Source organism: Cuculus canorus, chromosome 3 (assembly GCF_017976375.1).
Source record: "Cuculus canorus isolate bCucCan1 chromosome 3, bCucCan1.pri, whole genome shotgun sequence".
Taxonomy (NCBI): domain Eukaryota; kingdom Metazoa; phylum Chordata; class Aves; order Cuculiformes; family Cuculidae; genus Cuculus; species Cuculus canorus.
In genome coordinates, this window is record NC_071403.1 from 82,758,055 (window position 1) to 82,879,950 (window position 121,896).

At 38.8% G+C, this 121,896-nt stretch overlaps 1 protein-coding gene and 1 long non-coding RNA gene across 3 annotated transcripts; both read left to right on the forward strand.

Moving 5' to 3' along the window:
- Window positions 1–24,416: 24,416 nt before the first annotated feature.
- On the forward strand, window positions 24,417–27,664 carry LOC128851870 (uncharacterized). Its single transcript, XR_008449404.1, has 3 exons — window positions 24,417–24,537; window positions 25,477–25,521; window positions 27,574–27,664. It is a non-coding gene; the product is annotated as an uncharacterized LOC128851870 (long non-coding RNA).
- A 17,387-nt stretch (window positions 27,665–45,051) lies between these two features.
- On the forward strand, window positions 45,052–121,645 carry SPTLC3 (serine palmitoyltransferase long chain base subunit 3). 2 transcript variants are annotated; one of them, XM_054063597.1, is made up of 12 exons: window positions 45,052–45,476; window positions 68,841–69,029; window positions 70,580–70,734; window positions 71,667–71,815; window positions 80,721–80,845; window positions 82,966–83,059; window positions 93,261–93,366; window positions 101,094–101,313; window positions 102,929–103,055; window positions 116,344–116,479; window positions 117,425–117,554; window positions 119,938–121,645. In XM_054063597.1, exons 1-12 carry the CDS (start codon window positions 45,363–45,365, stop codon window positions 120,043–120,045), a joined length of 1,653 nt encoding a protein of 550 aa, XP_053919572.1. In that variant the 5' UTR covers window positions 45,052–45,362; the 3' UTR covers window positions 120,046–121,645. The 2 variants fall into 2 exon arrangements, with proteins under 2 accessions (XP_053919572.1, XP_053919571.1); XM_054063596.1 differs by having other exon boundaries at window positions 68,838–69,029; window positions 119,938–121,642.
- Window positions 121,646–121,896: the final 251 nt, after the last annotated feature.

The window sequence follows — 121,896 nt, forward strand, 5'->3', positions numbered from 1 at the left end:
TGTTCAGTTGAATGTAAATTTGCACCTGTTTTCCTTACAACAGACTGAACCGTAACTTTAACATTTAATCCCCTGAGCTTTTAGAGTATTGGGTGCTCTACAGTTGTGAAAATCAGGCCAATCATTTCTGAGCTTATCTATGACTTTTGATGCCTATACTGAATGCCACGTCAATCACAGTCACAATTTGTGACAGGGTACAGCATTTGCTAACACAGAGTGACATGCCAAGTTTCGTAAGTCCCATGATTGAGTTGCATATTACAATTGCAAACCGGCATTTCAACAGATGCCCAAATTACAGCAAGAACTGCAACTCAGCCTGGCTGAATAATGCTGACCCTACTCTCTATTGGCTAGATGGTAAATCTTCAACTTGCATGGGGGAAGACATGGCTGCTCAACTGGACCCAGAGAAAGTTACTTTCCTCTGAGGAAGAAAAAGGTATTTGCAGCCTTGCCTGTGGTACGTTGCCTTTCCTAACCCTGCCTTTCTACTACCTTTACAGTTACCCCTGTGGTACCTAGTGTAAATGCTACCCCTTTCTTACATGTGCCCCCAGACATAGACTAGGCAAGAATACCAGAATAATGCTAACACATTCTTAATGCCAAGTTTGGGGTCCACGTCTGCACTGTTAAGCAGGATAAATCTCCACTGATTTACTTCAGTGTCAAGTGTTCCCGGTCAGACTTTTTAAAATGTCGTTTTGGTTTTCAGTCTTTATTTGTGTCTCTTTCTTGTGACAACACTATTACATACCTAAGAAGGTCTGAACTCTTAGCTTTTCCTTTCATTGTTACTTCTTGCAGTTGCTTTTCTCTGATTTGGAGCTGCTGTACTTTCCAACAAACTCTGTTCTTTTCACTAAGATCTTTTATGGATTGGCTCTTGGGGCATGGATTCACATGGATTACCAACCTGAACTCCACCAGAACATGGACTATTGCATCTGACATCTCTTCCTGGTTCTGGTAAAGAGAAGCTGATGGTGGGTCAATTTTCATATAACTCTGTTAAGAATATCTCAGAGGTGTTTAGTTTCTGATGCAGGATAGCTTTGATTCCACTTGTTAGCCCCACAGGAGCTGAAGGTTCTCGGTTTCATTCTGACGCTATGTAGTTTTAATTTTACACACTGTTCTTGTTAGAAAATGCTGTGGGTTTCTTCTCTATCCTAGATGTCAGTTCCGGTTTAGTCACCCAGACTAAACTACAGTAGACACCATCTACTTTCTTGATGTTTGCTTTTGCTTTTTATGTGATTACAGTGCCTATATTGCAGTGTCTCACTTGCCTAGTTTGATTGTGCCTTTATTTTGGGGCGTAACATGGTAGCTACTATGAAAAAATAGCATAAGCATTTTCATACTTATATGAAAAACATAACATCAGAAAAAGGTTATGCCAGTGGTACTCAAAAAATACTCCAGTCAAAGCACAATAGTCACTGTGATGGGTGTTAAATCAGAGCACAAGAAAGCACATGTTGGTGTGGACAGACCCCAGTTATCTGATGTACGTGCTTAAGGACCACTGCTCTAGAGATACAAACATTTGCCGCCCAGCAATGCTTGCATTTGTGTGGTTTATTCACTTTACTATATTATCTGTGCTTGGAAGTGCAAAGGAATAATTCAGCGTTGCCCATACTGTACCACTCCTGTTTTCTATTCACTTCCCTTAATGAGTAGCCACATGGTCATTGGTTATACTAAGTTCACACTAAGTAGTGAGGCGGCCAAGCTGGGCTGAGATGTGGAGACATGCAGAGCAAAACAACTGGTGCTTGGGTCTCTCCCTCAGTATGTGTGTTGCATTGGAGCTGGGTTATTTTTCAGTGGTGTTAGCACAACTCTAGGAACTAACCATTGCCATTAACAGTAATGTATTTGATGTGTTCTTGAACATCAATTTCAGCCCAGTTTATCCTAAAGGGACCCGCTTCATGCACTTTGAGACAACCCAGTGTCATGATGGAAAGTAAAGCAAGTAAAGATAATTGGGAGATTTATTTCAAAAAAGTACACCAGATTCCAAATAAAAAAGTTAATGAAGACTGACTCAGGAATTCCTAGAAATGAGGGACTTCCCATGAAGGTGTGTGCAGGCTGCCATTTATCTTTCAAAAACTGTGGAAATAGGAAAGAAGAACAACTGTGAATTCCTGTCCTGTGATGGCCCATAGTGGGACTGTCTGATCTGTGGAAGAGATTTGGCTCTTCGGTATAAGACAGTCCCCTTCTGCCCCAGAGCTAGGAAGTACATGGTTTTCTAGTTCTATTTCTCCACCTTCCCCACCCCTTGCCCTTTCCTTCTGAGCCTTTCAGCTGCTGCCGAAGGCTTGCTTCACTTCACTGTTGCAGACAGCAAGAATCCCTTTGGGGGTCATCAGAGAGAGTTTCTGTTTCCAGTAGTGGGGGATAGGCTCCTTATCAAACCACACTGCTGGTTTTGTAACCACATTGGTACCAAGCTTTTAAGGAGTTTAGACTGCAAAGTTATTCCTTTGATATTTTTCAGCTGTTGCCTCAGATCTTGAGCCAGGCATTTTTATGCCAGGTTGTTCATTTACAGTAAAACATCAGAAAGTGGTTGGAAAGAAACTGATCTGCATGGAAACTACATGATCCAAGTTTGAAATCAATCTTTTCTGTTCAATCAGCCACAAAACTGGCATATTGGTACTACCTCAGCCTTGCTGCCAGCTTCAAATGATCCAAAGATCTTTGAATTTTGGTCATATTTGTGTGGGATTTTTGTTTTCATATATATATATATATATTCAATACCTTACGCATACATTAGAATGTGCCAGAATAATTGTTTCTTTACTAGTAATTTTATATATGAAGTACGGATATATACTGATTTCTGATACCTTTGTACTTCTATGTAGTTTACAGCCTGAAAGAACTAGCTCATAATAGCAAAATCAGAATGCAGAACAGAAACATTTTGTATTAACTAGTAGGTTCATTTGGTTGTATAGCAAATGTATTGCTGAGTACTACAAATATCTTGGAACATCTTGGGATACTTAGACTTATTGGCTTAGCAAAGGAGCCCAAGGCCAGGGAAAGGAGAGAGGGATCAAGGTGGTTTGGGAAGGAACAAACATGGAAAAATAGAAAGATGGTAAGAGGAATCAATCTCCTGATCACCACAGTTTCTCCTCACTAAGCTCCATTTCTCTCTTGCTGGGTGAGATACTCTGTTTTGAGTGCATTTGTGAGTATATGGGGATATCAGTGCCAGCAACTGGAGTTGGCCTGTGGGTCATAGGGGGTCCAAGTGCCTGTGGTGGTACTAAAAAGAGCAAGCAATGGTGTGTACCTCAGTCTGTGATTGCTAGCAAGTAACAAACTGGACTACCTGTGCACGGAGTAAGAGGCTGAGAGCCAGATATCAAGGCAAGCAAGATACCAAAGACACCAGAGGTTCTGCAGATTAGCTGTGATAAGGACCCAGAAGTCCAAGACAGCTGCTAGTGAGATCATTAGGTCTGTAAGTCCATGGGGGTTGAATGAGTGGGATCCATTTGCGTGTGTGTGCCTCTGCGTGAGGCAAATAAGGATGAGATGATCCCGGGTCAGATACTGGGTAGGCTGAGTGTTTAATACCTTTTACTGGAGAGATATCTAGTGTGTGTGCAAGAGGGTTTGTGCAAGAGCAGCTGGAGAGGGGCTCCTGGTTTTGAGGCACCTGCAGCTCGGAGAGCAAGGATTGGGAGTAAGATATTGGATGGACTGAGTATCTAAGGCCAGTTACCCAGGGCATCTGCATTGTGTGTGTAGAACTACATGCTTATATATGTTTGTGTGTGTATGTATACTTTCTACCAATGGGCTTTTATCGTGCTCAGCCAGAAAGGAAACTAGGAGGCTGTTGGTGTTTGTGTGAGAGCTTAGTTTTTCTGCCTGCAGTGAGCCATGTAGCTGGCCATGTGTCTATGTATATATTTGTTGTTTATCTATGTTTGTGTGAGTACCTATGAAGAATAGATGCTCAGCCTTGCTGCTCAGTGGACCTGGTAATACAGAGCTGTGGCAGCCTCGCCTCTATCTGGCTACCACATTTGGCAACTCCTAACATGTTTATAGTAAATTCTATGAATTCTAAAATTTTTCTATTATGGCTTCTGAGAAATAACAGTAAGTCTTCATGAGCAAAATATTGCATAAATTGCTTCAGACCTCCTGCAGCAATAATTTGCTACTCTGTTTGGTGATGACTGAAAGATTAAGCCAGAGAGCAATATTCTGTTCAGTACAGACAAGAGCAGACTGGATTTTTTGTGTGTCATAACATCCATTCTGTAACAGGCTGGAAAAATCTGCTGGAAAAAAATTCTGATGAGAAAGAAAAGTTATTTGGCTGAAAAAAGAATTTACAGAACAAATGCATGCTCCATTTCTAAGTGAATTCTTGTGCAGATGATGTACTGCCCTCAGTCAGTACATTTAACTTCGCTGACAGCAGTCCTGCTGCAGCTTGCTTATAAAAAACACAGTAACAGAAGGTCCAGAACAGTCTTCCATGTTCCCCTTAGTGAGTACATGATGAAACCCCAGTGTGATGTCATTTGATGTGCGTTCTCTATTCATTTGTACCTTGGTTCAAACAGAGCTTGTTTGAGGAAAAATCTAGGCAACAGCTTGAAATATGGCTGTGAATGTTCTTCACAGGCCTCCACTGTGTTCATTGAATTATTTTAGGATACTTTTGTTTGGTTCCTTTTTGAGTAAAAAGAAAAAAAATTATAATATTACCAAACCAACAAAGAATTTAGTCACAATAATAAAAAAAAAAATACAGCATTGCCCTCATAAGGCAAACAGAGCTCTTACACAACTCACTTCAGGACTCATTACCTTGCCATCTTCTAGACAAGCAGTTGAAACCTATGAGATGAACTACTGTTTATGCCATATCTTCTTCTCCTACCTGCTCGCAGTCTGTTGAAGCATAAGTAGTTGCCATCAGGTGTTTTCTGTAGTGGGTGGTGGGTCAGTAGATTGGCTCTTCTTGCGCTGTCATAAGTTTGTTTATGTTCTGTTTTGAGTCTTGCTCATTTTCTGGGAATGGGCCATGTGTAGTTGTAGGTTAGGTAATAATTTGCTGACAGACTGGCTCTCAGAATAATCCATAATTATGTTTTTCTTCACTTGACTCCAGTGTCTCAGCAGCTACTGTCAAGACCAGCCCTAGGTAGACAAATCACTGCTGTTGCACCATTGAAACTAGTTCAAGTAATACCTGTATCACACCCACAGCCTCCAAACGTTGATACACTTGTATGGCTGAGTAGGGAATTCGCATTCAGGAGTACTTTGTTGCTTCTTTTCAGGAGGACCCATGGCTAAACAGCTCCAGGCTCTTCCTCAGATCTAAATTCAGTATCTCCACATCGAAATCTTCATTTCACAACACCTCAGAGGCAGAATGACAGCTGCTGGCTTTATTTTCCATGTTTCCAGTGCATTTTGCCACCTGACATTTTTCAGAACAACCATTTTCACTCGTTTAAATCAAGTCTAGAGCTAAAAGAAATCCTTGCTGGCATAACCTCAGATCCCAGTGAGGGCTCCTCACTGCCACTGACTCAGATTGGGAAGAATTACACTACAGATACAGCCAGCCATATTTTCAGATGTCCCAATCATTCCCAGTATGAGAACTTACGGCTGATAAACCCAAGAAGTCTCCTCATGTTGGAAATGACTTGGTTACCTGCAGTCATGCAGGAAAGTGGGGTTCAGTGGAAGAGATCGTAATTTAGTTTGATGTGAGCCACTTCCAGACGGGCAAGGAGAATTGCAGTTCAGCTGGATCATCAGCCTTAGAGGGAGGTGAACAAGTTATCCTCTTGGTAGCCTCTAGCCCCTATAACGCAGAGGAACACAACATAAACCAAGATGTACAGCAATGGAGAAAACAATTCTAAAATACTTTCTTAAACAAGACAGATGAACCATCTATTTCACATCTTTGTGTTTTTATTCAGCACAAAATTGACAGGCTTGTAACACTATTGTGCCTTCATTTGTTACTAAGAAAACACCAATAATAATTGTGATTAGACAATGGTGGTTATTTCCATGTGGGCATCTGATCTTTAACCTCTGAGCAAACTGTTGTAAAACCAGCCTACAACTTTTTTTTTTTTCTTCTTTCTTTTTCTTTGCTTAATACTAACCTTTCAAGTAAAATCTTGTTCAGGTCTGATGGCAGTAATCGGTTAGGAAGCTTTGTATATAATCTTCCCATTTTGCAGCATAGGTCTGTCAATTTCTTTCATTGTTTTCACATCTGACATTTCTCAGAAATGTCTCTTTCGCTCATCTAAATCCAGTCTGGAGCTATTATCTGATAGACAGATTACAGCGCTTGTGTGCTCCCATACTGAACAAGCTACAAATGAAAAATAAATCTTGTCTGATCTTCAGATTTGGTAGAAACGTAACTATTTCCAGCTGTCTTATGTAACAATATTTACTTGTTTTAAGTATATATTCTCTATCCTGTTTATAACTTTCTACACCATTTGTGTCCGAAATCTAAAGAAGGAAATGACAATAAGCATGAATTTTGTGAGGCTTTTGACTGACTTGCACAGCTACCTGAAGTGTGGCACTGTGAATAAGAACTCCCAGCCTGGCCCCTCTACAATTTTTTGTTACTGTGGTTTGCTGGACCTGTTATCATGTTACATTTACAAACCTAAAGCTGGGCTTCATAGTTCTCAGTGTTTTCTTCTGTTGTTCAGGAGTGTGTGTTATTTCTATTTTTCCAGTGGTGTTTAATAATCCTCAGCAAAGGATTACAGCCGTGTTGTTTGGCGCAGCACACAAAGACACTGTCTGCCCTTGAAACCCTACAGGTTAGGACAATAAACAGTATATATCAGAGAAGAAAAACAATCAATGGGCATAAAAAGCGATGAGTGTACCTTCATTGATAATCACAGTAGATACCAAAGGCAAATGTTCTACCTTATAATTTTCCTTCTACTGATCTTTGTCACTCCCACAATAATGGGAAAAATCAACTTTTGTTACCGGGAACGGTTACTTAGTAGGGTGACACTTACGAAGACTGGCTTTAAGGTGACAGGATCTGTATCTTACCAGTTTTCAGATGCAGATCTTTTCTTCACCATCAGCCATTTCCAAGGAAACCTCTCACCCATCCCCCACTCCTTGGCTGGGCTGGAACAGCATCAGATGCAAAAGTTATCACATTAATGAAGTATACTGTGACTGAAAGAGCAGGTGATACACTGGAGGGCTGTGCTGCCATTCTGTGCAACCTGGACAGGCTGGAAGTTTGGTGGAGAGGAACCTAATGAAGTTTGATAAAGGCAAATGTAAGCCTCTGCACCTCAAGAGAAATAACCCACTGCTCCAGGACAGGTTAGGGGCTGCCCATCTGGAAAGCAGCTCTGTGAAGAAAGAACTGGGAATCGTGGTGGACAACAAGTTGACGATGAGACAGCAATGTTCTCACATGGCCAAGAAGGCCAATGGTATCCTGGGGAACATTAAGAACACGGTAGCCAGCAGGCCAGGGGAGGTTATCTTCTCCCTCTACTCTGCCCTACTTGAGGCCTCATCTGGAGTACTGTGTCAAGTTATAGGGTCACCAGCTCAAGAAAGGCAAGGAATTCCTGGAGAGAGTCCGACGCAGGGTCACGAAGATGACCAAGGAACTGGAGCATCTCTCTTATGAAGAGAGACTGAGTGAGCTCAGTCTGTTCAACCTGCAAAAGAGAAGACTGAGAGGGGATCTCATCGGTGCTTATAAATATCAAAGGGGTAAGTGTCAAGAGGGTGGGGCCAGACTTATTAACAGTGCCCTGTGCTAGGACAAGGGGCAATGGGTATAAACTGGAACACGGGAAGTTCCACCTCACTGGGAGGAAAAACTTCTTTGCTGTGAATGTGACAGAACACTGGAACAGGATGCCCAGAGAGTCTGGGAAGTCTCCTTCTCTGGAGATATTCAAAACCCACCTGGACACATTCCTGTGCAACCTGCTGTAGGTGAACCTGCTTTAGCAGGGGGAGTTGGACTGGGTTATCTGCAGATGTCCCTTCCAACCTGACCATTCTGTGATCAAGACTCACATTACAGCTGCTTTATGCCACTTCATCATTATAACATGTATTTTTTAAATCATGACTAATTTACACCCGCTGTCTGTGGATAGAAGTCTGTAAGTTGGCCTCAGTGTCTGTGAGAAGCCTACCATTAATAAAAAGTTAATAATAATTGATGTAAGTAGTAGTATTATTATTCTCAAATTCAAGAAAATAGTCATATTTAAATCCAGACAGTGCTATGCAAAACAATAGCTGTTCCCAATTCACATGTTAATAGGGCAGTTTCAGCATGACACAACCACTCTATCAATAGGTGTCAGACAAGGAAAGTGGGGAAATGCACACACTTGTAAAAGCACTGAGCTCCTCATTCCCATCATGGGCCCTTCAAAACTATGTCAGCCCATGTCTTTGGTCAGTGCAGGAATATTTGCCTAGACAACACTGGAGATTCAACTGTTTCATAACAAAGAAAATTTCCTTTGCTTTAACTGCCTCATCAGACTGTGAGTTATTAGTACTGTTCTAATATCTACAGGCCTGTTTGTGCTCAGTATAGTGAAACAGCAGAAGTGACAGCTCTCTCCCTCCAAATCTGCTGTCAGGGACAAGGTATAGCAAGCAGGAAAACCAAAAAGTAGGTTTGAGAAGGCATGGGGTAGTAAAAACTGTGTTTGAAATTGCACCACTTGGCTGTTTATCTCCTAAACTTTAATAGCTTCAATAACACTACATATAAGTTGATATGTAGAAGGCTTAAAGAAAAGGAAATTCACACAATTATTAATTATATGTATGCAATTCTGGCAATATAGAAGACCTGTAAGGATTTTCTAGTCATTGGTCTGTATTGCCTGAAGTTTTTCCACCTGTGCTGTCACTGAAAGCCATGTACAAAGTGACTTTTATTGTGACAGCGGTATACTTTAGCTCAGCTGTATTTTTGAGGCAACTGTTAAACTGACCCTAAAAAAGTGAGCAGTATTTGGTCACCTCTAAAATTAGTTTTAAGCTTTCCAAATGCTTGGATCATGAATGTTCTTTATCTAATTACTTAATGTCCCCTTTCAGCTTGCCATTATATTGCTTTTTCTTCTCTTTTTAGAAGTATGGAAATGCAAAGTAACTTGACCTTGAATAAATACCTTGTAAGGATTCCTTTAATATATGCAGTGAATTAGATGAACTCTGGTTGCTATCCAAAAGAATTTTACCTCTTCTATTTCATAACAGAGCTTTGCACTTCAGAAGTAGCCTTGTTTCTAAAAGACCATTTGGATTTTCTCATTCATTGCATTTTTATTAATTTGTGATACATCAAATGAATAGCAATGCCTCTCACTTCTGCTGATTAAAAAGTTCTGTTAAGACCCTAGATGATAAATATATATGATATAAAATGACTGGGTGATAAATCCAAAATGGAGACATAAGAAGTTAAACACCTTTTCCTAAATATTTTACTCCATTTTTCTAATGTGTAGACAGATATTGTCAGCTTCATTATTTTAAGGTGAGATCAACCTTAATTAATCAAAATAAGACCGGCTTTGTAATATATTTTTTTTTTAAAAAAGGCAAAATAGAGATATGCACAGTTAATACAGTACCTGTAAATTAAGATATAAGAACACAAGATGATATACAAGAAGTCTCGACAACCCGATGCAATGTTACAGGCCTAGGGAACAGTGGCTGGAGAACCATTTGGTGGAAAGGGACCTAGGGGTGCTGGTTGACAGCCAGCTGAACATGAGCCATCGGTGGGCCCAGATGGTCAAGAAGGTCAAACAGCATCCTAACTTGCATCAGAAGTAGTGTGGTCACCAGGACCAGGGAAGTTATTGTGCCCCTATACTTAGTGCTGATGAGACTGCACTTCAAATGCTGTGTTCAGTTTTGGGCCCCTCACTACAAGAAGAACATTGAGTTGTTGAAGCGTGTCCAGAGGAGGGCAACAAAGCTAGTGAAGGGTCTGGAGCACAAGTCCTGTGAGGAGTGGCTAAGGAATCTGGGGTTGTTTAGTCCGCAGAAAAGGAGACTGAGAGGAGACCTAATTGCTCTCTGTAACTACCTGAAAGGAGGTTGTAGTTAGGTGGGTGCTGGTCTCTTCTCCATTGTAACTAGCAATAGGACGAGAGGAAATGGCCTCAAGTTGTGCCAGGGAAGGTTTAAATCAGATATTAGGAAAAATTTCATTACCAAAAGAATAGTCAGGCAGTGGAACAATCTGCCCAGGAAGTGGTGGAATAGCCATCTCTGGATGAGTTAAAAAAGCATGTAGACATGGCATTTTGGGACATGATTTTGTAGACATGGTGGTGTTGGGCTGACAGTTGGACCTATTGATCTTAGAGATCTTTTCTAACCTTAATATTTCTGTGAAAACTACTGAAAACTGAGTCATATTAATCAGTGATACAGTTGGAGTTAGTACTTAATTGGCATAAACAGGGATAACTTGCTGTCTTCATCTCAGAAACAAGCATAATTTTGTAAGCTATCAGATGCACCAAGCAGAAAACCTCTATCATGACTGGTATGCTAGGCAGATAGAAGAGAGGGATGCATCCTTTAAGAAAGGTGACCAGAGGACAAGCTTATTACCAGTTTTTTGAGTTATGTAATTCCTGTATATAACGCTTCTAAAATCATCAGCCAAGCACAACCACCATCATGTTAGTCCATTTAAGCAGGCAGCATCGGAACATTAGAAGAAATCCTAATCAGAGATTTTGTTTTATTTGCAGTGGGTTTGGTTTTATTTTTTCTTTAATGGATTCAAACTATGTTTATCCTAGGTCTATCTAGTGTAAATGAGGGCTTTTATGAATTCACTGTTAAACTACATGCTAAGTTTCTTTCCTCCCTATACAAGCATATTGCCTGCCACTTCAGCTTTCCATGAGCCCTCCATTGGGGTCTGTGTTGTTGCACCCTATGTGTTTGAAGCTCTTTCTTATCCTCACATTTATTGTGTCCTGAGGGGAAGCAGGATCTACAGAACATGCCCACAATGGCAAGCCCTGGAGGAGAAGAGCAGTGCTGGCGATACCCTCATACAAAAGCCAAACAAAGTCCTTTATCTGCTTGTTGTGAGCTCATAGGCAAGGAAAAAGCAACATCTGCAGAGGAGACTGGCAGCCTCTAGTGCTGACTCTGCTCACACCTCATTAGCTGCAATTCTCGATGCCATCTGGGAATCAGGTAGGACTGGCAATGTCATCTTCATGTCCACCCCCTCACTCAAGAGTAGTTGCAATTATATAATAACCGTGAAGGTTACATTCCAAATCAGGAAACAAACTGGTTTAAAAAACAAGATTGGTGGGAAATACATCTTGTTTTCTGTTTTTCATTGTGTGTATATTTGCAGGGAAGGCATAGGAAAAAGAGGAGGGTAAATTCACATTTGGATGTGATGGGGACCATTGGGTTGCTAGTGTTTCTCGTAGGCTGGTGGTGCAGCCCCACTTCACTCTCACTGCAAATCTGACTGATAGGTTATTCCTCAGAGTGAAGCGTGATTTATTTTTTTTCACGCAGCTTTAGTGCAGTGGTTTTGCGGCAATTATGTTAATTATGTGTCACACCACTGCGTATTTTCCACGTAATTTGATTTGACCTTTAAAAATAATAAAGGAATTATCATTTTTATGGGCAATTTGTGTTTCATGGTATGAGACAGCAGGACAGGGACTGATAGGGTGAACATCAGAACATAGATGTCATTTCGCAGGATAGTGCTAGAGGTCCATGAGTAGGTATCCAGGATACAACAGTAGCTGTTGTGAGCTCCTGAAAAGCAGGAGATATATTGTGGTATAAATTTCCCAAAGGGGGAATTGTCAATAGTCTTTAGTGAGGTATGGGGTAGCCATTGTTCTTTTGATTCATAATTGTTTCTAATACATGTATCAGTATCTCACTATAATCTATCTAGAGACACGTGCATATATTTATATTTCAGCTAACATAACAAAGGATATTACTTACTCTATACAAATTTTGATAGGTGTTTCTCATTATACGTATACATGTCGTATCCCACTTAAAAACACCACACTTCTAGCTACATTACCTTGAGTTAATCAATTCTATTGATTAAGCATATACCGTATCCTTTTTCAGTTATTTTTTACTAATTTTTTAGCTGCTGTAATGAACTTTGCTATGCATCCCTTTTAAACTACCATGAAAGGCAAAATGTCAAAAGCAAACAGAATTATCTATATATTTTCTTCCCCAAGCTGCACAGAACAAGCATTATTGTTAACAGGTTCATGAACAGCGCTGTAATACTCCTCTTTCAGCCTCCCTCTCCCTCAGAAAGACCTATCAAAAGTTCAGGGTGTCAAGAAAATTGTGCAGAATTGTGATAAGACATGATATTTGAGCAGTAAAGACTTCCATAACACTAGCTAAATGCCTTATTAATCTTACGTGTGTTGAATAAGATTTTCCATGTGTTTAGGACGATGCCTGGCAGGAGTGTAGGATGTTCTGCAAGGGCTGTGGTTCAGGAAGGAGGATGGCATCTTATTCTTCTGACAGAAACTTAATATTTCATACACATTTAGCAGTAATGGGAACTAGTCATAAGCAGAGAATGATTCCCAAATGGAATAACATCTACGAGTACATTGGGCACATTTATTACTTCCTATCTTCTCCCACAGCCAATTTTCATATAGCATTTTCTTCTCTTTATTGTTGGATTACTCACCACTAATCTCATTCGGTATTTGTTCCCTTCTTCTCTCTCTATGGTTCCTCAGTTCCTCTCTGGACTTCTTTCCAACAGATGTCTGCTGTGCTTGCACAGTCCATGTTTCTGGTAGGGAAGTCTCTGTCCCACCAGAGTAGAGCCACGCGGCAGTTCGAGTACTTGAACCAGAGGTTCTGATATAGGCTTATCATGCAATGGAAGTGTATCTTACTAGTCAGTGTTAGACCACCAGAGCTAAGGCATCCTGCTCAGACAGAAATAGGAGACTTGTATTTTCTTTTGTTTGGTATTTTTGGTGGTGTTGCTGATGGCATAGTTCATTCTCTCTTAACTTGCTTGTGCAGATCTTCACCCTTGCATTTTCTTGTACTCATTTTGTGTCCACAGTTAAAATACACAAAACTTATACTTCCCTCAGTTTGCTGATTTTGATCTTTATCATTTCAGTCCATTTAATGAAAACACTGGAACCTAGGGATTTGAGTCAACCTTAATGTTCTGTATGAAAAACTAACATTGAAGAAAATCCTCATGGTCAGATCCACAACCAAAAGAAAATAAAAATCTCAAGGTATTCTTTGCATAGCGTGATGAATTTTTGCAGTTATGTAAGACCTGTGAGTATCCTGTAAACACTCTTCTCACCTTGAAAAGAAGTTTGCACCTGTTTCTCCTCATCTTGCAATACATTTGGGGTTTTTCCCACCTTCTGCTTCTTCCTTCAACTGGGCACACTTTTTTTTTTCCTTGACACAGCATATCTTCAGGCTTTTCTTCACAGAGAAAAAATCATCTACAGAAATGTAAAAAAAAAAAAAAAAGAAAACCATCTGACTTGAAGATAGAGGCACCCAAAAACTTTATGCCAAGTTCCAGCTTTTTCGAGACAAATTACAAAAATGCTAAAAGCTTAGTAACTATAGCAGCACAAACAACACCACTACAATATGCCGCAACAGATTGTTCATATGTCACTATTTTTCCAAAGTTCCTTGGCAAACATTTCCATCAGTAAACAAGTCAAGTAAGAGAATTGTAAAATGGCCAGCAAAAAAAGCTTCCATTTTCTCTGGCTAATGCAATCAAATTCTGGTACTTATCACTATTATTCTGTTCTTCAGCTCCTCTACTTTCACCTGTGCTGACAGACTACAGTTGTCTCTGTTTCTGCCTTCACATCAAGGCTTTTGCCTTGTTATGTCACCATCATCTTTATGTTGCAAGTTCATCAAAGCAAAGTCATGTCTCAATGTTGGGTCAGATTCTTGCATAGATCTTGCACAGAACTTGCATAGATCCATTAACTTTGTCAGAAGGATGACAAATTACCCGAGTTGGGCAGCTGGCACTGCATGTTACTTGCAGCATAGTGCCCGTCAATGTAACTGGAAAAAATTAATGATGCTAGTCCACTGACACTTAGAGACAGATTGATAGTGTGTGGGGGGGGTGTCTATTGTCTATTTTGTTTTGCTGCTCAGTATGTCAGTATCATGAGAATTTACTGTTGAATGAAGTGTCTGGGGAACAGGCCAATTCATACTATGTTAATGATGGGCAAATTCTGAAGTTTAGAAGTTCTTACTTGATTATTATTGGAAGAATCTCTTGAAACAGCAACATGCTTATTCCTACCTTACCAGCACATACAGCATCTGTAAATTTGGAATGGGAAGGTTGCTCATTTTATTGAGAAAAGAACTTGATAGACCAACATTTGAAGCAGTCCTTATCTGTAAGAAACTGAGGGGGGTTGCCTGGCATTTGTAATTACTTGTAATTTCAGTGTTCCTTAAAGTTAATTAAAATTAAGGTACACTGAATTGTAACATCTGCCTTTTCACACATTGAAATTACTGGGAAAAGTCTTACTTACACTGGTGCTGGTGGAAGCTTTGCTGTGTCAGTATGGAATGGATTTCACCCACAACTCTTAGTGAGTTCACTTCGCACAAGAAAGGATGTTCTGGCTGTGCTTCAACTTTGTTATTGTCTGCAGTTCCAAGTTGCAGGGATGGGTGAATAAAAGAGTTTGAGGGAAAGGTATTTAATCAAACACCCAATCTGATGAAAACAATACTTTCTAACTGTAAATGTATTTTTGCTAATGAAAAAAAAAAGAAATACAGCTGGCCACAGACCTGAAATGTGAACATATCCATGGTATGTATCTTTAAAAAAAATAATAATAATTCAAGATTCTAGAGGTCATATAACTGAAAGAGAAAGAAATACTTGTGTCTGGGCAATTCAGAAGGTCTGGAGAGTCCTAAATAGTTAGCTATATTCAATGAAAATGCACGAGATTCAGGACAGAGACTAGAGTGCAGTACCCCTTGCTCCCTCTTTCTGGCCTCATCAGTGCTGCATTCTTCTTTCGTAAGAGTTACACAGCTTCTGAAGGACAGGCAGTGACTGCCTGCAGGGCCTGCTGCCAGGTGAGAGAGGCTTTCAGATTTTGGAGGTTTACATCCCTCTCCCTCCCCATCCAAAGAGCTTATTGAGTTTGTGTTCCATTTCCCACGCAAGTGCAGCAGTGTTACGTACATGCTGCAGTGTCGAAGAAATGAGCAATATTGCTGAAAAACAGATCTCATTAGATTAAAGCACAGGCTGTAGTTTTTCCGTGGCATGTGGAACTAGACGTTCTCATGAGCCATATTCTATATTAAGTCATGTGTTAAAATGTATTTTGTTTTATTCCCTTTTCTTAAAAACGTTCCTGACTCCAGAGTTCACTTTAGCTTTGTCATCTCCTTTGGCTGCATTGCAGCTGGATAAAAAAGGGAAGGGGCTCACAGAATTTATTATGTTGTTCCCACATGGCCAGCAACAGTGTTGTATCGTAGCAATAGAATAATCAAAAGAAATCGTGAACTCAAAGCCACTTCTCCTAGGCTGTCATCCTGTTCCACTTTTTAGCAATTTAACACATTCATCACTGTTGCTTTTATGCCACCCATCCTTGACTTACCAAGCATGATGAACTGCACAGCCAGGCCTTTTCATCAGAGCTTTCAGAAAGCTACATCCATACATCACCTTCCCTGTTCATTTCTCTAAATGCCCTTTCACAGTGCTCATTTCTCTCCATGCAATATAGCAATAGCTATAGTAGATAAGTTTAACTGTAGCTTACTCAACTGATACCGTGAACTGGCACTGCTGCCTTTGCCAGCCTGAGTTAATTATGACAATATTAGCAACAGAACTTTAACTTTTGTTCAAGGAGCCTACACAGTTCATGTACAGTTTATAATGAAATCGAATTAGACAGCCACAATTGGCCTTCTTTCCAGCATTTATTCCTTTATCACAAAGCAGTGAGTTCCCAACAGGCTTAAAAATACAAGCATACAACACAAACCCATTTGTGACCTTCATGTTGATTTATTCTCAACAGCCAACAGGTGCCTCATACAGAATACAAGCTAATAAAATGCAGAAAGACAAAAACGACCACCTTACAACGAAATACGTCAGGGACAACTTCTAATCCTCTCTGTTTTCATAGCACTGTTTGTGTTGAAAAGATGAGGGCAGAAAAAGAATTTAAAAATGCCAAAGAGGAAAATCCTGAAAGAGTTAGTGCCCCAGAGAGCTGCATTCTGACTAACGATTCTCTTTTCAAATGCTAAGCATTCTCTTCTCAGATGACATCCCTACCAGATAACAATAGAATCATAACTTCATCAAAATGACTTTCAATAGTCTCATTAATGGCACACAGTGTTGGTTTGTCCCTGCCTCAAAGTCCAATAATATTCTCCTACCAACTATTGAATGTGTGTTTAGCTTTGTCCTCCTCATTTGTACAATACATCAGGCTTATCAGATCATTTGCCTTTGTACTTGGATGTTCAACAATTCAATAAAAGGTTAACAACAAAAGAGATGTAAAAGGGAGGTGAGGAAAAGATAAAAGTTTGTTTTCAGTAAAAGCTAACTAAACAATGAGCAGGAAAGTGTATTATATCATCTGTAGAAAGCAGCCTACTCTATCCAATTCTAGCCACAGGTACTTTTTAGGAAGTAAAGGCCTTAAAATTTACTGAAGTACAATCTTGCCTTCATTGTATAGAGCTATTTTCTTCTAAAATAGCTGATTAAAAGATGCAGCTCCCTTAAGAATGCCTACATGAAGTATGCCTGTCAAGCCTCTGCCTTGCATAAATATTTTTAATTAATAGATGCTTTCATCAAATATAAGAAAAAAAATATTAATGCTCAACAGTGACCCTACTGTTAGACTGTTTATCTTTTAATTTTATTTGCAGATGCCAATAATTTCTTTTTTAATAGATCTCTATTTAGTTTTATTAGATTTAGTTTTATCTATTTCTTGTTCACTTTTTGCAGGTATTAACAGTCCGCTTCCTTCAAAGCCCACCAGCTTTCCCCTCCCATCTCCTTCAGGCTCTCTGCTCTCCACAGAGTGTGTTTGTGTTTAAATTAGCTGGACTGCTGCAGACTAAGACACAGGTTAATTTCCAAATGTGCCACAAGGTAAAAGTTAAGCTCTAGCTGAGGGTCTTAAAGCAGGAAACAGAGTTAACTCTGCAAGTCATCTGTTCTGTTTGGCAAAGCAGTAGTTGTGTCACATAGGAGCAGGCTGCCCTTGAAGTATCTTCTCTTCAACTGGAGTGGCAGTGGATAATGTTGCACGGTATATAAACCTCCTTTTGTCAGCTTGCATTAACCACAGAATTGACTTGTAATGCATTTGGAGAAAGAGAGAGAGAGATGAATGATGTTCTGTCTTTAACAAAAGATATGTCAGTTCTGCGGCACAGAGGGGAGATAGCAGAGTTGGTGTCTTAGAAAGATACATTAGTGTGTTCAAAGGTTTCTGCTGTTGCCGCTCAGCTGCTTCTGCTTTGTAGGTGTTTAAATTGGGAGTTTCTGTGCAAATGTACAGAATAAGGTGGCTCCCAGAGAGCTTTCACAGCCTTTTACTTAATATTGGTCTTACTAGTTTTAGGTTGTGCCCATGGGGCTCAGGGCATACAATAGCATTTTGCAATTGCGCTATGTTCCTTCAGGTATGGTGTTTAGGAAGGTAGGAGATGGGGACCAATTTTCTTTATCCCAATTAGACCAAGACAAGAAGTTAAGCGATGGAAGACTGCTTTGCTTTTGTTTTGATCTGGTAATTCTGATACAGAGCGACAGCACAACTTTTTTTTCAGTAACACAGGAACTTTTAGGTAGAGCTAGGAGATGAATCTAGACCTTCTATATCCTAGTCCAGATCTGAGCTGTAAAACTGCCTTATGTGTTTTATTAGATATGAGTGGTATTTGCTGAAGTGCAATGCTTTAGTCCAGTTAGCTCTGCTCCATTGCAGTCAATACGTACTTTATCATTGACTTTGGAAGAAATAGAGTGCACGCTCAACCATTAGAAACCAAGAAATTGCTAATTTTATATAGCTCTAGAGAATAGGCTTCTCTAGCAGTATGTCTCAGCTTCTAGATGGGAATAGATTTAATTTTAATCAGATGTCTCTCAAAAGGCATTATAGTGTGCCAGTTGTGATAAAGAGCATGGCATTTCTGCCTCCTAGAAACATTTTTTACCCCGGCAAGTTCATTTAATATGAACAGTTCCTCTATGGGGATAATTTTGACTCTCACCATTCTCAGGCCGAACAGGAATTGGCACATCACAGATTCAAGGACCTGTGTTTTCTTGTCAGCCTCCTGACTCAGTCAGGAAACTGAGAATATTTATTCATAACCTTTTCCAGTCAGTGGCTGGATGGATTCAGATATTCATAATATTTCTTTAAGATGGTTGCCATTCTTTATTTCTACAGTTTTGTCTTTTGAACATATCCTGACCTCATCAACAAAATCCAAAGTCATAAGTAAAGAAGATCAAATCAATTTAATAACACAGTACTACCATCCGTCCTTTCATTGTCCATCTTAATAACAACAATGTCAATAAACTATCCTAGTCTCCAGTCTGAAACTAATCTGAAGATTGTTTTATCAAGTTAAGCTTGATAAACATCACAGCAGGCCTGCAAATGAGGAGATGCTACATTTGCAGGAGCAAAATCCACGAGGGGACATGGCTTACGTAAGATAATATTTTTAGAATTTAATCAGTGTATGTGGAAGTGAACTGAATGGTAGGAGAGCAGGCTCCCATCAGAGCTGCATGCATGCATGCTTTGTTAGAAGACTGGGAATAATTAACATTTATAGTGAATCTGTCATAGCAATGAAGCATATATCTCCTACAATCACAGTTAATTTCTTATTTTTCACAGCCCTAAATGAAAGAACCTCTAGTTAGTTTTTAATAATCACTTTTCCTAAGTATTTATGACAAAGTCTTCAAGAAGAGGATGGCCCACATGCTCTTCATATGTACCAGTCAAATAGGGGGTTAGTAAGAACATGATAGTCAAGAAAAAGACAAATTTAACGTAGAGGAAGTAGAAAATTATGATGATTATTGCTACTGACCTCAATATAATAGTAGATGTTTTTCACCACATCTGTGATATTTCTTTACTCTCATACCATTTTTCTCCCAGTCTGTGAAAGTTAGGGTTTTTTTATACTAACATCATTCTATAAATTATGATTTACTTAAAGACATTTTTATGAACATACTCCATTTAGAAAAATCGGATGTTTTCTCCAACTGTATTTACACTTGTTACTGCTGTTGTCCAGTGATTACTATGGGGTAAATCTTTCTTCTAATGAAGAGTATGGAATAAGAGATCTAGAATTGTTACCCTCTTTAAAAAAGGATAAGGGTTTTATGATGGGAACCTAACTGGGTGTAGATCTGTGTGATCTTCCTGCACTTGTACAGAAAGAGAGATAGACTACAGATAAAATATTTCTTTCCTGTGGCAATAGTTAAGAGACATCTCTTTCACACAGACCCTCTTTGCTAATTGATTTCTGAAATAACCCATGCAGTTTTCACCCATTTAGGTGTTGCTGAAGAACTACTGGGTTGTGGACACCATGAGAATCTTCCAAGACCATATTGTATCTAGAAATGGGATTCTTGTGCTTTGCTAGTTAATCTGAAATATCAATCATATGCACATGTATCATCATGTAAGGCAGATATGCACATCAATCACATGTAAGGCAGAAAAAAAACCCTATTCATAGCAACCTGATATTAATAGCACTAAGCATAGAGATTAATGTGCAGCCAAATCATAACTGTCTCTCTTGTACCTTTTTTAATCAGCTGCAGTGACACTGGTCTGCTGAAGCTGCTACATCCTCATGAGGGCTTCAAGGAATTCAGCCTGTCTATCATTCTCAGCATCAAAAACTGTGAAGATTTTCCTAATAGGAAAGCTAATTCCTGTGCAGGGCTGCAAAAACTAAAGAGCTCTGGAAGTGAAAGGCACTCTCTTGAAGACTTTGCCTTAACATGACTTGTTCTGTTCATATCTAGAAATGCAGTGCTAGTCTGTTCACTTGCCACATCAGTAGGTCTTACTAGCTTCAACCCAGAAACATAGAAAGTTAAAATATTCTGAAGCAAGAAGGAATTTGGTAAAAGAAGGGATGAAGAACGCAGGGAAAATCTCAAGTTTTAGCCAAACTGATGTGGAAGTAAATAGAAGTAACAATGAAAGGTTTGGTAACTCCTTTATGAACACAGATGTAAATATGAAATGCAACCTGTGTAGAAAGAGCTATTGGTAACATCCATCAGGGCTGGAATGAATAAGCACTCGTATTGTTCATTGTCCTGGTAATGTTCCATGGTTCTCCTCTCCACAGTACCTTCTTCAATGCACTTTCAGGGAAGACTTGCAGAATGTCACTCCTCTCCATAGCCAGTCACAGAAGTACTTTATGCTACGGATTTGAAGTTTCATCTAGATGCCATGGTAACTTTGGAGTAGGTTAAGGAGATCTGACTGTGATCATTCATCTGTGGGTGATAGTCTGAATGTGATGATCGACTGACTGTCAATCGCTGTGTCAGCCAGATATGGAGATGAATGCCTGTGAAAAGGTCATGTACCTTCAGCAGAACCCAGAAGTCTGGACAATTCCCAGCATCTTGGCACTAGAAAACAGCCTTCTGATTAACTAACTAACTAACTAAATAAGAAGTCATATAAGAAAGAAACCTGCTGTATGTAAGGCAATGAGACTGTGGATTTTAAGAGTTGCTGAGAGTCTGAAAAGAGATTGGTTCACAGCAAAGATTGTGTTGGAGTTTTGTTTTGTGAGTCCCTGGTGTAAAAGGACTTATATAACCTAGGAATCTTTCCTTTAGACTACAAGCTGTGTCAGCTACTGGACCAGAAACAATTTACTGAGGGTTGTTTCACTTCACAAATATACTGTCTTTTAATATATTCTGCTGTCATACAAATGTGGGCTAGATATTTTTCCAGTAGAAATTGTCCTGTGATATCTTTTCAGTGCTACACCAAAGTATTTGACCATTGATTATAGCAGATGAAAAACCAGCAGCACACTTTACCATGATGCAGCTTACACAGGCATCATGGTAAAGTCAAGATTGTCTTTCCATTTGTGGAACAAACGAGAGTTCCATTCAAGGGAGTATAAGATTATAAACATAGTTATGCTGGTTCAGCCCAGGAGCTCATTATTCCCTCTCCTGTTTCCAAATGTTGTTGTAGGATGAAGTATCAGGGTGCCTGGGACAAAGACCTCAGTGATATCATGACTGCAATCAGTGGTAAACCCCTGGTCTTCGGCCTGTTCTTGTTCACCTTGCATGTGAATGTACTGCAAGCAGCAGATGACTTCTGAGTCATTGACCATCCTGGTGAGCTGTTGAGTTCCGTGCTCTTCATCATCATCATCTCACAGTGTTTTGTAACTTGGGGAGTTTGGACTCTGGTCAAAGACCCCAGGGAAAGACATTCTACAAAATATTCACTTGGCAATTCCTCTCTGTGGCCTCATCTAACTATAATCACAGAATAGTTAGGTTTGGAAGGGACCTTAAAGATCATCTGATTCCAACCCCCTGCCATGGACAGGGACAAACCACTAGAATCATGTTCATGTTGGGCCCCTACAAGATTAAAAAGATCCCCTATCCAGAGAGAGTGAAAAGGCAAGACAAGGAATTGATACCATGTGACCTCTCCCCAGAGTAAGTAACAATAGGTGGTTTTCTCTGTTAATGATAGAAAAAATATGACTTTTATGTATTGCTTTATCATTATCATTCTCTTTCATCCGCTAGTACAGTTTTGTAAGCCCAGAAACTGCATACCAAAGAATGGTGTGTTAGGGTAAGTAAGTAACAGCAGAAATTGTGTTTTATAAAGTTTATTTTTCCTTCCTGTTTTGAAATTGGCAGTGTTTTTTTCCCAAACATATTTGTTGTTTAGAATTATTACTTGAGAAACTTTGAGCTATAAATTTCTTTCGACATCTGTTCAGAGGAGGTAATATTTTCCTTGATTTGACATGTTAGTTGCGTGATAATGTTTCTGTTCTTTTAATGGCTGAGCCATAAATATTTTAATGAGGATTCTAGTTTTTATCCTAGAATAGTGAATTTGAAAATATTTTTCTATACAGATTGTTTGCTTTTTTCTCCATAAGAAATTCTTATTTTAAAAGTAACTTTTATCTAGATAGTCTACTTTCTGGGAAAGTATAAGTTTAAAAAAAAACAACCCCTAACTGTTTTTCAGCTTTGGTCAAGTAATCTGGCCAAACTATTAGCATCCTAATGACAAAATGCTATCATATTGTCCTATGTCCTTATTTTTCTCTCTGGGTTCTCTCTCTAAAGTTGACATTTCATATTACATTGCATCTATTTCCTCAGAGGAAAAAGTATACTACTTTTTGACTCCAGTATAGAAAACTGCAAATCCAAGAAGCTCCAAGAATGTACTTCAAATCCAAAATATTATTGCTTTTGACTGAAGTATTTAGAATGGGGCCAGGAGGATTCTCCCTCAAAGTTTTCTGTGGGAGAGGGTGATGAAGAACAAATGTTGATATGTTTTCTAATGACCACTACAGAAATATTTGCTGGTATATGTCTGATATGCATGGTCTCTGTGGAATGCCAACTGGAAATATGAGTACACTCAAAATTGAATCAAAACTGATATCCATGCAAATATCTGTAAGCAGTACCTTTCAGCTCGTCTTTAGCTCTTCTGTCCACCACCTGAAGTAAAAAGTGTCTCAAGTTGTGTTTATTATGTCAGTTGAACAATGGAGTTTTCCAGAATGCAGTCTGATTTATTTTAAATCCTAAATAATAGGGGGTATTTCACTCTGACAATGATGATTAATTGAAAATCTTTAAGTCCATTATTGTCCAGAAGTGTTCAAAATTATTCTTGATGAACTATTGAACCGCTCATGAACTGATCAGGTTTTCTGTGAAAGTGTTAATTGCTCAAAACTTCTTCTAACTCTTACCACTTAAAAAAAATAGTAGACTACGAAGGGGTTTTATGAACTATCCCCTGCTACTATTTCTTTTAAAACCTGATACTTTTTCAGGCATTTTTTTGGTCTGCTTAAGGAAGTCTTCTGTTTCTACACTAAGGTGATTTAGTCTGTTAAAATGAGAAAATAACCAAAACCACCTAACTGATAATGACTTGCATTATTACTTTTCACCATGAATAATTATTCACGGACTATTTGTAAAGTATTTAGGATTCATAAATATCTTTGGGGCTAAAACCATTTGTCATGCAGATAAGCATATGCAGTTATTAATGATAAGCTGCAAATACTAACTGAAAGAGCCAACAATGCTTATGACAAAACTATTCACTGTTTTTTGTGGTATTTAACAAAGTCTGCTTAGGATGCATAAATAGTTGCAGATTTACAGATTCTGAAGGCCAGGCAGACTACTGGATCATTTTTCTTATTTCCTAGGTAGTGTAGATGAAGTATTCTTACCTAGTAATGCCAGATGGTCATTCTATCTGTGCACATTGAGTGTTTTAATTTTGCTGAATGTAGAGACACTGAAAAGTTTTAAACAAAAGTAGAGAAAAATCTGGCACAGTGTCTAATGAGGCCTAATGAGAAAAAAATGGTCAGTGTAACAGTCTTGTATTTAAACAGCGCAGCAGTCAAATCATAGTTGAAATTTTCTCCGTATACAAGGTGGAATGTTTTAGGGAATTTCTTATTCTTTTTTTTTGAAAAATTATTTAGAATCATGATGGGAAATAGATTCCAAAGAACAGTTACATTTGTTTCTCTATAGTAAATGTGATCGTTAGCGGAAAGAAATGCAAGACAGCCATCTGTTGGATTGCAGAGCAACATGCCTGGTTTCCAGGTCCCGGTGTGGACTGCCAGTAGCCCAGAAAGGAAACAAGTACAGTACTCACTGCAAGGGCAGATGGTATTTGTGGACAGTTTAAATTCAAGCTAGGCATAAAGTCTCCTAAAAAGGAAATGTAAACATGTGAGAATGGGTCCTAGGAGTGCTGCAGACATCTGGAATGAAGGCAGGCATTTGTCATGAGCATGTTTCTTGTTGTATGGAGGTTTTCTGTGTCTTTTCACAATTCTGTGCTGCAGGATTACGCGGCCAGCCGCTATCAAAAATGATATATCCAGCAGCGATTCACTGCTTGGTGAGAGCAAACATGCAGCTGACCTCAACGTGCCTGTTCGTGTAGAACAGAAGGCTAGCTTGTTCCTGGACCTACACGACACTTTCAGGTATCTATTTTTAAGAACATACTAGTAAAGATCACAGTCATATTTATAAAAGATAGGTTTAGTGTAAGGTTTGGATTAGATATCTTGGCTCCTTATGTTTTGTATCTTACTGGCTTTTATTAAAACTTATTCTCATCATATCGATCATTATGTGATACGGTAAATAATTGGAGCTTTAGTTGTCCCAGATCTACTGATCCAGATTTACAATTTGATAAATTAGCCTAGTTGCACATCACTGCCATTCATGCCGAGGGCCAGTACATCTTATTTCTCATTTGAGATACTCTGACGGGCTTCTATTTTAACTGATTTTGTAACTTTCTTAGGTCCAGGGCCACTTAGATAGGTGTATTTCCCAATATAGAGGAGGTAACTTCATGCTGCTGTGTGTCTCCAGATTTTTTTTTAGTAGATAGAGATAAAATAGTGGCTATACTGGCTCCCCCTTTTATCATAGTCTTCAGCGTAATGCTCGAGCAGTTTATGTCACTTCTAGGTGACAATAACACAAAGGAGAATTCTTGATATTATACCACAGTACTGGATGCTTGGACAGGGATTTTGAAAGCTTCTTACATATTGCTGCTGTCATTAGCCAGTGCAGCTGCATGCCAGTACTCAGGACTAAGCCCCAAATCACAGTGAATTCAGTGGAAATACTAACAATATTATCTGTCCCAAACTGCAGTTTTTGAGAGCTCCCTGGCTTGCCTGGGTTTTTGTCTCTGCTCAGGCCAACTATGCCTAAAGCTAGAAAAAATTGAGCCAGTGTTGAAAAATCACACCTTACATGATCTTCTGAGTACAAGTAGATTGAATTGCACTTACAAATTAGAATGAAGTAAAAGGTCACTTGTTAATTCTAATGTAATTTTAAATAGCTGTAAATAAATTTTGTTTCTTTGTCTTTAAATCCTGTCACATGCTCTTTTGTAGGTCAGCAAAATAACAAGGGTGGATAACAGTCACTGGTTATAACAGGTGAGGAAAGAGGGACAGGGTGCCTGAACTGTAAGAAAGGCTTCCAAATAACTGGTTATGCTAAATAATGGAACAGAAGTCTTTACTGATTGATCTGCAGTAATGATTTGCTTGCCCAGTTTTGTGGCAGACATTCATTGTGAGTATTTGACATGCGATTGCTTCGGTGGAGGTATTCAAATTATTTGCAAACTCTCAGGATTTGACTACTGCATTCTGTGGGATAATCATAAGTCTCATAGTCTGGCTTCCTGCGCTCTCTTTTTTTCCCTGGTGATTTAGCTTAGACTGTGACAGCTTCTGATTGTGATGTGTTTATCCCATATGTTATCACCAGCAGATTAATATTATGTTCTAAATAAGGTTCAGCTGAGACAGCTGGAAAGACAAGGCTACCAGCTGAGGCAGGCCACCTTGTTCACATCCCTACAAATCTTACTCTGAGCTGAATACTAGCCACTCAGGTTGTAACCTCCTGAGAGTTTTAGAACTGCATAGTCAGAAAATATTAATTATGAAATCTACAGCCCCTGGCAGAGAATCACAATTACTCTTTGATATAATATAATGCCATATACCCTTGGTACACAAAGATGTTTGCAATATATATATATAGGAAGAAAATCTTGTGGTCTCTGTCCATACTCCGTGAACAACTCAGCTGGAAAGGCATTCCAGTCTCTGCATATGCATCTATTAGAATAGGAGTAATCTTCATGTCCCCTTTGATGATAATTAAAAAAAAGTCTTCTTACCTGAACACAAGCCCTCTAAAATGACAGAAGAATGAGGTTATACAGTCTCAGGAGAGATGCTTGGCAGACTGGGTGCTGTTTTTAAGAGAAGCAGGCCTTTCTGCCCTGTAAGGTTTTATTCTTGCCTAGTCAGCAAATTCTAACAAAAAAGGTCTAGTCTCGTTCTGATATTGTTATATTTAATATGAATTTCATTGCTTTGCTTGCATTTTAATCTGTAAAGCCTGGATTTTGCCCTTTAACTTAAATGACCTGGTTTTGAAATTGCTGACTGCTGCTGTTTGAGGATATTCACTTCCAGAAGCTCCTGGGGAAGAGGGTCTGAAGAGGAAGGTGCAAGTTTTATCCTGTGTAAGTAACTTCATTCTCAGAAGCAATCTGAACTGGGATGCAGGAATTGATGTATCAGTTCGTGTGCAAGGGAGAAGTAAAGCAGCTTCAGCAGAAGAAGAGAACAGTTACATTATGTTTACTGAAAGCAAAAGAAAAACCCTTAGAAAACAGGGAGCAAAATCAAACCAGTTTTGTAAATAAAATAGAATGTTTTCCCAGCAATTCCAAATATGTTTGGTTCTGTCAATAACCTTTGCCAAACTTTGCCTTTGACCCCAAAACCAAAGTAGAACATTTTTCCTTTGTTGCTCAAAACAGATGAATTTTTTAGAGCAAGATAACAGATGTGGATTATGTCACTACAAATACTGGAGGGGAAGGTGACACTTCAGGTTCTTACCTCTGGCTAAGTATCTAAGGCCAGTGCTATATTCTTATCTACTACAACCTTTCTGCCTCCTTACAATAAATTAAACTGACTGCTTGTCTTCGCTGTGGCTGAAGTAGCTTTTTCTTACCCCTTTTAACCTCAGGGTAACTAATACACCTTGGCTTTCCTGAGGTAAAACGTAGTGAAGGAGAGACACTTCTGTTTACAAGATCAGTGCTATGAATCTGCCTAAGGTTGCCATAGCTAATTTTATCTCACAGTAAAACTGGATTACTCTGACATTGCCATCTTTTTTTGCACTTTTGTTTTTGAAGCCTCACATGACCTTGTGTGTGCTAATTACCACAGCTAAAACACAGCGCATCTTGAGCAATGAATGAATAGCTTTAACTGCAGGATTCCTCAGTTATGCTAGTATGGAGATCACAGTGCTGATGGTACAATACCTATGTTTGAAGTGATTTATCTTTTCCCATAGGCAAGCAATCTTCCTCCCTCTCCTGCTTCATTACTCAATTGTATATTTCAATTTGATTCACTGGTATGTACTGTTTCTGCTGTTCTCCTTACCAGATGTACCTGCTTATATTTAGCTACTTCTGAAGTGCTTATCCAGCTGTGAGCTTCTTGTGCTGCTGTCATCTGCTGTCCACTGAAACAGGTATAATTAACAACAGTATTTGATATTTCTGTGCAATTTGCCCTTCCACCCCAGAGCGGCAGCCTGAGATTGTCTGACTTCTCTGTATTTAAATAAACAAAATCATTTTCCCATGATTTTTATTTAATTGTTTTTATTCTCTGTCAAATGTTAATTAATAGGTCAGGGTTCTGACCCTGTTCCTGAGTACTCACCTTCTTCATCCCACTCTTTAATGGCAATAAGCCTGTGTATCATTGTAAATTAGAATAACTTTATTTTTCTTCCATTCCCACAGCCCAGTATTTCCTGACTGTACTATTAAAGAAGTTATATTGGGTTATTTTAACTGCTAATACTCATTGATATCTCTTAGTGTTTTATGCTGCCCTGACTTGGAAACATATGTCACCTGTTTTCCTAACTGTTCATTTGTCTACCCATTCCTCATTTGAAATATCTCCCAACAACCCATATTCCATTTAAGTTGCATCAAGTGCCCCGAAGGGAGCCACAGTACTATGAAGAACTCTCTAGCACATAGTCTCACTTTATAATGACACAAAGGCTGATCATAATTTTAAGGTCAACACAGTGCCTGCAGTGTTTCAGCTCAAATACTTTAGAAAATATATTAGTTGCAAGATAATTCTATCTGCTAAAGAGGGTGAAGAGGTTGGTAAGTGCCCAGTCCTTTCCAATGTAGACTAGAAAACGTTATTGCCTTGCCAGTCTGAAAAATCTTCTGCTAAGGGTGAATTCAGTTTTATTTTCTCCACTTAATAGTAAAACAAAATTTATCGTCTTCTTTCAAAAAGTTTTAGGTATAGATTTGGTCAGAGCCACTCTTGCAATGGCATTAATCTGTGCTAACAGTGGCAGTTCAGAAACCAAAGTTCAAATGAACAGAAGCCGGATTTAGCATAATGCTCACAAACATAATCAAATTTTTGTTAAATTGGCCAATTTTCCTTGTGGTTATGTAATTATCTTGGAAAATGAACTGTGAATTGTGGGTTCTATAATACATTTGTGACACTTCGCTGTAAAAGTAATTTGAATAGGCAATTATTTGACCCAAGACGTTTATTAATTTTTTAGATTGTACAAATCACTTTCACTATTAAGGGCACTCCAGTAATTGAAGACGTACATATGAATTTCTAGTCTTACATCATGATGCTTCACATTAACCCACCATCTGCCTTGCAAAATCCAAATGAAGGGAGAAATTAAAATCAATATAGATGGTGTATATCTATTTGTGTGTATATATGTTGTCACTCAATTTATCACACATATGACCTGCCCTACCTCTCAAAAATCTTAGTGTAAGCTAAAAGCATATTCTTTCATGACAACTTTACTCTGCCCTTTCTTACATAGAATCACACCTGCTTGTATTTAAAGTTCACAAGCAGTGATATTTCAGCATGCAACAAAAGTCTCCAATACCTCAGACAAGCAAGGTTCTCTATTTTGCCAAAGCCTGCTTTTATGGCAACATAAAAAGGCTTGAAGAAGGTAGAAATAGACGCAGAGAGGATACAGCGAATTTGCTGGGATCTTTTCCTCCAAAGATTCTCTTTTTCTCAATGACCACTTTAGAGTTAAGGTGCTTAATTTAGTATCAGGTTCCAGCTAGCTGTGATTAGCAAGAGCTTTTTGGAAGAGTCCAGATCCTGTCTGACAAGTTCAGTCTTTAAAGTCTCTGTCTTCATATACGCTCAGATGAAGTAATGAAGTGCAGTAATGAAGCTCATCTAATTTAAACCGAACACCGCAACAGTCTTTTGATGGCCTTGCTTTATCACAGGAAGTAGTTGGTATAAAAACCTCCTTGCTCTTCTCTGCAGAGGAACTGCACCTCTTTTATTCTGGAAAGGGTTTTGGCAATGTTTAGGGCATCAGGATTACTATGCCAAGACGGCTGCCTCTATATTTTGTTTGGAAAAATGTCTTTTCATCAATATAATAATTTTTTGCAGGACTGGTTCCATCCCAACTATACAGTTGACAGATATGTTCCAAAACACACGTGAATTGGTTTGGGGTTTTTTTTACTGATTTGCTTGTATTGTGCTATATTTTCAGGTTTAATATCAAGTTATTAAAGGCATTTCAGAACTCCTGGTCTGTTTAGTATTTCAAGATTATGAATTTTTCTCCAAAGTTATGACAAAAAATTTTGAAGAGCCAGTCTATCCAACAAGATGGAAATTCTGTAGCTGGTTTCATCTCACCATCTGTGCTTTTGCGCTCCAAGGACCTAATTCTGTGCCTAACAAAATAATGGGAATCTTTCTCTCAAACTGAATTACTTCAAATTTAAACACCAAAGAGTTTTCAAAATGACAATAGAGGCCAAGAGGATTTTTTTTCTTTCTCTATTAATTTTAAATATTCCTGGTTTTATCTTCTACGAAAACCCAGCTAACAGGAGGAAATGTGCATCCACATCCACATGAACATCCACATTTAACTCAGCATGAGAAAAGGAGAGGGCTCCTAGTTTCTACACTGAATCCCAATCATGCCAGAGGATTAGTTTAGTGGAATTGGCTATGAACCATTACTTGGCTCCAATGCCTTAAAACTGAACCTTTGTAAACACTGTGATGTTGAATGTTCAGGAATAATGTTTCATAAATATAAATATTAAGATTACAGTAGATCAAATAGTTTAAATATATTATGTAGACTGCTTTTATTTTCTTTTTTTTCCCTAAGGTATCGAACAGATTCCCTGAGGGAGCCTGTGTTGGGGTGTTGAATATGGAGTTGACATGAAGCACAGAAGCGACACTGGTCACATGTCAGTATTCAAGTATGCTGCTTCAAGTGCTGAGCACTCTAACAAGTTCTTGATGCCACCAGAAGTACTTCAGGACAAGTGGCCAGATCACCTCCTCTATTACACTTGCATGAACCTCTCTGGCTATTCAAGGTAACACACGTAGAAGTGATAAGAAATTATCATATATGAAGTATTTCTCTCATCACAATCCTTATGCCCCATCTTTAGCTGTATGGTCAGGGAGGCTGCTATTTCTTCAGCTCTGCTTTGCTCTGCAGAACTTGGTGAATCAAGAGGAAATAAAGCCCTTTATTCCACAGCCATTCAAGATGAGCATAAAGCATCAAACCTCACTTTTTAATTTATAACTCATGTCACTCAGTTCAGCAGTTGTGACTCTGGTCATACAGAGGGAGCAGATGGCACTTATACAGACTAGTTTTTTAGAAAGCAACTGTATGCTGGTAACCAATCAGCTTTCTTAGAAACTTAGTGGTACTTTGTTGAAAAAGCACAATAAATTTTGATGATGTTCACTGGATTCCACTTCTGACATTGCATTTTAATGAGATGTGATCCTTCTGGACTGACCTAAAATGTAGGAGGTTTCTTTTCTACAGTCTTTGGTATATACTCAAATAGCTCTTTGGTTTTGAGCTCCTTCCTCCAGATAGAGAATTTAGGCACATATTTCTTTCATTCCTGAAGTTCTTTTATCAGGCTTTTGGGACTTGCTTAGGCTATTCTTTTAAGACCTATGTGCCGGGTTTGGACTTTTTCTTTTATTATACAGTGATATTTCTACATAAGAGGCTGAATGTTGCTGCTAATAAGACTCCTGAATAAAGCTCCAGAAATTCTCAGTCTGCCTCAGGGACACACCCTTGAGAGGAAATCTTGCCAGAAGGAAGATAGCTTCTCTCCACCTTCTCCTACTCCCACACACACACCTTTTTCCAGAGACCACAAGACAGTTTCTACCACACTGACAGTGATTTAAGTTCATTTGAAGGTTGTCCCACCTTTAAAGTGCTTGGAATTGGGGGTTTTATGTGGTGTGGTATACTGTGAAGTCAACAGCAATGAAAATTTTGGCATTTTGTTTTTTCATGTTTCACATGCTTTCTGCACTCCAAACAGAAAGAAAATATCATTTATAAAGAGAAAAATGAATAAGTGGGACAGGTGATTTAATAGAACCTTTTATTGACATTTCCAAACAGCTGAAATATAGAAAACTAGTCTTTCCATTAGAAATAACTTTTTTCTGCAAGCACTTGGCTCGTACACGTTGTCACCCTTCAAGAAAATGCCAGTGCAAAGCAAAAATAATCCCAGAATTCCCTTATAAGTCATTTGATTTCCATCTCAAAGGAGTTTTTTCTTGTCACATCAACATTATTTTAACTAGAGCACAGCACTGTAGGTCCTAAGTACAAATAATTACAGGACTGTTTCATACACACTCACAGCCATCAGAGGTCAGCACAAGCACATTCATCTGAGCAATTTTAAAGTCCTTTATTTCTCCAGTTCTACATAACAATTTTTAATTAAGACAAAAATGAGCCTTCATATCTGTGACATCTTACTGTATAAAAAGATTCTTGGGAACTGTAAAAAGCTAATGAATATAAAACATACGCTAGTGCTAATGCCCTGATACCGTATAATGTGCCAGAAAAAGTTTCACTAAGTGTTTGTTCTAGTTTTGCTAGCATTGCTCAGCAATTGCCAAATGAGTGGAATAGTTAGCCAAGTTCTCTTCTAGATTTTGCTTAATGCTTGTGCCTTGTTGAGATTTGTTTGACATTAATCCTACTGGTTATGAAGCTTAAGCTGCTAAGATTAAGCACCAGGGCAGATACATCAAAGAGCCCACACCTTGCAATGTGTAATTTCAGTGGTTGATTAGAGTCCAATATTAATGGACCACAGTGAATTGCCCTCTAAAAAAATACCTAAGAATTTCCAGTTAAATAGATGATGTTTTGAAGGCTACATTCTGTGGACTTATACCTGATTTTACAATATATTATATTTATTTTGAAAAAAACCATAATAAACTGCCAAATACAAGAAATACAACAAAACACTGAGAAATAGAAGGTCCAGGAAGTTGTGAACTCATTTCCCCCAACCAATACTTACTTATGTTTCACTGAAAAATTTTCCTTAGAGGAACATGAATAAAATTTTATTTGTCTATAGTGTGGGTGAGTGAAAGAAACATAGTGAATCTGGTAGATTTAGTCTCTGCTTCAGAAAAGGGCTGAGAATCTCCGTTACGAATCTGACAGAGAATGAGTTTGAAATTCTGTCTCCCACTATAACCGTGACCTATTGGTTACGGGATCCTCTCCCTCTAGCAAGGCAAATTTCAAGAGGTAAACAAAAAATGGTAACTAGAATGGGTTTAAGTGTTTTTTAGGAAAAACTTTTCTAAACAATTTTGGGGTTGACCCCCCAAAAATATTGAAACATAGACATATTCTATAAAATATGATTTTAATTCCCTTGACAGCTGAAATAGTAATGTGAACAGCTTCTTATCTGTAACTAAACTATGAAAATAATATTCAAGTGTAGAAGGCAAGTTGAAAATTAAAAATGCAATCTATTAACTTGTTTTTATTGGAATAAACACTGAGACTCAGTCTCAAAGGATAACAAATATTAGAAAGTGCTACATAACCAGAACTGGCAAGGCTTCAGGTTTAGTAAGGATCTCACTATATTGGTTGTTTATCTCGAAGCCTACTTCCTGCAGCCATTTATCATCTGAAAATCTCAGCTTCCATTAAGACATCATGTTTCTGCCTTAGTACTTGTACAACACAAGAAAATACAAAAAGCACTAACTCAAGTGTTCTTCTATTGTCATATATATATGCCTATATATATACATGCATATATATATATTAAAATCTAGTCTCACAAAGTCCCATTGCTCCAGAAGCTAGGGCTACAGGAGAAAACATTAAATGCCATTAGGCTATTGATGAAACTCTGACAGCTAGCAATGCTGAGAGTGAGAAGAGAATCCTCACATAGTATGTAGCTTAAATATGAGTCCATTAATACTAAGAATACTAGCTTTGAACTGACTAGGAAACTTCTGTAGTCCTGGTGAATAACTTAGGAAATCCCAGTATCTGATAAAATGCACCATCCATCAGGATTATCACGCATGCCCTGAGGTCTGAACAAAGACTAAACAAGAAACTATCCTGACTTCTGTTGCCACATCAGCTAGTATTAACCCAGAAGTCTTTGCTTTTTACTAGGGTTAACTCAGTGATAATTAGCTATCTCGTACCATTACAAGACAGCAAAACAACTTCGATCTTATTGAAGGTGATGCTGAGGGACAGAGGTATACTGTGAGGTCTTAGGAATGCCATGACAGCACTGGAAAGAAGATTCACTAGAATCCAAACTGTAAGCACATTTAATAATCATGATTTGAGAAACATTATAAGAATTGACATTAATTTTGCTGTATCTTATAAACAAATAATGTCAGCTTTACCTTTACAGTGTTAGCAGCTGTATTGATTTGATCAAAAATATGTAATATATATGTAACTGTAGGAAGTCAGGGATGATTGCAAGAAAAACTTTGTCTTGTATTCTGGGAGTGACTGGTTAGTTAGAAAGACTTAATTCAAAGGTTTTCTGTGTTATCAAAAGGTCATGACAGTGAACAGTGTTTTAAGTTCTTATGAAGTCTACTGACAATTCTAATTAAGCATATACAGAGAAGAGGAAATATGTGGGTGATTTGCTTGTTGTTATATACTATATGAAATCTGGGATTTATCTTTAATTATTCTGCTTCCTGAAAATTAAAGTATTGTGAATATCTAACTTTCTTGTAAGATTCAGTAAGAGATGGTGCATTAAGCTAGTAAGAATACTAGTAATACTAAACTAGGCCTAGATAGTCTCTGGTCCAAGTTGGTCTGGGTGTAAATTTCAATCTGAACAGAGTCCCTAGAGTCAACAGAGCTCTGTAGAAGCACATATGCCTTCTTAGGGCAAAGGCTGTGACTCACTGCAGAGTTATGGCAAGATTTATTTTTCCCCTCTAGATTTTGTTTTCACATGGAACTACTTATTTTGTGTGTGTGTTTGTGTCTTTGTCTTAAACATAAAAATTCAGACTTGGATGGTCCTGAATATGTTGCTAAAGATTTACATTTTCCATTGCTGAGGAAGTCAGATCAAATCAGAGAATTTTCTTTAGAGATCCTCTAGTCAAACCCAGATCACTAGTATAGTACCAGGCTGTCTGAGTAAAACTGTACTAACCTTGAAGCTAGTGACTGAAGATTAGTGGTGTCTCCTAGCCTCAGAAATCTAATGATAAAGATGTAACCTTCACCCTGCTTTAAAAGGGTTGGAAATAGTATCAGTATTCTGAAATTCTTATGTGGCAACAAGTAGCACATTCTCTACTGATGTTATTAATGTAATTCCATTGTATTCATAGGGCTGTAGCAACTTGGCCTCCAAAAACAACTGCTTCTGCCAGATCTGTTTAAAGACTCACTTAAATATAATGCAGAAGAGGCAGTCATCTAGGGCATCTGGCAGGTAGGACAGAAAAATGGCCATCGCTCAGCTGTCTCCATTTACCAAGACTAGAAATCATAGGAGCTAAACTGACTGCTAGAGTGGACAATGGAAAGGTTGGTGTTTGAAGCATGGCGGCTGTCGTTAGAAGGAAAGAAGGTGTAAGGCCTTTTCCCTTGTATTTCTTTCACAGAAATACTAAAGTAAACATCAGTCTCCAGAATTTCTCCTGACAGTTTTCACCCATGCTCCACTCCTTTCCTCTACACACCTGTTTTCAATGAAAACAGAGTGGATTAAGCTTCCTCCCACCCTCACTTCTATCCTGATTATTCACTTTTTGCCTGTCCTAGTCAGAAGTCTTGAGTCACTTCTGTTTTATTTTCAGCATGCTTTCCTCCAGCAAAGAATAGGAAGAGAAGGAACCCTTATGTAAAGAAGCTGCATTAATGCTGCAGTAAATCTATGGTTTCAGCTGCTGATTGCCAGCACAGTAAATAGCAGGTGAGGAAAAGAACTGCTGAAGGTATTAGACTGTTTTATTTGTCTATTAGCTACAGTGAAATTGCTGAAACTGAAAGATACGCACTAGTCTCAGAGCAAGTTCTATCTGATCACTTAATAGCTCAAAATTTTAGCAGCATTGAAGAGCAGCACAAGATCTCTATCCTGAGTTGCAGTCTCATGAATAGGAAAGGTTGCTTTGAAATTCACTGCAAGTAGTAGGCTGCTAACTATAGCTCGAATAGTCACCTCCCAGTGTAAGGGATGAATGCACAGAGCTGGAGAACGGAATGTGGTCTGCCTAAAAGTATTCTAAGGCCCGAGTTCCCTAGTCTTCTCCAGTGATATAAAATATGCTGCTTTCTTTGACATAGAGATTTGTTTCAAAAGAGATCTATAGAGTCTGGAAAAAAGTAACCCCTGATTCCAATTTTTACTGAGGTCTGTCAAACGTACCTTGCCTTATATTAAAATTAAAGATTATATGGAATATAAAAACAAATGAACACTATAGGAAAGAAGCTTCTATTTTCCCATGTCTTGACATGACAGTTGAAAGACTCCAATCATAAAGTGTCTTCCTGTGAGAATATGAATGTGTTTAATGAAAATCTTGTGACTGAAACTAGTGTAATAACGTAGAAGCTGCTGCTCTGGGAAACCTTCAGATGATTATATTCTGTGGTATATATTTCACCTTTGAGCTGAACTCTTGGACTCCTAGCTCCTGAAACATGACAGTGTTTTTCTGAATAGCAGAGTGTTTTTCTAAGGCTTTTGTAATAAATGCAGGGTGTTTCTGGTTTGTACACTAAAACTTAAATACAATTAACGTCAAGTAAGGAATAATATCACTTTATTTGTTGACAAAGTTATATACCACATTTAAATACAAGGTTTAATCCAACTTTAAAAAAACATCTGTTTCAGAGCCTGATGGATTTTAAAAATCCTTTGGATAATTTTGTAATGTGGCTTTTCCCACATTTAGGAAAAAATTATAGGATGAATTTTTAAATTTTCATCCTCCAGTTTGACTCTGGATACCTCTCCGGAGCTCCATTAACTTCAGCAACACATGAAATTGAGAAAAAATTGCAGCTAAGACTGCTTAAAACAGAATTGCAACTAGGTCTGAGAAGCCATAGGTGGAACAAACCTCTCAGAAGTCAAAAGAAATTCTGCATGAGTGAAAATGGACAAAAAAGAGATCTGGAAAACCTTTTGAAAAATTACAGGAAGTAGATAAAGTGGATAATAATTGGTTTTCTTCCATCTGTTTGACAATGTGGAGTAAAAATAACTAATGTGAACCATAATGAAGTATCATGAGGCAACTCAATGAGAGATTTTTAGGTTTTTCTCAGGCAACCTAGCTACCAGTTCTTTGCCATACTATCTGGTATTAAATACAGATTTTTTTCTCTCTCTCTCAACACAAGAGATAGGATGGACATAACTGAAATGATGAATAACAAAATTATAGGCAATGACAACACGAGATGGGACTATAGATAGCCCATGTCAGAAGCCACATTTGACACAATGATCTAACTCTGTCTCTCATCTTCAAATTATTTGTTCACTGGCAATAGGGAAGGCAAATAATCTACTGTATCGTGTCACTAAGTTTAGTAATGCTAATAAAAAGGTGTTGAGTCATAACTGCTGCTTGGATGTGTAGGGCTATTGACCTCGCAGGGACTAATCACATGAAGGCCTTCATGGATTGAGTAAGAATTGCAAAACAAATTGCTATTTGTTAGACTAAAAAATGTATTTTATGTATTTTGCAATGCTTTTTTAAATTCGGTAGCATTACTAGTACTCATCTGGGCCTATACATATCTCACATTTCCGGAAACATGAAACAATTACATTGCAAAACCAATGAGCAATAGCCTTTTAGCTTTGTGTGAAATAACTTCTTAATTTCCTGTACAGAAACTGAAATTTCATCATTAAACATAGGTTAAAGCTAGGTCTTTTGGTTGAGTTTTATTAGTAACGCTAATACTGGTCTGCCCAGTTAAGCATCATCACTGGGTCGATCTATATGAAGAAGTTTTTCATTTAAGGAGTAAGAATTGAAAATTCTACTCTATGATCAAATACTAAACATGAATGTAGTAGTGGAATATTTGTAAGTGGAAGAAGTTAGAGCAAGAAGGTATACTAGGCTTACATGTGCTTTCTGTTGTATTATTGCAACAGGCTCTTAGTTACAGTACCATTATTCTTTTGTTTAGGTCTAATATATTCTGTATTACTCATTTTTTGTCTGACCGTGACATTCCAGTCATATATTTTTTTTGTTTTGTACCATATCACAGGGGCAGAACCAGCTGTGCAGTTTATCGAGCTTTAATCCTTGCAAGGATACTACAGCATCAGGTGCCCCAAATGTCCTGGAGTTTGGTACAGATTCTTATCCAGGTATGTGTACCATATATCAGAAATCCCAATTAATTCCTAATGTCATGAGTACTCACAACTGATTGACATCTGGATACTCTCAGAGAACAAATTCTGGTGATATTGCCTAAGAAAACAGAGGGAGAGTGTATTTATATGCTTATGGCTTGTAAGCATTTTCTTGTAATTTTGTTGTACATCATGAAAGAAAAAGCAGATATAGAATTCTGATCCTGATGGTAACTGAGTTGTCCTGAACCATGATGCTTTTCCTTCATAGCATAATACATCTGATTAGGCTTCCAGGTATCCAGGTGTTGTTTTTTTCTACTCAGGACTTACAACCTCTTTTATTTACATAACTGAGCCAATGCAGATTTAGGATATTTAGTATGTGTACTTCTGATAATAAAGTGGAAAAAAACAGAGATTAGTTTATTGATTTTAGATAAATCCTGGACCTGAATAGCAGATTTCATCATTAATGGCTATGGAATATAACTTGAAGTTTTGAAATGTTTAGTTTCTTTATATATAGTTCAAGGATAACATCCAAAGTGATGCGTGTATGCTGATAGGTGAATCTTAGGTCAGGTTATAATACGGCAGATTATTAAATCCACAGATCATTTATTATTTATTATCTGAAGTGTTTTTCAAATGTCCACCAAAACTTACGCTAGTTGCTGACACAGTATTGACAAATGTTAGCATTAAAAAGTTGTTAGAAATTGAAGATGTCTGCCACAATTGGTAACTTAGTCACACTAGTGTTACTCCACTGACATATATTGACACAAATAACGTATTATTATAGTGCAAGAGTAGAGTGAGACTGCAGCCTTAATTGAGGAGGGCATGACATCTGTGGGTAGCAAGAAACATGTTGTATTTGTCTTTTTAACAGCTACATATTAAAGTGGTAAAAGCAAAAATGCCAGAAACAAGATACTTAAGCAAAGACCTTGCTACACAACAATCAGATGATCTGGCATTCAGACATACGATAGTGTCCTGCATGACTCAAATTAGTAAAACAGCTGCACTTAGTTAATGCATCTCCTCTTAGCCACTGTTTTTACTCAGAGAAATGTTCATTCAGTGGATGTACTGATTTATAGCTGTACACTGTAGTTTTCTCACTGACCAGTTCAATGACTTTACTGACATCAAAGTAAACGTTCGATTTCCAATAAATACTCATATATATCACTGTTTTGCTGTTAGATTGTGAACATAACTGGAAATCTCTTCCTTACCTTATACCACACAAACATTTTTTATTACTGCCATCCAATATGAATTCTCAAAATGTTGGGTAGTTGCACTATGTGTACTTGTGGGTTTTTTTCTGAGTCTACTTATGATTTTGTGGGCAAGAAGGATGGGTGAAGGCCAGAAGCTCTCTGTGCATTACAGAAAGCATATCTACAAAAATCTGTTGAAAGGAAGGGAAGAAAGCCACAATAAATTGCAACGGTAGAGCAACACAAGTGAAATTCAAATAGAAAATGCAAATGATCAAGTCTGTGGCTGCTTCAATTTATTTACCAAGAACTTCCCTTGGCCCATCCATCAAAGAAAGAAATGGAGAGGATTAACGAAGTGTGTCAAGTTTCAAAGGTGACACCTGTTCTGAAGAGCTGGATTTTGAGGGGCTTATAGACTTTTTTTCCTTTTAGAGACAAGGGATCAGATTAGGAATAGAGGCCAGAAATGCCAACTACTTGAAAGAAAATGTGGAATTTTGTATTTTCTTTGTGTAAGTGCTCTCCTCATGCACTTGAGCGCATGTGGCTTCCCACAGAATCATGCTATTAGTGCTTTGTGGTATGAGCCTGAAAGTAGGTTGATAATGTCCCACCTCTGTGGTTAAAAATCAACAAATTCATCTAGGCTCGTGCTCTTCTAAATAACAACAAATTTCCAAGGCCCATTTGGGAAAAAGAGAAAACAGTTAATGTTTTTTCAATGCAAGAGAGTTGCATGAAGTGCTGTACCTTCATAGTGTATCAGATGAAATTTTCAATATTTTGTAGACCTCTCAAATGTGTAAATACGTATGTGAAGACTATAAGTTTGCACAATAGGCTTTCTTTACTTAGATAGGTCTATGCACGATCTCTAAGAAGTTCTTGCACTCTGGTAGTTCACAAGCCAGAATGAGTCTTCTAAAATATCTCTTGGGGAAAACCAATGAAGTTCAAAATCCTGGAGTCATATTTTGGGCTATAAAGCAACACTTCTCCACTAGCCCTTAAAGAGACCTCCATCCCTTTTAAGATTTAGTTGCAGTCTGAAGTGTGGAGAAGTGGTCTCTGTCACCAGCATGGCAGCCTCCATATGCCCTAGAACAGGGACAACGTTCAGCAAAACTCATCAAGATTTGATATGCACTTGTAGAGCAAAAGTTACAGACTTTTATGGAAGTAGGAAAATAAAAGAGTTGCTTCCTAGCACACAGTAGTGACTTGTGTATGTTGACAGAATAAAATTGCTAAACTGGTATTCTTTCTTCACCCAGAATCATTTTTATAATGATCAATGAAGTAACTGCATAAGTCTAATCTGTCTGTTCAACATTGGGTCCAACAAGAGGCTGCAATACAGCAGCTGGAAGCATGTCAGACTGCAGCCTCCAGGTCCTTACTTGCTCCCCTGGCTCTTGATTCCTGGGGCTATCTCTGCTTTCACAGCTGGGCATAACTTCTTGCACCTGTGTGCACACCCCTGGCTGTGCTTTTCCTGACACAGTGTGAGCATTTTTGCAATGAATTCAAGGAAATTTATTTTTTAAGTCGTGCAAGACTACCTTGTTGGCAGGACCTTCCTGTTCTGGAAATCTCACAGCCTCTCTTCTAGAATCTCACACAACCCAGCAAAGCTGTAAAATGTGCAATTTTTCCCTGTTGTTGATCCTACCAGACACTAATATCTGATGTGACTCAAAGCAGAGTACTAACCCTACTCTAACTCACCCTGGGGAGCGCGTTTGTGCCCTTCTCTACCCTCCACCTCCCAGACTGATAAAAAAAGGAATCAATGCCATTGCCAGGGCTCTGCAGATAATGTATTAACCTGCCAGAGCTGGAGAAGCCCTGCCTGTTGTACTATGTCTTCCCTTTTGCAATGCAGGTTGTGTGCATCCACCTATGCCATGAGTCTTGTTTCTGAGATTCTCTAGGATTATTTCCTAGGCAATTTCAAAGCATTTCATATATCCTTCAAGGGACAGTTGTGCAAGGACACTTGAGGGCATCCATCAGCATTGGTGTGCAGTTTTACACCCAGGTGTAGGATGATATCCCTACTCGTTCTCACATATATATCGACTAGGCAGGGTTTAAAGCAGCAAATGTGAATTGGGCATTCTTCCATGTGACCTTTTAGGAAGTTTAGTCTACACCCAGTGCTGATGAAATCTGGATGAATCTGGAAAGATACCCAGGAAGATGACTGTCCAGCTGATGTCTGCTGTTACTTATGTTGCCTTTTGTTAGTGTGCCCCTATTTGTTAATTTATTTCAGCCTCACTGGTGTAGCTGTCATAAGTTATTTACATAACTGAGGCAGGAATTGTCTCTGATATCCATAGGAACTAAATGTACTGGGATCCTAATTAGAAAATAAGTCATCAATGGTACATAGAATTCATAAGGAGGACCTCTGTTGTAAGAGTAGTGATCGGGAGAGCAAAAAGGCTTTTTCACTGTGTACTCCACTACTGAGACATGTTCTGCATCTAATTTAAATACTTAATAATATTAACCAACACTTTTAACAAAGGAACAGAGTTAAGCTCCCAGTTTTTCCAGCTTCTGTTTGACATGGGTGTCTGTCCAGTTAGAAGAAGCACGAAGTTAATAGATGTCTTTTTGTAGACCTTTATTATCCCACGTGGCATGTAAATCCACATCTGTCATGAACTGAAATTCTCAAGATCTTGCAACTAGATTGCAAGACCGTTTCATAACTATGCCATAAGTAACTGTGCCTTGGGATGAACAGGAATCCTGTGGGAATCTTTCTGGCTTATGACATTAAAGTTTTCTAGGGATCATCTCTCACGCTTTCTTGCAACGTACTTTTATGCTGGTAGTTAAGCCAGTAGTGCTATTAGATACGGGGATCCTGTGGCCACTCTAATGACACTAATGGTCTGACTGAGACAAAAGTCTAATGTTTTTGGCCTCACTTCTTGAGTTCATAAGCAGAGGTCAACCTTTTAACCTGTCCTGTGTAACAACAGTTGTGCAGAGAAGTGATTTTTTTCAAATATTGAGAGACTGCTTAGACAAAGCCCTACCCTTTCCTTTTCTCTCTGCTCTGTTGTTAAACCTTGGCTAAGTAACTGTATGTATTTTACTTCAGTTTTGCATCCCCCTCTTCACCAATTTGTCTCAGAGCATCTACAATGGATTTAAGTGCTTTTATAGTAATTTCAAGAGGTGGGTTAGCAAAGAGCCAATGGCATCAACAAAATAATGACAAAGCAAGGAATAAATTCTTGATCACAGGAATTCATTTGTGGTTTTCCTATAGTTTTATAGTAATTGTACCCATATCTCATAGACTTTACTACATTGTGTAGAACATGGTGTGTGGTCTGCTAGTAATCTTTACAAATTCATTGTCTTCTTGCCTATGTATGAAGGGCAACATTTTTACTTCTGAAGTACTCAAGCCTCTGGAGTATATCACACACAGATTCTTAGTAGCATTGGGGTCCTATGCAGATAAATAAACACAGTTCTTGTACAGTCAGAATAGTAATTTTTTTCCTCCCATTTCCCAGACTGGTCAAAAGAGACAAGGTACTGCTGGTTGTGGTTTTGGTGTGGCAGAGTACAGTTATTGAGTCCTTCCTACAGCATCCAGGCAGTGTAGACTCCCATATTTTGAAGTGACAGATTTAAATGCACCTAATGTAGCATGATAGATATGGATATATAAGCCTGAGTAACACATAGCTTTGAGTAACATGGAGTTCTGAAGGACACAATTCAACATATTATTTTTCTGCAGGAGAAAAACCACATCCAGTTTACAGATCATGTGCGTGTATTTAGGCAGACTCATCCATTCTATAAACCATTTGCTCTGAATGAAATCAGGGCAGGGATTTTACTCAGCTCCTGATGGAATAGTGATTTGTGACCTTTGGCTTTTAGTGTGTGATTAAAACAAATCCAAAAGGACAGCTCTGAGGTTTGCAAAATTGCTCATTTAAATTCATATTGAAATGTAGTCTCTTTTTTTTACATGCTGCTTCTTTGTGATCTTAAATGTTAGAGACATTAAAAACTAAAATTAATATATCATTTAATTCATTGTTTTATTCATATAAAGGCACTGGTATTTCGTGGGCCTTGAAATAGATAACAAGTATAGACTTAGAGCCTGGGGCTAGAGACAGAATTTGCAACATCTGAACTGTTATCTAATTGGAGTTTCCCATAAATCCCCCATAAACCTAAATAAAAAAATGTTAATTATATCACTTTGTGCCCTGGAAGGTGCTGAGTCTGTTGGAAAGCCTATCTGGCAGAGGTGTTAGCTGAGACAGTGGAGGCTGTTAAGGGAACGAATGCTACTCTGGTAAGTTTTCTTGTCTTGCTTTTGTCACAACAGAGTCAAGATGATCAGTAACTGACTGAGCAGACAAGCAGATTGCATGTTTTACAGATGTTTCATTTGCCGCAAAAATCAAGGAAACAATTCCCAAATGAAGAATGCTTCTTGGTGGGAAGGCATTACCAGGTGTACAAAGCATACTCTACATTATCTTGTTCCATTTCTCACAGTACTATTGGTGACAGATATAAGGGAAAGTATTACTGACCATTCTTTCTGCCTACTTCTGGCTTGTCCTCATCTCAGTCTTCTCTTTGCACATATGAACTCCTAGCCGCTTATCATGACCAACATTTTATCTTATCACTACATGTTCACAATTAATCTATATTGTGTCATGGAGCTTTTCTACAGATCTTTATGGAAGTCTCTGCAAACAACTAGGTGGAATGAAATGAGGTGAAATGTAAAAGAAAAGATGCACAGATATTTCTCTTAAACATAGTTCAGTTTAGGTCTCTTTTAGTTAGGGACCAAACATTGAAGACATACCACTTTGCAAATAACTTTAAAGAAGAAAATACTTATCTAAGACAAGTTTTCAGAACCAATGCAGTTGGTTTCCCTGTATATTTCCACAGTTCTTCATTTAACATTTAATCTCCTGCATTCCACATACTCAAGTTGTAGGCTGCTTTTTTGTGTATATACATTTCACTGCCAAGATGACATAGTAATTTTTTGTAATTAAAACACTCCAAGTATTTTTATTCTCCTCGTCTTTCATCCTTACTGTTTTCCAACATGGATATTACAATTCAGCTTTCCTTTTATCTGTCTCCACACTAATTTAAATTGTTTTGGGAGGAAGGAATTCTATCAAATGCTGCCAGAGATTCATATACTTTTATGTTTCGCCATATAATCTGAAACTTCAAAATTTGGTTCAGCAAAGACAATATATGTATTTCCACAATCAATAAACTCTTGTCTTAAAAGCAGGAACGCATGTTATTCCTGCTTAGTACTTTCACATGTGATTAAAGCATGACTTGTTTTAAAACTAAATCAAATTTATAAAAGTCCATTTCTCATTAATTATAAAAGCATGTCATTTATCCTGTTACTGGTGAAACTGAGTTTAAAGGAACAGTTCACTCTGGTAAAAACCTGCACACACATCGGTCGGATAGGGCCAAATAAATGGTTTCAAGCTGTAGATAAAATTTCTTTTTAATATTAAACTGTTTTCTGTTTTCTTGCTGGGTTAACACTGTGTCTATTATGCACATATAGAAGAGTTTTTTTAAAAAAAGTTGTAGCGATATGAACACTCTAATTTTAAAAGTCTAATTTTAAGGATTATTCTATTCAAATATCAAAACCAATTTCTTCCTCTACTCTTAATAGAGTAACATAGCTCCGCTTTGAATGTAAGCAGGAGAAAAAAACGTGATGTTCCTCACTGTGAGATATTTAAGAGGTAATGTATCTTTAAGTGTCTCCGCCTCTGAATCCACCCACTTCTTGATAGCTGTAGCAGTCTTGTTGACTCATAGAAGCTGTGTTCATACAATAGTCGGCAATGGGCAGTATTTTTCAGAGATTTTAAGAGCACATCTCCTGCTGTTTATTTCACGTTGTAGCTGGAGCTGGAGTATGAAAGAAACAGTTTTAAGTTTCTGAGATATTGCAAAAGATAGTTCCTCCTCTCATCCTGGAAAATCCTGACAGACCAGTTGAATACCTTTCAGGCCTTAACCAAGAACTTTATCTGCTCGTCCCACTGTATTTTTTTGCATTAGAAAGGCCTGATACATCCTTAAGAACTGAGATTCTGACTAATTTAAACAGATGGCTAATCCCAATGCTGTCTGCAATGGACATCTACATCATCATCATCAGAAACAGAATAACCTCTTGAAAAGCGGAATCTATAAGAAAAATGGAATTACGAAAGGAATTAAGGTAAGGATGAATTATTTCGCCTAATTGCCTCAATGCTGAAAACAAATAGGCAGTTGCAACACTACTTATGAAGTTATTTCGATGGCAGTCTTAGTCTCCATTGAACAGGTTGTATGGATTAGGCTTGTGTGTTAAGTTTTTTAATCTTGGGATGTGACACTGCCTTTTTTCTGTTCTTCGAAACTGCATTGAGAGTTGTGAATGCTCATGCTACATGCTGTTGGTCCAATGGACTAAGTAGCCGCCAGTTCATATCAAACACAACAAATGCCCGCATGCTGAAATGTAGTAGTTTCCTCCTAAATCTCAACCGATGGTAGAGGCGGCCTCGTGAATTATTTACCACTAGTGGAAAGTTGTTTTATCAACTTGAAGTGTGTGTGGAGTGTTTTTTATGGTGAGATTTATTGCTGTACAAGCATAACAGAAAAAAATTAGGTGGGTGAAACTGTATTTTCTTGATGTTTACGGTACTGCAAGATTGGTTTAACAGATGCCTGCACTTTGTTGATGCCTGCTCTTCAGCTTTGTGCTGCTAAAAGTCTAACTCTAACTCTAAGCCGTTCTCTTTGAAACCAGTGCTTCTCATTTATGTGAAAGTTTTACAGAATGGTTGGCACCTAGCATCCTAAAGAATGAACTGCAAAGCCAGAGGTGTACTTTTGCCAGAAAAATAACCCAAATCTTAAAAATTGTCGGTTAGTGACACCTGTTCTGACCGGGAACACTCTATTTGTCATGAAATGTCCTAAATCTGGATCTTAACATGCTCATTAGCAGAAAGTGTTGTAGTCACCAGAAAAAAGGCAGGCTTTACAGCATGGTGTGATGATGAGAGGGAGATGTAGAGGGCTGCTTTTGGAGCCTTGAGTGCTCACCTGACCATTTTTGTTGAAAGCTTTCGACAACAACTGTGGCAAGGGCTCCACAGTTTTACAAACAAACTGCTATCTTATATCTTTCTCTAAATGGAGCTTTCACACACCTAGCACTCTAATGAAGGCACACCCAGTGTCATGCTTAATGGTTGTCTGGCTTTAGGTGTCTCCCTTGGTATGGGTGTTTCCCAATCATTGGTTTGTGTAGGATGAGAAAAGGAAAGAAACTTGTGCAATGATTGGAAAGGGCTTTCTCTTGATTTGCTTCCAGAAACCTAATCTAGCATTATTTTATATATTACCTATTTGCCACAGTGATGTCTGAAATCTTTACTTTCAGTTTGAGAGGCAAATTTCAAGGACTAAGCCTTGCCATTAAGTTGTTGTTAAATTGTTACAAATGAGCAGTTTTAAAAGCAACAGACTCTCAGGAGGGGATTACTTAAGATTTTCTCCTTAAATAGGAAAGATGTGGCTCAAAAATTAAAGTAAAATATTACTGAGGATGAAAACAGGAAAAAAATACTGGCCTGAAAGAGGTGGGAAAGAAATGAAGTCAAAGTTAGTAGATATACTTGTTAGATTAGTGAAGTCTTACAAGCACCATATGGTTGGAGGAGTAGGAGTTTAACCCTACCATGTGATGTGCGAAAGTAGCACTGAACCACTAGTAAATACCATCGATGGCTGAGGAAGTGAAGCCTTAGAAAGTTCAAGAGGTTTATCAAAGGCAGATTTGGTAACTCCGGGTCTAGCACTGTGTTCCGAATTACATACCATTTCCCCTCTCTTCCTACTTCAAATACAGATTAGGAAAGAAGGAAACAATAACACCTAGGAGTCCTGCATGAACGAGGAATCTCATTCTTGGCAGGAATCTCCCCATTCCTGTCTGGTCTGTTTCCCCACCCCAGCTGCCTCACCCTGTTCGGTGCTTATGCTTTATCCTATTTTACAGGAACAGATACTGTTCCTTCCTACCTGATTTGTTAACATACTCACACAGTCTTTCAGTGTGTTTATATTTACAAAACCTTACTGAGGAGTGCTTCCCACTTTACAGATGGGATCTGAAGAGCAGAGCAATATGGCAGCTGGGTGCACAAGGAAGCCCATGCAGGAATGAGACCCAAGTTTGAAATGAATTCCAGTCATCCTCTGCCCTTCCTCCTGTTTTAATCTTTCTCCATCTTGCCTCTATTTCCCCTAACACTGTGATACACACACATATATATTTACTCCCTATTCAGTAAATTAATTCACCATTAGACACCTTACGTAGGAGCAGAAATACAGGATATTCAGGGGACATGACTGATGATGCTGGTTCTAGCACTTGAGACTTGTGGCAGTTCTGAAACTCCTGCGGTTAGTTACAAGTGTGTTATTTTGCAAGGAGGAGAGGGGGCTGACACATTCTGGTTTGAGAGAAGCAACCGGTGGTGCAGAGGCTGCAGCAAGAGCACGGCACAGTGGAGGCTTCTGAGACAGTCGTATGCTACAACAGTTGCACACAACTGACTGACTGGAACATCAGGCTTTTCAGAAATCAGCTCCATAAACCTTTTTTTCTAGGGAGCAACCAAGAAACACTGACTTCAGGAAATGTTGGCTTTAGGAACACCACTTTTGAAAACACTAACTCAGGAACAATGTGTTTTGCGTATTAATGGTGTAAGAACAGTTTCTGTGGCTGTGTGCACATGACAGAATCAGAGAAGAAATTCTGATACAGCAAAAGCTCCAGGTTTCCAAAGAGAGGATTTCGTTTAATTGTTTGGGGAAGATAATTACGGGTGATCAAATGTGGGGGAGTAGGGAGGCTTTCTTTGCTTCTAGCAATCTGTGGTATACCAAGGAAAGGAGAGGTGGTAGCTGAGTGATAAAGAAGCAGTGAAGCATCCTATCAGAAGAGAAGCTGTTGCTTTTGGGGAAGATACACGTCACTTTGGGATGGGACTGCTTGTTTGAATAGCTTCTGTCATTATTTTAAGTCTAACTCACTCAAGTCTAGCTGCCCATGGACACCAAACCTCACCATGTACCTACAACCATGCTGCACTCTTGCATGCATTGGAAGTTGGGCCACAGCAAGACCTAAGCTTTGGGAGGTGGGTCATTGGCCATGTCTTCCAATTCATTAGTGCTTATAACACACGCATATACTCTGTGTTCTTCCAGAACCTATAGCCTAGACTTGCCTGTGTCCAAAGAAAAATCCAATAGCTAATCTATTGATTTATGTAACCTTAGTAGGCAGGAGCAGGTATTTTCCTAGCAATGATTTCCTTTGCTGTTATAATACTGTTGATTTGTTGTCAATTGTACGGAACACTGTTTTTTTTTAAACCTATAAACACATTTGTGCAGTGGAAACGTTTTTTTCCTACAGCACACATGCAACAATTTTATTTCTTTGGTAGGTCCTTTCCTTTGGAAAACTTCTGGTGGGTTGACCTTGGCTGGATGCCAGCTTCCCACCAAGCTTCCCACATCACTCTCCTTCTCAGCTGGACAGAGAGGGAAGAAAAGATGGAAAAAAAAAACTTGTGGGTCAAGATATAGGCAGTTTAATAAAGCGAAATCCACACATGGAAGCAAAGGAAAACTAAAGATTTGTTCTCTAATTCCCATCAGCACTGTCCAGCCACTTCCCATGAAGTGGCTGGACATATGGCTTCAGTATATGTAGCAGTTGCTCTTGAAGACAAATGTAATAATAAATATGCCCCCTTCTCCTCCTTTCTCTTAGATTTTATTTCTGAGCAGATATACAGAATGGAATATCCCTTTGGTCAGTTTGTGTCAGCTGTCCTGGCTACGTCCCCTTGCAAGATCTTGCCCATCCCCAGTCTGCTGGTGAAGAGAGAGTATTGGAGAGACAGCTTTGATGCTCTCTGAGTGCTGCTAAGCAGTAGCTGAATCCCTGGTGTGTTATTAACACCTTTCTAGTTATCAATATGGAGAACAGAACTGTGAGGACTGTTATGGAGTAAATTTACTCAGTCTCAGCCAGACCCAATACAAGCCCCCAAGACAATATAAAGCTATTGCAAATTCTTTTTTTTTTTTTTCTATTCTACATTGAGCACGGCAGTAGCTTGGAAAAAACTTGCAGTGAACAAGACTACAGCCTTTTCCAGGGTTGTCAAGCTCCTTTCTGAAAGCAAAAGACAGCCCAGGATGAGATCAAACCCAGTAATGTCTGCCACCTAGCCTCTGGCACCTAGGGGCTCTGAAATTGAGAAGCTGATTATACATACACTCTATCCTGGTCATCTGGACCTCCTCCTAACTGTTCTGCTCCAAGATTGATTCAATACTCCAGCAGCCATTCTCAGTCCCTTCCATATTTTTGTCACACCTGCTTTTCTTCCCCTCCTTTTTGCGCTACAATGTCACTTACTCCCCAGTGAAGATCTTAAAGAAAACTTTCATTGTTTAAAGATTGTCATGAAAGGTATATGCCATGGAACTGTTCTCACAGGAATAATTTTCTCGTATGTTGTAAATGCCCCCTGTAATATATTTATGCTTTGTCCTCTCACGTATATAGACAGCATTACTTCATGTACTTCTGCAGTAGGTAGTGTAACTGGGGCGGTTTTGGATGCAAACTTGATATAAATGTCCTGCAGGGAAAAAATAAGCTAGTTCCTGCAATAAGAGTCATATGATAAAGCCTATTAATAAGAGAAGAGACAAGAGGGAGAGTTAAGGCTGATAAAATTACAGTGTTTTCAAATGTTTGCAGCCTCGGCTGTACAACCATAATGATCTACCAACAGAATAATTTTTTTTTCTGAAATATCTTCATTTTTTTGGTGTTGCTTTGGGTAAAAAAAAAAAAGAACTGAAAGGGGAATTAATTTGCTCCAGCCTGTTCCACTTGCAGTACCTCAACCTTCTGAACCTTTTGCATTGTGCATGCATTAGTGCAAAGTGCGATATTCTTAAGGTCTCTCGATTTCATAATTGTAGTGATAACAGGAAGATATTGAGAATTGTTTTCCAGTCAGTTCTCTACCAATGACTATACCTGTTGCTTCAGCTGCACCACAGATATGATAGATCCTCATCCTCAGCTCCTGCCTTCTCTTCTCCTTGGTTTCAAGCCCCAGAAATTCATTGCTTTGCACCAGCACTACCAGCACTCTCAGCTAATAATCATAGGTCTCAGGTCCACGCCCTTGTTTCTGTCATCTACCCTGCTATGTGATGAGCTCAATGCATTGGAAGCAGGAAATGTTGAAGATGTCTTTCTGCAAACTGGGATGTTACCTGTGTGTAGGCACATGTAACAGTCAGTGACTCTTGTAGCAATATGTTAAGCATGTTGCACGAGACTTTACATGCAAGGCTAGAGATTTTTCACATAGCACGATAAGTAAGTTTCTGGTAGGGCTAGAGTCACTACCCTGTTAACACTTGAAAATCTGTAAATTCAGCTAATTAAATAATCGAAGTTTAAACCCTACCTATTTTGGACATGTAGGGATGATGTTAGAAAAGCCAAAGCTCACCTGGAGTTGATATTTGCAAGGGACATCAAGGGAAGTAGGAAGAGCTTTTACTGCTATATTAGTAATAAATGAATAAACATGGAAAATATAGACCATTACTGAATGGGATGAGTGACTTAGTGATTGCTGCTGCATGTAAGGCTGAGTTACTCTGTGCTTTCTCTTCCTCACCATTCATCAACAAAATCCTCCAGCCTCTGTGTTGTCAAACTAACAGTAGCAGAAGAAGATTGAGTCATGGATCTCTGAACAAATGTCAACCCGTGCAAATGCAATGGACCAGAAGAGGAGCATCCAAGTGTGCTGGCTGATGTCATAGTGATATCACACGTTTTCATCTTTGAAAAGTCATGGATATCAAAGAAGATACCTGATAACTTAAGAAAAGCAAATGTTCTGTCTTCAAAATATAGATCATTTCTAGCAAAGGCTGTTTCTGGTAGCATAGAGGAGAAGGTGATTTGGAGTAGCAAGCATGGATGTACTAAAGATAAAAGATGATTGACTGAATAGTTATCTTCTTATGATCAAGTGACTAGATTTGTGAATTAAGGGAGAGTGATGGATATCATCTACTTTGACTTTAGCAACACAGTCCTTATATGCCACTTGGGACATTATGGTCTCCATAGGTTGACTACAATACAGGTTAATAGGTGGCTGGATAGTTGCACTCAAATTATATTGGTTAATGGTTCATACTTTGCCTGGAGGCTGGAGAGGTGGGATCAAGATGCAAATAACAACACATGTTGCTCTGGAGCTACCAGCATGGAGGCTTTCAAGACTCAACTGGGAAAAACCCTGAGCACCCTGATGGGAACTTGGTGTTGACCTGCGTTTAGACACAAAGCTGAACCAGAGACTAGCAGAGGGTCCATCCAGTCTAAGTGAGTCTGTGACCCTTCAGTGTAAGGAGGCATTTCTCTGGTGAGAGTAAGCTACAGTCATAAAAATGGACAGGATTGATGCAGAAACCCAGTGGGGCTTCTGCAGGTAATTGCCTGGCAAGTGGCATATTGCTCAATAGAAGTAACTAGTAAAAGCAAGCCATGAATTGGCTCATCCTGTTGCCTATCTACTTATGTCTCTTCAGAAAAAGAATTAATTACCTTTGCAAGCTGTAAGTGGCAGTCTAGCTTTCAGAAATAAGTAAGGTAATATGCATTTTCTACCTGCTATGTCAACAAGGGATGTAGCTGGCTGTGTTCCATTGCAGAATCAAATTCATGAGTGGAATGCACAGATTGGTAAGAAAATGGCTGCTTAGGGACTGACTGGGTCTCTGAGCTGACACATGTAGGACACAGGAACAGCAACAAAACCATGGATTACATGTAAAGAGTATATTTATTTTTGTTACCTCATCAGCTAAGGGATTGCCAAAGCAGCACCCTGGCAGAGGAGCACAAGCAGGAATGCAGGCATCACAGAGCTTGGACCATACTGCAGGATCACTGAGCCTGGTCTTTTAGCCTGTATTTCATGAATTTGCACAGGTGTAGCTTATCTCTGTGCTTTGATCTTTCCCACAACAGGGCAGGAATGCCAAGCACGTTCAACAGAGTGCCTCCAAGTCTATCACAGGCCTATGTTATCAAAACACAGACGTTTTACCTGTTCAACACGCAAGGCTAAACAACCATTAGTATGATACAAGTTTTTCTACACCTCAGCTGCAGGTGACTTGAGCCTGATCGTAATTCTCCTTGCCCTTCTTCAATTATTTTTTCCCACAGTCTGCGTAAATCCTAACTTATTGCCAGAATAAAGGTTAACATCATGCTGCCTTTCACAGCTTGCTATTTGCAAGCGTGCAGTGGTAGTTCAAATCCTGTTTTATAGGGTACTAGATAACTACAAAGAGCCCTTATTTTATCATGATACACAGATCTGTTTCCACTGCTAACAGATGTACAAACTCTCTCATGGATTATTATTTTCTAATTTACTTTTAAAGAAAATTAACCTTTGTTGGGACTAGTACTGTGGCATTAACCACCAAAAAGGGATACTAAGTTTCCCTACAATGACCAGTGGTTCAGCCAGAGAATTTCTGCTATTCCTGGCAGCTAATTTTTCCACAAAACACACTTTGAGAAAGCAACTAGGCCAGAAGTTTTGTGAGACTATTGTCTGAGAGAGTTGTCATCATGGATGGATATTGAATGGAAAGAAAAATGTCATTTAAGGAGAAGAGCAGGCAGTATTGTGTGCCTGACAGAAGAGGAGCTGCCATGTTTTGTAATTTAGGATATATTAATTCACCCAGATAGCTAGAGTATTCAGAGAGATACCTCTGCCAAAAGATGTGAGGTGAAGATCTGAATCCTAAGTGCAGATACCATCTACATACACCTATGTCTTCAGCACAAAATAATGTTTAACCTCTTCTGGCCAGATGACTTTCTCCCTCCCAAAGTATTTTGAATTTCTGGGAAAACATCCAGTGTAGATGTAACAGAGAAAAGCCTTGTCTGTTCTTCTGATCGTCTCAGTCTTTTTGGAAATTATTCAGCTATATCCTTTCTTTGGTGTGTTTCATCAAGCACAGGCTTTGGCATATCTGTCATTTCCTTCTATTCAAAAAAAAAAAAAATCTGGTTTTCCCCCTCAGCCTACCAAGAAGTGAGGATTTATTCACATAGCAACAGGAATATGGAAAGATAAGTTTGAGGTGAGAAGCTGAGACTTGTAGGCATTTCAGCTGACATCATGCTGCACTCTGCTTCCTCCAGGAACTTCCGTTGGATTTTCTACTTCCCTGTCACTGATGATGATTCACGTGGCCTGAAGAGTTGCTATACATCCCTTTCTGTGACTCACACATAGCTATCTGAGACTCCAGCATGTCTAATCTTCTCACAGTCACAAAGCTGTCAGCCTTTAGTGATTTAGATGGGAATTTTGAAGGCCAGGGGATGTAACTGGAGAAATGAATTTAAGACCACCAATGCTTGTCACATTATACCTCATTGTCAGATGTTCCCTGAAAGAATTCCAGCCTTGTGATGTGATCAAATGAATCTCCTGCTTGGATCACCTGCTCATCAGCCCCACAGTTTCAGGTGGTACGCAGATACCAACACCAAACAGTGAAACAATTCAAAGTGAACAAGCTTTTATAGAAGGCATTTCATGGTTCCAGAAAGCATTTGAAAAATCGATCTATTTTCTCAGGTTTTTAAGATCGTATCCATGTAATTTCGTAAGTCTTATCTTTTGAACTTCCAGCAATCTCTTGGCATCAGGCATGCCGAAAGGAAACATTTTACTTCATCTCTGGCATAAAAATTTGTGTCTGTATATCTCTTGATGCTATATCTTCCTTATATTAGACATTGGTCTTCTGTGCAATTTTTCTCTTGCGTCATTGTTACATAAACAGCTTTTTTGTTTGCATATGTGGGTGGTTAAGATTGTTTGGGAGGTTCTAGCAGGTACCAGGGTGTGTTAATCCTCAAGAGGGAAATCTTGGATTTTTGTTGTTTTGTTTTGTTCACAAAGGAAACAAATCCTGTTCAAACTGTTTTGATGCAATCTCCATCCCTTTTTCTCTCTTATCATAATCATCCTTCACCTATGGGCCATCAGCCTCGATTTCACGTAAGAGGTGTTACACAGCATAATAGATTCCTCTTTCTGTCTGTGTACATTGCAGTTTCATACCAGGTTAAGAAATACAAAATTACTTTACCAAATAATCTGGAAAGAAACCCACATGGGTGGAACATATCTATTAGTAATTTTATCTTTCGATACATTTCTTAGCAGTGCCTCTTCAAGTTCAACTTAGAACCTTAGTTTCTAAAACCTAATTCTTACCCATAACAAAGCAGGAACAAGTTCCAAAACAGTAATAAGCGTTTGCCAAAATCTGTGCTGTTGATATACACTTGTCCTTAAAATCTATAAGTTTTCAAGGGATAGAAAGCCTATAAATTCTGTAATCTCTCTTTATTTTCACGTGTGTATTAATGGAAGTGTTATGTTTATGTGCAGCCCTGTGAAATATTGGATATGCTGTTTGTACTAGTAAGACTTGGCAAAATAATCATAAGTAAATTTGTGACCTGGTACAGGAGCTGTGCTTTGGGAACTGAGGAGCAGCTTTAATGAAATTCAAGTTCACCTTGGGTTAAACCTTTTATCCCAGAAGAGATGTAATTTATTGCATCACTGGAAAGGAATTAATTGGCCTTCTCACATCCCTCATTCTTACCAGTGACAGCTAAAGAAATAGAAATGCTCAAAAAGGTGTCTGTCTTTAGCCAGAGATACTCAGGATCAACAAGGGCTGAAAAGTTATGGCCCTTGGTCATCAGTGCTAGGTGTAGAAACCGAGCAGAGGCCTTGTTGTTACAAAGGTGAGCAGATTCAAACTTATCATTTTTATTTGACTGATGTTTACCCATTTCCCAAGGCTGCATGATTTCAGTTCACTTCCTGTTGATTCAGCATCTCACCTACTCAGCAATGGCATTCTAGTAGGAGCTGTATTTTGGGACATGAGCATAAAGACAGAAATGGAACAGATGCAAATGTCTCACTCTGTGGCAGGTAGTTTCTGTAAGCTTGGGCTGAGGGTTGATGGTTAGGCATTTTAGACAACTGTGACTGCTTCTTCCTTAAGATTTTGGTGGTCATAATTAGACTATTTTGGTTTTCAGGCTACCCATAGAATAATTTGAATAATTTGAATAATGTGGAAAACCTGTTAAAGAGCTTTTAACTAGGTATCCAAGAAAGTCTTTTAGCTTAAAAATGTAGTCTAAAAAATTGGCAGAAGACAGCTTGAAAGTTCTTTAATTTTATAAATATTTTGAGCAATGTTTTGCTGGGGAAGCTAGTCAAAATATCTTTGTATGCTGACACTTCTGAATAAGTAACCACCATGGTTGACTGGCAGTAATGTGTTTGCAGACTCTACTGTTTGGCACTTATTCCAATCTTCCTTTTTTCCCACCCTGTATATCTTCCTGGTTTATTAAGGCCACAACTAGCCACTGTTGCACAATGTGTTGTATTCTTGGCTGCACTACGTGCCCACTTAGCTGTGTGGCAAAAAACGCAGCCATTTTCCTCAGGACTCACACAGCGTTTGCAGCACAGTATTTCAGCAGAGTTATGAGAGATGGGTATTGATCATGTGTAGGCAATCGTATTCGACAACTGTATCTTCTTGGAATAGGAAACAGGTTTACCTATGAGATCATGATGATAAACAGAGTTACCATGTCCAATGATAAATCTTCTGGCACAGTTTCTTGAAACTGTTGGTAGAGGCAAATGAACCAGCATTACTTTCTATGCTATCGGACAAAGAAACTTTTTCTTAACTTGAAACAATTGCTGAAGACTTGTTTATTAGCCTCATTTAGCCATGGTTAACACATGTGGTTTATCTATTCACATGTTCTGGCAGATTGTTGCAAAAATGAACAGGAGTTTGTGATTTGGGGATGTTTTTCAGCCCACATTCTTCAACGTGTAAGATTTAGCAGAGCTCATAAACAACACTGTTTAAACTATTGAGTGGCTAAGAACATTGCCATGACTTTGAAGCATTCTGTGTTTTGAAAAGAGGATTAAACAGTGGGAGGAGGGCAATTCGAAACTGCATACGCATGAAATACATTGGAAGGGAAGGATGTCCCTAAAGCTGCCAGACCTATGGATACTGGTCACTCTTGGGACAGAAAAGTTAAATCTTGAGCTGCATGGTACCTAATCTATCTGATGTTTGTTAGTTTTGTGTATTCATATTACTCATCAGCTATATACAAAGGCCTGTATGCTATAAACCAAGCATATAAATCGTTTGCTTCAGGTCCCACACTCACATCGGTTCTGAGAAAAGCATATTTGTGAATAAGACACACCTGTCTGGCATAATTTCTACTTATTCAAGTGGCAATATCAGGGACAAGGAGTCAAAACTGAACTTCTGTATCTCCTTTTCACTTTCGAGTCAAGGACAGTAAAATCCATGTCAGTCAACAGAAGAGACAGAGAGCAGACTCACAAACTCACAAGTGACAATTGGCTGGTCAAGGTGGAAATGGGGGAGTGAGATAAAGCACTGGTTGAACTGGAGAGTCTGGCTTGCTTGGTCACCCTGAGGAGTGAGCCATGTTCAGCAGTGTGGTGGTGCTGGGGTGGAGTGAGGTGGAGCTGCCGGAGGGATCAAAATGCACTGTGAGAACTAGGTCAGGGGAGTGCCGGCATAGCCAGAGGCTAGAGAGGGAAAGCCAAGAGAAGGTGAAAGGTGGATGGGTTGAGTCTGTGGCAGGTGTTCTCAGCCAGGATGAAGGCAAGAAACTGGAGGAAGGAACAGTGCAAGGAGGGAAAGATACAGATCTGTAAGCAGCTGAAATCTCAAAGGAAGGAGCTGATTTATCCCCCTCTTCCCTTGGACTGGCAAGTGCATAGTCACAGAAGCATGAATCATTTCACAGCTAGCATGTGTATTGACTAACACGTGGTTGCTACTGCCAGCTTTTTGCTATACTTCCATTAGGAGAATTCTAGCATCACCTTTTTTCTGTTTGCAACAACTTTGTTCTGTTCATCTGGGCCAGTAAGAGCAGTTCAATCCATTTTGTCATACATTCTTCAAATATATAGTTTTCTTTCCAAATCTAAATCTGGGTTATAGTATTTCTGGGAAAATGTGGTGTCCTCTGCAGTAAATCTCTTACCATACCAGAAGCGCATCTGGGAAGTGGGTGTGTGGCTCCCTGTGGGACTGAGATGGATCTTAGGAAATGAGGATAGAGTTGTAGGGGTTTTGTGTAGGAATGCAGGCCTTCCACATTATTCTACTGAGGTTTGTAACACAGGAAAAACTTGGTAACACTTAGCTCTCATTCACTACAGAGACACAGGGACATATATGGAATTTCAAACTAATTCAACTTTGCTTTGCAAACTAAGAAATCAGATTTTTGAAACATTTCCCAGAGAAAATAAAAATTTTTCAAAATTCTGTGGTCTGTGATCCTTTCTCCTGGCAGTGCAGGAATGCCCATGTGAAATATTTTCCGTTCTTGGCATAAATGTACTCCCTCAAAGGTTATGTTCTATATTAATGCGAATAATCTACATGGTGTGACAAGCTTAAGTGGCAGTACTTTAAAGATTTGACATTCCTTTCCAGTCAAGACATAAGTGATAATCTGAATGTTTAATTATATTTTTCTTTTCTAAACCTTCTGGTATATCTGCACTTACAACTGTACTGTCTGACAGTTGCATATTCAGTTCTCTAGGCATGGTGCATGACCCAGTCTTATCACTTGGATGTCCTCAAATAATATTGGCATAGAGTGGACAGTCTAGCCAAGCATACCTTTTTTTAAAAAAAAACCTTCTCTTTTTGTCACTAAGAAATAACAGATGATACTGACCTTTTCCTCCATGCTTTGGCTTATAGTGATTCTGTGAGAATGAAGCAGCAATGTATTTTGTAAGGCAAACCTGTAAGTAAACTACGTGAACACACAATTTATGTTTTAGAGTATTTGACCTAAGGTGATATAATCTCTCTGCACATTTTCCTCTGACTCTTCTGAAAGAGTCATAACCTTTTTTTGTTTTGTTTCAGCATCCCTCAGGGAAGGCAGTGCCTTTCGCTGTACATTCCTATATCATTTTCACAACTCGGCTCCAATAGACAAAGCTATATTGAGCACATAGCTTAGCCTGAACTGCCTTCAACCTCCTTTCATTCAAAAGGAGAAACCTCTTGTTTATTTCTCTTTTAACTTGAGTTCAAGTTAGAGCTCATAGTACACTTTGGGGATTAGACTCTAGAACTGGATGAGGATGTGAACTGCCATCTCTTTCTTTGTGGATGCAGGCAAGACTCAAGCCAGAGTCTTGCCAGCGGTCTAATTGTGCTGAGTCCAATTCCAGAGTCACTTCCTCTTGCAGAGCAAAGGTGCTGCCAACACGTAAAACTCAGCATCAGGAAGCAGTTGGCAAGCCTGCCAGCCTCTGTGCAAGCTGTGAACAAGGAGCCCCTACATGTCACTGGGGCAAGACCTTGCCTTCAGGCATTGCAGAAATCACCTGCCACATGGACTACGTTACTGCAAAATAAGGAGTGTAGCTTGGCAGCAGAGGGCATTATATGTGATCTCCTGCCAGTCCAGAGTGAAAGCACTGCTGGTTAAAGAGAAGAGTAAGAGACATCATTGGAAACATCAGGTCCTCCCATAACTCAAGAAATTATTTAAACAGGTAACTTAAGCTAATTACATAGTTTAGCCTTTGCAGCTGACAGCTCTGTTTTTCTGGAAGCAAGATAAATCTTCCTTAGAATTTTCTAGAGGGCCTGGTGCTGGTGCTCATAGCTGTGTTTCCTGAGTACTGAGCCGTGATTTCTTTGAATCTCATACTGCCTTAGCTGTATTCCCTCACTGACAGGCCCTGGATTCTGCCTTATGAATCTCTGCTATTGGGCAGCTCCACCTGAATTTTGTTCTAAGAGCTTCCACTTTCTTCATCTTTCAGTCCATGAAAATGAAGAAAAAAGCTGAGAGGAAGAGACAACCAGTATGAGTTCATCTAGTAAGAATTTGGTCCACAAAGTGGGGATATTCTTGAATTGTGATGGTTATTCTGCATGTCCTTCTTGTCATTCTATGTTCTGTATCATCTGATTTTTTACACGGGTGAAAGTTATTCCATTAGTCCATAAGGGAGCTGTCAAGATGGGCACATAAAATTTCTTAACTCAGCTTAGAATGATTAATTTTTTATATGAGAACAAGGGGAGTGCAAAACCTCTGCTGGAATTCCCCAGTAGAATGGGAAAGAATGTGAGTCAAGGAGTTATTCAGAATATAGTAGTACTGTTTCACAATTCAGAAGCATTATGTCTGAAATATGTAAATATTTACCTACAGGAGTGTCTCTTTAGACAGATTTTGTGAGGATTTCATGTATATGTGAACTCAAATAATCATTTGCGGGTTTTTTTCTCCCACTGCAACTGAGCTTTATAATTCTTTATCAATTGATTAGTACCATGGGACGTGCTAGTGAGATCATATTACTTTGCATATGAGGGCATTCCTGAGAGGTAAATGATATTTTTCTCTGCTAGATGGTAGGATGTAAATATGTAATTCACCCTCTCAGAGTAGTTACTGGATGAACTAGGGAGTATTTTATCTTCTATGGGAACTGCTTATCAGGTCTAGCTTTCAACAACCTTTTCTCAAAGATAGGACACTATTATTAGTACTTCAAAATCTTTGCACTTTAGTGGGCTTTAAAACTATGTTCTTTTCTGAGGGAAAGAGCATCCTTCCTTTTGGGTTTCACTGGCAATGGTCATATTTGAGAAATAAGACAGCTGTGTGGGCATATTTTGTCAATCCTGAAATCTGTTAAGTAGCTCAGGAGAGAGCCGATTAGAGCTTCAGCACATCCTTTCTAGCTGGTCCTGCCTACTCTTTGATTTGCCGGCTACTGCTGGGCAATCTCAGTACTTTCCAAATTTAGGAGCACAGGACAGATGAGTGAACAGGAGTGTTATACTAATGGAAAAATTCGAGAAACTTTATTATATCTCTCAGAGAACTGGTATACTAGAATGGTGCTATGTAAGAATGTTAATGATAGTGATAATATGGGTGTTTGTGTGGTGACAAAAAAGGGGGAAAAAATGTCTATACAGTCTTTGTTAGTCAGAATGCTCTTCACTAATTTGTAAAGTGTCCTGGACAAATTCAAATTCTTTAAATATGGACAGATGCTGAAGGCCAGAGTCATGTTAATTTTATTTTCTTTCTAAACAGAAACTCTGTGTATCTAATTCCTTCTTCCAACATCCACGGTTTAGAGGTTTTATCTGCTTGCATTTCAGTCTGTGCAAAATATGTATCAGCTATTTTTTTGAGAGCTTGATGTTTTGTGTTCCACATTTCACGTTATGGTGAGGTTTCTGAAATAAGGTAAATGGGAAACAGATAATAAGGCTTAAAATTATTTTGAGTCATCTAGTACTTTTCTATACAGCAAGGCAGATTCAGTTTCATCCTGAGCTACTTTTATGCTAGAATATCTTGAAGGCTATTCTGGAGCCTCTTAGCCCACAAGTTGTGCCACTCTGTTTTGGGATTTTGTTAAGCAACTGACAGCACTACTTCCTTTTGTTAGACAATATTAACTTTGACTATACATAAAATGTTCCTTGCAGAAATTTGTTTATACCCATCTTAAACATCTCTATGTTCTAGCTTCGCATTTAACTGTTTTTATCAGTAGAAGTACTTTCTAATGTCAGATTTAGATCACCTTGACTATGATGTAAGCATGCTGATGCTTTCCAAAGCATAGATTATTTTTTTTCCTCTTTCAGTTACTTTTTAAATATCCAAGACTCTTAGTCTCCAAGTCATTAGGGTTTTCTCTCCTCTTTACACCACAGACAATTCAAATTCTTTCATTTTTTCCTCATAGCTTACTTGACCAGCCTTTATGCCTCTCTTCCCAGCTCTCTCCAGTTGATTCACCTCTCCTTTCTCAAAAACCATTGCCCACAGCTGAATGGAATACTTCAGTGGGGGCCTGCAAAAGACTCGGTAACACTGGAGTCGTTTGTCCTTTTGCCCTTAACCTTATTTTCTTAAGAGATGGCTGGTTTTTTTCTAACTCTTTAGCTTTAATTTTGCTTCCTATGGAGTTGCCTGCTATTTCTAAATGCAGTTGTGCTCTCCTGAAACCTGTTATTCTGCTGTTCCATTTCCTGCATTTCCTAGGTCCCTTGATTTCTATCATTTTATGACCAGTATAAATGAAAACTTTGAGCTAAGATACCCTCATGTCTACTTAAACTACTTCCAAAACGCAACAATGTTTTGAGTATTGTTTTTTCATTTGCCCCGCAGAAATAGGGGAAGAAATAATATCTGAGGTAAGATAAAGGCTTGTGAAATGTCCACAACTGTTTCTTCCATGAGCAATAGGTCTAATGAAGCCTGTTTCATCTTGTTTTGTGTCCGGCATCATATACCGCACCGAAACATCTCAGTTTGCCTAACACAGCCTAGCCTTCCAGATGGGCAAGAGACAGAACATGCCGAACCTTATTCAAAGCTTTGTTGATGCTGGCTCGTGGGTCATTATGCTTATGCTTGTGCAATTCACTCTAAGAATGGCTAAAGAATCAAGTTATTTTTGTCTCTCATTTAATATCTTGAAATACCAAGGTCTGATTTTCCTGAAGTTTTCAGGGAAGTTTGTATCTTGAAGACCTCTATTCTTCCATTAGATGTGATTGAAATCAGTCTATGAGCTCAAAAGCTGCTAGAGGAATACTTGCAGACAGAGGGGTGACATGAGGGTATAAGGCATTTTCTTAGAAAAAAGGTTAAAATTATTCAAATCCAAAGACTAATTCAACTAACTTTTTGCTTCTTGGTATGCATTTCAAAAGATGTTTTCTTTTGCTGAACCAATAAAATGTGCTTCAGTCACTCATTACCCTCAGTATTCTCACACCTAGTTTCTGTCTCATGAACGTCTGGTTTGTTTCTTTTACCTAATCCTTGTCTTTTCAGTCAAAAAACACAGTATCTAGGTGTTTGCCTCTAGGTGAATATGAATCTACTGCTGAAATTTAATTCATGATTGGCTAAGAACTTTCCTTTTACTCTGTATCTAAACTGCTATAAAACACGAGGAGTACATTTATTTAAGGCTTGTTTCAGCAAACTAGTTACAGAAGACTGGTTCAAATGAGAGAAAGTCAGCCATTCTCATCCTCAGTGTTATGACCTACATAATTATTGGAACAACTTATATCGAGTATTTTAATGGATGATGTACAAAAAAAATCATGTAGCAATTTATTACTATATTCTTTTTTATTAACGTTCAAGCAATTGTAGTAGAATACAATTATATTGGTTTGAGTTCTAAGATTGAATTAGTCCATTTAATAATGGTTAATGAATATCATTACAATTAAATAGATATCAATAAATCATCCAAACTCAGACCATATTTTTCAATTGTACAAAGCATAAAATGAAATTGATGTGAAGAGACAGCCAGAAGTCAGAACTGTTATACCACCTCTGGGATCCTGGAGAATTCCACCTGTGAGTTCCTCATAGGTGCAGAGTTGGGCATTAGTTAATCATAACAGATTGAAACCATATTTTCTTGATAGTTTCCGAACAAAAAAAAAAAACAAAAAACAAACACCTAGAGAAGGTTGTTAGTGTTTCTATAGAACTTTAGATGGAAAAAGGTAAACAGGGAGATGCAGGGAATGGAGTTCCCTAGGGATCTCTTACTGAAGCTGTGCTCTCTCATATTTTTACCTTTTTTATCTGGAAAAAAAGGGTGAGGAGAAATAGGTGACAATGTGTACCGACAATGTTGAATTCATCAGGGTTGTGAAAAATCAGCTTCGGAAAAAACAAGCATTGCACAAAGTTCTCATTCATAGTGTGTAATGCTGATAAAACAGTAGAAAAAAATGCAAGTCAAGAAATAAAAAACAATTAATGAATTGGAGGGGGACATGATCCCAAGAATGCAAAAATATCAGTAAGTTCTAAATTAGGTATTTATTGCAACTAAGGAAGGCTACATTGTAATGATAAGAGATATTAATGAAATTGTGAACTGTGCCAAGAATACAAATAAAATTTTAGCAATCTTTAGAAAAGTAACAGAAAACAAGATAAAACGTAATTTGCAGATGTCTAAGTCTATGCTGTGCCCTCAAGTGGTATATGCAATTTTAATCCCCCTCCTCTGCATCTCAAAAAGCTACTATTGAACTAGACAGAGTGAAGAGAAAGTTGAGTATTAAAATATATATTTATTATTATTGATGATTTTTAAATCTATATGCAGACAGGACTGGCTCAAATTAAATATATTTCAATTCTTCAGCTCGGGAAGAGACAAGTGGAGAGGCAGAAGTCACTTAAGTACAGAAAATTATGAGTGGTGTAATTGACTTAGTAGGAAAGCTGAATAGACCACAGTGGTCATAAAGTAAACTGTCAGAAAGAAATTATTGATTTTATAATTAAAGAAAAACACTCTTTTTTTCACAGATTAAATCAATTCTCAAAATTCATTATTCAGTTCCACAGTATTTATAAGTTCTAAAATGATAAACAAATTCATAGTTATCCCCTGGTGGCTATTAAACATGATATCACATTCTCAGGTTCATGAAATCTCCAAGCCACTAATTGCTGTAAATTGGGAGAATATGCTGAGGAAAGTGTCATTGTCTATATTTGTTTCCAGAATCTTTGGTTAATCATCTGCTACTTAGAATTGTTGCAGTGCAGGCATGGAGCTAGAAAAGGTGTTGTCTACTATGGGTGTTATTACAGCTAACGATATTCTTGTGAGTGAACAATTCAGCAGAGCACCCAGTGTGTTACTGGTGATCTCTGAATCATTTCAGGCATTTCTAGATCTGCTGTATTTGATTTTCGTACCAGCAACAGCTTAATTACATCCATCTTCACTGTCCAAGTGCTTTAAATGCACAGTCTCCAATTCCACTTCTTTCTTCTCAAATAAAACTTTATGATAACATATAAAAAGTAAGCAGTAAAGTAATGCAAAGTGGCAATTAACCATTCATCCATGGATCATTTAGACTGCCTGAAATTGTTGGACTTGTCATGATGTTCAGTCTGTCACCCATACCCCAATGCTTGGATTTGAAGTGCTGCACAAAAGCATCCACTTTACCAGCCTCCAGAATCAAACAATACGCTTGTTTTGGTTATTCCAATCCTAAGACTCTTTCTCTACTTTTTTTGTGGTACTCGGGATGGTTGGAATGCTCTTTCTTTTCGTAGCCTTAGTTTTAAGACAAGATGTCACTCTATTTTTTTTAATATTTGTCCTCTCAGGTTTGTACTAGCCATGGGCTGTTTGAAGACTCTTGGTTTTCATCATTCTTGACTGGAGAATATGGGTCACAGTCTAACTCCGTATTCTTATAATTTTTCTGCTATTGATGCTGTATACTACTAGCTGATTGTATTAAGTATAGTAAGTGACAATGGTTACATGTGTAAATAAACGTCATACTGACTGCATAAAAGTGCAGCAGCTGAAATGAGGAGCAGAGTTTCATTGCAGAAGTGTCTGGCAATGTAGGAGTCTGATGTGAGCTTCCCTGTTCCTTTACCAATAAGATATGTAACACTAAAGTTTTTTTTAATAAAACTGATAAAACAGAATCCTTGCATTGTCACAGCTTGACAAGCTACAATGTCAATAGAATTACCATAAAGACCATAAGCATGCTCTTAGCCCTAGGCAAAACTAAGGTAATATGACAGAGCTTAATCCTTACTTTGTCTTGCCTCTGTGCGCACGCAGCTGGCATGGTTTATATGGAATATGACTTAACTATGTGTTTAACTCATCCTTATAAAATGTTTTTCATGGTAAATATGTTGCCCTAGAAAAGCAATAACCTTGAGGGAGGAGTGCATGTGTAGCATTGCCTCAAAGATCTACCCTTACATGGTAAGAGCCAGCCTTGCATTCATTCTCCCTAGCAGGGCAATAAGTTTTGCCAAAGTCTAAATGTTCAGCTTTCTGTTCAGCTTCACCAGCAATTTTTTTTATTGTTGCGTTTCTCATTCTATCTTGTGCCCAAAATATTTTCTTTTTTTTTCGTTTTTCTTCTTTCTCCCCAAAAAACATTGTGAATCAAGGATTGGACAGAAATTTACTTCTGAAGTAAAAATCTCCTGAGGATAAACACATTTTAGTGCAGTATGAAGTTCAATAATACTCTAGGTCTGATGAGTACAGTGAAATTGCAGTTGTTCTGAATATGATTATTCTAGTTCAGCTTGCTGCATGACTTAAACAGAGAATTTTCTTTTTTTGTTCATCCGCCTCACAGGCAGCAATGTATTAGTGGTATTTATAGAATCATAGAATGGTTTGGGTGAAGGGACCTTTAAGGGTCATGTAGTCCAACCCCCCTGCAGTGAGCAGGGACATCAACTTAATCAGGTTTCTCAGAACCCCAACCAGTCTGACTTTTAATGTCTCCAGAGATGGGGCACCTGCCACCTCTCTGAGCAACCTGTGCCAGTGTTTCACCAGTCTCATTGTAAAAAAATGCTTCCTTTTATTTAGTCTAAACCTACCCTTTTTTAGTTTAAAACCATTATCGCTTGTCCTATCACAACAGACTCTGCTAAAAATTTGTTCCTATCTTTCTTACCTTTAGGTACTTGAAAGGCCACAATAAGGTCTCCCTGGAGCCTTATCTTCTCCATCTCTCTCTGATCCCAACTTTCCAACTCTCTCAGTCTTTCTTCATAGAAAACGTGTTCCATCCTTCTGATTGTTATTGTGGCCCTCCTCTGGACCTGGTCCAACTAGTTCATGTCTTTCCTGTGCTGAGGGCTCCAAAGCTGGACGCAGCAGTCCAGGTGAAGTCTCACAAGAGTGGAGTAGGGGTGCAGAATCAGCTCCCTCAACCTGCTGGCCACACTTCTTTTGTTGCAGCCCAGGATCCAGTTGGCTCTCTGGGCTGAGAGAACTCATTGCCGGCTTATGACCAGCTTTTCATCCTCCAGTACCTCAAAGTCCTTCCCCACAGGACTGCTCTCAATGCTTTCATCTCCCAGCCTGTATTGATACTGCGGATTGCCTCAACGCAGGTGCAGGGCCTTGCACTTAGCCTTGTTGAATCTCATGAGGTTCGTATCAGCCCACTTCTCCAGCTTGTCCAGGTCCTTCTGTATGACATCCTGGCCCTCAGGCATGTCAACCACACCACTCAGCTTGGTGTTATCTGCAAACATGCTGAGGATTCCCTCAATCCTGCTGTCTATGTCACTGGTGAAGATACTAATCAGTATTAATCCCACTATGGACCCCTGAGAGACACCACTCGTCACCCTTCTCCATCTGGACATCAAGCCATGACCACTACCCTCTGGATGCTCATCCACTGAACAGTCCACCCATCAAATCCATATCTCTCCAATTTAGAAAGAAGAATATTGTGGAGGACCGTGTAAAAAGCCTTGCAGAAGTCCAGATAGACAACATCCATAGCTGTTCCCTTGTCCGCTGCTGTAGTCACTCCATCACAGAAGGCCGCTGGGTTGGTCAGGCAGGACTTGCCCTTGATGAAGCCATAGAAACTGTCTCTATTCAATTCCCTGTTCTCCATTAGAGAACACAGCTTAGGGGAGAACCTCTTATATGATTTTCCCAGACACAAAGGTGAGGCTGACGTGTTGGTAGTTTCCAGGGTCCTCCTTTCTACCTTTTTTAAAAATAGCTGCAATATTTCCCTTTTTCCATTCACCAGGGGCTTCTCCTAACTGCCATGACTTTTCAAATATCACAGGGAGTGTCTTGGCAACCACATCACCCAATTCCTTCAGGACTTTGGGATGCATCACACCATGTCCTTTTATATATATTCAGTTCCTCAGGAGGTCCTAAATCTGATCTTCTCTTACAATGGGAGAGGCTTTACTCCCTTAGTCCCTGCCTTGCAGTCAATCTACTCAAGAGGTGGGGGAAGAGAGGTTGCCAGAGAAAACTGAGTTGTAAAAAAAATGTCGTTTACTTCAGCTTTCTCTTCATCTGCTGTACTAACAGCAGTTTGCTTGTCTTACTCATCAAGGACAAACACATTTTCTTTGACTTTTCTTTTCCAGATGACATATCTGTAGAAGCCCTTCTTATTGCTCTTAGTATCCCTTGCCAACTTCAGCTCCAGATCTTCCTGACCCTGTCCGTATACAACCAGGCAGTGTGCCTAGGCTCTTCAAAGGATACCTGTCCCAGCTTCCACTGCCTGTGCATTTCCTTCTTGCCCTTTAGTTTGACCATATGTTCACACTATCTTCATATACTGACAGTCTGGCTTTATAACATGCTCAAAAAAATGTCTTGTGTCTTTCTTTTTTTCCTTTCAGAGGGCACAGTTTTCTGGACTACATTTTCATATTTTTTAATTGCTAGGTTGTCTGTTGCTAGACAGCAACTTTAAATGCCATCATATTTTGCAAAAACAAAGGAGTTGCCTCTCTTCCAAAGAATAATCCGATAAGCCTACAGTATATAAGTTGATTTGAGAAGACAACAATTATAAAACTTAGCTAGTTTAATTTGAAAACAGAAATTTGAGAGTATTTTCAAGGCAAAATATTTTGTCAACACATGGTTGTAAATTTCTAGAAGTAGCTCACAATAGGGCCACTAATTCCTGCAAGGAGGTGTCTCTGTGTCTCTCCTCATCTTTTTTTCATAAATTCTTTTATTTTTTTTAAATACCCTTAAAAGCATGGAAGAAGTCATTAAAAATAAGATTTAAATCATCTGTCAAATCAGAACAGAAATAAAAGGGTGAGGACACAGCTGTTTTGAGTAATTCCTCAGATCTATAGAACTTCATGGTAAAGGTGCCCTATTTTAGACAGGATTTGTTGCATGTAGGTTAGTTGCTGCAATGGGTTACACAAGACTTCCAGAAGCAGAGTCAGGCCCAGTGTAGGTGAGTTTTTAATGCCACCCTTCCCTTTTTTATAGCTTTATCTCACAAGAACAGAGTATTGTGGCTTCCATTTAATCACCCTTGAAATAATTGTCCAATTACACAATCATATGTTGCCAATATTTCATAAGTTTCATGTTTCAAAATAGACAAGGGAGTGGTGTTGAAGACAGCTGCAACTGAGGACACAGGTGGAAAGGAGGGGAGAGAAAAATGGAAGATACTTGTAGTGGTCAGTAACAACTGCGGTGTTAAAGCTCTTCCTCTTCAGGAACAGGTTGCATCAATTGACACAGCACGAGATCTAATTGTCTCTCCAAATTTGTGGCATATTAGAGAAAAATATTTGGCTCAAGTTCTAAGTTCTAAGCTTGAATGAGATGAAATATATTAATCATAAATCTCTGTTTTATATTTTCAGAAGAATGGAGTATCAAATGGAACTCTGCACAAAAAAACATTTATTGAACACTTTGAACAGGCACCAATGTATGTGACTGTTCTTACTTTCCTGGGTTTTGGAGTGGGAACAGTATTTGGCTACCTGCGAGATTTTATGAGAGCCTGGGGAATAGAAAAACGTAACATTGCTGCAGAGAGACAACAACAAAAAGTATGTATGAAAAAGACATTTTGTATCCACAACTGAGTTTTCCCCTGCTTGCAAGTTATGTACAACCCTACCGAACAAGGCAGACAACTTTCATTTTAGAGAAGAACATTGCATGCAGATGAGAGGAATGACAGTATAGTCAAACACATGTATGAATATGTACCTATATATATGTAAAATTATAATTTTCACCCAGAGAGGTGTTCACCTTGTTCTAAGAGTGTCAGAATACTCTCAGCAAAATACAGTCTCTATGTATTAAGTCAACCCAAGAAAAAGAAAAATCATAAATACCTTATTTTTAAGCATATCATCTCTTCAAATCAATTATACCCCAATTTTTCTTTGTCGCATCTGACTGTCTACTTTGTCGTTCATAGCAATAGGTAGGGCTAACATCTTTGTAATGGCTGACTTGTTTGCTGAACTGCTGGTCATAGAGCACTCAGGAATAATTTCCCCAGCACAAAGAGGATGTAGTCAGAATTCTTGTGAGTCCTGACTTAGAAATCTTTTCATCCCATGTAGTTCTAAGTGAAATTTGCACCTTAGCAAGCTCAACTGCCTTCAGGCTTTATTTAGATTTTTTTGTGTCTCCTCCTCCTCCTCTATGCAAACTAAACCATCATCTACAATAACACCTGGCATAATCGAGCAAAAATGTGAATAGTGTTACTCTTCCTTTTACAAATAAAATTCCCCAAATAGTTTCCTGCATTTGCTTTTCGAAGATGCATGCATTAATTAATGAAATATCATAGTGCAGTATTTTTATGAGCATTCTCATGGAATATCCTTTCCAATACACTTCAGGATTTGGCTGTTTGTTGAGCTGTTTTGATTCCAACCATGCCAGTTAAATCTTTTTGCCACCCTCCATGGATCACATGTTCATTTAATTCTCCAGTCTCCCACGTGTGTTATTCCATGTTATTTTACCGGTTTACAGTATCCAGTGTCTACTACATTTATATTACTGTTTCATATAAAGATTGGTTAGATTCCATACTGTTCTTTCAATTTCCAAGTAAAATCCAGAGATAGAAATGAATTGTCAATCAAATTAATTATCTTAACTGACTGTTTGTGTGTCCAGTCTAGGCCAATAATGCCCAAACTAGCTTTAATCTAATTTATCCAGCATTTCCTGAAATATAATGAGTTGTTTATCCTACTTTTGCAGTCTGCTCCACACACAGCAAAATGCTTAACTTGAAGCATTTAATTTCTCCAAGTGTGAGCCATAAATAATTCTGTTTCCAACTTTTCAAACACAGGATTAGAGAACTGGGCAACTTGTTGACCGTTTTAAAAAAAACAAACAAACAAAAAAAAAACAACAAGAAAACCCCACCCTTAAAGAAGCCAAAGCTGTCTTTCAAGGGAATTAGAGTAAAATATTTGTTGAATGGAGTTGTTTGTGATGTAGGAACAGGTGGCTGTTGTAGCTCTCTGTTTACTAATGAATTAGGTTTTCCTAATGGGAATGACTTGTGTGCAGAAGCAGACATTTTCCTAGCAACATAACCCTGTGCATGTTTTCAAACCAGGATTTTGTGCCACTTTATCAAGATTTTGAGAACTTTTACACCAGAAACCTCTATATGAGAATACGAGATAACTGGAATCGTCCAATTTGCAGTGTCCCAGGGCCGCAGTTTGACCTCCTGGAGCGCGTTACAGATGATTACAACTGGACATTTAGGTGAGTCATCTTACATTCTGCAGCTGTCAGCTTCATAAGAATGCCCCTGATACATCTGCCAAGCACAGAAAATTTAATCTAGTGCCTCATACCTAGATACTCGATTAATACGCATCAGCGTATTTTTTTTTCTGATATCAGTACTATTTCTTCTGAATATTGTTTGGAAATGTGGTATGGTAGGGACTGAACTCTATCACAAATGGGCTTTGTTTGGCTGTGTCAACACAGGTAAGACAGCTTGCACTTCATTTCTAACAACAGACCTTTAGTCAGAATATTACAACAAAATTTGTTGTGCCTCTTGGTTAGGATTTAAATCGTTATTTCTTGTATTGCATAAATGTAGCTTCTTATTTATATAATGAGTCTTTGGCGGTGAGTTTTAAGTAGTTTATAGCTTGAAGATTGCAGTATATCACAATTGTTACTGAATTAAATAGATATAGAAAATCGTCACATCAACAATATATAGTTTAACTATATTTCATTTTATTGGGAATGTATCAGAATGTTTCCCACAATATTTTCCTCAGGTTAAATTTCTGTGTCTGTATGTGAACACTGATGACTTTGTAGAAGCCGTTGACAATTTTCTTGAAAAAATTATGTCTATAAATTGTTCCTTAATAAAGTTTTAGGTTGGTTTGTTTATTTAAATCCATAAAGCATCCTTTCACCTAATACTAATATATTGCCATCTACAACTTGGAATCTGGGAAACCTCCTTTGCAAGAAGCAATATTTAGTCAGGAAAAGAGAAAGACTGGAAAAACTTTTGGGATGTTAATATATCAGCATTGTAAGTTCACAAACAGGAATTCTGACAGTGGAACAAGATTTGGTGGGATAATTTGGGGGGTTTTTCTTTTCTTTTTGTTTGGGGTTGGAGTGAAAGTTGCACTGTTCTTTAAAATTTTCTTCAATTATAGGTTTACAGGAAGGATTATCAAGAATGTGATCAATATGGGTTCTTATAACTACCTCGGCTTTGCAGAAACGGATGTTAATGCTTTGAAAACTGTGACCATAGAGTTGCAAAAATATGGGACAGGAGTCTGCAGTACCAGACAGGAAATGGGTGAGTAAACAGCCAGATGGCCACCAAAGTTTCTGTAACTATATCTTTTTTCTAACAGATATCTTGAAGGAATTGGATACTTAGGTAATTTTAGTTATATTGACAGTTATATTTTTCACTATTGAAAGTGTTGCTGGGTTTTATCCATTATCGCAAAAAGATTTTTTTTAAAGGGAAAAAATTATTGAATTTTGGAAAAAGAAAAAAAGTGTCATATAGTGGCCTGGGATTTTTTAACAACGGAAGTAAAAGGCTTAATTTTAAAAAGCAGTAAAATAAACATTGAGATTTCAAGAACTGTTTTAGGGCAAATTTAATTGCATCACAGATTTATATCAGTTACCACATACAATGTGTTCTGATTGGTAAAGTGACCTTTTATATAATTTTTTTAATCCCATGTTCTAAGAATATATTGTAATGTTTTATGAGACATTTTTGGGCAGAACACTGACATTTCTAGTGTGCCTTTAAAGAACAAATTCAGAAAGGCTCCATCTGAATGTTTTAGTTTACATGACCTTCAGGTCTGCTTCTTTTGTTTGTAGGCTGCATGTAGTGTCATCTTCAGTTGTACACTTTTACACAAAGCTTTGCATTCGTTATAGAAAACAGCTTCTTATTAGTAGTGCAGATACTCTCTTTTTCCTTTACAACCTCTTCTGCCATTTCAGCTCTATTATTATTCACAGTTGAGCAGATTTGAATAATTCTGAGTTAAATATATATATGCATACACTTTCAAGAGAGAGGTAGGGAAGGATTTGTATGAAAGGTCTCACCTTTTTTTCATTATCAATTGACATCTTCATCTTAGAAAAATAGAAAGGAGTGTTTTCATTCCTGGGTAGATAACATTTCAAAACTTTTGTTGTTATTGTGTGGCTGAGCTAAAGTGGTCTGATGTAAAAATTCAGTGAGTTGTAAGCTATGAATTGCCTATGGGGTCTTAATACAAAAAGCAATTTAATGGGTTTATAATTTCAAGCTAATTGACTTTGAACACTTATGTGCATTTAAGTGCCTGGCATGTTTAGGATTTTACCAGGATCTCTTTCAAAGTAGCAATAGATCTCTCCTTCTGAGAAGGATTATTCCAGGATTATTTGAGAAGATTTCAGAGAGAGGAAAAAACAAAGAAGAAACAAATAAAATTAATTACAGTGATGTTTGAAAGAATTCATGATAATAAAACTGGCCTTTGTGGTCTTCTGCCTAAAATCCTCTGCTTATAACTGTGCAGATTATGGAGTAGATATAAAAAAGCTGTCGTATCAGAATGCTGTTGCAAGTATTTTGCTCTCAGAATAAGTTAGTATGGATGTTCTACATTCATATTGTCACAAAACTCTGTTTTGTTAAGGAAACTTAGTGAAGCTAAAACTCGCTAAATGTAAAACAGTTCTTCTACATTCCCAGAAAAGTAACTAAAGACAGTGCATACAGAGTTTGGAAATTAACTTCAGTGAGAACTACGAAGCCCTGTTCATGCTTTCTCTGAAATAGCATCACACATGCTACTTGAGCAGAAATTCTTGTTTAAGAATAAAGGCATAGGAAACTGACAAAAACAATAGCTGGTCTTCCTAGGTTTGTTTTCCATAAAAGGATTTAAGGCTTTTCACTTCATTTATTAATTCCATGCTCTTTTTAAATTATGATAATAATAAATCATTTTATTAAGATAATTATGTCATTTGAGGTACATTCCTGAGGGTTTTGAGGGACTTTCAATTTCAAAGAGAAATATTTCTCTTTTCTTCAAAACCAAGGTAACTTTTCCCTTAAGAGTAAGATCTTGGTGTTATAAGTGGTAGTTCCATGAAACCATTGGCTTAGTGGTCAGTGGTCAGAAAGCAAATCAAATACTAGAAATTATTAGGAGGTTAACAGAAAGCCAACCATAGAACCTCAGTACGGTACTGCACAAAGTTGTGGTTTGCTGTCACCTTGAGTACTCTCTGCAGTTCTGGTCAAAAACTTTTAACAGAACTGGAAAGTGTCAGAGAAATGCAATAAGAATTATTAAAGGCATCAAACAGCTCTTGGGTGAAACACTATTCGCAGAAATATCTGTCCTTTGACCTTTGACCTGAAAAGAGCCTAAAGGGGGAAATTATAGAAATCTTCAAAATTATGTGGTGTGTAAGACCGGTCAGGGTTGGCTGTTCGTTCTCTCCCACTACAAGATCTACAGAGCATTGTATGAAGTTGATATTAGCTTTCCACATAAATAAAGGAGGCAGGTCTCCACACTGGAGGCCCTAGGAACTGATTGCAAAGAAGGCTGCAGATGATAAAACTTTACACTCCCCTGCCTTCTAGGAGCCATTGGCCACATACAGAGGGAGAGATCATTAATAATTACTAGAAATACCAAAATTATTATCTGATTCAGGATGTTGTTATGCTGAAATTTTAGGCTGGGATACCTGAAAGGAGGTTGTAGCAAGATGGGTGCTGGTCTCTTCTCCCAAGTGATAGGATGAGAGGAAATGGCCTCAAGTTGCAGCAAGGGAGGTTTAGATTGGATATTAAAAAAAAAATTCTTTACCAAAAGAGTGGTCAAGCATCGGAACAGGCTGCCTGGGGAAGTGGTGGAGTCTCCTTCTCTGGAGGTGTTATAGAAATGTGTAGACATGACACTTAGTGACGTGTTTTAGTAGTCATGGTGGAGCTGGGCTAATGGTTGGACTGGATGAAGTTAGAGTAATGAACATTGGGTCTGAGACAATTCTTAAATGTTGAAGGATTTAAGTAACTGGAAACCAGCTAGTCAAGCAACTGAAGTATTCCCAATGTTAGGGTATTTCATATAACATACCCCCCAAAAAAATCTCTATACTATGTTTCATTTATTTTAATCTTTCTCTTGAAAATTTTAAAAAGCTAAGTAGCAATACTAACAAAGAGGAATCTAAATAAATTTGAAACAACAAGTATTCCCTCTATACAGCAAAAAGAATGACAACTTGAATGTGAAGTCTTTTTTTTCCCATGCAAATCAATGTATCTTAATGGCTAGAGTGGAAGTCGGCTACTCCTGAAACAGGCTCACAGGCTTCTTGTCTGACCCCATCCTTCAATTCTTACATTTGTAGTCAGCCTTTTCTAAGCAACATAACTTAACAATATTAAGGGAGAAATATGCAAATTTCACACTATTTCCTCCTTGATAATTGCAGATGGTTATAAAATTTGAAATGTAACATTTTTTTTAAAGATGAGGCAGAATCTCATGTCCTGAACACTCTTAGGTTTAGCACCAGGGCAGTGAAGGGGCTGTCACAGGAGCAGCTAGTAGTTCCAATGCTCTGTTTATCCAACTCACCATTATTCCCTATGGAGATGATGTATGTGAGTAACAAGACCAAAGGTGTCATTAGTGCTACTTAAGCAGCCAAGCCAGATTCCTGTCTTTTGAAATCCTTCTCCTGTGATTATGCCTTAGACCAAAAGACAAGACAGAGCCTGTACAGAACACTTGCAGGGTGATTCGTTCTGGAGGGCATGGTTAGGAGATTACGTTTTAATGCCAATTTGCACTCATTTGTGGGGCTTTTTATTTGTTTGAGGACTTTTCATATTTGTGCTCCAATTTCTAAAAACAGATAAGAAAATGTGTGTCAAAATATAAATTAGAAAAGTGGCTCCATCTCCTTCACTTCCTCCTGTTAGGTTTCAAGGCCTCATATGAACTTCTGGCAGCATGTCAAGAAAGTAAAAATAGTTATTTGGCCGTTCTTTATTTAATTCCACTTCAAAGCTTTAATTAAGGCCAGGGCTCCTTTTAAACTCAGTACTGTACAAACAAAGAAATAAATGGTCCATTTTTCAGTTAGGAGAGAGAGATAAAGAACTGAAGTTCCCATTATTTACAGTTCTCAAGTAGGAGCTTAAGGAGAAATATGGCCACATAAATGGGAATTAGTGTGTGTATATATATTTCATAATCTTGGCTGTTGATAGGGCATGGTATAAATTACGAAAGACTTTATATGAGAAATTTTCCTTATTTGTCCTCTTCTATTAACATCATTTTTCTTTTTATGCCTACCCTCTCATAAATAACTGATCCAATTTATGATCAAAGTGTCAAGTTTGTTCCTGGCATTTCATCACTGCAAAAGTATGTTTGCAAAGTATGATTAAGCTCTGGATGGTCCATATTCTGGCAGGTGGAATTGAAGGTATCAGGAGTAACTAAGGGTTGTGTCATCCGTATAAAACCTAAAATATCTCCATTATCTGTGTACACACAAATATTTAGGCACTTCAAATACTGCCACCTGGGCTTTGGCATGAAGAGGCAGAACTTAAAGCGTAAATTTTAGTCATATGATTTTATAAGGAAAAAAGCAAATAAAACTAAAAGTTTTGTTGAAATAAATCTCTTCTTCTCTGAGAATCAGTAAATTACACTGGTACAATATAACATCTCTGATGCTCACAGCATGTTTGTGTTATGAAAGCCCTATCAGCTGGTAGTAATATCAAGAAAGCTTGAGCATTTCCTTTCTTTCAAATGCTTCCTCAAAATCCACTTCTTTTGGGGCTCTTTTATGCACATGCAGTGTTAAATGAGGCACCTGCATAACATTACTGTGCGCTTCCTTCCTTCTCTCTTACCAATATGTATCATTCTACAAGTTTAGGCCTTGCTTTTGTAGTGGGCTTTGTAGGATGGTGATACCATATGCACCATTCACTCTTGTCGCTTAGTGTAAATAAATAATACATTTTCTGCGTCTTCTGTTTCTTCATTCTTCTAGAAATAACTCATCTGATCTTGCCTTTGTAAAAGTGTCTGTTTGTTTCAGCAATATCATTTTTTCATCTTTGACAATATCTTACCAGAGTTTGTGACCTTAGGGTTCAAATGTGAAGGGAAGTTTAGGTGTTTTTTTCCTCATCTTCCTAAGGATACCTCTGAAAAACTATCACTTTCATAGGGTAATGCTTCTTATTCAGCTTGGTTAGTTGCATCACTGATCCATAGGATTCCCAGTTGCTGCTCATGTGTGGAAGTGGCTTTTAAGAGAATCTATTCCTTTTCTTTCAATGACTTGTTTGTTAACAGTTTACTCCTCCAGCTTTTGATTGACTTGAAGCAAGCAGATATTTTCCTGTCCTCTTTGGTTTTCAGAGTTCCAAACATAAAATTCTGTTAAAAGATGCTCTTGCCAGTGTTGGCAGCTTAACCAGTACATGTCATTGGTGCATAAGATCCTGAAAGAATGTATTGGACAGACTTACCAGTGGTATAATCTACCTTGTCCAAGCTGAAAGTATCAAAGCTGAATAATAAACTGTGTGGATTATGGGAAGTGCATTTTCAATCTTTATCTGTCCAGTAGACTAACAGTAACTTTCAATCCAAGTGCACGGGTAAGCCTATGAAAGCCTCTCAAAGCACAATGTACTTCACGTTCCTTGTTCCCAGGGTGCAGTGACAAGTTAATAGAAGGATTTGGGTCATCATATTTTGAAAATGAGGGGATTTGCTTTGAAAAATGTGGGAATCTGTGGAGATGGCTAACACTGTGAAAATCCACTCTTCAGTTTTTACTTTCCGTAAAACCCATACAATCTTGAAACACAGTAACACCTGCTGTACTGTATAGCATACAATTGTTCAGCAAGAAAGAGTAACTTTCAAAAGAAAGTATTCCATTTTGTCTCTCAAAGATGCACATAGCTTTCTCTTTTCCTTTTTGTCTTAAATCTTTCCCAATCAGATGGTGTACATTACTTACTTGTATCATTTCTCAGGTTGCATCAAGCTGCAGCAGCATAAATTTTAGAACAGGTAGAGTGTGGGGAGAACTTCAGTATGTATGTATAGGACAAGTATAGAAGGTGTCTGTGTATGCAGTGTATTAAAAATATATGTAGTATATCATTTGTAATTCACCAGATCATGATGCTGGTCTGAATTCAGCACAGACATTTTAAGGTCCATGATAACCTCACTTGACACTGTTAAGGTTGTATTTAACAAAGATCAGTGTAATTACTACCTTTATTATGTAGCTTGAGATGTAGCAGCTTGTGCCAGTAGAAGTTCCACATCTGCATCTGTCTGGTAGTGCTGTTTGTGCTTGTTAGGGTAGTTGCAATGACCATTTGGGAACACTAGTGGACGAGCCTCACTCCCTCAAAGCATATCTGACCCCTTATCTCCTCCAGTGAAGAGAAGTGATATAAGTAGTGCAGTTTATATGGTGTCCAAGGGCTGACCTATAATGGATTCATCTTCTGATATGATTAAATAATTGCATAATTTATTACATAAATACTCACTTTAAAACTGGGAAAAAGCAAGCTGACATGCTTTATCAACTCTACACAATGTATGTCACTGTCTTGAACGTCCCACAGTACTGGTGTGTATTGTATTGCTTCTGCAACACCTCATCTACTGTCTACAATATTGCCATTATAATCAAAGTAATTTAAAATAGGGATCATTTTGCAAATGCTTGTCATTCAGGTTTTGGTTTTGCAGAATGTGTTCCAGCTGTTTCCAGTTTGTATTCCAGGATTTGTAGCCAACAGTGATATACAAGATCATCTGCATTCACTGTTAGGATTCAGAATGTCGTATTTTTCTCCATCACAAAATCAATAAAAATAAAAATGTGCTGTTTCTTTCTAGTTCATCTAAAAGATGCTTGAACAGAATAATCTGTATTGAGTCAGGCTTTTCTTGTTTGTAAAAACAGAAACCACACAAACAATCCTAAAAGGCAATTTAACTTCACCCAAGTAGTGTTAGATTTACCTCTGGAAGATCTGGGGACAATTTTCTTGTGCCTTGAGATGCGTGCTTTGCGAAGCACATACTGCTTGTTTCTCATGCTTTCACAAACTTCTTTCTAATTCAAGCTGCGATCGTAGTTTGGCTGGCTTCAAGCTTGCATTTCAGACTTCATCTTCTCTTTGTGTGCTGATAGTCCCCAAGCGACAAAATAACACCTGCAAGGAACACTAGGGCAGCTGACCATGCTGGAAGCCTCAGTTGTCAGTGACCGCTCTAACCAGGTTGAAAACAAAGTGGATTGAAAATGCAAAGAGAATATGTAACCATAGAAATACACCCTGAGACATACTGTGCTTACAGGTTAAGACATAGGTTCTCACAGATGTCTCTAGTGAATAACTCAACTCTGAAACACTATGTGGTTTTGTATTTCACAGAGTTTGGGTACTAGGCGGCAGCTATGTGCAGTCAGCACATATCCTTGCATATGTCGGGGTCTACAAATGCAAAAAGTAGTCATCCTCAAAAAGCTTCATGCAGGGTCAGCTCACATCACAGAACCAAATTTTCTGATTCATTTTACTAAAATTATCAGAGGACAAAGCCATAGACAACCCAGCTCAATGTATATCCAAACAATGATTTCAGAGAAACTCTTGGAGCTCTGCTGAAGTTGACTCAGGTCTAGCAGAACTCAGGAAGGTTGTGTGCAAAATCATGGCACCATTGTTCTTTACTACCCATGTAATCCAGGTTTTTCCAGTAGCCACATTATCCTTGCTCCTTATCTCCTTGGCTGTTGGAGAGCTACTTGCCTGCATGACACTTTTCACATTCTGTTTCCAAGTGCATATCATTCCTACTTTGGATATTTAACGAGAAAAAATAATGAAAAGACTACCTCACTGTAACCAGCTGAGTTAGTGCTGTTGCTGAAACTGTAGTGCTGCCATTTGTGTTTGAATTTTTTTAACGAGCTTTCCTCCATAATGAAGGTAAGATCATCTTCCTGACTCAAGGTTCTTGTCGAGACACTCTAGCTAAGCTTCTGCTTTCCTCCTTTCTTCTGCCCTTTGTTCATCATAATGAACACAGATTTCTTGTTCCTGTGAATTGTAATTCACTTCATCTATATTACTGTGACAACTGTTTGTACAAGTGAGGTGAGAAATTTGCTTCCCTAATTTTTTCTTCTGTTCCCTGCTTACAGCCTTATTCATAGGGGAAATGCTCTGTCAGAATCCACAGGCCACTCTCTTTTCTTCCCCACAGATCAACCTGTAAGAGTTCTTCTGCCTTGGTACCTGAATTGCACAGCCAGGCAACCAAAGACTAGAGAGCTGGCAAGTTGAGATGATTCGTTACTGTTCAAAGTTATTTGTTACCTCAATATCTTAACATCACTCTTTTGTTTGTCGCCTTTTGTACTTTGTCATTCTCCATTGTGAGCAGGGTGGGAAAAGTATTGCCTTTGTCAAATAGTTGGAGCACCTTATTTGTTTGGAGATTCCAGGCACTAATAATGGATAAGGAATGTGCGATGAAGAAGGCTCTCTAGTGTTTCCTTGTCACTAACATTTGACTGCTGAGAGGGAGGAAAGAGGAGACTTATGACATAGTTTTTACCTTGCAAAGCAGAAAAAGATAGAGAACACTTTTGGTTTTCTATCCACATGAAACCATAATTAAGGATTTTGTACATATACATAGGCACCCAACAAAATATGGAAGAAATTGGTTGTCATCCATTTTTGCTTTCACAGCCAGAAAGAACTCAACAGTGCCTAAGATGTTTGTCCCTCATTTCCTATAAAAAGGAAGTATTTTTGTGCTCATTGAAGGGGGAGAGAAAGGCAAAAAATTGCAACAAAAGTTTTTGTTATGGAAAAAGGAACTTTTCCCAAAGCAACCCTTTTGCTACCTTAACAGCAACAGTATTTATTAGCATTCATTACAGCTGGTCTGCATCCTTGCTTTTTCTTGCATTATCCCACAAGCACATGACACAAATGGAAAACCTTCATTAGAACTTAATGTCTTATAGCACACCTCTAGCCTGTTCTTTTGTATGTTTTATGTCCTTAGAATTAATGACTTTCACAGTTTAAAGAGATTTAAGATTCCCTTTACTTATTTCTGCAGGCACTCTAGACAAACATGTAGAACTAGAGAAACTTGTGGCCAAGTTCCTTGGTGTGGAAGATGCTATGGTGTTTGGCATGGGCTTTGCAACTAACTCAATGAATATTCCAGCCCTTGTTGGGAAGGTGAGTACTTCCTTAAGGAATATAGAGCAGCTGTTTATTTATTGTTTTAACAACTGTTGCAGAATTCTGGGCGTGCATTAAGTGGAAAGGCTTGATCAAGTAACAGAGCTTCGTATCAGGAGTGCATGAGTCATAAAACTGATGACCTTGTGACCTTAAAATGCTCCTTCATCATTTTGTCTAGCTCTGGGTGTTGCTATCACACTTAACATCTTGTTAAGGATGAGTGATATGGTTATTTAACCCCTCTTAATGAAGTTACTTCTCCAAAAAAAAGTAAGAAAATGTTGCATCCCTTGTCTCAGATGTTGTGGGAAGAAGTATATGGGCTACTTGCAGACATATTGCCTAGCTGCCTGTGAGGAAAGATGATGATAAGGATATTTTTACAACACTTTCTGAAAAGAGAAAGCACAGTGTTTAGCATTCCTGATGAACAGATCTCCAGCCAGCCCTGCAAAGAGAGCTGGCAGCAAACGCAAGTCTAAAGTTGTGACCACGATAAAAATTGGGTTCTTATTTGGTATTGAAGGGGCTTCGTCTCCAGTTTGGGGTACTTAACACAAAACCGGGAAAATCCATCATACTGTCAATCACAGCTCCTGACATAACAAACAGATACATGGTGCTGTTAGCTGGGAAAGTGGATAGCTCCTCTTTAATCAATGCAAGTGTGAAACAGTATTTCCCTTTTGGTGGAGATGAAATGAACTCACTGCATGGCGTATGAGCAAGATTTTTCTGAAGCGTCAGTGTAGAGATGAAGTCACTTCTTCACTCACTGTTGACGATGAATGCAGCTTTTGCAAGAGATTTCTAAAATACGTGTATACAAGGTTTGGGCAGGGAGAATTGCTTCAGCTGCCCAGAACACAAACTTCAATCTGCAATGGTACTGGAGAAGTTGTCTAGCAGTTTCAAAGAGAACAGATACAGAGAATTGATGAAGGTAAATTTATGAAATTGCAGACTTCCATAACAGCATGTGATACTCGTCCTTTGTGCAACTATAAAATACTTTTCCCTCACTTAGTTGATCTATATGATCTTGGTTGGAATATTTTCAGAGAAGTGACACATATAAATATATTACTATATGTATTACAGAGAATGTAGCTATAATAATTCGGTATATATAAATATTATATAGTATTATAATATATTACAAATATTATGTAATTATACTATGTTGAGGAAATTTACTTCTAAATTTTCTTCCATAAGTAAGCCTAGCAGCTACATTTTCTTGTCAAGATGGTATATTCTTACTCTTAGTTGTCCATATCAGTCTTTAAGCAGATTTGTGTATCTCTCAACCTAAACATAATCTATGTTTCCAAAATATTTATTTACTTAATTTTGTATTGTCCTTTGGGCAATGAAACCACAGCACAAGGTGTGTAACAGAAAGCAGAGCTAAATTAGGATTCCAGCTTGAATTTTAACTGTGAATCCTGGCTCCTGTTCATATAATATAGAAGGTTATTTCTCCTGCATTTCTCTTTTATTTTCTAAAAAGAAAATGAGTTTTCTACTCAGTTTAATTAATGAATAATATACTACAGCTGAACTGTATGTGTATTTACCAGAGAAAGACTGGCTGGTGCCTAGGCTGGACTTATATCTTAATGAAAGGGCGATTTATGAGGCATCGATCAGTCTTCATCTCACTCCTATAGCCCAAAGTGCTAATGTCAGTCCAGGCTCAGTATTGCTCCTCCTTACATTACTGTCATGTAGTCTATATATGGGGTCATGACTGCATTGTCTGTGCAACACAAAATAGACTGTAGACAGGTGGTAGAGGAAGCAATATAACTTGATTTTACTATAAAGCAGTCAATCTCTGCTAGGATTATTCACTACTTTCCAGTTATAGGAAATATTTGGCTCCTTTGCACAACCCGGGAATGCCTGAGAATCTGATCCCATAGTTTCTACCTGCCTTTGCAGTGGTTCTTGGCACCTTCAGAAAAGTGGCAGAAAATCCAGTTTGTATTTAACAATTTCAACATAATTGGTGCAATGCTATATCATAGATATGTATGCTAACGCACACATGCACGCTTCTCAACAGCCTCCCAATTCATGCAGATGCTTATTGTACTCCTTCTCCACAGGGCTGCCTCATTTTAAGTGATGAGTTGAACCACACTTCTCTCATTCTTGGTGCGAGGCTTTCAGGTGCTACTATTAGAACCTTCAAGCATAATAGTGAGTATTGAAGTTGGAAATATTTAGAGACAGACTTGTTCACACTTCAAAGGCAAGAATGCTTCCTTCCAATGCTTGCTTTTCTGTCAGATCCCAGATGATACTTTTGTCCAGGCAGAAGGATTAACGTTCAATATTACAAGTGATTTTTGATGAGGAAAAACTAATAGTGTAATACTATGATTGCTGTTGTGCATTAATTGGGTCATCAGGTTGAACCTTAATTTCAAAATCCAGTGACTCATTGCTGTCTTTTTGACATGCTCAATGACTGTGTGCTGTCATAAAAGTTTTTATTGTTATTGTCCTTATAGCCAAAATAGTACAAAAATACTCATAAAATCCTACTCCATATTTCCCGCCTCTGTTTCTAGCAGGTTCAGTGCAACCAGAGTAACATCAACGTGACATTGCCTTGAAACAGTTACCTTGAGTTCCCAGAGGGCTATGCCAAAGATGCAGATAATACCAAGAGCATCATCACAAACATTCTTGGAAATTTATTTTTACTATATAAAACATCCATTAAATTTGCAATCGTGTATTATCTTTTAAAATACTCATGCTTATTAACTTTTATTTGTTTAATGCCTCTGGGGTTGCTATCAGAGACATTGTGATTTGGTTTGATGAGAACAGCTTGTTGTTTTCCCTTATTCCCAACGACAATTTCCCCTTCCATACCCATTGGTGTCACCAGGCAGTGACTGCAACAGAGGTTAAGATGCTAGAGAAGTGGTGAGGAATGAGAAAAGAGGTCTGATCACCTTTGTCAATAGCTAATATAGTCCCTTCTCTTTATTATGTGTTGTGTTCAGCCCAGTGGTGAGCAAAAATGAGTTATGCATATGCTGTAAAAGTCCTAAGGATTTGTTGGAATGAAATGCGCTATAATTATAATATAAGGTGTTGTTGTAATTAATACCTATTCATAATCTGGGCAAGAAGCAATTTCTGAAAGTCATTTGTGAATTGAAGTTCATCTGAAACTGGATGCTTTTATACATGTAATTATTCATAGATTAGCCTGTAGCACAGCCCAACTTGGTACACTTCCACGAATCTGCATATAGTTGCTATGCTGGTCTTTTCTCAACTCTGCCTTAGTTTGTTTGGTGTCTTAATCCATTCAAAAGGGTTTGCATCACATCTTGCAGGATGACCTCTCACTGCCCAGAGCCAAGTACCCTCAGTTTCTCCTAAGCTGTGTGCAGCCCAGTTGGCTTGCGGCACTTCTCACAGTATTTCAAAGAACATTCTAGTCTGAGGGGAATGTGTTACTCCCAACTGCTAGGAAAACAGTGAAGGCATCACTTCGGAGCTGTCATTCTTGCTTTAAGGAATTTTGTCTCTAACCATCCCCCAATGTCTCATTCTGCTCTCAAGAATCATAGAATTGTAGCTGATACCTAACCAACCTCTGCTTGTGCTTATGATAAATCAAAGCTTATGTTCTTTCGTGAATAATATATTGACCTAAAAATCATAGTCACTTTCCAAAAAGCACTAATCCAGTGTTGGAAAATGTAGACAGTTCCTTTAAGAGTCTCAGCAAACATCAACAGAAACCCACCCTGTTTGCTTTCGAAAAACTCATTGCTTCCTAAACTAGAGATCTGATTTATCAGTCAGTCTTGTACGCCATCTCTGAGACATCACCTTAGCTCACTTTCAAAATACAACTGTGAACACTTACGTAAATACTGTTTGGAATTTGACTGTCAGTTGTTGTCATCACAATTTTGTAGGCCTTGAATCTTAACCTAACTTGTGTTTAGAGAGCACTTTATTCGAAGAAACTTCATGCATTCATGCTCTCCCTCTCAGCTACTGTGAGTCTCTCAGTATGTCAGTTCCATGTTTAGAAAGTTCTTTCTTTAAGAATTTCCTTAATCACACCCATAAGTTACCCATCACCAACAGCTTTTAAAATCACATGTGCAGAAACGTATGTATATGTCTTTTGCTTTGGAGAAAATAGGATGTGTACTGGGGGCAGATAGCGGTGAAAAGTATAATCCAGCAGGACTGCCTTTGTGGGATACATAGTTTCACCCAAAAATAAGTAGACAGCCTTGTTCTCTGTGCATCTGTCTGGGAATAGTGTAATAAGCATCAGTACAGCAAATTCATTAAGGACACACATAACCAAAACTCACAGCTTGTTCTGGGAGGGCTCTTTTCAGTTAGACAGGTGCTTGTTTGTTTTGTTAGATTAGAGCAGTGTTGCTTTTGCTCCCAGATTATCCTTTTTGTTAATGAGTGGATATATAGCATACACACACATGCATGCACATGCATGTCGAAATTTTCAGGTTTGTTAGTGCTGTCATTGTCATGTTTATGAATAGAGGAGCTGAGACATTATCCATGTCATACTGCTTGATGCAAAAGAAAGGTTCCTCATGGTGTATTGACCCTGTGAACGAATGGAAAACCTTGCACCTTGAGTTAGCACTTGAAGATCTTTAATAAGCATTAGTTTCAGTAACACGTAGTATTGTGTTTTGTCTTCCCTTTTAAAATCATCCACTCTATTCTCATCAAAAGATGTGATTACATCCTGCCTCTTCTTTCCAAGAACAGGGGATTGATGTACATCTTTTCATATAGGAAAATCAATGACTTTTATAGAGCTCAGTCCCTGGCCATCAACCAGAGGATGTTACTGTGTCAAAGCTTGGCTAGCACCCTTTGATGAGCAATTGGAACAATACTTCAGCAAGACACAGAAAGAAAGAATAAATCTGAGTCCTATCCCAAAGAGGATTAGGGCTTAATGTGCATTTCATTCTGACTTGTATGCACAGAGTCCTGTGCTGGCATGAGTTGGTTCATCTCCTTTGGAGCTTTGCCAAGTTACACACACATACTCTTTAATTGCCCTACACTAAAAACAAAAGAAGAGATGCTAGGCGATACCACCACTAGTGCCTGAGACGTGCTTTCTGTGCAGCAGAATCAAAATAAATGCAAATTAGGCAGCAAATTTTGCAGTTACCTTTTTTGCTATTAGAATGCAGCTTGAGAAAGCAGGATTCTTTCCATGCTCCTTGTTACTTACCTCAGCCTCTTTTCAAATGCTGCGTAATACCCTTGATAAAACTGCCTAGAACGTGTTTACTTTGGCTCAGACTTCCTTGTTTGCACATGTGTAGAAGAGGCACTGTGAGAAGGGTGAGGTGTGAATGTTTGCTGCAGTCAATATAAATGGTTATCAAAACGAGGAGGAATAATTATGTAACAGTGAACTGAAACAATGGTATGTTTTCTGAACCAGCTGCTTCCTGGACATTATACAAAAAGCATGCACAAGTGTGTAGTAGTAACCTATCTTTCTGACAAGCCTGACATTGTAAATCTCTCTCCTCTGCCTTTTTATTCCCTGTTATGGACAAAGTAATTTTAAAAGAAAAATTATAGGAAACTTTGTTCTATGATAAATATACTTCATAGGAAAGATCTAAAAATCTGCGATTTAAAATTTGCTAATGAAGCATCTTTCAAAGGCTGTGCTGTAGTTCATTAATCTGTAATACTGGATCAGTTTGTCACTACACAAAAGTAAATAATTATGCTTATTTCATTAGCAAGCCAAGAAGTAATCTCTATCTATTACCTTAATTAAGTATAATATAATTCTAATTCTTACAGAAGTTAATGACATTCTATTTCAATAAGTGCATAGCTATCCTAGGCATTACACTTTTCACAAAAAAAATGGAATAATTTTTCTAGAACAGGTGAAATTGTTAGACATCTATGCTTCTCCTAAGTAAAATCTAGATGTTTCTCCTTTTTGACAAAAGCGTTACACAATTATATGAGAAGGTTTTCAGGCCTTAAGGTGGAAAATAGAACAAAAAATATGCTATAGATCTGGAAGTCCATTTTTTTGGACATAAAAATGTGCACTGCATCCTGCCTTCCAGTGAACAATCCCTTCCTTGTTAACAGACAGGAATTTACAGGCCTGGGCTGAGAGAAATGCACAGGTACACATCTACTGATCATCTATGTGAGAGAAATTTAGAAAAATATTCCATTTGAGCCCTATAAATAAAAACTACCAAAGAGGGCATTCCCTTTCTGTGGGGTCTCATTAGCACTATTGCTGATCTTCACCCTGCCAAGGACACCCTAGTATGCCGTAGGGTATTTGGCCTTTAAGGCACTTTTCTGTTCCAGAGGCTCATGTGGTTTTGTGGGTGCAAGGAGGAAAACTCAGCTTCCTGGAGCACCTGCTCTGAAGAATGGGTGTAGGGAGACCTTTTTAAATTTCTTTTTTTTATCCTAGGATTTGAGTAGTCTGAAGGTTATGTAGTGGTATTTTTAGTGGGTTAAAATCATTCTGACTTGCCGATAAAGCATGTGCTTTTTGTCCCCTCTGCTGTGGTCTGGCCACCAACCAAGTTATCATTTCACAGGCAGTGATTTGTTTAGGAACATAGAAAAGAGCTGCATTTCTATGTTTGAAATGCAGCCAACCACACAGTCCAACAACTAGTTTGTAGTGGGAGGAAGGTGGGAGATTAAAACACCTCCTTGCCTGTGTGACAGTAGTAGCTCGGTCTTGATCAGTTTTGTGCCGGAAGGTGTCTGATATTACCCTTACCAAACCTGGTCTCCAGGGAGCCTCTCTCACTCTCCCCAAGTGGCCTGCAGTGGAGTCCTTCAGCTATATGGAGGGTACATTTTACATGTTTTTATTTCCTGGCCCAGGGAGAGGCTGACTTATCACCTACTCTTTTTTACTTCTAAGACAAACTTCTATTAATATCATATATTTTAACACACTTTTTCAGAACCTCTGACCTTTATCTTGGTTATATATTAGCCAAAAACTTAAAAGCTACTGAGTGCCAGTCTGTTTAACCCTTCCAATTAAGCTTGAAAAGAAAAAGCAAATAAGTAACCATTAATCAAGTTGTGATTTTATCAAGGGTGTTCTATCACAGCAATCTGGCTCTTATATCAGTATCAAGAGTAGCACTTTCGGGTCTTATGTTGGTAGTTGGTGAGAGCCTTTGTTCATTCAGTGGACAAATGAGTGTATTACTGACTAACTACATCCAAGCAAATTCTGTTCATATCAACCTGTATAAGAAGATGCTTCACAGGTCTTAGGATTTCTTTATTCTTTCTAGTTGTGCTGCATTTTTCCTATATAGCATCAAGCAACTCAATTGCAGTCGCATTTTGAAGTTTAGACTTGCAATTGCATGAGCAGTCTGTGGGAATGTTGTGACTACACACAGGAAACAGGCCACACAGAAGAAAAATTTCCAGTTTGCTTCATTGCAAGGGCACTTCAACCTGCAATCAAAACAAGTGATACTACGAGGAGGGTAGCCAGTTTCAGGGCAGAGCCAAGCACCTTGGTTACATGAAAATCTGGCCTCTAATGGGGTGCTTGAACCCACAGCTGAAATGGAGATCACAGCAGTACATTCCTAGCTCCTCCTTACACACCTTTTCAGAGTGTTGTGAAAGCAGCAAGGGATTTCCTGGGGTTCTCACAAATCAGGTGACTGATGATAGAATTTGTGTCACGCAAGTGTGAGCTGTTCAACTTTTTATACAAAATATAATTTCCTGCTTGGACAACAGTTGTGAATTTATGTTAATCCAGCTCTGGTATTTCTCATTCTATTTAGTCAAATTAATGATTTGAAGTTCAGATACGTGTGCCACGAGGACACTTAAAGGTAAACACAGCTACCTGGAGGAGTTGTAGTTAACACTGACAGAACTTTTGGCAGTAGAGATCCCTCATCTTTCAGTGCAAATATATTCTCCAGCAAAAAAAAAAAAATGGAAAGAAGAGAAAAAAGAGGTGGAAAACTATAAGTGCATGCCTTTAAGATAGAAAGCAAATAAAACAGAGGAGAAACAAAAGAGATAAATTAACAAGTAAATATTGGCAAGAAATCTTTTTGGTTGCAAAACCCAAAGAGTTTACAGTGGCTTAATACAAGATATTATCTTTTTTCTTTTTCCAAAGGTGTACGTGGCCCTTGAATTTAAGGAGGGAGGGCAGTGTTATAGCTGTTTCAGAGCAGGATAAAAGGTGCATTACCAACTAAGGTTTTATTCTCCTTGAAGCCTCTGGCTGCTATCAGAGGCAAGATTATTGCACTAGATAGGTGGACCACAGCCTAATCCAGTTCGGCGTGTATTTCCCGGTGACACACACAGACGCTGCCACAGGGAGGAGACTGGTATAGCTTGCTTCTAGCATGCTGTGTCTGCATTTGCCTTCTCTGATTTGAGAAAGCCAAGTCTGACTTGCCAAGGGTGGACAGGAAGCTTTCTTGAGCCATTGCTATTTACTTTCACAGCGATATATATTCATTGAGGGCCAGAGAGAGGTGTCTCGGACTGTTACGGTGGCTGTAGTAATCACTACGCCCACTGATCCATTCCAAACAATGATATTTAAAGCTGTGATTTCAGGGAAATTACTCTAAAGACTCTTCTGCTCTTCAGAGCTGTGCCAGCAGTCCGGAACTTTCCAAGGATTAGTTTTTACTAGGATGAAAACCACCTTCTACAATTCTGTAGCTATTGTTTAGATCAACAGAACCCTGGTGGTGTTTTCCATTTGTTGCTTTAGGGATCTGCAAGGAGGGACAGTGTTGAAGTTAGCCACTAGAGTCACCCACCAAAGGACAGTGACCAGAAAATGTCCCAGTGGGTGGAGAGCAAGAGAGGAGGAGGTGAATGCTGGAGATGTGGTTGTATGGGAGGCTGAGAAGCCGCAGGTAGCCACAGAGTCTGTGTGAACTTGTATGAGAGTGCAAAATGGGAGAAACTGAAAATAAGAGTGGCAAGTGCACAACAAAGGAAAGAAGAATGTGATGAGTAGTAGTCGCCTGTTTATTTTAGTTAAAAAGAATTCAGCTGACATCACACAGGAGGTTTCCAGCCCACACAGAGTAATGGTGATGACATCCCCAGCACTGCAATGTAAGGATGAGGGGTGGAGACGCTATGTCTCCCTGAAAGGAGGCACTGAGTGCTCCTGGGAGAGGGCAGGGGCCCCTCTGGGAGCCTGGAGTCCCATCTGCACTGGAGGCAGTGTGACACACAGCTGCCTGCCCATGTCTAGGCTCACTTAGAAAGACAGTTTTTGTTGATGGTATTTCTGTTGAAGTAACTCTAATGGATCCTAAACAAGGATTATGCAGGTCTATATTAAATTCTAAAAAAAAATGTAGGAGATCCACTGTCCTCACTTAGGAAACTTTATCCTCTACATCTAGACAATGTGTCATAGGAAGGTGGAAACTGAGACAAGGATAGATTTGTCTGTGCTTTGGCTAATTAATCAAGTGAAATACTTAACACCGCCTGCTGGGCTGGTGAACGGTCATTAGGCATTACCACTGAAAAGCCTGGGCTGGTGACGGTCAAACAAGGAAGGACAGTTATTTTACCTGTAACAGGTTATTCAAGCTGGATTCGTGCAACTCAGCACCTAAATTTCCCAGTGTTTCACAGTCTAACTGTATTTAATGGGCAAATGTTTTGATATCCAGAAGCCACCTAGGATTGCACTGTTGTTTTCCTGGCATTCATTAAATCTCACTTTCTGAAAAGTCTAAATACAACACAGAGAAAGCACTACATCTTCTTTTTGAATAACAGAAGCAGCCTTTTGGAGCAGGAAGATTAAAGGTAAAATATTTTCTCTTCCTCCCAATTTTGCCTTTACACATAAGGCACTACAAGCACAGAGTAAAAAGGTCAGTAGAATTAATTTGTCCCTAAACAAATTATATGTTGACTGTTACAGGCCTAAGAAAGGGTCACAAATGCATATTTTTCAGAATGAGACATCAAAAATAAAGGAGATGGCCCTGATCCTTCAAAGAGACATGGCCTTAGCCTTTACTCCTGCAGCACTATGTCATGTGTAAAGTCAGGCAAGCTCATCCCTCAGAGAGGTTCTTCCTTTCTGCAGTCTCACGTTCCGTGCTAGTTTGGACAGATAAGCTATTCACATCTATGTATTTTTTAAATTTAAGAGAATTATATACATTTAACTTCTTTCTACTCTCTTCTGTTTCCTTTCTGTCTTTTCATGTGGGTGTATGTTAGAACAACTGAATTTTGAAGCCATGCTTTTATATCAGAAGGCTGGGCAAACTGTCTTCCCTGGAGTCTAGAACTGATCTGGACTGACATGTAGACAAATACTGGATTGAAAGACTCTGTGTGATTCAGAGAAGGGTTTCAAAGGTCCCAGAAGTGTTTAGATGCCAATGTTATCACTAGAGAATTGATTCATTGGAGAAAAGAAGGCACTCAGATTTTACTCTGAGTGACTGAGTGAGCTTTCTGTCATCCTGGGGAGTCCTCCAATATTCAGAACCCAAAAGGGTTTCTGAATATTATCTACTCGAAACACAGAAAAGTTAAGGAGCTCTCTTCTATGACATATATGCACGTACAGCATATTTCAGGCTGACAGAACTCTGGAACAGGCTGCCCTGTTATGGAGTCTCCTTCTCTGGAGATAGTCAAACCCTGCCCAGATGCCTTCCCATACAACCTGCTTGTAGGTGAACCTGCTTTAGCAGAAGGGCGGAGTAGATGATCTCCAGGGGTCCCTTCTAGCCCCAAACATTCTGTGATTCCATGACTGCAAATGTTCAGCTGGGTTATAAACTCCTCTTTTAAAGCATGAAGGAACTTTTGTTTCCTTGATTGCCATCTAGTGGAAACTGTGCTGTCTGCATTGCATTACTCATAACTGCATTTCTGTCTTGGAGCTCATTTAGCTGAGCAGATGGTTGCACCATTGAAATAACAGGCAACTTATTGTGCATGTATTGTGTTTTGTAAGTTATATCAAGGTCTCACTAGGTCAAGAGATTACATGGTAAGGTGCAGAGTGGCACAGGTGCTTCTGAGAAATTTACTTTTCACCAAGATCAGTAAATGGTACTAGCAAGAGGTGAGGTACCAGAGTGGAAGCATTCACAGACCTGTCTGTCTCTGAGGTCACAGCTTATTCATGATGGACAGTTAAGATGCAAATTGCCTGGTATATAGGTCAATATTAATAAAGCTAAGGTGTATTTTCTCCAGTTGAAACAACTGTATTTTGAAGATAACGCTTGTACTATTTTAGAAGGTTATAACTGCATTATATATTATATAAATGCATAATAACTGCATTAAGATGTGTTGCTGAAAAAGTGGGATTATATCATAAAAAAATGCCATTTATTTTCTCAAGTCATAATTTGAGATGATTTGTTGTGTTCCTCAGGATATTACAAGTCTCTGTAAGATGTACTTTGCAAACACTTTGAAAAGTCAATCCAGATTCCTAAAAAGTACCACAATTATTAATTTTTGAGACTGTTCATTCATGTGCAGACACCAGAACGCTGGTTAGATTTCAACTTTACATTCAGAGACACATTTGTTCTGAGCCTTATTCCTGTGATGTTTTTTCTTGCTTCTTCCCTGTTTTTCAAAACTTCAGTGGCTTTCTGTCAAGAATTTTATTAGATTTCAAGGATTTCATTCCTTGAAAAATCAGCTAAGTTTCTAGTATTTTTCCAGGCTTCCTTATATTGAAGTTCCACCAGTGCCAAGCGTTTTGGCACTGAATTAGTGTATCCGTGCCATGTCCTTGTATCCACTTGTCTCTCCCTTTCTCATCAGCAATCTTTCACTCACTTTCTTCCCTGAGAAGGACAAGATTTCTCTTGCTGCCATCCTGACATACTTCACGCAGCCTGATCCAAACCTTTGCTGAAGCAGTGCATGTTATTCATGACCCCATGGTGATGTTGGAAAGCAACCAAAAACTTGCTATTCAGAAGCCTTGAGACATGAGTATCAGCAGCCCATAGAGAGAACTGCTGACAATTAGCCTCAGTAGTTAAGCAAAGTGGTTTCCTTTTGCCTTGAAATAAAAGCGTATGCCAAGAATTTCTAGAATTTCCCAGATAAAGTGCATAACTGGAAGCTTTTTATAAGTCTCCTTGTCACTGGATTACATTAAGGCAAATTAAATCAATCATTGGGTCTTTCCTACTAATAAAGAAATAATAATCTTCAGGATACATTTTCTTAATGTTGTGTTTTTCTGTATAGGAAAAAATAGCTCTCAGTAGAAAATTCTATAGTAAAATCTTTGTTAATGTTTTCCTTCCTCATTTTTTCCTATTTTTAAATAAAGATATGCAAAGCCTTGAGAAGTTGCTGAGGGATGCAATAATATATGGACAGCCTCGAAGCCATAGAGCATGGAGAAAAATTATCATCCTCGTAGAGGGCATTTACAGGTATGTTTGTGTTTCAGAAACATGAATACTCTATCATTTCTGAGGGTAGAATGTTATCATGAATGAAGTGAACGTTGACTCTACGTATCTGAGAGAATTCTTGATGACAGTGGATGTTAGAATAACATTCTGTAATCTTACAAATATGTTTATGTCCACTACATTAGTCTGAATGCTGGTGTAACTTGTTCTAGTTAGGTCCTGTGCATTGTTCTAAACGTTGATTTAGCAAAGACAGTGGAGTGGGAGATGTACCGTGAGAGCAAGACAGAGCATCAGCTGGTGCATTTTGTCACAGGTGGGATAAAATTCATGGAGCTATAGTAGGTGAGAAGTTTTGCTAAGTGAGTAAGCTGAGTTTTCTAGGGTTGTTTGTTATGCGTGGACAGTTCAAAAGACAGCTATGCAGAACCAATGAAGTTCCACATGCTTAGTTCTTACCCAGCTATTGGAATCTAAAAACTCAAGCTAAACACAGGCCAAGTGATATCACAGCATCTTTCTCATAATTAGTGTTGCATCTAAAGTACTTACGTTTTAACAGGAAAAACAGAAAAAAAAAAACCCCACAGGCTTTCAAATAATTATATTGTGATATTTCATGTAGCCTCAACCTCTGGAGGAATTTGAATGAGAGAAATTACTTTGAGAATCCATCAGATAGTATCAGAATCAATAATACCATATAATTATAGAGCACGCTAGCAAGACAGCTCTGGTTCACTAACGTGATGTATGTTATACTCAACCACAAGGACACACCATCACCACAGTTGAGCAGCAAAGCAGAAACACCAGGCAGGCTCACTGTTGTGAGATAGATCTTGGTAACCACTTAAGTCAGGAGAAGGTTTCTGGGAGGCAGTCATTGAGCTGGTTGATGGCATGGAGAGGGAGCCACTGGTGGACAAGGAGCAGGGAGAGGTGGAGATCATGAAGATGAGGGAAGAGCTGAAGAAGCAGCTATCTGGACAGTACGAAGGTTTGCAGGGATCTAGGCAAGGCTGCTGAGATGATGACAAGAGAGGCAAGGGGAGTAGGAGAAGGATAGGTTCAGGAGTAGCAACACTTGCACCAGAGAGCAAGGAACCAGAACCACTCATTTACAGGATATAACATAGTTTATGAAATCAACATTAAACTTTCTATGTAGGGATCATGTTATGTGTTGCTGAAATACAAACAGTCTGGATGGCAGTCATTTATGCCACTATTGAGAAATGCTAGCATAGTTGAGCTGATTACCTTTTTCATAAGGAATCTTTTATAATCTCATGTCATCACAACGTCATAGTTGTCAATGCTTTCTGTTTACCTAACGTTTTCCATCTGCAAAGAGAACAAATCAGTCCTTATCTAAACATTTGTCACTCAGAGCTGAAACAGGTCAGGAGCAAATCAGCTGATCCAAAGCAGACTGACCGTCTCCTTTCAACCAGAGTAAACAGAGCAAAACTGCAAATAAACATAGCTTGGCACTACTAGAAGAAAGCTCAGATTTAAGGACTTTGATCATGCAGAAATTAAGTGGACCACCAAGATTTTACTGACAAATACTCCCATCAGTCACATGGCCTACAGAAATTGCTCCAGCTGCTGAGCTTTGTTCACTTGTATATCCTTTACCCTGGGTATTGACTACCAGGGAGCAAGAAAGTAGACTGGTAACACAGAAGCATGGATTGGTCCAAGCACTAGGGCAAACCCACTGCTAAATATTTGCAACAATGATAATTATAATTATATTCCCATATGTGTATTTGATATAGAGATTTCTTTTTCTCTAGTTTTGCAGTTCATTTGCAAAGGATATTTCATTCTCAAAACTTTGAAGAACTTTCTGTTGGAATGCAAAATAAAACATGTTAAACCTCAGAGAACCTCACTAAAAAGGAGGCACGAATTTCCTTCAGCCCCGTAAGAGCTAAATAATATTAAGACCACTCATGCCCTGTGTGTATATGCTTGTGAAAAGCACAGAGTAAAAGAAAAACAAAGCTCAGCCCTCTAATAGTGTCTCATTGGAAACTAGCCCTAGCAGTAGCTGGGTTGGTTGGTTAGCTGTTTCCATAGTCTAAGCAGATCAGAAATTGAAGATTGTGGTTTGGTTGCAAAGCAAGTCTGCTCTGACTTGAGTGGAAGTACCACCACACCCTGTGGCATTGTATGCCATCACTGCCAACCCCACACATACGCAGCTGATCTCTTCTTATATCATTGCTGAGAACAGACTCACACACCACGTAGTCTAATCCAGCAAGTAGCTAATAGCATTTCATATGTTAAAGAAAAGCTATAGAAAGACATATTACAAATATTCTTTCTTTTTGTGTGTGCACGTTCTTTCCTTTCTTGGCCCACGACTTTGAAGGAGACTAAAACTTTCCAATGCCATATTGGCTAATGTTAGTTTTGAAAACTTGCCAGATGCCAAATTAACATTTATCTAGAGGGTTTAAGAGGAGGTAGAGTGTCTTTAATGTATTCTTCTTACAATAGCTAATACTGCCTTTTTTTTTCTTAAAGGACTTAAGTTAGGCTTCAAGGGCAACGAATACAGAATTTAAATAACTTGGTCAAGGCCATTATCCAAGTTAAGACATCTTGACTTGCAAGTTTGACTTGGCAAATTTTTACAGAAATGCTTTTTCCAGAGACGCAAAAGAAACACTAAGCTTTCTTTCTTTGAAAAAATAACGTTATATAGGAAGCGATAGTCTCAGTATGGTGAAGTCAATGGCATGGAAAAAAAAAATTTGCCTTCTATTTCCATTAGGAGTATGTTAAAGTGTTTGCTTTGTGCATGAGCCCAGAGTTACCAGCTGGCAAAATTTGAAAAGGGTCATTGTTAGCCAAAATGAGCATTTTTGGAAATCAGACTTGTTTTTGAAACCATAAGCAGTAGTTTCTGCTTGGTTGCAACGGAAGGCAGAACTGGCCCCTTGTCTTGTGAAGTACTCAAGCTACGTGTCAAATAAATGGCAGTAAGTACACGTTTGTTTGCTTTTTAACGCCTCTATTACCTTAAGAAGAGAAAAAAAGCACTAGAAGTAAGTGCAACTACTAGAGAAAGCTGATTCCGAACTTGGACTATCCTAGGAGCAAAGATATGCCATTTGCATTCCAAACTGAAAGAGATCATCTAGCCATCAATCTTCAGTACAAAAAAGCACGAATGAGTTTTGGCAGTGTCCAGGGCACAAGTTAAACTGACTTAGTAAATCATATTTCTATTATTTAAATTCCAGATGATGTTTCTCTTGGCTTCTACCATTTCCAGTTTAGGATTAATCAGTTACAGTGTTCTTACATGATTTGTGGTACACTTGGACTTTCTTGCACACAAATGTACCTGGGAGTCAGATAGGCCAAGGCCCAGGGCCGTGGTTATGAGGCACCAAAAACTGATCAAAACAGATTACTTTTCAATTTTTTTTTCCTTGCTTTTAACTTAATTAGGGTATTTTCCCTTCCAGCTCAGAAAACAGTTCTCTGATCAGTTAGATGTTGTCCAGTGCCTTTTCACGTGTTACTAGTTCTTTGGGATTCAATGCCAATACCATAGAAAATCTATCAGGATTAATTTTTATTTCCTGGGATTAAGTGACTGGGCTTCCAGAAAAGAATAGGGTAATATTTAATGTCTTTGGCTGGGGAGCAGCATTAAAGTTTAACATTTCTATCATTTCAGTGTATGGGGTTGTATTTGGGCACCAGGTTGGAAGGTTTCCTTAAAACTATTGTTTGAAACCACAAAACAGAGATTATTGTATGAAGGTGCAAGGGTTTTGTACGAACACAATAAGTGTGTAAACATTGAAATTGACTACATACGTCTTGGGACTAACAGGTCAGGAAAAGAGGGATTTTCCCAATTACAAAGTAGCCTGTGAGGGGAACAGATAAAGTTTTCAAATTTTGAAAGGGTAGTTGTACTAAAGGGCATGTTTAGAGACATTTAGGATGCAATTAAGAAGGAGATAGTAGGTTGAGTATTGGTAAATTAATTTTCCTGACAGAAAAAAATTGAAATTGTGTTACCATAGTAGGATGTAGAAAACTCTTTTCCTGAGAAGCTACAAAATAAAATGAACAAAAAATACCAGTATCCAGTTAAGAGCGAACTTGTGTTCCAAGCAAAGTGACCAGCCCAAGTGCACACCTCCCATCTCTCAAAGCACGTGACTCCACAATTTATCAGCTGCATCAGTAAGAATCTCAGGTTTTTGGTAGGTTTCAAATCAAGCTTCAAAATTCAATGATCCCAAAATTTTGGATTATTGCCTCACATAGAATCATAGAATGGTTTGGGTTAGAAGGGACCATAAAGATCATGTATTTCCAAGCCCCCTGACATAAGCAGGGACACCTTCCACTGGACCAGGTTCCTCAAAGTCCCATCCAGCCTGGCCTTGAACACTTCCAGGGATGGGGCATCCATGACTTCTCTGGGCAACCTGTTCCAGTGCCTCACCACTCCCACAGTAAAAAATTTCTTCCTAATATCTAATCAAAATCTCCCCTCTCTCAGCTTAAAACCATTATCCCTTGTCCTCTCACTGTGCTCCCCAATAAAGAGCCCTTCTCCAGCTTTTCTGTAGACCCACTTCAGATACTGGAAGGTGGCTATAAGGTCTCCCCAGAGCCTTCCCTTCTCCAGGCTGAACAAGCCCAACTCTCTCAGCTGTCCTTGTACAGGAGGTGCTCCAGCCCTCTGACCATCTTCAAGGCCCTCCTCTGGACTCAGTCTGGATGTGTGGACATCTGGAAGTAGATTCAAACCGAGTGTGTCCTGACGCAAGATTTTGTGCCCGCCTGCTGAATAAAGGAGATAAGGGTCAGCTGCAATCTAGAACCTTTGCATCTCTACCACCAAGCTAATAATTTTTGCCACAAGACAGGATGTAACACCATGTAATGAGAGTGTCTGACTCAGTTAGAGCCAGCTCATGCTCATCTGCATACAGCTTTTTCCATGTGCCCTGTGTGCTTGAGCAGACCTGGAAACAGATCAATAGATTTGTAGAAATGACACAGCCAGACTGAGACAGAATGATTACAGTTCACTTCTGGCTCCAGTTTATACTCGGTCGACATCAGTATTTATGGAAGGATTTGGTAAACTTTTCATTTGCGCTACCCAAAGGGTTATGTGAAATGAGCTTTATCTTGGATCAATTCTAAACAGTGTGTGTTCGTATCACAAACCATCTCCCAGGGTCAAAAGAGAAATCAAGAGCAGAGTAGGCAGCAAAACAGCTCTCATCTCTGCCATCACAAGGGCTGGAGTCTGTTTGAATGCCAGCACGGAAAAAGTACACCAAACCAGCAGCACTTTATCTAGTCCATGGACGCTTCAAGGCTGTATTAGGATCTCTGTCAACTAATACAACATTTATGTCAGTCAGCATCTTTCAAGTACAGTAAATCAACACTGAAACTGAACACAAGTGCCTTGTTCTGCTAAACATCTTAGAGTTCGAAGATAAATCTCCTACTTCTAGCAGTAAGAAAAATTGTCATTAAATCCTCTTAATGGTTAAATCTTGCAAACAGCCATGTACCAGCTCTGTGTATTCTGAGATTCAGCAACAACTTTACTTCCATTCCACAATTAAGCAGCAAATCAAGTCCTGCATCTTTAATTTACCATTTTTACTCTTTTTGAAGATAAATGCTGTTTCTCCTATCTGAATCCCCACAAGCTATTAACCTTAATGATGCTAATGATGCCCACGTATAAGTGGAAAAGCTATTACTGTCCTTCTCTCCATCTTGTTATTCTAGCTGGTCTCCCCAAATATTGCTGGAAGGTGGAGCGTAGGATGCCTATTTTCTTCCCTCTGCAGGGGTGCTCCTTGGCACCACTCTCTGACCAGATAGCCAGCCCACAGGACAACCAGACGCAGCCAAAAGCTGCCATGCCCCAGCATGTGTAATGCTGCATACCTAACCACAGCCAGTGGCTCAATATAGTTTTTAGTTGACTAATGCTTTGACACTGGATTACATGAGGACTGCAGGTTCTGCACTTGTATTCATTAGGAGAATTGCTGTGGTGGTTAAAGTTGCTTCTTCCTCAGCTGCCATTTGGGAAAAGTGAGAAAGCCGAGCCTTCAGGAGCTTGCAATACAAGCCCACACTTCTTTGCTACAAGAAACTGTGGCACTGATATACAGCCCCTCTTCTACGGCTGGGCAAGATATAAGGGTGAGATTTACCAACAGCCTCTTGACAGCCAAAAATATGCCTCTGGGCACACACACCCAGGCTCTTCGAACCTCTCAGCACGAACTGTACGGGCAATTCTTGTCCATGGCTGTTCCCCTGTAATGTTCCTTTAAACTAATGCACACTCGCAAGTCTCCTTCAAAACTGGAGATCAAGCTGTTTCCGAGCTTAGTCAGGAGACCAAAGCATGTAGAACTATAATTGCCCTGACCCTTTAATGGTACCAAGCTTCCAGCTGCATAGTGCTGCTAGAGTGGCAATAAAACAATTTGTGAAAGCCACTGGTCCAGGATCTAAAAATTGCCGAGAAGTTATGTTGATTGCACTGCTCTTTTGTACGGGCTATTTGGGAACAAACTTAATGTTTCTGCTTACCTGAAACTCTTGCAGCATTTGCAATTGGATATACCTTAGCCATGAGACTTAGCCACAGAGCATTGATTTTCCTGCCCCACAACACACTCACTTCATTTTTAATAGGAGGTATTTAGCATTTAAAGACTTGCTCACTGGAGTTAGCATGAAAGAATATGGTTAACACATCACAGAATTAATATTGAGTGCACCAGAGCATATCTAACCATTCCTGCAGTCATTTCACAAAGGTTTTCAAGGCATAAGTATCTGCAAAGCAATGCTACTGGTACACCATCTTTACGGGATTAGAGTACCTTACTTCTTTGTCTCCCGGGGCTTTCATTTTGCTGTACAGCTCTGCTGTGCCTTCTAACTTTCTGACATGATTACCAACAATACGTCTCTTCTTATTTCTACAAATCTCAAACCCTTAGTGGAAGTTCAGCATATTTCTGTTTCCTGTAAGAAAGGCTGTAAGAAAGTAAAAAGAAAAAGAACAGAAACTTTTTTCCTTTTGAATACTAGGTAGCAGGCTGCTTTTCCTAAAAGGTAGATACTGGGGAAAACAATTGGCTGGAGAGGAAAAGCAGAGCTCCCTTTTCTAATCCCCGATTCTGCCCACTCTGAAGACGGAGGGTGCTTTGAGTTACGGCAATGTCTGCATTTCAGGTGGCTCGTCTCCTATATGTGTTAGACCCAACTGCTTTACACCACAATAGTTTGCTCTAGAGCTGCTACCCCAAAATATTGCCACAGTAGCTGATGATGAAGTAAGCAAGGATAAGACTGAACTACAGTGGTTCCTTATAATTCATTACAATATTTGTTTTGTACTGAATTGTAATGTGCTGCTTTGGATGAGCATATTCCTTTGCTTTATACCTTTACTTCTCTTTTCTGGCATGCTAAAAATTTGCAAATGTTCAAAGACTTTTGGATTGTTTGAATTCTAAAGCTGTTTGATTGTTTTATACTTATGTGCAAATGGGAAAGGGTTGCAATTTTCCTTGAACTGTAAATACAAATTGAGGTTCCAGAAGACCTTTCATGGAGTAAGGTAGTTAACACCTTTATTTTCCTTCTGTGTCTTAAAGAGAGTAGAGGGTTTGTTGCTCAAGCAGGATTCTTTCCATCTGCAGCATGGAAGGATCTATTGTACGCCTGCCAGAGATAGTATCCTTGAAGAAGAAATACAAAGCTTACCTCTACTTGGACGAAGCTCACAGCATCGGTGCAGTGGGTGCAACAGGCCGAGGAGTTGTAGAATACTTCGGTATGAGCCCTGACGATGTTGATGTATTAATGGGAACATTCACAAAGAGCTTTGGCGCAGCTGGAGGATACATAGCTGGCAAAAAGGTAAAAAGAAAACACAAACATTTTAACACTGGGGTGGGAAGTATCTTCTTACTACGTATCATCTATTTCATTATCTTTTTACTTTGCAAGAGTACCAGTCTAAAATTAGTACCATTTCTGTCTGCACCCCAAATGACATCAAACAGTCAGACTTTCTTATTTTTGTCTCTTTTTCATATTATGTAATTTGCTTGGGTAGTGTATTTCTGTGCCACACAGATGATTGTTGTTTTTCTTGGAAGTGTTTAGACATATGGTTGGCTAAATATACTTCACTACATTTATTTGCATGCAGATTGCTCGTTACTTTCTTTCATATTTGTAAACAGTGTGTGGAGCAATACTGAGAGATTAAAGCCACAGTTTCATGCACTGGTAATAAAATTCCTAAACAGTTGTGGATTTGTCATAATTGCATTTTTTAGGAGGATGAAGAAAGAGGGTTACTGAGGGCCTTTTGCAATAGTAAAATCCACATCCTCAATTGCTCTGTGTACATTAACAAAACAACCTCTTGCCAGCAACAGATGTCAACAAAAAGCTAAACTGAGCTTGTTTTAACTGGGGGTGTAGAAGAAAAGAAAGCATAATCAGCACCATTGTGAAACATCATTGGTTTTGTTGCTTGACAGAGATATCAAGTAGTTTCTGATTATTTACCCTTTTCATATCCTGCCGAATGTACTTCTTAAGTAGTTTGCTGAATGAGTGGGAAGCCTGTTTAGACAGCCCATATGGTTGTTGTCAGTATAACATTAATAAGGGTAGTACTTGACAAGAATAAAAGGGCTATAAGAAAGTATAAAGTGTATATTTCTTATTGTCTCTTTTCGTTTTGTCCCTGGAGATTTTAAATGAGACTACCATAATACATCAAGAACCAATTTTCTTTGTTTCTGTTCCTTCCTGGATTTGTATCTGAAGGTTTAATTCTCATCAAAGAAAATGTGGATAAAGTATCTAGAAATTATAGGAAGCCTAGATCCATGGGAAGCATCTAATCCTCACAAGTTTTCTTAAATGAAAGTGGGTCACTCTTTCCACACCCATGTGTATCATTAAGTTTTTCTAGGAGCAGAGATTGTGTTCTTAGTTATACAAGGAAATGTTAAAGCAACTATACCAACTCTAACTTGACTGTCCCTGTCACACTGATGCAAACTTTCAGTTCAAAGAAACTTATATGCTAATAGCCAGAGATAAAGCCCAGTAAGGTTGCTTTTCCTGGGTTAGGTCTTGTGGCAGAAGAACTACACTGATGTCATGTAGGCTTTGCTGCATCCCCAGAGAGGAACAGAGCAGTATTTTAAGTGCAGCTGTTCTTTGGTCTTTAAATTATTTTGGCTCCTTTATAATAAGGCTTAGCACAGAAGTAAACATCATTCTGTTCCAGACTTTTGTTTCAGCTGTAATTGCCCCATTAATATGATGAAGTACTTGCCCCTGCTTGCTGTTTCTTCAGACCATGTATTAACAGCAGCAGCCAAGAAAACAAACCAATAACTAGTGAAATGTCCTTTTCCTTTTGCATGTTCTCACTCCTGCAGTAGTTAAGAGGGAGATCTGCTGTTTGGCCAGCTCAAAGCTCATTCATGCTTTGTTTTGCTTGTGTAAGGACCTTGTGGACTTTTTACGAACTCATTCTCACAGCGCTGTGTATGCCACGTCTATGTGTCCACCTGTAGCAGAGCAAATCATCAGGGCAATGAAATGTCTCATGGGTCTAGACGGGACAACACAAGGTAAGCCACTTTCTTTAACTTCACTTACTTCAATTAGTAACAGAGCATCTACTGTGTACAGATGCACACAAAATGTCAAATCAGGAAATAAATGTTACTGTAAAATTAATATCCAAATCATCATACTTCTAAGTACTATCAACTCTATTTCTGGGCTAAATGCTGTCAGTTTAGCTTCCTTGTAAGTGTGAGCCTTCAAAATGGCAAGCAACTTAAGCATGCTGCAGCATCTCAAACCAAGTCTTTTATGTTAAATAATAGTATGAGAATACATTTATAGTAACTTTTACCTTGCTCAGGCATTAATTATGGTGTTCTGAAGCTAGAAGTACATTTTGTCCAAAAGAATTGACTAGTTGGTGTCTTTACAGAAAATTTGGTTTATTTATTTTCCTCTCCTGAAGTTGCACACGCAGCTACTCTCTAATCCTCTGTGCAATATGCTTTCTATGCAGCAAGCAGTGAAACAACTGTGTGACATATCCATCTACTACTGTTTCAAAGTGATACTGAAACCTATTTGTATTGGGTTTGTGTGGCAAGGTTTTGGTAGAGGGGGGCTACATGAGTGGCTTCTGTAGGCAGCTACTAGAAGTTTCCCTCTATCTAATGGAGGCAACTGGCTTCAAGATGGACTTGTCGATGGCCATCAGCCATGGTGCCAGCACCTCTAGGATAGCATAGCTAAGAAGGTGGGGAAAAAACCTGTGCATTTGCAGCCAGAGAAATGAGTGAGTATATGTGAGAGAAACAACTCTGCAGACACCAAAGTCCATGAAGGAGGAGACGCTGCAGGTGCCAAAGCAGAGATTCTCCTGCAGCCTATGGTAGAGACCATGCTGAGGAAGGCCGTGCCCTGGATGATAACAGTGGAGCAGAAATCCTCCTGCAGACCATAGAGGACCCCACCCCAGAGTGTCTGGGTACTGAAAGGAGGCTGTGACCCCATGGGAAGCCTGCACTGGAGCAGGTTCTTGGCAGGACCTGTAGATCTGTGGAGAGAGGAGCCCACACTGGAGCAGGTTTTCTGGCAGGACCTGGGACTCTACAGAGGACCCACACTGGAGCAGTCTGTTCCTGAAGGACGTGAAAGGGACTCACACTGGAGCAATTTGTGAACAACTGTAGCCTGTAGGAAGGACTCGTATTGGAGTCTGTGGAGAGTTGTCTCCTGTGGGAGGGATTGCATGCTGAAGCGAGGAAAGAGTGTGAGGAGGAAGGAGGAGTAGAAATAATATGTGATGAACTGACCAGAACCCCCATTCCCCATCCCACTGCACTGCTCAAGAGGAGGATGCAGAGAATTCATAAGTCCAGTTAAATCCAGGAAAAAGAGATGGGGGGGACACATGTTTTAAGATATAGTTTATTTCTCATTATCCTACTCTGATTTGATTGATAATAAATTAAATTAATTTTACCCAAGTTGAGTCTGTTTTTCCCATGACAGTAACTGCTGAGTGATCTGTCTCTGTCCTTATCTCCATCTACTAACTTTTTGTTGTATTTTCTCTTCCCTGTCCTGCTGGGGAGGGGAATGACAGAATGTTTTTTGTGGGCATTTGACATTCAGACAAGGGCAATTCACCACAATATTCACTGTTCTAGAACTTATATCTCAACGCAGAGAAAAGCTGGTGGTTTTTGGATTTGTATTGTTTTTGTCAGGAATGTCTTTGAGTAGTGTCATTGTGCAACATGCAGCTGAAGGTACAGGTTCTGTCCTGAATTGCAATCTCTTTTATACTGGTCCAGTGGCACAGCGCCGTGCTGTTTTCTCTTATCGTGTGTAAAGCTAACAGAGTAACTCTGTATTTGTCCTCCCTCATAGATACGACCGGGGTAAGGTGTGAATGGAAGGGAAAAAGGAGTATATGAGAGCAGGTAAAAAAACTCATCTGCACTGTTTTGTTTGCAGTGCCCTAGATGGTGTTTTCAAACCATGATAGGCACGAGGCTAACAAGACGTTTATCGCAGTCCTTCAGTGAGGCCATAATTTACAAGACCCCAGTGTTCAAGAGGAGGGATAGAGAATCCAGTCCCAGTGCCAAATTTTGAGTTCAAAAGCAAAGCGCGCACAGCAAAACTCCAGTGCAAAGCGCGGACAATGAGGAAACGATGCTTTTGTCGCTTTGGCAGAGAACTCCAAGCATAACAACTGTTTCCAACTTGAAATTTGCAAGGTCGAGGTTACTTGTGCTGATGCCTACACCCTGCTCAATACAAAAGCCCAGCACTGACCCGTTTCTTCTAGCCTGTTCTGCTGCACTGCTCCCTGCCTGGCTCTAGGAGATGCTTGCCGTCAGAGGGCGGTCTTACCCTGAGCCTCCCCAAGAGGTAGGCACTCGTATAACAGATGCAGCATGCAAAATATTAAACATACAGAGGATTTCCAACCCTTCAAAGCCTCTTGAAAATCATCTTCAGCCAGCGTGATTCTTCATACAGCTCAGTGCAGGCTAATAGGAGAACGTGGTTTAAGATGTAGTCTTTTACGGTGTGTGTGTCTGACTGTCTCTAGAGCTAAGAATCTGCAGCGGTTTCCCTTCCAGAAGCAGTGGTGTTCAATGACATGATGTTTGTACTATTGCACAAAATACGTGTTTATTCAGTCTTCCTCAAATCCTTTATGAAATAACGTAGACTTCTGTCAGTTTTTTAAAATTCACCTTGTAAATGGAAATGCAAATGAGTAGAAAAGCAAATTAACAGATCATATATCACAACTTAGAGCATTGCACAAAGGCTAGCAAATTGGCTATGATCTATAAAAGCATTTCTTATTCTTCTGAGCCAGACTCATTACTTTAGTCTATTGTCTTTTCTTTCATGTGGGCCTCCGTTCATTAGGCTGTCTTGTGACTACAGAAAAAAAGAACACAACCCAAAGCACAGGAAAAAATGTTATGCTGGACCACACTACAGTGCTGCTTTGGCATCAGAGAAAGGAAGGTGGTGGCTTAGAAAGGAGGAGGTCTAGAAGGGAGAAAGCACTGTCTCTTCTTCAGTATTTTTGTTTCCAAGGACAACAGCAGCCTTGTCTGCGTTCTTCTGGTCTGCTGTCATAGAAAATGGTGAATCCTGCATGTGAGCCATCAGTGTGAGACTATAAGCCATATAGCACAGACACATACCAGAGAAGATTCAATGGAACCAGAGTTGCCATAAGGTGCGATGGACCCTTTGTTGTCTGGAAGCCTAATGAACTGATAAAAGGAATTTATTTTGTAATTTTTTTCAAGTAGCATTCTCTTCCCATAGGATGATTTGGGGAATAATTTATAAAGAGTTCTCCACTGAGGGTTTGTCCTACATGGGCATATCTGTACGGAAGGGAGCCTTGGAAAAAATGCTTGAGTGTTTTGGCAAAGAATTAAAGTAGAGTCTGTTAAAAAGTTCCATGTTAACTTGAGGGTGCTACTTGAAAAGAGTATGAAATAATGGGATGACAAATGTGTTAACCCACCTTGTTCTTATGTTCGAACTTCATGACTGACTCCTCAGTAGATTAATAGAAAACTAAGGGAAGAAGACTGATTTGGTCATTTAAATTGCTGCTCTGAATGCTCTTGTTCTATATTATTTAGCACTTCACTCAATCTTCTTTTATGTTTTTCCCAGATATCATGCTTTTACATTCTCTTCAATTTCTTGCTAGTTATTTTCCACCAATTTGTTAAGCAGCTGATCCAGGAAAGAGTAGAATAGATAGAATTATATAGTGGGTAATGCCAGAGGCCTGAAATGCAGTGAGACATAAGTAAAAAGATACAGAAATGATGTGGTATCTCCCACAGAAACCATCCATAAATACATGGTTATGGCCCATATCAATATTTGTAATGGCTGTGAGATATTAATGTCATGATAACGTGATGGGGAGGGTGCTGTAGAGCCCACAACCAGCTACTGCAGTTTCCTTGTTTTGCCATATTTTCTGCAAGAAATGCTGAATTAGGAGAAGATAGTTCCCTCAAAACTGATATGCATAGTTATTCCTGTCTGGGAGAGATAGGTAGGCTGGGGTCACTCTGACCGAGTCCTTTGTTACTTGAGTGACTTATATCAGAAGAGACAGAGAATCACAACAAAAATTGCACACGTATTTCCATTTTCCTGTAAAACCATATTTTTAGTAGAGTACAACTGCTGGCATTTTTCAATGCCATGTTTTACAAGACTCTCTGAAAATCCACAGCTTGTAGAACAAGATACGTTTATTCTTGGTAACATAATGTCATAGCTCCTGTAATAGAGTTGCTCAAAAGCGTATGAACTTCTGGCAGCTGTATTTCCTTTAGTAATGTCATAAGGCAGCAAGTTCCACAGTTCAGTTCATATAATCCATGAAAAAAATATCATTTTATCCCTCTTAAGCCTTTGTGGCCTTTTCATCTCAAACTGTCTCTCCTCATTTATTAGGAGATATGGGAAGCAGAAGTTCCCATGGCAATTATTCTTTATAATTCATAATATAGATATTCTTTATATGTTCTCCTCATGGCTTCTTATTATACCACTGGAGATACCTCAGGAAACTCAGCAGCTGCCTTAGTGGTTTTATCTCTATGATGAGACTGTAGTTGACTCAGAGTGTTTGGAACCTGTGCAAATTTTCAAGCACACTTACTTGCATGCAAGACAGCCTCTCCAGCTGTGACCTTGGACCTTTTTCTTTCCCTTTCTGCCTGAGAATACCAAAAGCATATTGTTATGCTTAAATTTGATAGTTAAAAAGTAGAACTACTAGGTGAACAGAGTAAAGACTGCTAGAAAACCTAAAGCAATTTTCTTGGTGACTTATAATAAATTATAGTGGTTTAAAAAGCAAAATCACAGCATCTGCAAAGGCATCATTTTTCTGTTTAATACATGGCAAATGGTGATTCATCAACAGCAATAGACATTTTTCAATTGTGCTTTATGGGATGCTGAAAAAATTAAAACTCTATCCTCAGGAATCTACTCTTCTTGTTATGTTACAAGATAATTACTGAGGTTACCTAGATAGAAAGTGTTTCTTTAAAATGTTCATTTACTTTGCCATTTGTGATAATTGTTTTGTCTTTTTGCAACAACTAATTTTCATTTTTGCTTTCAGCAAACTTTGAGTTCTTCCATTTGAGCTCGTTCAGATTGTGAGAAGCTGCAGAACACTGCTTTCTGTTTTGGTTTGGCATTGAAAAGATCTGTTGTTAAAAGGTTCCTTTTTAAAACAATTCCGTCTGCTTCAGATTTTTTTATAACTAGAGGACCAGCTTAAAATGCTCAGTTTCCAACATTTTCCACTGCTATCTGTGCTCAGCAGTCTTTTGAAAACATTAGCTTTGCCTGTCAATGTCCCCTGTAAATTCAAAAATTTGGTTTCAAATCACTACAAGGCAGCACTGGTGGCAGGAAGGGCAGTCTTGCCTTCCTTTTTGCCTTTCAAACCCTGCCTATGACCTTATTCTTTCCCCTTTTCCTCATGCCAGCATTAGTGCAGCCATGCAATGAACTGAATCAGAGAACTGATCTAGCTGAAAAATAACGAACTCTCCCACAAATGGTTAGCCTGCAGCCAAACTGGCTCCCTGAGCCAATCTACCATGTGGCTATCCCAGTGCCAGGACAAGAGCAGCTGGACCTGAGAGGAGCAATGCCTTTTGCCGCAAAATAAATCTGTGCCAGACTGAATTGATGATGAAACTATAGCTGGAACCTTTCATACTGCAAGCTACTTAGCAAGAGACTCTTTAAACCTGTTCAAAAAGGCTTACAGAATCTATCACACTGAAGGACAGCTTTTTACTCTTTCCTCTCAAATTCTCATTTTGTTCCTTCATTCTGAGGTGATTGCTTCTCTTGGGTCCTCATCAAGCAGAATGTTTGAAGTCTGGCTTAATTTTAAGTAAGTTAGTATTCCCAATAAGTATGTGCTTGCATTTGAAGTGCTTAAGTGAATTTATTCTCCGTTTGCTCTACATTGGTTCCATGGCTACGGTTCCCAGTCACTATGATGGTGAAGATGTTAACAATGATGATATTCTGTCACAATTATTATTTGTCTGAGCTGAACATAATGTTCTTCCAGCAATGGATGATGAAACAGAGCTAAATTCTACCATCTACTCAAAATGAGTGAGACACACTGTTCCAGTGGAGCCACTTGCCGTGCAGTCCACCTCCTAAAGGAAGCTAAATGCATCCACGAAGGGACAGTTGATCTGAATGAGCAGAGGTTTGAAGTAATAGCATTTGCAGTGATTTGCAAGGACTCTGAGAGTTGACTAAATCCTACCTCAAATTAAGTCACCTTTTCCATACTTGAAGTTACACAGGGCTGTAGTCCTCTTGCAGTCCCTACCCCTGGAGGAATGTCCCCTGCATTCACAAATAAGGATTAACAACAGGCAGAGGCGGGATGTGATCAGATTTGGATGTGACTTGTAGCCTGTCTCCCAGCAAAGAAAGCTACACTTTCCCCAGGGACAGCAACAGGCAGATACCTTTTAAGGGTATCTTACATGCTGGGATAAGGTGTAAGGATTCCTCAACTACCCCAGGTGCTGCTGCTGCCTAAGGAATCTGGTGCTGTTACCAGCCTAAGGAGCACAAAGGAGTGAAGTGCCTTTTCTAACAGTATTTAGATCACTGGCATTTCAGAAACACCTAATATGATACAGATGGAGCACGTTGCACACTGGCTAGCTTTCAGCAATGGGAACTGATGTGCTTTGTGATTAATCACCCGTGCTGGGAGTAAATAAGGCTCAGTAAAGGCTGACTGCTCTGTCCTTGCTTTTGTGCAGGGCACTGCACTTACATTACGTATCTGAATATAGATAAGATGATGGGTAGAATAGCTGACTTTTTCAGGAATAAAGGTAAAAATGACAGAATTTGTACAATTTTCTCCTTTCTACTTTATTTGAATTTGCCGCTTTTTCTTCCCTTAATCTGCTCTAGAAAGTGTTTTGCAGAAGTGCACAGTTAAAATTGGACTGACTAAATAAGCCCTTCAGGACTGAATTAAGCAGCTGAATTAAGTTGAAATTACTAGCTTTCTAGTTGGCATTAGATTGTAGAAGAAAATATCTTCACTTCTCCCCAACTCACAGCAAAGTTATTTTTTTATAAGGACTTTTTATCTGAGAACGTATTTCCTCTGGGCACCCCAGTTTTATAGCATTCTATTTGTGATTTAATGCACATGGAGGTACATGTGTGTTACTCTTCTAATGGAACCAGAGGAAGAAAGAAACTGTCCATCTGCAAAAGTTTAGTGGGGAAGAGCTATTGTTTTCCAAATTTTTTTTGAGCCTATGAAATTTGGCCTTTTACTATCTAGTTGTTAGTAGAGGAAGGCAGGGAGTGGAGTTCTCCATCCAAGCAACACAGATTGAATAGACGCACTGACACTGGTATGTAAAAGTTTGATTGTGTAACTAATTATCTAGAAAGACCCTATGAAACAACAGCTGGAGAAGATTAAAGCAGGTGGATTTGTGTCTTGAAGAGTCCACTGCATGCCAAAAAAGTATGGCGTGGGCTTATCTTTCCTGGAATGAGTGCAGGGAAAATAGCTCTCTCTCAATTAAAATACACCTGAGATCTTGATATGAAAGTCCACAGGTTGCTTACTCCTTTTTACAATATACTGAGTCAGGATTTCCAAGGGTAGGAACCTACAGGAAAAGTTTGAAGGTAGAATATTTGTGCAGGAATTAAACACAGCTTCTCTGCTTATTAAAATCTTGCAGGAGTGAAAAGCAGACATCTCTGGAAGAGGAAAACAAACTTTTGTTTCAAAGAACTGACTCTTTTTCTGCCAGGATAAGGTCCTCATCTGGCATAAATAGAAAAGCTCTTCTGAAGTGTGTGGAGCTGTGCCAGGTAACACCCACCTGAGATCAGACCCTCAGACACATAGCAAAACTCCAGAGCAGCTCCTCTTTCAAACCACGACTGAAGCCATAGCTTGGTGTGTGACAAAGCATCTATCACGCCTGTTATTCCAAGTGGCTCTCTTAAAAAGCTCATTGCTTCAAAGAAATTACAAAAAAGCCACTATCTTTTATCATTTCTCTCTCTCTTGCCTTCTGTTTGTATTTTTCCTTAAACTGAACCATATTAATTTTGAGCTACAAAGCCTTCTAAAAGTCTGCAGAAAATATTGAGCTAATATTGGTAAAATAAAATAATGTGTGTCAAATAAAAATATAATCAGCATTTTTCCCAGAATGGCCAACATCTTAGAACTTTGCAGTAAACCAAATATTTTTAAAGCAGTGCAACAAACATAAACTCTAAATTTGCCAGCAGTAGGTGGATTGCAGATGCAGTAAATCTGGTTTTGTTGTACTATCCAGGTGATTAATCCTACATTTCAACAAAATCCCAGTAAGTTGGCTGTGTATCACTGTATGTTCCAAGCAATGTGAAGATAACTTGTGACATTTAGGAATCCTTTATTGTTCAGTTTTCTCTCTTTCTGTCTCTTCTTGATTCAGCTAATAAAAAGATGTAGAGCTCTTAATGTGGTCATGCTCAAACTTAGCTGAAAACACTGGAGCATTAGTGATTTTAGTTTCAATTAGCTAAGGGTCAGTTTTCCCTGTCCAGGCTGTTTTCTCCAAACATATGCTGTGTTGTGCTTCACACGTTTTATGGAATATAACTATCTGGATATCCTGCATGCTGTGCTATAAACTATTTTCATAGACCATAAATGCTCAAGGATTTTCCAAATTTAAGAATTTTTAAACAAATATATTTATTGTCTAAGGATCTGATCTTCTAATTAGTGCCATACAGGTAAATTCTTACACTCAAAGATGGAGTTATATTGTTTTAGCTCAAGGGTCTCTGCAGATTTTCACGGACTAAATAATAAAGGACACAAGACAGCCTCAAGAATCAAATAGGTTTTTAACTGTGATGTCTTTGCTTAAACATACCACAGTGAACTTGAACTAAGATCTGATTCTAAACTGAATTGATCATTCTTGCACTGATCTAATCTGTGGGTGGTGGGGGGAGGGGAAAATTGGGCCACTGAGACCAAAATAAACATTTTGCTCAGATATACCTCCTTATCTGTCATTGAGGGTCCCTTAAAGGAATGAAAAGAGTGTTGAAATACAGTTACAAACTTTCAGGGGTTTTATTGCTTTTATCAGGACAGTATATAAGATGGCTGTGTATGTTATGTCTGTATGTGGTCTTAGACCACAAAACTTAACTTGAGAAAGGAAAGTGTTGACACTTGGTAAAGAAATAGGTTCCTCCCAGCCACCCACCCGCAAATACAGTGTGTGTAGCAATCATCTCCTAATGTGCTTTTTTTCCCTCCAGATATATGCGAGTGCTCTGATCTTTTATTTGGCTCTTTAATGCATCCCTGCAAATAAAATGACTATTCTGGGGTGCTGCTAAAACATAAAAGTGGTTCTTTTGCATCAGCACTGGCTGGCTTGAAATGAGAGCTGTGGGGACTCTCAAAATGGGATCCATCCCATCACCAACTGGATGGGGTTTTAGATGTAGCAAGGAAAGGCTAGAAAAGGAAGAGGTGTTCATCTGTTGGGGGTGGCTGAAACTCACATTTCAGCTCTAATGTTTCCTTTGCTGAATTTCCACATCTTGCTTTGGAGCCTAAATTTCTGGTACCTAAAATAAGTAGAGACAAACTGATCAACTCTGGGCCATGTGCATTGCCTGGAATCTTGCATGGCTGACGCTTTGTTTCCAGCTTTGCAGTAAACAGCTGAATAGAAAGGGGACGGCAGCAAATCTTAAACTGCACTTGCCAGGAACATCTGGATTTATGAAAACTTTCCCTAATTGAAAACCTAGTAGTTTCAAAGGCTGTAGATTGAGAATTTAGGAACTAGCTCAGGGGCTGCTAAGATAGAGAGAAGCAGCAGTGGTTTTGACCCCAGCCCCAGTTTAGGTTAGTCTCCCTCTCTCCACCTTGTAATTCAGCCATTCAGGAGGTACTAAAGACATCTTTACAAATTTTAAGAAGGGAAAACTTTCTCTTTTTAGACTTCAGACACATTATTCTGTGGTTCTTCTCTAACTCCCTTTTCTTGCCATCTCCCCTGCCCCCATTTCTCCTTCTCCTTGTCCTCAGTATTTCCTCCTGGTTCTTTGAGATCTACTACACCAAAAATATTTTTGGAAATACCACAGACTATTGTTTTTATTAGTGACTGGAAAGCTTTGTAGTAGGATGCTTTTGTGTTTCATTTGTTTTCCTTGCTCTGGCACAGCTGTTTTTGTTTTAGCAGCATTAGAGAGATGGTTAAACTATTTGTGGCCTTTTCTAACCCAGCAGATCTTTTCCACTGAATGCTTTAAACTGAATGACTGAAACTGTAACTAACAGGTTGTCTACATGGGTAGTTTTGTACATAAAGTTACAAACGCACCGGTTTTATGAGATCTTTTAATTTGTTCAGCAAAGCACTGATCACTGTGAAGCAAGTCCCAGTTTCCCTATAAATTTCCCAGCCAGAACAATGACAGAACCTTGACTCAGGAAGATACAGAACAGATGAAGCAGTAGATCTTATTCAAACCTATGCATGCTTGGAAGTGATTAATGGAAAAGAGGTTTATGTAGCTGTGGTGATCCCCACCTTAACCAAGAGAGAATAGGAAAAAAGCTACTGCAGGTTGATGGGTAGAATGTAGTTTGAGGACAAATCTGACGACAGTGGTGTGTAGTAGATACAAATGCCTAACTGACCACTGAGGACACAAGGAGGAAGATGGGAAATTAGGAAACAGGCATCCAGTCAGAGAAAGGTGACAGCAGAAAGTAGTAAATGAAGAATGAAGTGAACAAAAAGTAAAGTAAAATGAAAAAAAGTAAATGGAGAATGAAAATATACACATCCGTGCAAAGGCACCTTAAAAGCAGAGGAGGAAAGAGGAAATTAGTTGTATTGGGGGCTCCGGTGTTCATGTCGGGTGACATAATGTGGTATTTTAAAGTACGGGCAGACAAATGGCAACAAAATGAAAGGTAAGAGTGTAGCTGAGATGTGTCTCGCTAAGTCCCACACTTAGCCAATGTTCCCAATGCCTCTGCTGGGCAGTCACAAGCAGCTGCACAGCAATTAGTTTTAGAGAACTGATCTGTTTGACTTTAGTTTGGCAGTTTTCTTTATGTCAAGGTGAGGCAGCCGATGGACTTGGCTTGATTCATCATGTGGCTGTGTTAATCTAGGACTAGTTCTGGGATGGCAGTGGGAAAGAGCATCTTGTGGATACTGGGCAGACAACATCATCCCTGTCAGCACCTTACAGCACTGGAAGAGCAGTGCCTATATCAGCCTACTGATAAAATATAATGCAGTTAGAGCGGGGAAAGGACATACTATATCTCCTACCTACAGTAATGATGGGTGTGGTTCTTTCCTTTTGATACCATGGGTGAGGAAGCAAGTACACTTGTCAGAAATCACCTCCTTAGTGAAACTGCAAAAGGAGAACTAAACTTGTGTCTGAAAGTCTTGAATGACTGAAGTCTGTTGTGAGATGATTCTAGCAAGATAAGAGAAACTCAGCAGAACTCAGCAAGGGGTTGCATATGTAGACACATATTAAAGTAACTGAAGTTATGTTGCATGCTGGTAAGAAACTGGAAGATCAGACCTTGTGGAATAACAAAGTTTATACCATGCTTTTCCTCTGTCTAAAAGAATTGCAACAAATGCATCAGCTTGAGCTGACCCAAAATGCAGTAGTTGTTTCCCTTTATAGTGAATTATGTTGAGAAAGAACAAACTCTACTTGCATATCATGTATCCACACAAATATAGAACTACTTCCTTACCGGTGTGTGTCATTCAGTAGGCTTTCACAGAATCACTAGATTGGAAAAGACCTCTAGGATCATCGAGTCCAACCACTCCTATCAACCACTAAACCATGTCCCTGAGCACCTCGTCTAGCCGTCTTTTAAATACCTCCAAGGATGGTGATTCCACCACCTCCCTGGGCAGCCTCTGCCAGTGCCCGATGACCTTTTCTGTGAAATTTTTTTTCTGATATCCAGCCAGAACCTCCCCTGGTGGAGCTTGAGGCCATTCCCCCTTGTCCTGTCCCCTGACACTTGGGAAAAGAGGCCAGCTCTCTCCTCTCTACAACCTCCTTTCAGGTAGCAATAAGGTCTCGCCTCAGCCTCCTCTTCTCCAGGCTAAACAACCCCAGTTCCCTCAGCTGCCTCTCATAAGACTTGTTCTCCAGCCCCTTCACCAGCTTCATTGCCCTTCTCTGGACACGCTCCAGAGCCTCAACATCCTTCTTTTAGTGAGGGGCCCAGAACTGAACACAGGATTCAAGGTGCGGTCTCACAAGTGCCGAGTACAGGGGCAGAATAACCTCCCTGGACCTGCTGGTCACACTGTTTCTGATACAAGCCAAGATGCCATTGGCCTTCTTGGCCACTTGGGCACACTGCTGGCTCATGCTCCGTTGGCTGTCAATCAACACTCCCAGGTCCTTCTCCTCTGTGCAGCTTTCTAGCCACTCTTCCCCTAGTCTGTAGCACTGCATAGGGTTGTTGTGACCCAAGTGCAGGATTCGGCATTTGGCCTTGTTAAAACTCATACCACTGGTCTCAGCCCAGTGGTCCAGCCTGTTCAGATTCCTTTTGAAAAGCCTCCCTACCCTCCAACAGATGGACACTTCCACCCAGCCTAGTGTCGTCCGCAAACTTACTTAGGGTGCATTCGATTCCCTCATCCAAGTCATTGATAAAGATATTGAACAGGACTGGACCCAGCACTGAGCCCTGGAGGACACCACTTGTGACCGGCCTCCAACTGGAGTTAACTCCATTTATCACCACTCTCTGGGCCCGGCCATCCAACCAGTTTTCCACCCAGGAGAGTGTGCGCCTGTCCAGGCCAGAGGCTGACAGTTTCCTAAGCAGAATGCTGTGAGAAACTGTGTCAAAGGCTCTACTGAAGTCCAAGAAGACTACATCCACAGCCTGGCACAATACAGTAAAGGGGATTGTTTACCTTTCTATCCTCAGAAGACATACTGGTTCTGCTGGTGGGAAGGTACCTTGCAAAAACAGGAATACCAATTGTCTGTCCTACAATGCCATAATAACCAGCATAGTTGCATTTTGCTCACTCTGTATTTTTCTTCCAAATCAAATAGCAACATAGATATTTCAGCCAAAAATTTTTGAACTCTTATCCACAGTCCTGTTTCTTGCCTGTTACTAGTCTCCAGTTACGATATTTACACTCTTCTCCTGTTCTACTGACTGACTCATTTCAGGACTGCAAAGAGTGCGCCAGCTAGGGAAAAACACAAGATACTTCAGGCGAAGACTGCATGAAATGGGCTTCATCATTTATGGCAATGATGATTCTCCTGTTGTCCCCTTACTCCTTTACATGCCTGGTAAGATAGGGTAAGTACTGAAAAAAAACAGTTGGCAAAACAAACATTGTTCAAGTCCGTAGGTTATTTGTTATATATTATGAAAAATGTAGTTATGTGTGGCAGAAGCTTCAGAAGAGAAACACACTGTTAGGTGAATTAATCATTTAATTATGGTCTGGTTTAAATTTGGACAGTTCCAGTATTCAGAATTTTTAAAATTTCTCTTACCGTTTTTTAACTTGTTGTGGAATAATACTTTAGATATCATTTTCAATTTGGATTTTTTTCAAAAAAAAATTTGTAGTCATTAAAAGACATCCATTGCCTTTGATTTAGTAATTGTTTTGGATGGCTGTTCTCTTTCCTCAACTGATCTTTGAATGGTTTTTGTATTTTACCACTCAGTACCTATCAAGCAGCACCTCTGCATTGACTTGGACAGGACGATCAGAAGTAAGGAGTAGCATAATGTAAGGGTTGAGCTGCAGGGAGTATCTGCAAATATCTTATGGTGGCTATGTGCTCTGGGTCTAGTACACAAAAAAACCTCAAAAAGTTCTTAAATTGGCAGAGTAATTGTGAAAGCAAAGAAGCCATCACACAGATTGTTTTATTCCTGTTGATGTGCAGGAACCATGCTCTCATACCCTCCAGAATCCCTACTTCTTCTGTGCTTAGGGACTGTGAATACCCACACATTTTGATTTGCACTAAGGCTTTCATTGACATAAATGAATTATTGCAATTCTAACATTTGACACCCACTTGGCTTCATGGGCTCTTAAGCAGCGAAGAATCTCAGTCCTACTGGTAAAATTCTGGTTCTTATTGAATTCAATGGGAATATTAACATCCACTTCAATTGAAGAGAGGATTTTACCCATTGTTTCATTATACTTGAATGTTTTCTCTCTGTGGTCAGTTTATTAGAGATAATTTACTTTTGTTTTTCTTCTTCTTCTTCTCTCCTTAGGGCTTTTGCAAGACGCATGTTAGAAAAAAATATTGGGGTCGTTGTGGTTGGGTTTCCAGCTACTCCTATCACAGAATCCAGGGCTCGGTTTTGTGTATCAGCTGCGCATACACGGGAGATGTTAGACATGGTAAGCGCAGCAGATGTCCTGCTGAAATTAACTTCAGATGCAAAGGAAGTTGGGAGAAGAAGTGTGTCTGTTACTTTGAATCTCAATAATTCATTTTTACATTTGTTTTTTCTGGCCTTGTCACTTGATCTTTAAAGGGATTTTAGCCTTATATATTTTATTTTTTAAAATAAATTATGGGACAGTTAACTTGTTATCTTCTTCTATTACTAATAGTGACCAAACCTGTCATAACTAATAAAGACCTACATGAAGACCACAGCAAGACAAAAGTTAAACGCTAGGTCAAAACTATCAGACTAGGAAACCTGAAACGATATCAAATAATTGAAAATCAAGTTTTCCATACAATTATTTTCATTCTGTATTTCCACGTTTCTTGAACTGCAGAAGTATATGGGACAGCCTTGGGAGTACAAGTGGAAACTGCAAACAGTATTTGGAACTGTTTGAACCTAATGAAGTTTAAGTGGTGCTGTCTGGCCTGTCTCAGTTCTGTATCTTTCTTTGATATCAGAAATATTGTTACAAGTATGTTGAGACTTCCATCGTAAACCTTCATTCCAACACAGTCAGAAATGTGTTTAAAATAAACTCTTTTGAGATTTTCCATCTCCAATTCTTGCCGAAGGTGTTTTTGGCCTGGCTTGATATACGTTCTTTCATTCTCAGAATAAGCCAACTTAGAGGCATGAAACACGGAGACTTAACAGTAAATTTCAGCCTTTTATTTTCCTCTCTTTGTACAAGTATGATGGTCAAAGTGAAAAGAAAACATGAACATGAAAGGCATTGGAATTAAATATGCCTCTACTGTGCCTGCAGAGAGCCTTTGGCTCTCCATTTGCATTCTGAGATTCATGTGGAGCTTGAGGCCAAAGCCCTGGCCAGCTCACCAGCTCCCATGCCAGTGCAGACCCCTTTCAAACAACACTGAAAAATCTGCCTTGCATGTGTGCAGGGTAAAATTCCTGCTGCTTTTAAAGGTGCAGGAGTTATTAACAAGGTATAATACCGTGACGATAATATTGCATAGAACAGGACATAGCTACATACTTGTGTTGATTACTGTAAGCTTTTGCTGTTTGTGTAGGTTTTGGTTTCTATAGCTAGTAATAAGCAACAAAACTCATCTAAAGATTAATCTCTTGAGATTGCTGCTTTGGTTTTCTTTCTTTTCTCCCACCCCCAAATGCCAAGCCCATTGTATTTTTGGGCCATCATTGCATGTTCACTTTCTCCTACCTGCACATTGCTGCTCTCTGATACCAGCAAAGGCTTGAAACGCTCTTCGCCCATCGTTCTTGAGCATGCTGCATTTTTTTCTTTGTAAGTGGGATCGTTGCCGTAGTGCTTGTGGCATTCTTTAAATGTCCTTACAGTATGGGGAAATGGAAATGCCCTGGGTTTGATTACTTGCAGATGGAAATTTTTCAGGACAAACGCTTTGTCAATATGCCTAAACCCAGTGTAGCAACAGGTAACAAGCACAATGAGAACTTTTCCCTTTGGCAAAATTTGTTTCGAATCTCAGCCTGGAACTAAAAAAGAGGAAAGATCCATGAAAGGGCAAGCTCCCAAGAATAACTTCCTTAATGACCTTGAAGCTATCTCTCTGTATAAACCATTACTAAATTACTTTTTCTTGTTCTTGAGCTCATTTTAGTGGCTTAACAAAAACAGGCTCAAAATCAAAATTGCTGTTTTCTTCTTCAATGCCAAAAGGTTGGCTGGTCTTGAACATGGATCAGATGCTGCAAACACTGAGCTGATTCCCTGTGGTGTAGAGTTCTCTGCTAATTTTCACTCTGAGAGCTGATGACGCAGCTCAGCAAATTGCATTACAATATTAATGTGTTAGTAATTATGCCTGTGATATTAATACAAGAAGATAATGGAACATAGAAGATATATACTAAATATGTCTTAAACTATCAAGGTACTTATGATTACTCTGATCAACACTGTGCGCTGATTGCCATCTAAGAAAAGGCAGTGACAACTCCAGTCTTTGGGATCTATAGATCTATAGAAATAGTGAAGCATTGCCTTACATGTGCCTTTTGCATAACTAAAGACAACTTTTTATCTGGGTTATTATCTCCCTGTGCATTAGAAAAAAGTCATTTTTTCACCTGTGCTCAATTAAGATACATACTAATAAACCATGACCTACAAATGGAGTAAATTCTGTTCTCATAGATGCTGTTGTACATCTACGACTACATTAGCGTTCACTGCAGAAAGAAAAAAAAATGTCCATTTGCCCTTTAAATTTTCTTTAATTGATGCTTTTATGGTCTTATTGTTCTGATATAAAGTAAAGATTACCAGAACTACATTTCTTTTCCAAGAGAATTGATACAGTATAATGGTCTTACAGGTTTTGAATGCTCTGGATGAATTGGGTGACTTTCTACATCTGAAATATTCCCGGTATTCCAAGTCATCTCATCCCGAACTGTACGAAGACACTAGACTTGAAGATTAAATTTTCCACCCATGAAGAGAACATTATAATGCTATGAACTGGGGGAAACCCGAAAACTAAAAAATAAGAATGCGTATCTTCCCTTCGAAGGACAATTTTTGTTTCTCAGTTAACTGAAAAGAGGGGAAGCTCAAGTGTTGCATTTTATTGTATCAAATTCCTGTATTCAAGAGACTGATATATTGATACAGATTTGCCTCCCCAGGAGATCTGTCCTTCTTCCGGTTCTTTTGATGCAGAACGAGTGCATCTATTGATCAAGTTGCTAACACACAGCTTTTGTTATGGCCCCTTCTTATGAAGAGGCTTCGGATAGTCTTAATTATGACTGAAATAATAAAGTTTAAAAAGTTAATGTATTACAGTGTAGTATGGTAATATAGCTGAGTTTCATCTGTGAGATTGACTTCTCTCTGTTAAAGGGCATAAATCAAGACATGGGTAGAGACTGCTACAGAGGAATGAGCAGAAAGTAACTTCTTTAACTAAGTTGCCCTATCACGCATTTCTCCAAGGGCACAAAGAGTTAGAAGGCAGCTAACATGAACAAGACAAGTAGTCTGATCAGATCATATATTTCTGACAGCAAATTATGGGAAAGAGGAAATGCCTCCTCCTCTCCACAGACCCTTTCTTGGTTGCTAAAATACACTATAAGCTTCTTAACGTACAAAAATTTTGGCTTAGACATAAACAGAAATACTTTTTTGCTAATGCATTTGACCTACAGCCCTTCACATCTTATCACAACGTAAGTTCTTCAGCAGGCTTGCTCCCTTTTCATGTAGTGGTAGTAAATAATTTTAATAACCATTTAATTTTCCCGTAAAAACCTTGATCAAAACAGTCAGATACTAGCAGTTCACAAACTGCAGATGACATTTATGGGCTCATTTCTAAGTTTCTTGAACTACTTACGGGCTTAATAAATTCACTAACAAGTACATAATGCTGAAGTTGTTACTTATACAGAATGCGAAGTTCAAGCAGTTCTGCCACCTGTTAAAGTGAAAACTCTGCTATGTCTAAATATGTTAGTCATCCACTTAATAACATTTCTTGAAATATTCTTGTCTGGTTTATATATTTCAGGAGTTGTTTTACTTGTTTAGATGCAGACTGTTGTGAGCAGTTTATTTTTTGAATAATTGATAATGCCATCTGAGAGCGAAGATATCCCCTGTTCCATTGCCTGAGTCATACATGTTCAAAGATACTTGAAGGAATTGTTACAGTCAGCAGTTTCCTTGCAATGTCTGCAGCAGCATTATTGTCAGACTTATGTGGGCTAAGTTCTTTGAAGGACACTGGAGGCATTTTCTTCTTTTTGCAGTGTTGAAAATTGGTTCTGCAGCTTTAAGAATGAACTCCAAACCATTCCACGCTATCAAATGTCATTGTAAACACATCAGATGAGAGATGTTTAGCTTTCTGTTGCACAGATGTACCACACTTTCATGTTCCCTTGAAAGCTGTGGTGTAAACTTAACCCACAGCTGCAATATTAGATTTAAGAACAGAACAATTAAATTGCGGAGTACCAATTACACTATATTACTCCCTGCTTGTTAAAGCAGCTTTCAGGATATAACGAGGCTGATTGGTTATAAGGGACCATTTTTTGTTGGATTTTAGTTGTTGTGCAAGTTAATAAAAATCCAGTGGAGCTATAGCTTTAAGAGCTGATTACAACACATTCCATAATATCAAATGTCAGCATTAAGAAACATTTATCAAGGTCTGAGGGAGGACTAATGGTGTCATACGATTCTTCAGTTTGGTAGATGGGCTTGAAATACATTGCAGAGGTTCAAGGGAGCCGTGTTTGTGGAAAAGAGCAAACTCACTGTA

What these genes read in the sequence shown, in the direction of transcription:
- SPTLC3 (XM_054063596.1), top strand. Translation starts at nt 45,363, where the DNA reads ATGGCTAATCCCAATGCTGTCTGCAATGGACATCTACATCATCATCAT. An exon ending in GATTACAACTGGACATTTAG is followed by an intron (nt 70,735 to 71,666) that starts GTGAGTCATCTT and finishes CTTCAATTATAG; the next exon opens with GTTTACAGGAAGGATTATCA. An exon ending in CAGTACCAGACAGGAAATGG is followed by an intron (nt 71,816 to 80,720) that starts GTGAGTAAACAG and finishes TTATTTCTGCAG; the next exon opens with GCACTCTAGACAAACATGTA.